Here is a 144179-nt window from a genome sequence, read left to right as displayed (position 1 = left end):
CACACATTCATCTTTTCTCTGCTTTGTTCTTTCTGGATCTCCAGTAGATTTGATGTTACCTGCCCACATAGAGGGTAGATCTTCTCCACGAAGTCTATTTTGACTCACAGCTAAACTCTTCTGAAAGCACCCTCACAGACACACCCCGAAATAATGCTTTACCAGGTTTTTAAGTATTCTTTAATCTCATCAAGTTGACACCTAAAATTAACCATAACACATACACCATCCCAAAATTTAATGTCTTAAAGCAACATGTATTTTGCTCACAAATGTGAAATTTGAACAAGAGACAATCTGTTTCATTCAGTGTAAGCTTGGAGATAGAATCACATGAAATCTCAGTCACTCACATGTCTGGTGACTGATGATGGCTTTCAGGTTGAGACTTTAACTGAGGCCATTGGCCAGACACCTACATGTGGCCTGTCCACAAAGAGACAAACTGTCTACCCCTACACAGCTTACTGTGTCCATTAATCTGACTTTACTATTCCATTGTCTTTGTTAGTATAACTTTAGTATTCCAGTAGACTATTGCCCAGAAAGACAAAAGTTGCAAGTAAAATTATTGCTCTTTACAGGAGTTCCTGAAAGTTGTATCATTCTTCAGTAGAAGAGTTTACATTGTAAGATTATTTGAGCCTCTAGCCTCAAAACACTTACCTTGTAGTATCCACCAATCCTAAGATCCTTATCCTATTCTAATCAAGCTCCTGTGTTGAAAGACTCTCGTAAACCAAACTCCCAGCTCTCAATATAGCATCAGACCTTGTCCTCCTGCTCTGAGACTCTCTCAGATTCCATGAAGTATCAGTTTAAGCAATATATTCAACTTAGTCTCTTCAGTGTGTTGTTCTGGTGATATCTGGGAAGTCAGCATTTGACACCATGTGGCCTGGGCTTCTTTACAACATGGTAGCTAAATTTCAAGAGTGAGTATTCCAAAAGAAAGCTATGTAGAAGTGATATAGCCTTTTTTAAGATAAGATCAGAAATCACACAGCATCATTTCTACCACATTCCAGTCATGGAGGTAACCACAGATGTTCACCCAGGTTCAAGGAAAAGGGGATTAGACTACACCATTTGATGGGAGGAATCAAGAATTTTCAGACAGGTCTCTAAACCATCACATCCCCTAAACTCAATTAACATTGTCTATAGGTTCTTGGAAACTGAAACTTTAGGTACAATGCCTAAGGAAGCCAACTTTCCCATAGGCTAATTGATATAAACAAGAGTGATGAGATTGATGTAAACAAGAGTGATATAAACAAGGTTCCTATGGCATATTTCAGGTCACAGAAACATCACCAAAATTCTAAATAAAGACCAAAACACGTCTAATATTAAACATTAAAATAGATGTGAGCTATACATACATTTAAGACAGATTAATAAAAACAAGCAAGATCCAGTTATTGCAGTTCAGAGTTGTGGGTCACCGGAGGCCATCCCGGCAGCTCAGGGTACCCAATGGGAACCCACGCTGGCCAGGATGCCATCCCATCACAGAGTGCACTCACATACACACTCACATTCACTCAGACTGGGGCCATGTAGGCACACAGATTAACCTAACATGCACATCTTTGGGATGAGGGAGGAAACCGGAATACCTGGAGAAAACCCACGCAGACATGGGGAGAATGTGCAAACTCCACACAGACCGTGGCCCCAGCCAGGAATCATTTTTTTTTTTCTCATCAATGTTATAACAAAACAATTCTGAAAAAAAAGATGTAATTCAAGGACCTGTCGTATAGAAAGATTATCCAAAAGCTAATGGGCAGCCATGAATATGAGGACTCTAGCGGATGCCCCCTACAAAAGGTATACACCAAAATACTAACAGTGTTTAGTTTAGGGAGTGGAATTATGGAAATAATTTTTTTGGTATAAATTTTCTGAATTTCCTTCAATTAAGAAGTAGTCCTTAATTTAACAAAAGATACACAAACATATCCTCGAATTTAAGTTCGATAATGAAATAAGAAAAAATTCAGTACAAAATATAGAAAGGAATGCCTGTAACCTAAATTATTAAATGTTTTTTTTAACAGCTTTATTGAAATCTAATTTATATACTATAAAATTGCCTCATTTAAAGTGTACAATTAAATTCTTTTTAGTAAATTTATAGTTTGCAACCATCACACAAATCCAATTTTAGGACATTTTCATAACCCCAATAAGACCTCTCATGCCCATTTTCGATCTCCATTCTTATTCCCAGCCTAGGCAACCACTACTTAATTTCTGTCTCTATAGATTTGCCTATTCTGGGCATTTCATATAGATGGAATCATACAATATGCAGTCTTCTGTGTCTGGCTTCTTTCGCTTAGCAAATTTTTTTTGATGTTCATCCACATAGCATGTATCAGTATTTTGTTCCTTTTAATTGCCAACTGAAATTCCATTGTATGGGTATGCCACAATTTGTTTATTCATTCTTCAGTTGATGGGCATTCGGATTGTTTTGGGGTTTGGCTATGATAAATAATACTGCTATGAACATTTATATAAAAGTCTCATGTAAACATTGTTCTCATTTTTCTTCAATAGATGCTTTCTCCGAAGTTGCTGTATCATTTTACATTCCCACCACCAGTGTATTACGGTTCCTATTTATCCATATCCTCCTTAACACTTATTAAAGTCTTGTCTTTTTTATTGTAGCCATTCTTGTATATGTGAATACACATCTCATTGTGTTTTTTTATTTGCATTTCTCTAATGACTAAATATGTTGAGCATCTTTTCATGTACTTATCAGTCATTTGTGTGTCTTTTTTGGTGAAATATCTATTCAACTATTTTTTATCATTTTTAATTGGGTTGTCTTATTATTGAGTTGTAAGAGCTCTCTCTATATTCCACATACAAGACTTTTTTTTTTGAGACAGAGTCTCGCTCTGCTGTCCAGGCTGGAGTACAATGGCGTGATCTCAGCTCACTGCAACCTCTACCTCCCAGGTTCAAGCGATTCTCCTGCATCTGCTTCCCAAGTAGCTGGGATCACAGGCACCTGCTAGCATGCCAAGCTAATTTTTGCATTTTTATTAGAGACAGGGTTTCACCATATTGGCCAGGTTGGTCTCGCACTCCTGACTTCAGGTGATTCACTCGCCTGAGCCTCCCAAAATGCTGGGATTACAGGCATGAGCCACCACTCCTGGCCAAGATTTTATCAAATACATAATTTGCAAATATTTTCTTGCAGTCTGTAAATGTTCCCCCATCTATCATTTAAATTTTATGCTTTCAATAGTATAATTATCTTCCTGACTTCCTCCTTTGTGCCCCCAGTAGCCATGATGGAGGTGATGAACCTGATGGAGCAGCCTATCAAGGTGACTGAGTGGCAGCAGACGTACACCTGTGACTTAGGTATCCACTTGGGTGCCAACACCGTGTGCCCTCTGTCAGCAGCAAGGGCATCATGGAGGAGGATGAGGCCTGTGGGCGCTAGTCACTTATTCCAAAATTGACTGCATAGTTGGAAGTAAAGCAGTCCTCAGCAAATGTACAAGAACAGAAATCACAACAAACTGTCTCTCAGACCACAGTGCAATCAAATTAGAACTCAGGATTAAGAAACTCACTCAAAACCGCACAACTACGTGGAAACTGAACAACCTGCTCCTGAATGACTACTGGGTACATAATGAAATGAAGGCAGAAATAAAGATGTTCTTTGAAACCAATGAGAACAAAGATACAACATACCAGAATCTCTGGGACACATTTAAAACAGCGTGTAGAGGGAAATTTATAGCACTAAATACCCACAAGAGAAAGCAGGAAAGATCTAAAATCAATACCCTAACATCACAATTAAAAGAACTAGAGAAGCAAGAGCAAACAAATTCAAAAGCTAGCAGAAGGCAAGAAATAACTAAGATCAGAGCAGAACTGAAGGAGATAGAGACACAAAAAATCCCTTCAAAAAATCAATGAATCTAGGAGCTGGTTTTTTGAAAAGATCAACAAAATTGATAGACTGCTAGCAAGACTAATAAAGAAGAAAAGAGAGAAGAATCAAATAGATACAATAAAAAATGATAAAGGGGATATCACCACCGATCCCACAGAAATGCAAACTACCATCAGAGAATACTATAAACACCTCTGTGCAAATAAACTAGAAAGTCTAGAAGAAATGGATAAATTCCTGGACACATATACCCTCCCAAGACTAAACTAGGAAGAAGTTGAATCTCTGCACAGACCAATAACAGGCTCTGAAATTGAGGCAATAATTAATAGCCTACCAACCAAAAAAAGTCCATGACCAGATGGATTCACAGCCGAATTCTACCAGAGGTACAGAGAGGAGCTGGTACCATTCCTTCTGAAACTATTCCAATCAATAGAAAAAGAAGGAATCCTCCCTAACTCATTTTATGAGGACAGCATCATCCTGATACCAAAGCCTGGCAGAGACACAACAAAAAAAGGGAATTTTAGACCAATATCCCTTATGAACATTAATGCGAAAATCCTCAATAAAATACTGTCAAACCGAATCCAGCAGCACATCAAAAAGCTCATCCACTAAGATCAAGTAGGCTTCATCCCTGGGATGCAAGGCTGGTTCAACAGACGCAAATCAATAAATGTAATCCATCACATAAACAGAACCAAAGACAAAAACCACATGATTATCTCAATAGATGCAGAAAAGGCCTTCGACAAAATTCAACAGCCCTTCATGCTAAAAACTCTCAACAAACTAGGTATTGATGGAACGTATCTCAAAATAATAAGAGCTATTTATGACAAACCCATGGTAAGTATCATAATACTGGATGGGTAAAAACTGGAAGCATTCCCTTTGAAAACTGGCACAAGACAGGGATGCCCTCTTTCACCACTCCTATTCAACATAGTGTTGGAAGTTCTGGCCAGGGCAATCAGGCAAGAGAAAGAAATAAAGGGTATTCAATCAGGAAAAGAGGAAGTTAAATTGTCCCTGTTTGCAGATGACATGATTGTATATTTAGAAAACTCCATCGTCTTAGCCCAAAATCTCCTTAAGCTGATAAGCAACTTCAGCAAAGTCTCAGGATACAAAATCAATGTGCAAAAATCACAAGCATTCTTATACACCAATAACAGATAAACAGACAGCCAAATCATGAGTGAACTCTCATTTGCAATTGCTACAAAGAGAATAAATACCTAGGAATCCAACTTACAAGGGATGTGAAGGACCTCTTCAAGGAGAACTACAAACCACTGCTCAGTGAAATAAAAGAGGACACAAACAAATGGAAGAACATTCCATGCTCATGGATAGGAAGAATCAATATCGTGAAAATGGCCATACTGCCCAAGGTAATTTATAGATTCAATGCCATCCCCATCAAGCTACCAATGACTTTTCTCACAGAATTTGAAAAAACTACTTTAAATTTCATATGGAACCAAAAAAGAGTCCATATAGCCAAGACAATCCTAAGCAAAAATAAACCTGGAGGCATCACGCTACCTGACTTCAGACTATACTACAAGGCTACAGTAACCAAAACAGCATGGTACTGGTACCAAAACAGATATATGGACAAATGGAACAGAACAGAGGCCTCAGAAATAACACCACACATCTACAATCATCTGATCTTTGACAAACCTGACAAAAACAAGAAATGGGGAAAGGATTCCCTATTTAATAAATGGTGGTGGGAAAACTGGCTAGCCATATGTAGAAAGCTGAAACTGGATCTCTTCCTTACACCTTATACAAAAATTAATTCAAGATGGATTAAAGACTTAAACGTTAGACCTAAAACCATACAAACCCTAGAAGAAAATCTGGGCAATACCATTCAGGACATAGACATGGGCAAGGACTTCATGACTAAAACACCAAAAACAATGGCAACAAAAGCTAAAATAGACAAATGGGATCTAATTAAACTAAAGAGCTTCTGCCCATCAAAAGAAACTACCATCAGAGTGAACAGGCAACCTACAGAATGGGAGAAAAGTTTTACAGTCTACCCATCTGACAAAGGGCTAATATCCAGAATCTATAAAGAACTTAAACAAATTTACAAGAAAAAAATCAAACAACTCCATCAAAAAGTGGGCAAGGGATATGAACAGACACTTTTCAAAAGAAGACATTTATGCAGCCAACAGACACATGAAAAAATGCTCATCATCACTGGTCATCAGAGAAATGCAAATCAAAACCACAATGAGATACCATCTCACATCAGTTAGAATGGCGATTATTAAAAAGTCAGGAAACAATAGATGCTGGAGAGGATGTGGAGAAATTGGAACGCTTTTATACTGTTGGTGGGAGTACAAACTAGTTCAACCATTGTGGAAGACAGTGTGGCAATTCCTCAAGGATCTAGAACTAGAAATACCATTTGACCCAGCCATCCCTTTACTGGGTATATACCCAAAGGGTTATAAACGATGCGACCATAAAGACACATGCATACGTATGTTTATTGCGGCACTATTCACAATAGCAAAGACTTGGAACCAACCCAAATGTCCACAATGATAGACTGGATTAAAAAAATGTGGCACATATACACCATGGAATACTATGCAGCCACAAAAAAGGATGAGTTCATGTCCCTTGTAGCGACATGGATGAAGCTGGAAACCATCATTCTGAGCAAACTATCACAAGGACAGAAAACCAAACACTGCATGTTGTCACTCATAGGTGGGAATTGACAATGAGAACACTTGGACACAGGATGGGGAACATCACACACTGGGGCTTGTTGTGGGGTGGGGGGATGGGGGAGGGATAGCATTAGGAGAAATACCTAAGTGACGAGTTAATAGGTGCAGCAAACCAACACAGCACATGTATACATATGTAACAAACCTGCACGTTGTGCACATGTACCCTAGAACTCAAAGTTTAAACAAAAAGTATAATTATCACAAATTATTTGATTTTGTTCATAGAACATACCAAATTTGAAGAAAAATGAAATCAATGAGAAGCTTTGTTTCTAAGGTTTAAAGTTAAAAGGGCAATTGCAGTTGTCCAATAACTAAAGATAATTTAATTACTTGTTGAAAATTATTTTGCCTTGATTATCTAGGAATTGGTAATCAAAACATAAGAGCATATTTTTGAAATGGATAAACTGAGGTTTTGTTTGTTTGTTTGAGATGGAGTTTCGCTTTTGTTGCCCAGGCTGGAGTGCAATGGCATGATCTCAGCTCACTGCAACCTCCGCCTCCCAGGTTCAAGTGATCCTCCTACCTCAGCCTCCCAAGTAGCTGGGATGACATGCATGTGCCACCACGCCCGGCTAATTTCGTATTTTTAGTAGAGACGGGGTTTCTCTATGTTGGCCAGGCTGGTGTCGAACTCCTGTCCTCAGGTGATCCACCCGCTTCGGCCTCCCAAATTGCTGGTATTACAGGCGTGAGCCACCGTGCCCAACCAGGAGGTTATTTAAGATAAGCATTTCTTATTTCAAAAGGAAGGTAGTAGTTCTAAATTTTAATTCTACACCTCAAATGTAATTCATTTTAACATTTTATCTACATCTGACTGATTTTATCAATGAAAATAAAGCAGGTGGCCCAATTCAGGCAAACATGTACTGAGCATCTGTTGAATGAGGCCTTGTGCTAGGTGTGGCAAAGAATATAGTGACAAGAATAACTGCTTATTTGTGATTTACTAAAAAAGAGAGCCAATAACTTCAGTAGTGAGATGTCCAGGAAAATTGTATAAGAGTTGCTACTGATAAGCTCAATTCCACATTCTGCTAGGGAAGAGAACTTGCATAAAAGGATAAAATAGTAAAACTTTTTGTTTTCAGTTTTGGCTGAGTTCCCAAAGGTGGAGGAAAACCAGTAAATTCCAAATACATTCACATGCCAGAGTGAGGCACTGAACTTGCAAAAAGGATGGAGCAAAAGCTATGATTTTCAATCGTTAGGATATCATCTATGTTGAAGTTACATCATTGGCTTCGAGATGGCCAGTCAGCTTCACATGCCTCTGAAGCTTGGGAGACTGATGTCTGACACTCTCAGAGACAAATCGGAAAGGAAGTGAATATGGCTGATGCTGACCCTGCGTGATAACACATTGAGAGAGTACTGCATTGGAAGTGAGATGCACTTTCCCTTTCATGCAACAGTGGGGCAAGGGTGCTTGAATTTTCTCACCGGCCAATGGAAGGGTGGAATTGGAATTCTGCCCACGAGGATTAAATCCTGTTCTGCTCTTCTATTCCAGAGCCTCTCCACAGTTACTCCCACAGGCTGAGCAAAGGGCCTGCATTGTTTCAAGTTTTCCCCTCCATGTAGACAATGGATGGATACTTGATTTCTCCAGTGCTCATGGGCCTAATGATTCATGACTGTGTTAGCCCCTTTTACCATTTTCAGGGCTTGCAGGAAAAATAATCCTAGGAGATTCATAATTAGAGCAGAATGTGACCCAAACACCTGGCAATGATGTTCATCCTCATTTTTTACCTAGATCATCCTTGATGCTAGAGCAAGGTTTACTCAAACTGATGGACATGCCTTTTATTTCTCTTGGCATCACCCACCTCTAGATAGTCATAAAGGATAGTGGATGGCTTATTATGTCAAGTATTTCTCTCATAACTAAATAAATTATATAGATAATGCAGTGTCTGTAAGTACTTGAGGAGACTTGGAAACCTTTTACGATCATCAAAATGAATATTTTTCTTTTTATCAACATTCACAACTATGAATCTTTATCTGTTTGTGTGGTTTATACTGGGGTTCTCCACCCCTGCCCCCCAACCACCAGTATTTCTCTACTTGGCCATTCCTATTCAGAGTCTTTCACCTTTATCTCTGATATAGCTTGATTCAAGAGCTTAATTTTTTAAAGGTACCATGATCAAGTCAATTTATATCCTGAAGAAGGGATTACATGACTCTTCATTTTCTGAGGAGTCCAGTCAACAGGCCCATGACACGGACTCTCATGACAAGGAACTGAGGCTTCTAGCCAACAGCCAGCAAGGAACCAAGGCCTGCAACAATGACTTGAGTTTGAAGGCAGATTTTCCAACCTAAATCAAGCCTTGAGATGATTATAGCCCCAGCTGACAGCTTGAGTGAAATCTCATGACAGACCCTGAGCCAGAACCACCCAGCTATGTTACTCTCAGTTTTCTGACTCTCAGAAACCATGTGAGATAATACATGTTTGGTGTTTTAAGTCACTAGGTTTTTGAAAAAATTGTTGTGCAGCAATAGATAAACAATATCATACACTGGGTTAATGTGGCTCCAATAGCTGAAGGGTAGTTCTCTGAAGAGCTTGAGGGGATATCGTGTAGGAGAGTTGCACAAAGACGCTGGGGAATGGGCAGAACCAGTAGAAGAGACCTGAGTGACATAAGCAGAGCATCCATCATATTTGCTATTCCCCGCCAAGCAAACATTTCATGAAACAGCACTTATTATATGTGATATACTCTAATATTTTTTATTCTTATTTTATTAAATGCTGAAAGAGATCCCTCAAATTGATTTCATAATACCTAACAGATGTGACATCCAGTTGAAAACAGTGAACGTAATCATCTTTAAGGCCCCTTATAGATCTAAACTGCTGTAATTAGGAGGTGACACAGTTGTTATAATGATAACTAACATTTAATAAGCATTCACTATCCAGAATTGTTCTAAGCACTTCACACAGACTGTCTTACGTGAAGACAATAAGGTAGGTACTATTACCATCCTCATTTTACAGATGTGAAAACTTGTAAATGCCAGAGGCCAGGAGGGAATCCAGGCATTCTGACTCCAAAACCTATTGTCAAGACTGCAGGCTTCTATATTATACTGTTTGGGTTCAAATTCTGATTCCAGTGGTTGATCAATAAATGTTTTCAGTTATGATGATGATGTACCCAATTATTAGAAATTCACTGATGGGGATAATTCTCCCTATTGTCAAGAGTGCAGGTTCCTGTATCAGACTGTTTGGGTTTAAATCCTGATGCCAATGGCTAATCAATGTCTTTTCAGTTACGATGATGACATACTCAATTATTAGAAATTCACTAATGGGGATAATTCTCACAAAAGGAAGTATAGGGCTGAATTCAGCAGTTCAACGCATTGATAATAAGTTCAATGTTCTGCTCTGCTTCAGCCACACTGACCCAGTCTTCACTTTAAATGCAGCCACTCATGCATTTCAGTAAGAAGGGGCCCTGGTCTAGGTTACATAATGTCTGCATGGTTTAACAGCTAAAGTACACTTCACTGTAACCAAACAGGATAGAAGGAATTTCAACATATTCATTTTTATGTATTGGGTTCATTAAAGTGCACTTAAAGATAATTCTCTAACAAACAAACCTAAGTAAAAATACACTAGTCACCATCATGTAGAAAGTATTCCTACTAAATCCAGTGAACATTAATTAACCTTTGGATTTCAAAAATAGGATCAATAAACATGGTATAATTGACTAAAAGTGGTAAAAACTATTTGCAGAACCTGGACACCTGGAACTATCATCTTTTTGGTTAAATTCCTTTGAGACAAGTCTCTATCGATTATATCTTTCCTTTCACAGGAATAAAGTATTTATCACAGGTATTAGAGTCAGTGTAAAAGCACAACTTCCTTTTAATAAGACTCTCAGTAATCAAAAATTCATATACCTCCAGAATGAATTATCTAGAGCTGGACACATATAGGGGAAATGTGTCAGGAGGATGTTTCAGCAGCTACTGCGTCGTAAGGTGACATGGAAGTTTTAGAAAGAGGGCAGAAAGAAAAAAAGGTTTAAGTCCCACTTTAGATGCTATTGGATGGTTATGGATTATAAGGAACAAGACTGGTGGCAACCTTGTTTGGAATACCGCTAACAGGGGTAAGACAGTTTTCTCACGTTACCTATTTTCTGGAAAAAAAAATATCATTTCTAATATGTTGCTAAAAAGGGATTTACAGAGGATGTCATGTTTCTCAAACCAAATATCAATCTCAATGACCTAAAATTTAACAATTCAAAATAAAACTTTTTCTAATTATAAAAGAAGTCATGCTTTTACAGAACATTTAACAAATGTAGAAAATGTAAAGAAAAAGCACAAAGTGATGAGATATTGCCTCACAAAATAGTAATTATTTATGTGTATATATAGATACACATCTCCAAATTATGTGTGTGTGTGTGTGTATCTCCAACTTGACATCACACTATAAGTTCATTTTGTAATTTTACTTTTTACGTTTTAAATTTTTATTAACCATCCCCACTTCCTCCTCACAACTACATTTCCCAGCCTCTGGTAACCATCATTCTACTCTCTATCTTTGTGAGTTCAATTGTTTTTACTTTAACTCCCACAAATAAATGCAAAGTTTTTCTTTTTGTGTCTGGCTTATTTCACTTAACATAATGACCTCCAGTTCCATCCATGTTGTGGCAAATGACAGTATCTTATTCTTTTTTATGGCTGAATAGTACTCCATTGTGTATATGTGCCACATTTTCTTTATTCATTTGTCTGTTGATGGACACTTAGGTTGTTTCCAAATCTTGGCTATTGTGAATAGTGCTGCAATAAACTTGGGAGTGCAGATATGTCTTCAGTATACTGATTTCCTTTCTTTTGGGTATATACCCAGCAGTGCAATTGCTAGATCATATAGTAGCTCTATTTTTAGTTTCTTGAGGAACCTCCAAACTGTTCTCCACAGTGGCTGTATTAATTTACATTCCCACCAACAGTGTACAAGAGTTCCCTTTCCTCCATATTCTTGCCAGCATTTGTTATTGCCTTCTTTTGGACAAAAGCCATTTTAACTTGGGTGAAATGATACCTCATTGTAGTTTTGATTTGCATTTCTCTGATGATTAATGCTGTTGACTACTTTTTCATATAACTGTTTGCCATTTGTATATCTTCTTTTGAGAAATATCTATTCATGTCTTTCACCCATTTTTGATCAGATCATTATATTTTTTTTCCTATAGTTGTTAGAGTTCCTTATATATTCTGGCTATTAATTCCTTGTCAGATGGGTAGTTTAGAAATATTTTCTCTCATTCTGTGGATTGTCTCTTCACTTTGTTGATTGTATCCTTTCTTGTGCAGAAACTTTTAAACTTGATGTGATCCTATTTCTCCATTTTTGCTTTGGTGGCCTGTGCTTGTGAGGTATTACTCAAGAAATCTTTGCCCAATCCGGTGTCTTAGAGAGTTTCCCCAATGTCTTCTTTTAGTAGTTTCACAGTTCGAGGTCTTAGATGTGACTCTTTAATTCATTTTGATTTTTGTATATGGTGTGAGATAGGGGTCTAGTTTCATTCTTCTGAATATGGATATCCAGTTTTCCCAGCACCAATTATTGAAGAGACTGTCCTTTCCCCAATGTATGTTTTAGGGAACTTTGTTGAAAATTAGTTCACTGTAGTTGTATGGATTTGACTCTGGGTTCTCTATTTGGTTGCATTGGTCTATGTGTCTGTTTTTATGCCAGTACCATGCTGTTTTGTTTACTATAGTTCTATAGAATAATTTGAAGTCAAGTAATGTGATTCCTCCAGCTTTATTCTTTTTGCTCAAGATAGCTTTGTCTATTTTGAGTCTTTTGTGATTCTATATAAATTTTAGGATTGTTTTTCTATCTCTGTGAAGAATGTCATTGGTGCTTTCATTGTAATTTTATTTTTTTTTTACTTTAAAAATACTGTGGAAATTTCCTTGTGTCAAAATATTCTGCTTCAATATTAATTTCATAGTTGTATAGAATTCCATTCTACGAATGTAGTACTTGTAAGTTAGGTATCTACTCAGTCAAGCAGAAACTACTCTATATATTTAATGCAGAAAAGGACTCAATGTTTTCCGTTTAGTTTCTCAATTCATACAAAACAACATCCAGGCCATCACCAATCATTCTATATGACAAATGCTCTTTTTAACAATCCCACAATATCGCCCCTTACCACAAAATCTTCCTTCAGCTTAATCTCTCCCACTCTAGGTTCCCACGCCACCCCTAATCCCACGTGAAGCAGCCCTGAGAAACACTGCCCATTATCTCTCCATACCACCCTACCAAAATTTTCGCTGCCTCAACACTTCAACACTATTTTGTTATTTTTCTTATTCATATAAGAAGACAGGAATGTCAGGCATCTGAGCCCAGGCTAAGTGATCATATCCCCTGTGACCTGCAGGTATACATCCAGATGGCATGAAATAACTGAAGAATCACAAATACATCCAGATGGCATGAAATAACTGAAGAATCACAAAAGAAGTGAAAATGGTCTGTTCCTGCCTTAACTGATGACATTACCTTGTGAAATTCCTTCTCCTGGCTCAGAAGCTCCCCTACTGAGCACCTTGTGACCCCCACCCCTGCCTACAAGAGAAAAACCCCCTTTGACTGTAATTTTCCACTACCCACCCAAATCCTGTAAGACAGCCCCACCCCTATCTCCCTTCACTGACTCTCTTTTCGGACTCAGCCCAACTGCACCCAGTTGAAATAAACAGCCTTGTTGCTCACAAAAAAAGAAAAAAAAAAAAAAGTAATTTGCTATAAGGTACAAAAAGTACTGAAAAAACACAAAGGACAAAGGTGTGTATCAGTTAGCTATTGCTGTGTGACAAACCACCTTAAACTTACTGGTTTTATTTTTAAAACAATTCTGTGGTCAGCAATTTAGGCTGGGCTCATCTGGGTAGTTCTCTGGTCTCAGTTGAACTCCTTCCTGCTGGTTTTGGGTTGACTTTGCAGATTGTGGCTGGGCTCCCTTACATATCTGAGTTATCAGTGGAGACAAGAGGGCTGGTTAGACTCTGATGCACATGGTTTCTCATTCTCTAGCGGGTTAATCTGGGATTATTCCCATGGCAATCATAGGGTTCCAAAAGAGTGAGGAGAAGATGGTGAGTCCCCTTGAGGCCTAAGCTTAGCACTATCACAACGTCATTTTCACTGTCTTCTATTGTTCAAAATAAGGAATAAGGTGAGCCCAGATTCAGAGAGAGAAGAAATAAATTTTACTTTTTATGGGAAGAGCTGCAAAGTCACATTGAAAAAGGTCATGGAAACCGAGAGAAAGAATTTTGGCTAGTTTTACAATTCATTACAGTGTGTGTTACCTAGAGAACAGAAAGCTCTACTACTTCTGGGCTGGGACCCACAACCTGTCACTTAATGCTGATCTGTGAGTGATGCTAACACTGCTGCTTTTGGTGGTGCTGCTCCCACTGAGTAGGAATACAGGATGCTATAGCTTTACTAATGCTGTTAAAACGGTCACAGATGTTTTGGAAAGAAATGGCTGCCTATAGTCACTGTTGCTGCTGCTACTACTGCTGGAGGGACTTCCGGAGACAAAAAAAAGAGGCTTCTTTTTCCCCTCACCTCATAGTCTCTCCACCAGTGCTTCCCACTGGCAAACCTAACAGGAGGCTAATTGGGAGAGGAATCTGAAAAATGTAGTTTGTGGGTTTCTAGCTCCCTGTGATACAGAGAACACTGAAAGTATAACTGGGAGCCAAGTGAAAAATTACTGCACAACAATATAATGTTTTAAACTGATCTCCTGTTGCTGGATATTTAGATTGTTTTGAGACACAACGTAAGTGTGGAAAGCAAAGCCATCAGTGGGATAGTTTCTGAATCCAGTGGACAATGATATTTAATTTCTAGGAGAGGTATTTACGAAGGGATATGTTCTCCTTCAGCTAAGCAAGAAAAAGGTAATACATAAAACAGAGCAGCTCTAAGTAACTCTGTTCTAGACATCCAAGAGCAGATTTGTGTTCATTATAAAAGGAAGAACACTGGAGTTCTGTGCAAGTGGAGCAACAATTATATAGTTGACCTCAAAAATTGTTTTCTTCGCATTATATTCCCATTTGGTTGAGATCTGTAGCTTATTCTTAAGTTATAATTTTTGTACCTTGAAATACACAAAAATTTTACTTGCATTGCCCTATATACCACTAGTCACAGAATAACTATAATGTCCTGATAATAATTTTTCAAAATGTGCTTTTAGGGTTTAGCCTCTATACACATTTTTAAAATGTTGTAATTTTTGTTATAAAAATAATTATTGTAAAAAATCAAGTGAGCATCTGCAGAGGTAGAATTTCTTCTTGATACCATAGAGAGGTGGTCATGTATGTTTATCATGATTTTTTTCCCATAAAAACTCTAATGTATTTTGTGATTATAATCACTGAAGTAGGATATTATAATTCTCTTCTCTAACCTGGAAGTTAGAAATTATGTATAATGTGTTTTGTCTTGTAGATCTTGGGTTTTAATACAGTTAAATATATCTGCTATTTTAAAACTGCATCATAGAATTCCATAGTATGGATATACTGAAATTCATTTTATCGTTTGTCTACCCATGTAGAGTACAAGCTCCCTTAGGACAAGGACCTTGTTTTTTTGGCTCACAGCTATATCCCCAGTGCTAAGAAAAGTGCCTGGCAAATAGTAGGTACTTAAGAAAACTGTAGAATGAATGAATATATGGCAAAACATTATTGATGAATATTTAGATATTTTCCATTTTCACTATTCCAATAGTGAATTTTGCAATTAGTATTCTTGCAGATATATTTTATATATGTATTTATCTTTCTAGGGCAATTCATAGAGGAGGAATTACTGGGTCAAGGAACAAAAACAAAATTAAAGAACTCTAACCCCTCTCAAATTTGTCCCATGTTCAGGAAGTACCCAATGTGAAGGGAGGTGGCACTTATATTTACAAACCCAGTCTCCCTGGCTATCACTTGAGTGCTACCATTGTAAGTCTCACGAATGTAGTCCTGTTACTAAGTGGCATTGGCTTTTTAATTTGTTCTGTTTGGGGGAAGTTGTCTGAGTCTCTTATGTTTCTACCTCATGTTCTGATCCATTCAACTGTCATTCTGTTGAAATGAGAACAGTACCTTTTGTCCCTGATATTTTTTGTTCAGCAAGCTATACTGGCTACAAAACTTTGTGCTCCCAATATCTTTATGAAATTTTTTTCTAATCTAACTTTGTTAAAATCATCTCATTAACCCCCAAGGCTCAGGGTAAATCTCTATGGAGGAAAGGTAAGGGCTCGCATCATTCATTTTATGCCAATATTGGGCTATCCTCAGAATAGTTCTAACCCTCTGACACTAACCACGGCTCCTTGAACCAAGTTTTCAAAGCTCAGTTCTTTCCCTTCTTCAGTCAAGTGACTTGCAAACATACCCTTGACAGGTCTAGTCTCTGTCTAGTAGATGCTTCTGAATCCCAGGGTAAAATGTCATTTGGGCTGCTCAGGTAGGGATCCTAGAAATACTCAGATATATTCATAAATATAGAAACAGATGAACAGGGGTATGCTCAAATTTCATATCAGCAAGTTTTCAAGATAGTTCAGGGATTTCCCCCCTTAGATCCTAAAACTTTAATATTTTAATCTTTGGGGTAGAAGGCTTCCTTTATACTCTTTTCTGATTACAAATGTAATATATGATCATTTAGAAATATTCAGAAATAGAAGAAATAGAAAATACAGAAAATAAAATCACCTATAACCTCCTTCCCAGAGGCACCACTGTGAAAATTTTATACACATTTTCATCCAAACTCTTTTCTATATAGTTTCTATAGTTAAGGTCATATTGCATATACCTTTTTTTGTTGTTTGCCCTTTTCTTTTCTTTTCTTTTTTTTTTTTTTTTTTTTTTTTTTGAGACGGAGTCTCGTTCTGTCGCCCAGGCTGGAGTGCAGTGGCCAGATCTCAGCTCACTGCAAGCTCCGCCTCCCGGGTTCACGCCATTCTCTGGCCTCAGCCTCCGGAGTAGCTGGGACTACAGGCGCCCACCACCTCGCCTCGCTAGTTTTTTGTATTTTTTAGTAGAGACGGGGTTTCACCGTGTTAGCCAGGATGGTCTGGATCTCCTGATCTCGTGATCCGCCCGTCTCGGCCTCCCAAAGTGCTGGGATTACAGGCTTGAGCCACCGCGCCCGGCCGTTTGCTCTTTTCTTAATGACAAAACTTTTCCTTTGTGACTAAAAATGCTCTTCATATACGTACTTTCTAATAATTGTATATTAGTCCACTGTTTGGATGTACCATATATTATCAGGGTTGTGTGTTTTAAAAACTGTCTTACAAGTTTACTCAGAATAAAGTCAATCATATTTTCTTTCATCACCCAGATCCATTCAGTTCTGAGGGCCGTCTATTCTATTTCCAAATGGTTTATCTGTCCCAGAGGTTTTAATCCAAGCTGGAACATCTGGGAAGCTTTTAAAATATACTGATTATTGGGGTCCCGCCACAGACTGATTCAAAAAGAATTCCTGAAGGATAGAGCTCAGGCATTCACATACCTAAAATCTCCCCAGTGGATTTTCATATAGCCAGAGTTGAGACAAAGTGGTCAGGCCAGTCGCTCCTCTCCAGAGCCACTGCCACATCCCTAGGTGGAACCCTCCCTCAACTCCCAATTAGGCAAGTGCAATTACCTCCTAACTCTTTTCCTGTTTCTCATCTCTTTCTCTGGCAACCTCTCATCCTTCATACTCTTTCCCAAATTACTTTCCTAAAACACAGGTCAGATCACATAGCTCCCCCATTGAGAGACCTCCCACTGCTCCCTACTGCCTACACTGGTGAGTCTAACGTGGCCTGAGCAAGGCCTTCTACCACCACAGCCCAACCTGTATTTCTATATTTTTTCCTCCTCTAGGTCCTTGCATTAGTTAGTTTTATTTTGCTGATAACAGAATACCTGACGCTAAGTAATTTATAAAGAAAAGGAATTTATTTCTTACAGTTATGGAGGCTGAGAAGTCTAAGGTTGCAGGGCTGTATCTAATAAGGGCCTTCTTGCTGTTGGGGACTCTGCAGAGTCCTGAGGCAGTGCAGGACATCACATGGGGGAGGGGGCTGAGCATGCTAATGTGCTAGCTTAGATCTCTCTTCCTCTCCTTATAAAGCCACCAGCTCCCTTCTCATTATAACTCATTAATCCATTAACCCATTAATTCATTAATCTATAAATGGCTGAATCCATTCATGACTGCAGAGCCCTCATGACCCAGTCACCTCTTAGAGGCCACATTTCTCCATTCTGCTACATCGGGGAATACATTTCAGCATGATTTTTGGTGGGGGCCTTCAAACCATAGCAGTGTTCTAGCATGCCTTGCCATTTTCCTTAGCGAGCTTTCTGCTTTTGTTCAAACTGCCTTTTTTCCACACTGTTTCTAACCTGCAATGATCTGCTTCTCCAATCCTCAAAGAACACCATCATCTTATTCATACTTCAAGGTCCATTTCTAATATCATATCCCTATTCAACCAGTCAACAATCATCTATTGAGGGACTACCGTGTACCATTCATTAGTTCACAAGTTTTTGAGTTCTACTGTATCTAGGTGCTGAGGAGACAATAGTGAACAAAACAGAAAAAAATACCTTTCCCCGTAGAACTTACATTTTAGTAGGAGACACAGGAAAAAAAACAAAAAACAAAAAACACCCAAGCACATTTTCATAAATAAGAAAATGTTAGATAAGTGCTATGCAAAGAATAAGAACGTATAGTGACCGGGTGGCTATTTTTGTTTGAAATGGCCTCTCTGAGGTGACATTTATACTGAGGTCTGAATGACAGGAAGGAAGGGACCAATCATTCAAAGTTTAGGGGGCAAAGCATTCCAAAGAGAGGATCAGCCAATGTGAAGGCTCTGAGGTGGAATGAAGCCTACTTGTTTGAAGAATAGAAAGAAGGCCAGAGCAGCTGAAGCACAGGTCCAAAGGGGGAGTAGTGGCAGAGAGAGTCAGAGCCAGCTTATATACACTTTTGTTGTTGTTTTGTTTGTTTTGAGACAGAGTGTCACTCTGTTGCCCAAGCTGGAGTGCAATGGTGTGATGTTGGCTCACTGCAACCTCTGCCTCCTGGGTTCAAGCAATTCTGCTGCCTCAGTCTCCCAAGTAGCTAGGATTATAGGCACGTGCCCCTACGTCCAGCTAATTTTTGTATTTTTAGTAGAGACAGGGTTTTGTCATGTTGGCCAGGCTCATCTCAAACTCCTGAGCTCAAGAAATCCACCCGCCTCGGCCTCCCAAAATGCTGGGATTACAGGCGTGAGCCACCACACCTGGCCTCATATATGCTTTCTAAGTCAGGGCAAAGAGTTAAAATTTGATTCCAAGTGCAATGATGAGAAGCCACTAGATAATTTTGAGCCAAAGAGTTATATGAAATGGTTTGTGTTTGAACAAGATCACTCTGGTTGTTGTGTGAACAACAGATAGAGGGGGTGACAGTAGGAGCAGGGACCAGGTAGATGCTTTGGTAGCAGTCCAGTTTTCCTTGAACTACTTGCTGAATTTGAAGCCAATAAAAAGCAAACACTTCTCTTACTCTTAGGCAAAAGATTACAATTGTTAATGTCACCTAAAAAGACCTGGATGGACTGGCCTCTCTCCAGCCTTCTCTGTATCTTCTTTGCCTCCTGCTGTTGAGCCTTGCTGACCTTCCTTCAGTTCCCCAGCCCACATCATTCCTTCAGGCCAGAGGATACTTGGACTTGCTGTGGTTACATATTATTTCTGTGTGTTATAAAATACACATAACATACAATTTACCACTTTACCTATTTTAAGGTGTACAATTCAACAACATTAAGTACATTCACACTGTTGCATAACCATCACCACTATCTAGCTCCAGGACTTATTCGTCACCACAAGAATAAACCCCATATCCATTAAGCAGTGATTCTCCATTAGGGTTAGCCCTTGGCAACCACTAATTTGCCCAATGGATTTGCCTATTATGGACAGTTCATCTAAATAGAATTATACATATGCATCCTTTTGCATCTGGCTTTCACTCAGCATAATGTTTTCAAGGTTCATCCAAGTTGTATCATACATCAGTACCTCATCCCTTTTTATGGCTGAATAATATTCCATAGTATAGATATGCCACAAAATAGATTTCATTAATCTATTTGTCACTGGACATTTATTTAGGTTGTTTTCATATTTTGGCTATTGTAAATGATGCTACTGTGAGTTGTTTGGTGATATGGCAGCTGTGGTTATATACTGATGCATTATAGATCAGTGAATCTTAGACATTTGATAGTTTCCTATGGCTGCTGTAACAAAGTACCACAAGCTGGGTGGCTAAAAAAAAAAAAACCAGAAATGAATTATCTCACAGCTTTAGAGGCTAGGAGTCTGACATCAAAGTGTCAGCAGGGCCATCTTCTCTCTGAGACTCTGGGTAGAATCCTTCCTTGTCTCCTTTTAGCTTCTGGAGGTGACCATCAATCCTTGGCAGTCTTTGGCTTGCAACTGCATCACTCTGATCTCTACTTCTGTTGTTACAATGGCCTTCTCCCTGTGTGTCTTTGTGTTTTCATATGGCCCTCTCCCTGTGTCTCTTCTTTTATGGATATGAGCCCTTAAAAGTGCTTGGATTAAGGGCCCCACTACTCCAGTATGACCTTGTCTTAATTATATTTGCACCAACCCTATTTCCAAATAAGATCACATTCTGAGGTACTGGGGTTAGGACTTAAGCCGCACGAAGCCTGGACTTCAATATATCTTTTGGGAGGACACAATTCAATCCATAGTAGATGACAGATATTACTGTGCATCTGACTCCCCTAGGGATCTTGTTAACATGGGCTTGGAGTGGGGCTTGAGGTTCTGCATGTTCAAACAGCTCTTCCAGTGGATGTCAATGCTGCCAGCTCAGGGTTAGTGTGACCAACATGTTCTGGTCTGCCCAAGACTTTCCTGGTTTTAGCCATGAAAATCCTGAATGCAGGGAAATCCCTCAGTCCTGGGCAAACTGGGATGGCTTGTCATCCTATATATATGTCATGGGCCACAGTTGGAGAGCAAGGATCTAGCTGCAAGCTATGTTAATTTATCTACTAATTACATTACTGAATATTCATACTTATCTTTACATTTAAATGGTTTATTTTTGGTAGAACAGTCCAAGTTTCCAAGAATCTGGACCTAAGAGATATTCCAAAAATGCTCCAAACTGTGAGACTGTTAGTTTAAACTGATGGGTGTCTTCTGTGAACGTCATATATTAACTCACCAAATTATCTATGATGCTTAGCAGTGTCACTGTTTGGCTGAACATTGAGATTTCTGACCCCTTTACAGAATAATTATACATGGCCAAGATCTTTTGATGCTAAGGATACCCACTGGGTTTGAAGTCTTCAGTATCCTTTCCCTGCTGCTGCCGCAGTTGGAATCAACCTGGAGACTGTAAGAATGAAAGAGAAAGCTCCTCTCTGAAGTTGGGTTTAAGTTCATTGCAGTACGGGGCAATGCCCCTCAACTCTTGCTTAATATTCAGACCACCTGAAGAGCTTCTAAAAAGCAGAGCTTTCACCCCACACCAAATGACTCTGAATAGCTGGTATTAGGCACAGGCATTCATAATTGTTTTAAAACACCAGGTGATGCAAATGAGCACCCAGCGTCGAGAATCAGTGTGCCAAGACCCCTTTACAACAGACACCTTGCTCAACCTGTCCCTTCTTTCACCTGCACCTATTCCACTCTTCTATGCCCACGTACCTTTTAATTATAGTTGACAATTTCCTTAAACAGGTTCTCCTCTTCCTCATATTTGTGTACTGTTTATACAGTTACCTTATTGACCTGAGACCACATATAACTCTATAGAGGTAATAATTACTCCTGTAACAACTGACCTTGGCAGGCTTTTCCCAAGCCTTATCGACTCTGTTTTTTACTCTTTCACAAATATGTATCCTTAACATAATCATCCACGATTGAGTTAATCTGTGATGGTGTTGCTGTTTTGGCTAGTCTCTCAGCAATCAAGCTAAATCTCCCACTGAATCTGTGTGTTACTCTACAAACCATATCTGGGTGGAATGTACATTTTTATTATGATATAATTAATATATCATAAAAGCCATCCTCTTAAAGTGTACAACTCAGTGGTTTTTAGTAATTCACAATATTGTGCAACCATCATCACTATGTAATTCTAGAACATTCTCATTACTCTAAAAAGAAGCCCCTTACCCATTAAGAGTCACTCCTCATTCCTGCCTCCCACTCGCTGCAACCACTAATCTCTTTTCTGTCTCTACGGATTTGTCTATTTTGGATATTTCCTATACATGAATCATTCAGTGTGTGGTCTTTTGTGTCTGGCTTCTTTCGCTTATTTTCAAGGTTCATCCACATTGCAGCATTTATCAGTAGTACTTCATTCTTATGTGGCCGAATAATTTTCCATTGTATGGATGCACCGAATTTTGGTCATCCACTCATCAGCTGATGGATATTTGAGTTGCTTCCAATTTTTGGCTATTGTGAATAATGCCACTATAAACGTTTATGTATATGGTTTTGCGTGGGCATATATTTTCATTTCTCTTGGGTAAATACCCAGGAATGGAGTTGCTGGATCATACGCAAACTCTGTTCAACATTTTGAGGAACTCCAAATTGGTTGTGAACATTTTTTGACCTCAATGCGGCTTTCCCTTACGGGAGGGAGGTGGTCTGTACTTGTTAGCGTGCCGCAAATGATTCTCAGGCATATGAAACATTTTTCTGTTATCTGTTAAACATTGTATGTGCAGCAAGGATGACGCCTCATACAGACCTTTGTCATTTCGTTTTATCATTTCACAATGTAAGAAAAATCTAAAAAATGGAGGAGCCTACAGATACCTGTGGTGGCGAGGATTTGGGGTCTGAGCTCCTGGGTTCCTGTCCATCCCTCCAGCTGTATCTCCGGCCACCTGTCACAGTCTGTTCCTGGCACAGACAAGGCCTGCTGGTTGCCAAGGACATGACTACTGGGCCACTTCCATGTGAGAAGGCCCTGGCGGGTGTCAAAATGCAGAAACGTGACTGATGGGCAGGGGGGCACCCATAAACTTCCCATAGCCAGGTGCAGGCATCCCTGCAAATGTAACGCCCAACTGTGTACAAAGCAGAAATCTAAATGCCAGGGCGGACTGGGAGAGGTTCCCGTGACCTCTGACCCGGCCTCTAAATTCTCCCATTCCCTCCCCGCTGTCCTGCCGCGCCCCGTCTCCCCTCGCCTGGCCTCGTCTCTCTCCTCCGCTGGGGGTCTGAGCCTGCGCGGTATTGCGGGCGCGGGCGGTGTTTCCCGCATGCGCAGTCACTGCCCGGCCCTGCTCGGCTTTTTCAGTAGGAACACCGTGCGGTGCGCGCTCACGCACGCGCACGGCCTCGCCGGCGCGCTCACGAGGCCTCCCGCCGCACGCGCCCCCGGCCCGCCCCGCCCCGTCCCGCCTCTTCCCCCCTCCCGCGCGCCCGCCCGCCGCCTGCCGCCGCCGCCGCCGCCGGAGCTCTGTAGTATGGCATCGAGGAGAATGGAGACCAAACCTGTGATAACCTGTCTCAAAACCCTCCTCATCATCTACTCCTTCGTCTTCTGGGTAAGTACCCACGCCGGGCCCGTGGCCGAGTCGCTGTCCATCTGTCCGTATGATGATGCTCTGAGAAAAGAAGTGGGGAGGAAAACCCAAACCAAAAATCAAATCTCGGACCCCTCTTTAAGGAGACAGGCGCGGGGTGCTGGGTCGGGGATGCAGGATGGTAGTAGGGTGCGGGTCGGGGCTGCTGGAACCCTAGACCTCGCTCGGCGCAGGCTGCAAGGGGCTGCCTAGTGTCGGTGACTGCAGGTTGTTGACCTTCCAAAAAAAAGAATGTTAATGTATTAGTTTCTTTTTTAATCTCCCGGGATAGGGTCAGCTCCTGGGGAAAGTTGCGGGTTTAATCGTCTGTTTTCCTCGCTATACACCCTTCACTCCCTTCCCCTACCAGCCGGTTCGTGGCGCCTCTTGGAGCTTAACCTGTGGCCGGCTAGGAGAGGACACGGGAGCGTGGGGTTTAATCTCAGATTCGCAGTTATTCCCGACCCCACGGGGCTGCGGGAGGGAGGCACCAGAAGCACTGTGCCTGCCTGGCTGGGCAAGGGCGACCGAAGTCTCCCAAGCACACGATGGGGAGCAGGCGTTGTCACCGCGTGGAGGCGCACGAAAGGGAGAGGGTCTTACATAAGCCCTCAAAGGGGCATCTTTGAGGTTTCTTGGTGACCCAAGAGACGAGTCTTTGGATTCCTTTCCCACCTCCCTGCATCCTTACACTCCCTATCTGGTCGTTCTGTCACTGCATGAACACAATCCGCAGCGCCCTGGCGGAGGGTCCCCTCCAGTTGGTGATAGAGATAGCGCCCCAACTCTACTCTCCATCTATCCAGTGCTGCCGCCGGTCCTTGAAGCTCAATGCAGAAGGGTGACGTCAGCCCCTCAGCCAGGGCCGCGGGGGGCTGCGTGGTGCACCTCGCGGAGGGATGCGCCTTTCTGCGCGGGGGAGGGGGGAGAAGGAGGAGGAGGAGGAGGAGGAGGAGGGGGCTCCAGGCTTGTGCCTTACCTCATCCTGTTTGGCAAATCATGGAATCAGTGCAGGGCTGACACTGCAGTGATTCACTGAGAGAGGTGCGTGGTACTTAAAGACCATTCCCCGTTATTTCTCTTTTCATGCAGATGACCCCGTCTTCCCTAGTTCCTTACTCCCATAACCAAGCTACAGCTACCCCGCAGGGGAATGAATATCGACCCTCTTCCCCCCTTGTCCCCCAAATCTGGGTCATTTTAGCTTCGATGGCAGTCATTTTGAAATCTGAGGCTCTGTAGGGAAAGCCAGTTCAACCTTTGGTTGTTTTCTTCTTGCACCCCCCACCCCCGCCCCTCACCCACCACCACATATTAGCCCTAATTTTGCTTTGAAACTGGAGCACAGTACTGTATGAGGTACCGAGAATCAGCTAGATGGCAAACCGGACTGTTTGCAATGGTCAAGGAAGGAGCAGAAATTTACTGAGGTTCAAAAATATTACTAATGTCCCCGGACATTTCCTTATCGCTGGCGTTGGTGATTCTTCAAGTCGGGGAAGGTATGGACTCCCCAGACCACGCATACCAGGAGCTCTGCAATGAGTTAGGATAGATTAACCGGCATATTGCACAAGGCAAACACAGAAACGGACTTTATTTGGACTGACAATGACACAGGTTGAAATGTCTCAGTAACGGAATTGTGAGCTATGCACGGATCATATCATCTTATGCTCTGCCTGTAAAAAGCGATAACACATGCTGATTGCTGAAACTTCCCAGTAGCCATTCCTGGGAACTGGTTTATCTTTATGTGTTTCCTTAAATCTCTTTTGTTTGGCCCTTTATCATTTACTTGACTTCCTATTTGTTACTGGAGTAAATCATATGGGGGGGAGGGGATATTTTTAGCTTCCTTAAAAATAAGGTTTACAGTGCACATGAAGAAATATCGTTCTTTCAGAATCACTGCAAGCTGGTAAAGAAGGGGTATCTTCCAGACTGAGGCTTTTCATATGAACACTTTAACTCGCCTTGCTTACATTCCACCCCCATGAATCTAATTACTTAATGCCCCCAATACATCTTAAACAATCACTGCATTTTATGTCCTCCGGAAGTTCCTTGATGCCTTCATTTTAATTTTTTCTACTTTCAAGATTTTCATAGTCTTAAATATTTACCTGGAACATTTTCAATAGTTTAAATACCAAAGCCAGTCCTGGCTTTGGTTGTTGTAATCATTTCATACTTACAACCAAAAGAATAAGATCTCTTCGGATGTGTGAGGATATTTTAAACAAGACATTATTTTTAAGTAGCCTTACTGAGACATGATTCACATGCCATAAAAGCCACCTATTTAAAGTATATGATTCAGTGAGTTTTAGTATAAGTAGCACATATTTTAGTATATAAGTGGTATATATTTCTGTATATTTAGTATATTCATAGATATGTGCAACCATCACCCCAGTCATTTTTAGAACATTGCATCATTTCACAAGAAACCCATTTCTTTAGCTGTTATCCCATTTACCCCCCAATTTCAACTTCCCACCCTCATGCCCACCCCCTGCCAGCCCTAAGCAACCACTACTTTCTGTCTCTAGAGATTTCCATATTGCAGACATTTCATATAAATGTAATCATACAATATTTACCCTTTTGTGACTGTTTTTTTCACTCAGCATAATTACTTCAAGGTTCATCCATGTTGTAGTGTATATCACTACTTCATTCCTTTTTATGGTTGAGTAATATTCCATTGGATGATTATAGCACATTTTGTTTATCCGTTTGTCTGTTGGGGGACATTTGAGTTGATTGGGTCATTTAGCTATCATGAATACTGGTGCTATAAACATTCATGTACAATTTTTTGTGTGAACATGTCTTCATTTCTATTGGGTATATACCTGGGGGTTGAATTGCTAGGTCACATGGTAATTCTAAGTTTAATTGTTTGAAGAACTGCCAGCTTGTTTCACAAAGCAACAGCACCCTTTTACATTCCCTTTGACCATGAGGATACCAATTTCTCCACATCCTTGCCAACATTTGTTATTGCCTGACTTTTTTTATTATAACCTTAGTAGGTGTGAAAGTGGTATCCCATTGTGATTCTGGTATGAATTTCCCTGATGAGTAATGATGCTGAGTGTCTTTTTTATGTGCTTGTTGGTCATTTGTATATCTTCTTGAAGAAAAGTTTATTCATATCCTTTGACCATCTTAAGATGTAGGGCTTTTTTTATTAAGTAGTAAGAGCCCTTTTTATATTCTGGGTACAAGTCCCTTATCAGATATATGATTTACAAGTATTTTCTCCTATTTTGTGGGTTACCTTTAGATGGTGTCCTTTGAAGTACAAAAGTTTATTTTTATGAAGTCCAGCTTACCTATTTTTTTTCTTTTTTTTGTTTATGCTTTCGGTGTCATATTTGAGAATCCTTTGCCAAAACCAAGGTCACAAATATTTACCTTTTAAATGTTTATAAGAATTATTTCTCAGTTCAGTAAATGCAGTTGATAAATCTTTCTTCAGCACTTAGAACTATGTCTGGCACATAGTAGGTACTCAAATATTTGTCAAAACTTCTGAGATTATGCTAGGTAATTTACAAAAAGATGACCTTGGTGTTCTTTTTTGTTTGTTTGTTTGTTTGTTTTTTTGAGACAGAGTCTTGCTCTGTCACCAGACTGGAGTGCAGTGGCGCCATCTCAGCTCACTGCAACCTCCGCCTCCCAGTTTCAAGCAATTCTCCTGCCTCAGCCTGCCGAGTAGCTGGGACTACAGGCCCGCACCACCACGCCCAGCTAATTTTTGTATTTTTAGTAGAGGTGGGGTTTCACCATGTGGGCCAGGATGGTCTCGATCTCTTGACCTCGTGATCCACCCACCCCAATTACAGGCATGAGCCACTGCACCCGGCTGACCTTGGTGTTCTTTAAAGTGGAAGGTGGAGGAAAGATTAGACAGAATTATTTCCTTTGTATTCATGAGTTGTTTTAATAGGAATGTTTCCCTTTCTTTACCTTAATTTAGATTTAGAACTAGAAGGCATTTGAACTTAAAATGGTGGTAGAGCAGTAGCATCATAAAGGTTGACGTACTTAGCATATGTTAAACCAGAAGTCTACACTTTTGAAAGAGAGATTACTGTTTTATCTGGCTTTCTCTTCTGTCTATAATCACACTTGCTCTCTCAGGTGTTTCTCTAAAGTGGTGGTTCTCGAAAGGGGGCAGTTTTGCCCTCCTCCCATATTTGGCAATGTCTGGAGACATTTTTGGCCATAGCTGGAGGGGAGGATGATACTGGCATTTAGTGGGTAGAGGCCACAGATGCTGCTAAACATCCTACAGTACACGAGACAACCCCTCACAACAAAGAATTGCCTTGCTCAAAATGTCAGCAATGCCACCAAACTCTGCACTACTGGACTTACATAGTAGTAAGTCCTGTGAAGAAAAAATGGAGCGTTATGCAAACCTCTGTATATTTATTCGTGTTTGGAACCACCGTAGCAGAGCATGCGCAGCACAATCACATGAGAAGAAAAACATTCTCTATGGTGTACTATACCATTATTTGAAGAGAAAAGGTAGGTACCTCTATATAATTGTGTTCAAATGGATGGGATGATTTGTCTTTCACCTGAATGCTGTGTAAACAGATCCTTCATTTCTCTTGATTTGTATGTTTTATTTTCAGGTTTATAGAAGAAGAGGGAAAAACACACCTAGGAGTAAGTTATCCTGTGCTTTAAAGACTAGCAAACAATGTCGGGCCCATAGTAGGTTTACTCACTAAGTACTTATTTCCTTAATGAATGAATGAATGAATGAATAAATGAAATTTTATTGACTACTCTTGGGCTCAGTTATTTATTTCAACTCACTTCAATGGGGAAGTTTTTTAAAACAGTGTTATTTCTAGTCTACCTGTAGTGATTTAAATGTGCTCCTCCAATAAATGTGTGAAAAGATAGAATAGTAGATTTTACAGGGACTTGCTTATCCTAATGACAGTTCAATCATTATATTTTTGTAATCAGTGAGTTTGTCATTTTGGTTATTTAAATTTTTAATTAGAATTTGTTAAGCATGAATAAAAAGATATCTATCTTGCCCTATATATATATATAACAAAATATCCTTTCCTCACAACCAATGTAACTGTTTCAAGATCAAGCAAGGAAATGTAATAAATATTTTGCTTACCAGGTAACTTTTTGTTTTATTTATACATTTTTTATGTATTTTAAATACTCATCTGAGTTCTAAGCTAAGATTTAAATCCACCATGTGTGAAGAGAAATTTCCCTTGCTTAATTCAAGTGTATATTGGGCCTGATTTATTCCTTGATTACCTAAGGAGGTAATTAGCTTATCAATAGTGCTATCAAATTCTTCTATGGTAAAATATCAGTGGTTTTTTTTTTTTATTTGAGAAACACCATTAATCTTTCTTGGATAAATAATTTAAAACAATCATCATTCTTTTTTTTTTTTCGTCCAGAAAGTTTAGGTACTTGGGATATAAATAGAGGAAAACATCTTAAAGAGCAACTCCTAACATTTTAAAGAGTTTGAATTTGGGCACTGTATTGGTCTGTTCTTAAGCTGCTAATAAAGATATACCTGAGACTGTGTAATTTATAAAGGAAAGGGGTTTAATTGACTCACAGTTCCACATGGCTGGGGAGGCCCCAAAATCATGGCTGAAGGCGAATGAGGAGCAAAGTTACATCTTACATGGTGGTAGGCAAGAGAGCTTGTGCGGGGGAACTCCCATTTATAAAACCATCAGATCTTGTGAGACTTACTCACTGTCATGAGAACAGCATGGGAAAAAGCCACCTTCATGATTCAATTATCTCCCACTGGCTCCCTCCCACAACAAGTGGGAATTATGGGAACTATAGTTCAAAATGAGATTTGTGTGGGGACACAGCCAAGCCATATCAGGCACACACTTTAGTTTATAGTTATTCTTTTGCACATCAATACAATTCAATCATTCACTGAATGTCTATTACATGTCAGGTATTGAGTAATCAATAGAATGCATACCAGCGTTTACTAGCTGCTGCTTTTGGCATTTTACCTGCATTTTAAAATAATACATGTATTCTATTTCTCAACTTTTCAGTTTTAGATGTTATGTACTGTCTTCCCACTGTGGAAGATGAAGATTTAGCTCTCCTGCCCCTTTCTCCCATACTCGTATCTTCCCTATATTGTAGTTGACTCTAACATATCATTTTATCGTTGTCATATTTTGGTTAGAGCAGTCATCAGTGATTTCATGAATATGACTAGGTAAACCTAGTTACAGCTGAGCCATGCAGCATGTTATATTATGATTACTTGCATAGCTTTTTGTTTTCTCTGCAGTTAAGAATTGCCTTGTTTGATCCTTTGCTTTTTAGTTGCCATGCTCACTGCTAATTTATCCCTGTACTTTCCCCAAGATCTGTGTTTCTTCACTCAGTCTGTTCAAACACTTCATGTGTCATATCAGTTTCTTGTTCTTGGAGGCATTTCTCCCAAAGCATTCTGATCTTCAATCTGGACTAGTATTTTCTGGGCCTTTGAAACAGTGGACATCAATATAATCTCCCTTCACCATCATCCTGGTGAATCCTGTCTCCTTTTACATTGGATCCTCAGTTTTTGAGATGTCTTGTCTTTCTCTTCCTTGGTGTTTTTTTTTTTTTTTTTTTTTTCATTTTGGTAGAGCAAGTTTAATAATTTTCTGGAAAATGATGTATTGGGGGTTAATTTTTTGAGCTCTTACAGGTGTGAAAACCTTATTTTTCTCTTGCACTTAATTTGATCGTTTGGCTTAATGTAGAATTGTAGTTTGGAAATCATTTATCCTCAGAATTTTTCTGTCTTTCCCTGCTCCAAGTCTTGTTCTTGTTGTTAGTGTTGAGAAATCAGATGTTATTCTGATTCTTTTTGAATCCTGCTCTTCTTCTCTGAAAGTCGTTATGATCTCTTGCTTGCTCTGAAATTTCACAATAATATGCTCTGGTGTATGTCTATTTTTAACTATTTCCTGGGCACCCCTTGAATCTGGAAATTTTCTGTATACCTTTCAATCTGGTCCTTGAGTTTGGGGAAATTTTCTTTTGTTTTTTGTTTTCTTTACCTTCTTTTTTTTCTGTCCTATTTGGATGTTGGACCTCCTAGACTGATCTTCTAATTTTCTCCCTATTTTCTACCTCTTTTTCTTTTTGCTCTATTTCTGGGAGATCACTTCCACTGTATCTTACTGCTGTTGCATTTTTCATTTGTTTCATATGTTAATTTCTAGAAGCTGCTTTTTGAGGTCTAAATGTTCTTTTTTTCTAGCATCCTGTTTTTGTTTCGTGAGTGTTATATAGTTTTAAAATCTCTCTGAAAATATTAGTGATTTTTTTGAGTTTGCTTCTTCCTGCATAGTTTCCTTCAGACTGCTCTGTTTTCTGGCATATTACCGGCCTACCTCAAATTTATGGTCATGTTTTGCTCTCTTTTCTGTACATGTTTAAGAGGGGGCACTACTAAGCTGATTGGAAGCCCTTAGCCTGAAGTAGATGTTTAACAATTGTAATTTGAGTGATTTGACTGGGCAGTTGAGTTTTAGGACCAAGGTCAATATCTTTAGGTCTTTTCTTTTGGTCTCATTAGATATCCTACAGAAGAATCTTCTAATTGCTCTCTGAATAAAGAAGGTGAGAATATAGAAGTCTCTGTGTACAGTATATAAACCTTTGCTTAAGTTCCTGTTTCCTGTGTAGCATCCATGTCCACAGTGCTTATATTCCCCAGTTCAGAGACCATCTCTTTCACCCTCCAAAGAATAAATATCTGAACCTATTGTAGAATGAGGAGAGACCAGAGACAGGAAGTTGGCGTCGGGGGTTGGGGGTGGGGAATCTAATTGTTTTTCAAAAAACACTTACTGGAACCTATTTATTTTAGCTCCCCTTTCCTCCCTACTTCCAGGTATGCATGGAGCTGCTAACTCCTGAGTCTTTTGGGGATGTTTAGGTGCGAATATTTTATTTTGTGCTTCTCTCACAGCTGCCATAAGATTTGACTTTTTCTCAGCTTTGAAGAGAACATTGTGGTTGTCTCCTCTCTTTGTTATTGTAGGTTAAAAACATTCTTTTAGTGTCATTTCAGTGGAGTTTTGGGAGGTAGCCAAGGTAAATGGGTGCATTCAATCCATCATCTTTAACTGGAAGTCCTTTATAGCTTTATCTCTGCATCAGATGGTACTAATTAAATACCCAGTTGATTGTGAGTGATTGAATAGAGCATGTAAAACAGCAATAGTCGGGCTATTCTAATAAATATTGGTACCCAGTTTTCATTTTTTAAAAAGCTTTTGGATTTCAAGGGAAGTGTTCTAAGTTGGAACAGGTTTACTAAGACACATCCTCTATAAGGTCATCTGGTAATCAGCAACTGGACAAATGGAAATGAAGCTCTGAAGGTTGCTGCTGCTTTTTCTGCCCTTCTTATTTCTTCCCACCAGACGAAGTCCCATGTGTCCTCTGACCTAATTCAGACCTTGCTTGATTAATTTAGTGTTTATAGTGGTGTGTGTGTGTTGAGGAGAGGAGCTTGATGTTAAACTGATTATTGCTTTGCTGTTTTTCTTTTACTACAATGATAACCCTTCATGGTTACTATTGGACTTGTACATTATAATCTGGAGTTTTTTCTTATTTTATCAACTTAATTTACCATATGCAGTATACAGTTAGGATGTGTGAACTACCTTTTATAACATTTGGGGAACATTAAGTCTTTTTCACTTAGTTGTTGCTTAGAAATTAGCTGAATTTTGGTCTAAATAGAATGAAATACTCTTCTCCATTCTAAAACACAACTAGAGTTCTTGATTTGACCTTATTGTGAGTTGCATTACTTATTCAGTGATTGTTCTTTATATTCTGCTTTAAATAAGCACCTCAGAAGGTGCTGAAAATTGAAAGTCATCTGTGACTGTGTTTCTTTGTTTAAACATGTTAAACCCTTGACATAGATGACTAATGCACTGCTAAACCCATTTAAACACACTTTAAAAATATATTCTTATGTCTTTTTCTCCTTTAGTCCCATTACAGCAGCTTCCAATCTGAATTACCTCCTCATGGCAAGCAGATTTTTGGAATGCTGCTCTTAAATTTCTTATTTTAGTTGTTATTCCCCTTGCCATGACAGAATGCTTTTCATTCTTGGCTGAACATTTTTTTCATTTTACTGCAGAACCCCACTATTCATCAAGAAAAGGATGTAAAGGAAAAAGGAGAGCGTTTTCTTTGTTTTGTTTTTCCTTTTGGTTATTTGATCAGTTAAACAGGTAAGCATTTTATTTATTTGTTTATTGCCTTTTAAAACATTTATTATTACTTTTATAGATTTAGGGAATACAAGTGCAGTTTTGTTACCTGTATATATTGCATAGTGGTGAAGTCCAGGCTTTTAGTGTAAAGCATTTAAAATAGTTTAAACATCACATTTCAACTCTGAAAGGTTTTCTTTGGTGCTTTCTGCAAGATATAGTGGGATTTTCCCATCATCATTTGTTTGTAGGAGAAATTCCAGGTGCCTTATACTAGAGGATGATGAGATGAGTCAGACACAGGTACTGGTGAACAGTCTAGATCAGCGATTCTCACCCTGTTTGCCCATAGAATTGCCTAAGGGGCCCTAAAAAGATACTTAGACCCCATCCTAAGAGATTCTGATTGAATTGGTCTGGACAGAGTGCCAGCATTGATATTCTAAAATATGCTCCCAGGTGATTCAGCTGTGCAATTAGGATTGAGAAACATCGATCCAGGGAGAACTCAGTAGCTAATAGCAGGCTTGGTTCACTTGAGCCTCCTGGATCTGCAGATAGCTACAGAGTATCTAACCTAGTACTGGCAATATTAATTTGGTCTTTGTTGCCTGAGAGTCTGGAACCAGGCCTGCAGTGTCTCTCAGTAAACCAAAATGGCCTTGCAGTCTTACGAGACCATGTTAATCATTCCTGACTAAAGCAATGTGTATCAGAATCATCAAGGACATTTTAAAAACACAGATTCTCAGTCCTATCTCATAGAGTTTAAGTTTTAATTGATATGAAGAGAAACCTGGGTGTGTGAGTTAAAAAAAATCCCAAGGTGATTCTGATTCCTGGGATGTAGCTCTTTGGGGCTGTGATGCCATTTGATATAAATGAGTTCTTACCTCATGAATGCTTTCCTATGATATGATCTGTGGTACCATAAAGCTGAATTGAGGAGAGTATTCCACAAAACAAGATGTAGTCAATGTAGCATTTTTCTTACCCTCTTAGTTGGTCTTTGGCAAGGGTCTTCAAGTGAACTCTTGGAGTTCGGAGTAGTTTCCATTCCTTAGGGGGAATCTATTTTTTTTCATGGTTGTTCTGAGAAGTTAGGGAAAAGCCTTGGTTTGTCAAAGATGAACCTCTGTCAAAAGAGAGACCATAATCCAAGATGTAAAACAAAACCCAGAATTCATTACTTACCAAAGTAAGAGACAGCTTAGTCAAGCATAGTCTATGAGTGAAGCAGATTATTGATCTTTTTGGGAAGCATCATGGTGTTTCGGTTACAGAGGCATGAGTGGTTGAACTTGACCTTAGAAGCATGGCTATTTGAGTGAGACTATTGTTGATTGACTCTGAGAAGCATGTTCACTGCGGTGTGTCTGCTGCTGATTGGTTGACCTTGAATTGTATGAAGCTCATGGTAATTGGCTTCCAGAATTGTGTTCCCTGAAGCAAGTTGAGTTCATTGATGATTAGTCTGAGGTGAATTGCCCTCAATCAAATAGGTTTAAAAGTTGGTGCTGGTGGTTACTAGTTACCGTGGCTATTGAATAATCAATCTTTTTCTCCCCAGTAATAGAGACTTTTATTCTTACCTCAGACTGCTAATTCTCTTCAGTGAAATGAAGTTGCTTCTGCATCTCAATTCCCATTCATTCTTCAAACATCATCATGATGATGTGTAGAACTCCTGGATCAGTTTATTGTTCTAATCACTCCATAAATACTAATTGATTGTTTATGATTTCCAGGAATTAGACTAGGACTTCCCAAAGGTAGACCCCTTTGGAGTTGAAAAGGAACCCAAAGCTTGGTAAGACTGTGTGGAAAATGTTGCTAAACATCCCTTCTACATCCCCATCTCTGTTTGGGTTGAAGTTATGTTTCTGGTGAAGCTTTTGCAGACTTCTAGCCCTTCCAGATTTCTGTTTCATATTTTGAACCGTATCACCCACTTGATATTCTTTTAACCATTGCCTTCTATTGCAGAAGATTTAAAATTAGACTTAATATGAAGTCTTGACTAGCACATTTGCTGTGTGACCTTAGGCAAATCATTTATTCTCTCTGAGCTCCAGTTTCCTCTTTAGAATTGAGGATATCTATGATTACCCACCTCAGTCAAGTGTTGAGGGTCAAATGACATTCAAGTGCTTTATAAACTAAAGTGTGATACATATATATTTTGACAACATTATTCCTTAAGGTGTAAAGTGTTTTTTTCCTAGTTTCTTGTACATGGAAGGTACTGTATCAATACTTGTTAAATGAATAAATTGGTCAGAACATTCCTTATCCTGGAAATTAAGAATGATTCACTTTTAGGGTTTTATAGTTTGCTACCAAAGAAAGCTAAGTTAACAGAGTGGTTTGAACAGGAACCAAAAATAGGACTCATTGAGTTTGGTACTGTCATTGGGATAAAGGTATTCGTATCTAGGATGAATAAATATAAATCTGACACTTAGAGTCAAATGAGGAATTGATGACTTCCATTATTCTTTTTAAAATAGACTTTTCCTTTAAGGATAGCTTTAAGTTTACAGAAAAATTATAGAGCTAGTGCATAGAGTTCCCATATATCATACCACCATTTTTCCCTATTACTAACAGCTTACATTAATATGGTACATTTGTTATAGTTAATCAATATTGATAACTTTTTATTATCAGAAGTGCATACTTCATTCCTATTTCATTAGTTTTTACCTAATATCCTTTTTCTGTTACAGGCTACCCCATATTATATTTAGTAGTCATGTCTCCTTAGGCTCCCCTTGGCTGTGACAATTTCTCAGACTTTTCTTGTTTTTGACTGTCAACAGTTTTGAGAAGTACTGGTGATGCATTTTGTAGAATGTCCCTCAATTTGGATTTGCCTGATGTTTTTTTCATGATTAGAATGTAGTTATGTGCTCTGGGGAAGAAGACCACAGAGGTAAAGTGCTATTTCAATCATATCATATTAAGGATACATACCACCAACATTGTTTATCACTGTTGATATTGACTTTGATCACCGGGGTGAGATAATTCGTCAGGTTTCTCCACCATAAAGTTGCTCTTTCTCCCCTTCTCATATGGTACTCTTTCAAAGAAAAGCACAATGCACAGTCCACACTTACGTGAAGAGTTATGTTCTATCTCCTTGAGGAAGGACTATCTACCATTATCTTTATTAACAAACATGATTTTCGTTCAACAAATGTTAAAACCAACAGTAAGTATTTGTTAAACAAGTAGTAAAATACTAAAATTATTTGAGCCGATCAGAAACTGGACAGAGATTCTTGTTTACCATTATTATTTATGATTTGGTTTATCTAGCAAATGCAGTAAGAAAAAAATTAACATTGGAGAAAGAGATAAAATTATCTTTTTACAGATGTAGTTGTTGTAAACTAAATAACCCAAGAGATTTTAGGAAAAAGCTACTAAGAGAATTTGATAAGATGGCTGGATATAAGAGAAATATACAATAATTAATTTCTTTTTATTATTTTAGCATAATCCTTAGGAAACAGAGGAAGGAATTTCATTCACAGCAGCAACAGAAATCATAATTACTTCAGAATAAAGTTAATAAGAAAGGCAAGGCTCTTATATGAAGAACAATAAAATCCTATTTTGGGTCATAAAATGAGATCTGAATAGATTAAATAATACCAGAAGTTCTTGGGTAGGGAGATTTAGTATCATAAAAATATCAGTTTTCTAAAGATGTTTTTAATATATTTCCCAACAGAATACTGACAGGATTTTGGGGAGGGGGGAGGAGATGGTACTTGATGAAACTATATTGTTTACATAGAAGAATAAATACCTGAGAAATCAAGAGATATTTTGGGGAGGAAAAGGAAGAATATGCCTTATTATCAGAATATACTATTGTGGCAGATAGACTGTAAGATGTCCCCTATAATCTCACCTCCTGATATTCATGCCCTTGTGTAATCCCCTCTGCTTGGGTGTGGGTGAGACCTGAGACTGTCTTCTAATTAATAGAATATAAAAAAGTGATCAAATGCATATGACTATGTGTACATGATTTTATTACGTAAGATGGTAAAATCTATCTTGCTAAAAGACTCTGTTCCTTTCTGGCTTTGAAGCATCAAACTTTTATGTTATGACCTGCCCTGTAGAGAGGGCCACATGGCAAGGAACTCGGGGCAATCTCTGGCTGACAGCAAGAAACCGAGGCCCTCGGTAACCAGCAAGCAACTGAATGCTGCCAATAGTCAAATGATCTGGGAAGGAGATTCTTCCCCATTTGTACCTCAGATGAGACTACCGCCCTGCCTGATGCTTTGATCAAAGCTTTGCAAGACCCTGAAACAGAAGACTCAGCTAAGCTGTGCCCAGATTTTTGGTCCACAGAAACTGTGAGATAATAAATGTGTTTTGTTTTGAGCTTCTACATTTGTGGTAATATTGTTATGGAGCAATACAAAATTAATACAACTATAAAATCAATTCAATATGATGTTTGCTTAGAAATACATAGGTAAGTGGAAAAATAAAGAATCCAGAAATAAATTCTAGTGAATATGATTTAATAAATGAAAAGGAGCATTCATTTCAGTGAGAGAAACTAGATTTAAACGATCCTGATACTACAGGATATCTATATGTGAGAAAATAAAATTGGAGCCCTCGCTTAGATGATATGAAAACTTCCAATTGGTTTAAATGCTCAAATATGAAAATAAAATCCTATGAGAAAGTGTACATACCATATGTACAAATTAGGAGTCAGAGAGACTGCCTTATGTAAGCTGGAGATTTGGAAGCCATTGAATAAAAAATCAATGTGTTTGGTTATAAAATTTTTAAAAATTTTGTGACAAAAGGTACAATAAAGTCAAACAGTTGAAGTAGGATAAAAAACTTGTGTCAGACTATTAATTAATATACTGCTTCCTTCATTCAGAAAGCTTTGTTAAAAACAGTCTGTTTGCTTTCTGGTGCAAATTTCTTCTCAATGTGGACTGACAACAGTTTGCTGACCAGCCGCTAGTTTGTCCACTAACCACACTTTGGGAATTACTGCTCTAGAGAAGTGGTAGGCAAACATTTTCTGTAAAGGGCCAGATAGCAAATATTTTATTTTATTTATATTGTGGGCCATATAGTCTCTGTTGCAACTAGTCACCTTTGCCATTGTAGTGTGAAAGCAGCATAGACAATATGTAAATGAATGAGCAAGGCTATATAGTCCAGTAAAACTTTATTTGCAGCCAGATTTGACCCATGGGCTACAATTTGCTGATTCCTGTTCTAGGGGATACAGCTAGAAGGAAAGTCCAATCCTTACCCTCAAGAATTAAAATCTAAAGTTTAATATGGGCCTATAGGAGTGGGCATGAAGAAAGCCTCATGATTTTTATCTTGAAAGAGCTGGTCACGCACTGTCTAATAAATTAAGCACCTGAGCACTTCAAATGTGGATAGTCCAAACTTGGGATGTCTCTACGTGTAAAATAAATACCAGACTTTTAAGAGTTAGTATGAACACTGTAAAATATCTCATTTTTTACGTTAATTACATGTTGAAATGGTAATATTTTGGATATGGTGGTTTAAATATACTAGTTAGATTAATTTCACTAGTTTTTTTTTTTACTTGGAATGTGGCTTTTGATTGAAGCTTTTTCATACCCTAATTTAAAGTTAGATATGTGGCTCTTGGACAGCAATGAACTGTAAGCAATGAACTGTAAGAGAGAGAGCCTGTGGGGCTGGGGAATTTGGAAAGGTCATGTGGACATAGTTCACTTGGAGAATGACAGGATTTTGACAAGTGGTTCTTGGAGAGGATAATCAAGGCTATCAGCAGAATGGTTTCTGTGTTTAGGACAGGAATAAGTTTAGCTGTAATAAAAAGTGAGGCATGCAGCAAGTTTAGGTGAGTAGGCATAAGCCTTATTGTGGGTTGATTGTATGAGTAAGGGTTTTGGGCCTGCTTTGGCCAGTAGGCCAGTAGCCAGTAGGCTAGTCCATACTTTTGAGCAGGGAGTAGTAACTTTGGTAGCTATACTTTGCAGGCCTAATCTGGAAGTAGTAAGTTGGTTGGGTTGAAATAAGAAAAGCAAGAAGTGATGAAACCAGGTTAACTAGGTAAGAATGAAAGTCTAATATAGGGTGACAGTGGGAATGAAGAATGGAAGACAGGGGACAGCTACTTCATGATGTGGCAAGAATGTTAGAGAGAACCCCAGTATTCTGTGCTTAAAGAGCATGGATGATGGTGATACTCTCATGAAAATGCAGACCTTAGAAAGAGCGGGTTTGAGACTAATATGATGTGTTCCATTTTGCATGTGTTTAGTTTGAGACAAAGGTAGATTTAAAAGATAGGCTGGTTCTCGGAAGCTTGTTTGCCTATATTTTTCATTGATAGAAGTGGCCCTAGGCAATTATTTATTTTTGACCATCTCTATACTTCCTGACCCTCCCCACTTTCTGCCATGGTCACAGTTGATTGACCTGGAGAGCAGATCTGACCTTTAAATATCTATTTGTTGGGTGTTCAGTGGAACTTGAGATAATCAGGCTTATAAGATCTGAATGGAGAAGTTCTTTTTTAGGCATTCAAACTCAAGATATAAGAGACGTGGTTGGTGTAGGGGCAGAAGGAGAAAGTGACCCAGAGAAGTAGCAGAGACATGTGAGCAGTGAACAGCTGGAGTTGGACCAGTGAACTCCTGGTCACTAGACTGTGTAGGCCCTGGACAGCTCTACTGCAGCCCATGCTTTTCCCTTCTGGCCTGAAGAGTGGCTTTTCATAGTTCTGATGAGGCCTGACTGAGTGGTATGATTCCTAGCTGCCTCATTTCCTCCTCTCTTAAACCCCCTTGGCTAACCAAAATGGGTGATTAGGTAGATGTTTGAAGTGGCTAGAAAGGCAGGATTGGAATTAAAAGCGGAGGTTGGGGTAGAGATACAAAGTTGTGAAAGGCCATATGTTCATTTAAGAGGCATAAAATAGCAAATGGCGTTTTCTTCAACTGCACAGTAAGCCCAGAGTTCTAAATGCAATTAATGCTGAGTTGCTTGCTGATAATAGGTATAATAGGTACAGCAAAGCATTTGGCCGGCAGCATTAATGGATGCCTACAATTCCAGTGAAGTCTTGTCTAGGGGATAAAAGTTCTCCTACAGGGTAAGAGCAAGTTACTTATTAATCTCCTTAACAGCTGCTGCTCTATTTGGGAAGGGAGGCTGCGGATTGTTTTAGTTTATATCCTTCAGAGATGTTTTGAGGACAAACAAGTAACTGCTTGGTATGTTGTGTTTTTCAAAAGATAGCCATGGTGTACAGAGGTGGTGGCTAGCCTGAGGGTTATGTAAATGATTTAGAACAGGCTGCTCTTTGAGTGGTGCCTCAGTGAGCACTTTGGGGGGCTTTTTTCTCATCTAGATGACAAATGGAGGAAAGGTGCACTTCTCCATATCACTGGAAATTCAGTCTTTTAAACTAAGATTTTAGAAGTGAACTCTGAGATATAGCATGCTAGTTATTTTGAGAGAAAAAAAATACAGGAAAAGAAAGGTACATAAGTGAATATTGTACTAAAAACACTGTTCAAATGAGCTATCTACAAATTACATATATATGCGTGTGTATATATGTGTACATACGTATACACATACACATATGTATGGTGTACATATGTGTATATGTGTTATGTACATATATGTATACATATGTGGGTGTATATGTACACACATATATACATAAATATATGGCAAGCCATTTTTGTAAAGAAAACAATGCATGTAACAAATGCTGAGGGGATCCACATCAAATGTTAACAGCTGTGGTTGGGTAATAAGACAATTAATAGACTACTTCTTTCTGTGTGCTTTTCTTTATTTTCCAAGGTTTTTTCCTCCTTTTATATATAACATGAACTACTTTCGTAATGAAAAGATTGTTAATTCTTTTTTAAAAAAATCAAAATTACTCTGGACATTTTCTAGTATGTAGTTTTATGTCTCAAAGATGGAGTGCCTTTATTTTTCACCACATCATCTTATTTGTAATGTAGTTTATTAACCCCGTGCATTTTAGGGATTTGATTAAATTAATGCAAGGCTGGGTATGGTGGCTCACACCTGTAATTCCAGCACTTTGGGAGGCTGAGGCGGGTGGATCACATGAGGTCAGGAGTTTGAGACCAGCCTACCCAACATGGTAAAACCCCATCTCTACTAAAAAAATAATAATAATAATAATAATAATAATACAAAAATTAGCCAGGTGTGGTGGCATGTACCTGTAATCCCAGCTACTCAGGAGGCTGAGGCAGGAGAATTACTTGAACCTGTGAGGCAGAGGTTGCAGTGAGCCAAGATTGTGCCACTGCACTCCAGCCTGGGTGACAGAGCAAGACTGTATCTCAAAAAAAAAAAAAAAAAAAAAAAAAATTAATAATAATGCAAAGCAAAAATGCATGAACTTGGTTTTTAAGCCTTGTCTCTTCAAAATAAAGAATTTTATTTTGTTCCTATTAGGCATTTAAATTTTTTTGGCGATGTATTTCAAATGTAATCCTAAAACAGAGAACAACATGATAATTTTCTGTGTATCTACTAACTAAATAGTGTATCTACTACATCTACTAGATAGTAGATTTTGGCATTATGCCTTATTTGCCTCAGGTATTCAGTTTTTAAAGAAATATGAAAAATTTACAGTTGATGCCCCTACATCTCCTCTTCTCTGTCATAAATTCAGAGTTTATCAATTCGGCTTATTTTTATACACATATTAATATTTACATATCTATAATTATTATACAGTATTTTCATATTTTAAGACCATAAATGAATCATGCCATGCATGTTGTTTTGAAACTTGCATTTTTGCTTAACATTGTTTAATATGTTTCCATGTTGACAGATCTGGCTTTAGTTTAGAGGCTGGCAAACTTTGGCCTGTGAGCTAAATCTAGCCAGCCACCTCTTTTTGTATATAAACTTTATGTGTTGTCTATGGCTGCTTTCACACCAAAACAGCAGAGTTGAACACCTATAACAGAGACTGTATGACCCAGAAAGCCTAAAATATTTACTATCTGGCCCTTTACAGAAGAAGTTTGCCAACCCCTAGTCTATTTCATTCTTTGTAAGAGGGTCTCCAGTGTAGCCTATTGAATATTAAACAATTTGGCTTTTATATATTTTGTTCCTGTTTTCATACTTAACAAAAAAATAAATAAATTTAAGGCAGATATGGGCTCTGTTCCTAGATGTTTTATTTAGTGATTTTGGAGAGAGAAGATACTTTTATTCTTGATTTAGATAGTTTTTCTCAAAGTGGGTTATTATTGCTTGAAGAGAGAAAAGGGTTGTGTGGTCCATGTGGAGCAAAATGAGAGTTATGAATTTTTCTGTCAGCAACAAAGGAGTAACCACTGCATGCAGTTAATTGTCTTAGGTTATGGTGATGTTGTTACTACAATTAATAGCTGCTACTATGATCGTTGAGCATTTAATAAGGGTCAAGGATAGTACTAAGCACTTCACATGCATTATCTTGTTTATTCCTTGTAACAATCTATTGAGGAAGTAATTGCTGCTCCTCATTTTGAGAGGAGGCAGCTGAGGTCCACAGTGTGCCCCAAGGTCGTGTTTAAAGTGAGGTTTCAACTTGGAATTCTCCAGCCCCACTGGGCCCAGTGTACCATTCCAGGAGTACAGTTCTCCAGGGTAAACCTTTGAAGAGATGGGTTAGAGGGTACTCTTTGAGAATCCCTGCTGCCCCAAGGGACAAATTCTCATTGACTCCAGCCTTGGCTTCTAAAATCTGGCCAAGGCTTGATGCCCAAGGGAGAAGCCTCTGTTTTCCGCAAAGGTCAAAGTTTACAACTGTAGTGGGGATAATTATCTCACATGGCTGCTTTGTAGAAAACTGAGGCCAGGTCCATCTTGTCACATTTTTGGCTATCGTCCCAGCTCAAAACTTCAGTTTCTCAAGGTTTACATACAGTGGATGCTGGAGATGGTCCAAGGGACCTTAATGTCGGGTCCAGTGCTCTTGCGAGCAACTGAGCAACTGCTCATTCACTTTCAAAGGTTTGAATTTGTATTAGTCTGTTCTCACACTGCTAATAAAGACATACCCAAGACTAGGTAATTTATGAAGAAAAATGTTTAATGGACTCACAGTTCCACATGGCTGGGGAAGCCTCACAGTCATGGCGGAAGGCGAAAGAGGAGAAAGACACATCTTACATGCGGCAGGCAAGAGAGAGAGCATGTGTAGGAGAACTCCCTTTATAAAACCATCAGATCTTGTGAGACTTATTCACTATCACAAGAACAGCACAGGAAGGACCCGCCCCCATGATTCAATTACCTCCCACTGGGTCCCTCCCATGACAAGTGGGAATTATGGGAGCTACAATTCAAGATTTGGGTGGGGAGACAGCCAAACCATATCAAATCTGTAAACATTTCTTCTCCCCTTTAGTTTATGGCTGCTGTGGGTAAGACATAAGAAGCCCTGAAGACTTTCATGGGGATCGATAGTCTTTCCACTCTGTCATTTAAAACAAAATTAACTTGTGCCTAAAACACTCCAAATTGCTGGCTCAGACACCTAGGTATTATTTCTCCTGCTGCTGTGAAATACGGTAAGAATGTGAACTTGCCTCCTATGGCTATAAGCCCCCAACCACTTTGAACAAGACAGAAGCCAAGGCATTTAAAGCTGCTGGAGATGGCAGGGTTTACTTTTGCTTTGCTTTAAAGAAACAAAGCTAAAAGCAATGGGGACCATGAGTCATTTTCCTATGAGCTGACACTAGCTAGGCATAGTAATCTGCACATGGACACACAAGTAGGCTCATTGGCACATGGTCAAGTAAAAGTTTGTCAGCTGGGGTGATCTTGCCTCCCCTACCTGAACCTGCTTTCAGAAAATAATGTGACCAGTCATGTATACTGCCTATGAATGGTAAGAGGAATTCTTGCCTGTATCAGGATAATTAGCTATATTACCTCTGGTGAGAATTTAAGGTATGAGCACTGGAGAAAGTCTAGTTCTAAAAAAGAAATTCCTCCCAGGCTATTAAAATTACATCCTATAGATGTACCTCTTTTTCTGCTTGTAAGGCGAGCTACACACCAACATCAGTGGACAATAATTTATCATATCTTACAAATACAAAGCTCAACATAAACTGTTTCTTAAGTGATATTAGTTAATGCACATGTATTCTACTTCTATTAATACCATCACACCAAACTGAGATACCATTCTCCTGTCCCAGATCTATCAGGTGGCAGAAGGAAGTGTTATAGACCCTGGGCCCTAATTTCAACAGACCTGGCTTAAATCAAGTGTTCATTTGTAACCATGTCGATATTTTTCCAACCCTGCTTTGGGGCCTCTCACCTCCCTTTGAATGAGGTCCCTATGATTGTAAAGGTTTGACTAATTAGGATTTTGGAGGATTTGTACTTGAAAAACAATCTGTTTGTAAGATGGGGCATTGATCAGATAGACTGAGAAAGCTGCATTCAGATTAAGTCTAAATTTAGCAGAATGTGTAAAGTTGTGTTACCTTTTGTTTGTAAAGCAACCCCCTACACCTGCTCCAGCAATTAAAGAACGGAGTTTGTCTTTTTTCTCTCCTGCCTCTCACAAATCCTTTATTGCATTTATTGTATCCAGTTGCCTCAACTATAAATCCTAGATTTTTTCTTTCAACCTCATTCACATCCCGTGAATCACCAAACCGTGGTGAATTTAATTCTTAGATTAAATTAGTAGCTCTTGCATCCCTTTCCTTCTTTTCATCTCACCACTGTTTTTTTCATTCACTTGGACCTTTACAGCAGTTTCCTGGTTTTCCTACCTCTAGCCTCATTTTATCCCATCCATTCTGTTGAAATAGTTATTCTAAAACAATCTCATAAAGCCAGTGTGATAAAATTGGTAGTTTCATGTTATCTATAAGAATAAGTTCAAAATTCCATGCATGTGCTGATAAAAGACGCATTATGGTCCTCATTGTACTCCCTCCCCACTTTTTAGCTTTCATTCCGGTCACCAGCTCTAGTTCCTCTGCTTAGCGAATCTCACTTGTCTTCAAGATTTCATTCAAATGTCACATTTTCTGGGAAGCCTTCCTTTTGTGACACGCTCTCCCTGCCACTCTACAGTCATTTTCCTTCCTTTACGCCTTTGAACTTTGCCCATCCATTATAGTGCTCATGTTGTATCGTAATCATTTGCTTACCTGTCAGCCTTCCTCAATTACTCATCGCATTTATTCAAGAAATATGCTAGGAATATTGAGTGCCTGTTAAATGCCAGGTGCTGAGATTTAATTGTGAACAAAATGAACAAGATAATCTGTCAGGAAGGGAGGAAAATAGACAATAAACAAGAAAATAAATATGTTAACTTCAAGCATTGATAAGTGTTCCAAAGGAAAGAGTTGATGAGGTGCTGGTGTGGGAGCCTACTTGACAGAGTCATCACAGAAGGCCTCTCTGAGGAGGTGACATTTGAACTGAGTACTGAAGGATAAGAAGGTCCATAATCCACAATTCAGATGATGCAGAATTCAGTGTTTTTTGCTATTTGCTAACCATTGTTAACCTGATCGTTATGGTTATTGATATCTGCTGAAGCATGTAGCTTAGAAGTCAATTTATGGTTTTGGTTTGCTGTCACTCTACCTGCATTGACAGCAACACCAGATTTACCTTTCTAATTAATTATTTTAGCATGAAGAAACAGAACCCTGATTTTTTTTTTTTTTTTGAGATGGAGTCTCTCTCTGTCGCCCAGGCTGGAGTGCAGTGACACAATCTCAGCTCACTGCAAGCTCCGCCTCCCTGGTTCACGCCATTCTCTTGCCTCAGCCTCCCAAGTAGCTGGGACTACAGGCTCCCACCACCATGCCCGGCTAATTTTTTGTATTGTTAGTAGAGATGGGATTTCACCGTATTAGCTAGGATGGTCTCCATCTCCCGACCTCATGATCCTCCTGCCTCAGCCTCCCAAAGTGCTAGGATTACAGGCGTGAGCCACAGCGCCCGGCAAACCTGATTTTTTTAAAAGGGAGATATATAAATAATGGAGTAGAAATAGAAAAGGACTGTTTTAGATAACATTCACATGGAGCATTATTAAAAGATGGCCATGATTTAAAGCACTTCATTGTTGATACAATTGTGATTGGGATGAACTAATGAAATTAGGGTGGATCATTCTGCCATTTCCTGAAACTTGCATGATCCTTTATTTCTCTCTTCTTTTTCCTTGTATCTAAACTTGAAAATTTCTCCACTTATTTCTCTTATCCAAATTGATCTCTCAAATCATCTCAAACATGTGGAGGTCTGCTTTTCCTAGTTAATGTTATTCAGGTGTGGACTTGCATATGTATAAATGGTTGTGTGTCTTTTTTTGTGTTTGAAAAAGTCTTTGTGTTGTGAGAGATGTATAAAAGGCTGCAAAAATATTTATGTACAGTTTAGAGAATAGTTTAATTAAAAATCACATACGTAGTTAATCTCCCAGGTTAAGAAAGAAAATATTGTCAGAACTCCCGGAAGCCACCTCAGTTCCCCCTCCCTCTCTATCATGTTCTCATTCCCCTCTTCCCTTTCCTGAGAAACTCCATACAAACTTATTTACCATCTCCTTGATTTTCTTTATAGTTGTACCACCTATGAATGAACTCTTAAGTGGCCAAATTCTTTTCTGTTTTTTGGTGTATTTTTTAACATTATATAAATTGAATAGTACTCTTTGTATTTTGTAACTTCTTTCACTTAATGTTGTTTGAGATCCATCCCTGTTGCTGCTTGGAGGTATATTTATTCTTTTTCATTGCTGTATAGTATTTAGTTATATGACTATACCATAAATTATCTGTTCCATTATTGGACATTTGGGTGGTCCTCAATTTGTTTTTATGAATAATGCTGCTATGAACATTCTTTTCTTTCCTGTTAAACATGTGTGAAGATATAGATGCATCTTTAACTTAATATATAACTGTTAAACTGGTTTCTTAAATGGTTGTATATTAGTGATAATTCTAGTTGTCTACATCTTCTTCAGCACTTCTTCTTATTAAACTTCTCAATATTTTTCCAATCTGGTAGATGTGCCTTCAATTTGCATTCTCTGGGTAATAATGAGGAAGTATATATTTTTGTTTGTTGCCCATTCTTATATCAGTTTCTGGGCCGTGTTTCATTTTCCCATAAGAGGCATCTTATTTTCCCCCTAACTTCTATGAGTTGAAAGATTTTTTTGATTAATAAATTACATTTTTAAGAAACTTTTTTATTTCTATAATTCTTGGAATTTTTATACAATATGTATAAAATATTTGTATACAGATAATTTTAATACAATACAAAATATGTAATTATTCAATGGATGTGATATAGTTTGGAGATTTTTCCCCTCCAAGCTTCATGTTGGATATGATTCCTTGTGTTGGAGGTGGGACCTAGTGGGAGGTGTTTTGGTCATGGAGGCGGATCCCTCATTAATGGCTTGGTGCCATCCTCCTGGTAATGAGTAAGTTCTTGCTCTGTTAGGTTCCTGAGAGTTCCTGCAAGAACTGGTGAAAAAAGCCTGGGACCTTTCTCCCCTCTCTCTTGCTCCCTCTTCTTGCTATGTGACATGGAGGGTCCCCACTGCCTTCCACCATGTGTGGAAGTAGCCTGAGTCCCTCACCAGAAGCAGATGCTGGTACCATGTGTCATGTACAGCCTGCAGAACCATGAGCCAAGTAAACCTCTTTATAAATCACAGAGTCTTGGGTATTCCTTTATAGCAACGCAATGCAAATGAATGAATACAGGATCACTCATGATGTTCTGACTGAGCTTGTTTCTTTGCTTCTTTGAATCTTGCAGCTTATCACCACCAACTGGAACCTTGGCCTAGGCATTTTCTTTTAAGTCCTAAAAATGCCCAGTGGGCCTTCTTTACTACCTTCAAGTCCCCTCACTGGTTCAGAGACCTGGCATTGGACTAGATGGATTGCTCAGATTTCTTTCAACCATCATTTATGTGTCTGATCAAGTATTGTGTCTTTTGCTTCACCTCAGTTTGCAGAATTGGAAGTTTTGCAATATTTGATATCAGGAAGGCTTTGAATATTTTTCATCTAATTTCTTTTGGGGGTTATTTCCTTGGAATATATTCCCAAATGTGGAATTACAAAACACTGTATTTCTTTTAACCTGGTATGTCATATGTTAGGAGATGAAAAGATTAAATGACCTGTTTGCCCAGAGTCTGTCCCACACAGAGGCTTATTTAAACTGCATTTTGTTAGTTTAATTAGTAGGAATGAGTAGTATAGATTTTTCTTTTAATTTGACTAAAGGTTGAACTTAGGGACTTGAATTTTTAAAAAGCCAATTTCTTGAAAAATCATTTATTGAAAGTCTAATGCATATTTTCATTATGTCCTCAGAGTATATGATCAATTCTTTAATTCTTCTGTGTTCTACTGGAACAAATGACCAATTTATGAAGTTGTTGAGAGACTTGGTCAATGGCAATGATTTATGGCTATGAAACTTGAGACATGAGTATAATGATGATTCCTGGAAAAATGTACTTGAGTTGTTTCCAAATTAGCATGTGCTCATTAGCTATGGAGGAAAGCATTGATTGTATTGATTACCTATATTTGACAGTGTCCTAAATAACCCCTCAGGCATCAATATTCTTCATTTTTCCCTCTCTCCCAGTTTGTTACCTTTCACCACCAGCCTTAGCTGAATTTACATAATAGGTTTTGTAATAAGTGTCTAAGGCAAAGGTTTTCAACTGGGGACGGTTTTATGCTTCCCCAAATGGGATATTTGACAACGTCTGGAAAGATCTTTGGATGTCACAACTGAAGGAGAAAGGTGCAACTGGATCTAGTGGGTAGAAGCCAGGGATGTTGGTTAAGTATCCTACAATGCTCAGGATGGCCCTGCACAACAAAGAATTATGCGGCCCAAAGTGTCAGTAGTGCTGAGACTGAGAAACCCTGTTTTAGTGGAAATAAGTTTTTATCTTTCCTTACATTTTCTCCCCATTCACTGTTATTTTCATGTTTTGTGAGTGAATTATCAGTTCACATTTGTGTTCTGTGGAGCCCTAATATGATAGTTTAATCTGCTTTATTGTAGAGATTCTATATATGTACACACATACACAATAAAATTTGCCAATTTTAAGTGTATAATTTGATGAATGTTGACAAATGTGTAGTTGTGTGACCACCATCATAACAGTGTTTGATATGTTTAAATTTTATGTAGTTTCAAATATGCATTCATTAAATAATAATATATTCTAGGTAGAATATACATGGTAATTAATGAAGGATAACACCCTTGAACTGACTTCTGAATTTTACCATACTTTAATATTAATCTAAAGATTCTTAATTTTACTTGGACATGATTTGACCCCTGGATGATTGGCTGAGAGGAGTTTCTATATTGTAAAACAGGAAATCTATATCAGCGTCTCTCATAAAATACTGAGTTTTATGTCCACAAATTCCTAGATTCTCTTTGCATCTTCTAGGTCTTTTTTGTTCCTGCAGGTATAAAACAAGACTGAGTGTTTGAAGGCAAAAACAGAATATATACTTCTTTTCTAAAGGATAATTTCCAGAATGTTGGTTGCTTTGGTGGTTGAATTTAACCTTGGTAAGTAGTAGCAGTTGTTTGCAGTAAAGTGGATGGAAACCCTTGATTCCATTGCTGAACCACCTTCTTAGAGTGAGAGGTTTGTCTTGACCACTAATTGCTGTAATTGGAGCTTGAGAGATGGTTTGAGATGAGTCTTGAAATGATAAGTGTGTCTATCTGCTTGGCAGGTGTTTTCTCTCTTTCCTTTTAATTCCCTTTCCAAATCAAGGTGGTATTTGTAGTTGAGGTTTCAGAAGGAGTTTGCTAATATGTTTCTAGAAGAAACACAGAAAAGCTAGATAGAAGGGTGGTCTAACTTGATTTCTATCCTCATCATTGTGGTGTAATGAGAATATACCAATTTTTGCATGATGGCAAAAAATGAGATAAGCATTGGCGCACTGAAACATTTAGAGGTATTTAACTATATCTTAATACTATAGGCTATAGCTCAGAATAACCATAGGAATCTTGTTGGTTTTATTTGTGGGTTTATTTTAGGCAAACTATCAGCAGTGCTGAAATGATACTCTGTGAAAAGGAAGAAAGAATGTACCCACAAATTTAAAATGCTGTGTTTGCTGGTTTTCTTCTCTTAGCCTTATCCACCAATCAAGAATTGTTGGAGAAAAGTCATGTTGAATAATTCTGCCATTTCCACTATGTAATCTTGGGATGAATTGTGTCGCTCTGCATGGTAACCTCAGTATTTCATAACTGAGGATGAAAATGGTTTTCCAACTTGACAAAAATCAGGACTCTTTTGGAACAATATTTCAAATTCCCATAAAATACTATTTTTTTGTTTGGATGTTCATCCTCTGTCCCTTCTTCCTTAGCCTCTTATCCCAAGGTGCTATTTTTATGTGCTGGCAGTCGAGTTCCAGAAGTGAGTGTCTTATCCTGAAGTGATATTTTGAAATGGCCTTATTCTATTTTTTGAAAGAAAGGACTAATAAAATGATCCCAGTTTGTCGTTGTAATGGACTAGAATATGAACAAAAACCTCAGGCATTTAAATTCCCATTTGTCTCTACTCTTCTTCACTGTGTACTCTTTTCTACTGTTTACTTTCAGCATGCTTCTTGACGTGGAAGCCACATTGCTAATGGATCTGTGGCTATTTCACCCAGGTCACAGTCAGGTTAGCATTAGAAGGAAGGATTGGATTTTCTGAGTTCAGAATTTCTATTTGGTAGTGCTCAAGCCTTTAGTTGCTTAGCCACTTCAGGTTACAATTTGGTGAAAGTGCTTAAAGAGCAGTGCAAAAGTTTCAAAACCTGGGGTGTGAGACAGATTTGGAATCTTGCTGTACCAGATTTGTGTCCTGATATTTATTCAATCAGAATTTTCTCGTGTCTTTAAAAATTCTTTAAAAATACCATTAAATGGCCATGCATTTTTCCATCCTGAGGTTCATTTATTTAGCAATTTCCCTATTGTTGCATATGTAGATATTTCCACTTTTTTACTAATATAAGATTATGATTAGTAGCACTTAAATCTTTGTCTTCACATTTCATTATTTGTTTAAACTAATTTCCTTGTGGTAGAATTAGGCATGAATATTTTTAAATATTGAAAATTTTTGCCAGAAGAGCTTTCTGAAAGGATGCTTACCAATATCCCCATTAATTGTATAAGAAAATGTCAATCACAACACACTGTTGCCATTGACAAAGGTTTTTTAAAATTTGGAATGTATAGATTTAAAAATGGTAAATGATATATACCTTTTATATTATAAGGTGAAACTTAAATATTTGTATTTTGTGAATTTTTTGTTGTTTTGCTCTGTTTTTATATTATAAGGTGAAACTTAAATAATTATTTGTATTCTATGAATTTTCTGTTCTTTTGCTCTTTTTCTACCTTCTGTTAGTGGTATTTGGTTGTTTTATTAGAATGTTTATACCTTAAAGCTATCAATCCATTGTTTTTGTTGCAGAAAACCAGATTTATCATTCCCCTCTTAATTTATGAGGTAGAAGCTAAATACATTATGAGTTTGATAAAACATAAATTCACATATAGCTATGATGCTATAGACTAGGTTGACGTTAATTTCCATTTACTTCTCTATAAAGACCTAACTGGTGATAATTCTAAGGTGTTGTGACTACAAATTTCTGGTCTGATCTGGATTCTACTTTTCTCCAACATTCTTATGCAACCCCTTGCATTTCTGCAAAATACTATTTGGTCATAATGTGTTATCCTTTTTATGTTGCTGGATTCGATTTGCTAATTTTTTTTTTTTTTTTTTTTTTTGGTGACAGGGTCTCATTCTGTTGCCCAGGCTGGAGTGCAGTGGCATGATCATGGCTTACTGCAGCCCTGACCTCCTAGGCTCAGGCAGTGTTCCCACCTTGCCTCCTGACTAGCTGGGAGTACAGGTGTGCACTAGTAGGCCTGGCTAATTTTTTATTTTTTGTAGAGATTGAGTCTCATTGTGTTGCCCAAACTGGTACTTTTGCTAAAATTTTAATTAGAATTTATGCATCAATTTTCATAGGGGTTGTTGGTGTATAATTTTCTTATAATGTTGTTGGTTTTTGTAATAACAGAATGGTGGCCTCATAAACTGAATTGGTAAGTGTTCCTTTTTATTCTGTTTTCTAGAAGTGATTACATAGAATTGGTACCAGTCTTCCTTAAATGTTCTGGAGATTTCACCAGTGAAGCCATCTGGGCTTGGAGTTTTCTTTGTGGGAAAGTTTTTAACTATGATTCAAGTTCTTTAGTAGATATAGATCAATTCAGGTTGTCTGGGGTTTTTTGAGGGAGCTCTGGTAGTTTGTTTCTTTCAAGGAATTAGCCCATTTCATCTAGGCTATTGAATGTATTGGCATAACATTTTTAATAATATTTTTTGACTATGCTTTCAGTATCTGTAGAAGTTGTAGTGTTGTTACCTTTCTCAGTACTTACATTGGTAATTCATGTCTTCTCTCTGCTTTTTCAAATCAGTCCAATTAGAGATTTATCAAGTTTGATTTTCTCAATAGGCAAGTTTTTGATTTCATTAATTTTTCTTTCTTGTTCTTTCATTGTCTTATTGTATTGATTTTAGCTCTGATCTCATCTTCCTTCTACTTGCTTTGGAATCAGTTTTCTCTTGTTTTTCTAATTTCTGAAGGTAGAAGCTGAAGTCATTGATTGGAGACCTTTCTTCTTTTCCCATATAGCCATTCAATGCTATAAATTTTTCCCTAAGTACTGTTTTAGCTGCATCCCAAAATTTTTGATATGTTATCTTTACATTTTCATTCAGTTCAAAATTATTTTTAATTTCTCTTTTGATTTTTTTTCTTTAATCCATGGATGACTTGGAAGTGTATTATTTTATTTTCAAATGGTTGGAGATTTTTCCAGAGATCTTTCTCCTATTAATTTCTAAATTAATTTGTTTATGGGAAGAACATACTTTATATGACTTGAATCCTTTACAGATTTATTGGGTTTTGTTTAATAGCCAAGAATGTAGCTTATCTTGGCAGATATTACATTTGTGTTAGAAAAGATTGTGTATTCTACTGTTGTTAGGTGGAATGTCATGTCAACATTGATAATGTTTAAGCTTTTCATATCCTTAACTAATTTTCTCAATACTTGTTCTATCAATAAAGAGAGTCTTTTTGAAATCTCCAACTATAATTGTGGATATGTCTGTTTCTCCTGACAGTTCTATCAGTTTTGCTTTATGTGTTTTGAAGCTGTTTTGAAGCATAAGGTTTAAATGTTTAGGATTGTTATGTCCTTGTGATAAACGGAGCCCTTTATCATTATGAAATAAGCTTCTTTATCCATGTTAATATTGTTTCCTCTGAAATGTATTTTGTCTGATATTAACATAACAACATAACTACTCCAGTTCTTTTTTGAATAGTGTTAGTATGTGTATTAATCTGTTCTCGCACTGCTATAAAGAACTACCTGAGACTGAGTAATTGATAAAGAAAAGAGGTTCAATTAGCTCATGGTTCCATAGGCTGCACAGGAAGCATGGCTAGTGGAGGCCTCAGGAAACTTACAAGCATGGTGGAAAGCAAAGGGGAAGCCAGCATGTTTTACATGGCTGGAGCAGGAGGAAGAGAGTGAAGGGGGAAGTGCTACACACTTTTAAACAACCAGATCTCATGAGAACTCATTCAATATCATGAGAACAGCAAGGGGGAAATCTGCCTCATAATCCAGTCACCTCCTGTCAGGCCCCTCCCACAACACTGGAGATTACAATTCAACATGAGATTTGGGTGGGGACACAAAGCCAAACCATATCTCTTCCCACCCCAAATTTAAACCTATTTGTACCTTTATATGTAAAGTGTCTTTCTTGTAGCCAGCATGTAGCTGAGTCTTGCTTTTTAATTTAATCTGACAATCTCTGCCTTTTAATTGGGATGTTTAGTCCACTTACACTTAATATAATTGTTTATACTTTTAAGTTAAGATCTATTATCTTGCCATGTTTTCTATTTGTCCCATCTCTTCTTTACTTCCTTTATCTCCTTTATTTTTTATTTTTATGATTCTATTTTATCGTACCTGTTAGCTTATTAGCTATAATCTTTATTTTGTGCTTTTATTGGTTGCTTTATGGTTCATAGTATACATATTTAACTTATCAAATTCTACCTTCAAGTGATAGTATACCACCTTGCTTATAGTCTATGAACCCTGTGATAGTATACAATACAGCTATTTTCCATTCCTAGCCTTTTTTTCTATTGTTTAATACATTTTATTTTTATTTCTTTTTAGTTTTTGTGGGTATATTGTAGGTGTATATATTTATGGGGTACCACCACACTCCATTGTTATTATTTTTGTGTAGTCAGTTATATTTTAGAGATTTAAATAAGAAAAAATAAGTTTATATTTTCCCAAGCAGTTATTTCAGTGCCCTTCATTCCTTTACATAGACCCATATTTATATTTAATATCATTTTCTGTCTTCTTGAACAACTTATTTTAACATATTTTATGATACACTGATAATTAATTTTTTCAGCTTTTGTATATCTGAAAAAATCTTTACCTTTGTTTTTGAAAGCTGTCTTTGCTAGTATAGATTCTAAGTTGATAGTTGTTTTTATTTTTGTATTTTAAAGATGTTGCTCCTAGATTTTTTGGCTTACATTGTTTCTAATGAGAAATATGTCATCCTTATCTTTGTTCTTCCGTATGTAACTTTTTTTTCCCTCTGGTGGTTTTTAATTTTTTTCTTAATTATTTTTATCAATTTTGTTATAATATATCTTGGTATAGTTCATGTATTGCTTGGGGTTTGTTGAGCTTCTTGAATATGTGGACTTATTGTTTGCATAAAATTTAGAAAATTCTGACCATTAATTCTGTAAATATTTTTTCTGTCCCACCCTTTTGTGGTTCCTTTTATGGAAGAATGGTATTTAGAAACTAGGGGCTGGGTGCTAGGTATGTTTGTTGCAACTGGAGTGTCATTGCTTCATGACCCTAGCAACAGCTAGGAAATATACGCGAGTGTAATAACTGTGCAAAAACACGTCTATAGTTATCTGCTATGGTTTAAAAGTGTGTCCCCTCCAAAACTCATGTTGAAATTTAATTGCCATTATAACAGTATTAAGAGGTGGGACCCTTAAGAGGTGATTAGGCTGTGAGAGCTCTGCCCCCATGAATGGATTAATGCTGTTATTGCAAGAATGGGTTAGTTATTTCAAAAGTGGGTTTCTTACAAGAGGATGGGTGTTGCTTCCTTTTGGCTCTCTCTTGCTTTCTCTTTGCCCTTTGCCATGGGATGACACAGCAAGAAGGCCCTTGCCAGATGCCATCACCTTGATCTTGGATTTCCCAGCCTCCAGAACTGTGAGAAAATAAATTTATGTTTTTTATAAATTATACAGACTCAGGTTTTCTGCTATAGCAGCACAAAATGAACTAAAACATTTTCTGAGTTTCTCTTTTTCTGTCTATTTATCTGTCCATCTATTCATCCATCTATAAAAACTATGAGTTCATACTGAAACCTTTGATTCTAATATAATACCACAGGGTTCATTATAGCCTTCTTTCTCTGATGGTGAGAAATCTGATTTTCATTATCTACAATATATGTAAACATGCTTCTGTATTTCTTTAATCCTCGTAGACATGGAGTAGTTTCAGAACTGCTAACCTGTACCCTTGTAAGAAACACATTTACTAACTAGAGTAGTTCTGGGTATTGTTTTTTTGTTTGTTTTTTGGTTTGTTTTGGTTTTTGTTTTTGTCTTAAAATACAGTAGCCAGTAGCCAGTCAAGATGCTGTTTTACACAGTTAATAAGGTTAGTTCTTTTCTTCCCCACTCTCTTCAGTATAGTTACATTATTCACTTGTGATATAATTAGGTTCTTTTGTTAGTGTTTATATTCCATTTTGTCCCCTTCCCCCAAACACACTAGGTGATTTTATTACTGACTTATATTTTCAGTACATTAAACATGACGATGCTTCTCAGAGTCAGGGCTATACAAAACAGTATACACAGAAGTGTCATTCCCTTTTTATTCCTAGCACCCCTTTCCATCCCCCCGCTTTTTCATCCCTTTCTCTATTGCCTTAGATAACCAGTATCTTTAGTTTTTGGTTTATTGTTAATGTATTTATTTTGCACAAATGAGAAGATACATGAATGTTTTCTTTCTTAAACGAAGGGTAGCATACTACAGATACTTTTTTGCACTTTGCTTTTTAAGAATGTTTACACATTTATAGAAATACAATAAAATTTGTTTTTGTGCAAGTAAAAATTATCTATATGCAAGGCAAACAATGTGATGATTTCATATATGTGTTCATTGTATAATGATTGCCATAGTCAGATTAATTAACATATCCATTATCACCCAGAGTTACCATTTTGTGCATGCATGGAGCTGGTGGTGGTGAGGACACTTAAAGTCTGTACTTTGCCTTTTTTACTTCTAACAGTTTATCCTACCAATCATTTCACATTAGTTCATAGAAATCTTCCTCCTCCTTTTTTTATAGCGGCTTGGTACTCCATCATGTAACTGTATCATAGTTTAGTTAACCATTCTATTTATGGACATTTAGGTTGCTTCCAATATTTTGTAATTGCAAACTATTTTTAATGAATAATCTTGTACATACATATTTTTTTATTGGGGGTGTTTTCTTAGTGAAGATTCCTAAAAGTGGGATTCCTGGGACGAATAGTTCTTTTTGTCCCTCTATGTGCTTGAAGAATTTCTGATGTGTATCAGAAAATAGCAGCTTTTCTTTGCATTTCTTTTCTCCTTTGTTTTGAACAAAGCAAAAACAAATTTGTACAGGAATATAGATGAGGACATTTTCCAATGTGTCTGTTGTTTCAAGTACACTCCTCTTAATATCTAATTTTTATCCCTTGAGCATTACATTTTTACTATCATCTGTGCTCTTTCTTTAATCATTTATTTTCATATAACTCATTACATATGTTCTGAAATGTTCTCAATTCGTAGCTTGAGCTAAGATGTGATGTCCTCATTAGAAGTATAATTATCTGCATTTTGTCTTTTTGTTGTGAGATTTAAAAATACAACAAAAACAAGGTTACATTAGTGAGAAACAGTCAAATGAAGACAGTTATTGTTTCTTCTTAACTGCAACTGGTACCGTGTGTACTGAAAGAAAATTGGTATAAGGAAAATAAACAGCTATGAATAGTCCTCAAGGAGCAAGGAAAATCCGACTTGCTCAAGTGGTGAAGAACTCATTGTTTGGTCTCAAATGAAACTTTGAATTGTTAAATTTAAATTATTAAACACAAACTATCAAGCTGGAATCAGTGGCCTGAAAGAATCAGTCTTGAGTGTCCCAGAGGCCTTTCCTACTCTCTGTCCTCTACAATTATCTGCCCCTCTACAGTAGTAGCGAACACAGTCTTCTTTTTGTCTGGTTCGTGGTTATTTTTGTAGCTCTACAAATCTTTGTGGGAGACCAATGTTCCTCTGAATTATATCTTGGAAATCAAATTTTCACTGGGGCATTTGCATCAAACTGCTCTTCTTGCTGGCTCTTTAGTGCCAGATTTCCTTCCAAAATGACAGGTTGTGTGATCTGTGCTTCTACTGCCCTTTATTTCACAAAGTCGTCTTTGATTTATTCTGTGTATCTGGGGGTAAGAGCATAGAGGCAATGAGAAGCAAATGCCTTTATCTGCAGATAACAGATTCCCTTATCTGCATGTTAAAATGGACAAGCGGTACTTTGCCCACTTGTGTGTCAGTTGCCTGCAAATGAAGCATTCTGTATCTTTCAGATGATTTTTTCTTTACTTCCTTAATGCTGCTAATAGTCAGTTGAGAGAAGAGAAAAATACTCCCAAATCTGAGATCCTATTTGGAAAGCAGTATTGAGATCCTAATTACTTTATTTTCCATACAACACTAATAGCCTTAGGCAGTAAAGTCAATGGCATTGTCAATTCTAGACTGTTTTACATGTGGAACTGTTGATATTCTGAAAGTTTACTTACTTTTTAGTATCTAATATATAACCTGAAACTGAAGTGCTTTTTAAAATCTAAATAATTATCATCTATTGGACATAGGTCCATATTGAGGCTGATAAATTTCTTGGGGGAGCTTGTGATCTACCCCCTTGCTACCCAAAGTCTATGCAGCATCAGCATTATCTGGGTGCTAGTTAGAAATGCAGAATCCTGAGGTCTCACCTCAGACCTTCTGAACCAGAAGTAGCATTATTCACAAGTTCCCAGGGGATTCATGGGTACACTAAAGTTTGAGAAGCACTACTACAGAAGATGGAACATTTGTTTAGGAATCAGGTCATCTAGAATTCATTCCTGGTCCTTTTCATTCTTTTTTTCTGAAATAAGAACTTGCTTCTCAATTTTTCAAAGCTTTGGTCTTCTTATATTTAAAACCTGATTTAAAACTGAGCTTTTTCCAGGCTCATGGAAGATGAACAAAAGGGTCATCTTGATATGAAGTCTGAAGAGACACTTTTGAACTCATTCTGGAAGAGAACATAACTAAAATTTTGGCATTGTTACTAACTTTCTCTGTCCACCTACGAAAGTGCTTTTTGAGACCTCAAGGTAGGACATGATCTCTTGGAAATATAGTCAATTCTCATAATTGGTGGATTCTATATTTGCAAATTTGCCAACTTGCTAGATCTATTACTATTTGTAACCCCCAAATCGGTACTTCTGGTGCTTTTGCTGTCACTCACAGACATGCACAGAGAAGTGAAAAAATTTGATTCACCTGACATGCACATTCCCTGTTAAAGTCAAACAAGGCAATACTGTACCTTCTTATTTCAGCTCTCATACTATAAAAAAGTATTTATTTGTAATCTATTTAGTGCTGTGTTTTTCCTGATTTTTGTGCTTTATGTTATTGATTTTGGTGTGTAAGGTGATCTTTAACTATAGTGCTGGAGGGCTGTTCAGTGTTCCTAAGCACAAGAAGCCTGCAATGTGCCTTATAGAGAAAATTTGTGTATTAGATCAGCTTCCTTTGGGTAGGAGTTAGAGCAGTGTTGGCTGTGAGTTAATGATAATGAACCAAAAATATATGTTAAATATAGTGTCTTTAAACAAACACACATAAAACAAGGTTATGTATTGATTAGGTAACAAAAATGTTGTGACCAGAGGCTTGTAGGAACTTACTCCTATATTTCCCCTAGGAGCAATGGTTCAGTATTTGTTAATTCAGTCTTTGTGGTGACTTCATAAAACATAAGTGCTGTGAATATTGAGAATGAACCATATGTTTAAAACACAATTAGACTAAGATTTTAACTGGGTATCACATTTTCTCTTTTGTGGATGATAACAAGATTAGCTTGTTATAGGAAATTCTGGGGTTGTACTCTGTGAGTATGATTTCAAATAATAATAACTGGTAATTTATGAAAACATGCTTCAGTATTTGGAAGGTTTCTTGGGATGAAAGCAATATTCCAGAGAAGCTTTTCTCTTCCTGTGGGCAACTTTTTATTCTTTTAGGCATGGTACTTGAAACAATTGTACTGCAGTTACTTTTAGACCACTAATTTGTATGTTAAGCTCATTTTTTGTTGAGTCTGTGTCTTCTTTTTGGTCAACTTTGCTGCATAAATATCACAGAAATCTGTGTCCTCCTCTCCTGTATCCATGATCCATGCAGCTGCTTCAGTCCAGGTTCACATCATGTATTGCTTGGATCCTAGACTAGTATTCTAACTGTTCTTACCCACAGCCCACTCTCCAGTGCCACCCATTTTGTGGTATAGTAAATCTGATCCTATCCCTCCTCTGTGTGAAATCTCTAAGTGGCTCCCTGGGATAAAGTTGCTTTGATTCAAAGTTCAAGATGCTCTAAGTTTTAACTCTTGATTTTCTTACCTTTATGCTTAGAGACCCCTGACCACTTGATAACTCTCCCACCTCTGTGCCTTTGCATAATGTCCCTCTGTTTAGTATACCCTTTTTTTTCTTCTTCTGCTACCAGGAAGTTGATTCCTGGGCTAAGACTCTGCAATTACCTTTGTATTATTGTAGATTTTTAAAATTATCATTTCCCCCCCCTGCATTAAGCAGTGAGAACTTTGAGGAAAAGGAATGGTTTTGTTCAGCTTGGTGTCAGTAGTGCCTTATATCTTGTACAGGAGTTTCTGGCCATGAGATCACTGGCAATGTTAAATAAATTAGAATTTGGGGGTGAGTCTAATTTAACTGTTATAACAAACTGACCTTGGATCAGCAGCCCTAATCTGCACCAGTTCTAATATCACTAATCTTTAAGAAAACCCAGTATAGAACCCATAATGAACATTCAATTCTGGAAAATATGAAAAAAGGAAAGTGAAGAAATTAGTTATAAAGTACAATAAAAACAGTAGCAACTTGTTTTATATGGTCAATTGTTTTAAAACAAATGATGCTTTGTGTAACATTTGTTTGCATAAGAAGTAACAAATGTAAAATAAATTAATGCAATAAAGTATTCATACTCTAAATTTTACTTCCTGCTTTCCCTGATTCATACTTTGAGTCGTATACAGCAGTAGAAATGAACGAATTATTACAATACACAACACTGTGGATGAATCTTACTAAGTTAAAGTAAGTCACCCATGATTGCATGACAGGAATATATCAAAGATCAACACAACACATGGTTCTTTATAGTGGCTATCCTGGGATGAGGGAGGGAGGGGAAGGAAATGGAGGTCACTACATATGGAGATGTAAGTTATTATCCATGTTCTAGTCTCTGTGTTGGGTAGTGGGTTCATGTGTGTATGTGCATATTAATATAATAAACACAAGAATGCCATGATGAGTCCTCATGAATCAAGGATTTTGATTAACAGGATTTATCTAATTATCTTCACCCAAGTTCCACACTTATTAAAAAAAAATCTTCTTTGGAAATGTTAGGGGAGCCTCCACCCCTTTATCCTCTCCTGAATGTGAATTAAGCACATGTGTAAGAATTGTACATATTTTGTATGGGAAAGAAGGGGAACAAAATGACCAAATATAAAATGTAATATTAATGGTGAATTTAACAGTGAATTCAAAGACAATAGGCATTACGAAAATGAGAAAATAATGGGATCATCACACAAATAGCCAGCCTTTTTTGAGTCAGTCAAGTACTGGGGATGTGGAGATGAATTGCAATCAGGTTTAATGGAGTCCCCCATTTTGCAGTGCTTGTGTTAGCTTGCCCTACATTTTCTTGGCAGCAGGAAGCAAGCAAAGGGCCCTATTCAAAGAAAAGCAACTGTGCAAGACTTGTGAGAAAAATATGCATCCTGTTTCTTCCATGTTGCATATCATAGAAAGAAAGCTTTGCCTTCCAATTTTGTGAGAAATACCCTTCATTTGAAAATGATTTTGTTTTACATTTCTCCCAATAGCACTCCCATGCTCAATTTCTTGTCAATCCTCTCTTTTCTGCTAGAATCCTTGAAATCTCTTTCTAGTAGCAGTTGGTACAAGACAATGTGCATTTATTTTGGTGGCAGCATTTTCTAGTTTTCCTGCCAGAATGTCTGCCTTCACAATGAACTAGTTTTAAGGCACTTTAGATTTCAGCTGATTCCCAGTATCAGATGTGAACAGACAAAATTCTATCTGAGAAGAAAATCTCTTTTTAGGCAGAAACTTTAGTTACCCTCTTGGCAGAGTCCAGAGAGAGGAATCAAGGGTTGCTTGGATTCTCAAGTCATTTTAAAAACCATATCATGAGTATCTTCCTGTCTCCTTGGTGATATGTGACCGTTTTCCTCCTGGAAGAGCTGTTCCATATATTTTTAGTAACAGCAGGAGAGGATAGATATTTGGGTGAGCTGTGTACCCAGCTGGAAAGCCTAAACATACAAAGGGTCTTAAGTTTCCCTTGATCTTGTTTTTCTCCCCAACCCCCTGCATTCTTTTTTTGTAAAGCACAGAAATGGAAGGCCCGCTTGTGAAAAGCATCTCACTTTGGGCTTACTGACTGCCATTCACTTCTTTGGCCCTTTGTTCTGTTTCTTCTATCAGCAAGGGAAGCACATAAGCTCTGCCAGCTGTTTGTCACTTCCAGAGATATTACGCTGTTTCTGTCTCGTCCGTCCAGCCCAGCTAAGAGTGGAATCTTACAATTTGACAACCTATAAATAGGAGGGATGAGAGGGTATAATTTAGCAATGTTTTTTTTTTTTTTTTTTTTTTTTTTTTTCCCGAGCCTCGTTTCTCTTGCCTACATAGCTAGCAAGTGTCATAGACTTATTGCTTGATTGAATTTGGGTAGTTTCTAACAAAAAGTGATATTCTTTTCTTCCAATAAGCAGTAAGGCTGCTCTATATTCTTTCTAATAGCAATGGGCATTACATTAGCACCTCCTTTTCAAAATCACATACCCAGGGCTCTGAATGAACTGTGGCTTTAGAACAAGATTTTTTGAGAAGGTGGGAGTGGTGTTTTCATGAAATAGGTTAACTTGTCTGTTTAAGCCAAACTGTGACCTCATGAACACCATCATCCAAGGAATCAGCTAGCATTATATACACATCAGATTGAATTCTATAAATTTCCCTTCACACAGGGAAGTCCCTTGAGTAGACATTTGGTCTGCCCTTCCCAAGTCTCTTTTGCAGAAGGTTCCCCTCGTGAATACCTCAGCACAGGGATCAATACTACAGGGTAGAGTATAGAAGACCATGATATTCTGAAACAGGCATGGAAACTGGGTGTGAAAATATGCAGTTGTTAATTAGTACACAGGGATACTTCCCTTTCTGGAAGTACATATCATATAGGGTATATCATACAGATAGGGTGATATTATTTTGGGACTTAGATAATCACACAAAACTGCTCAAACAAGAGTCAAGGGAGTCATTTCTAAGAACACAATGGTAAAGACTGTGGTCCCTGCCATGGGGTAAGTATAGTTGTGGGAGAAGCCCCAGAATAGATACGCTACAGATGGATCTTAAAGGCTGTTTTACTAAAAGAATTTCCATTTAGAAACTTGTAAAATTTATATTAAATAAATATAAATACAATCAGTAATTATGGAAATGGGCATAAACCATCTACCATTTAATTTATCCCCATTGACATAAATATTTATCTTCCGTGTTTTTCCTCTAACCCAGCATAAAAATGTTTTATGTTTTTGTGTGTGTTTTGGAAGATATACTGGCCACATAGCACTTCATTGTACTGAATTATAAGATACATCTACTGGTAAGGGAATGATTAGCTATTATTGTATAAAAATCCATCCCCAAACTTAACAGTTGAAGACAATCATTTATTTGTTCACAATTAGGCAAGTTGGTAGTATGGGCTAGGCTCAACTGGGATGGCCCATTTCTGTTCCACATGGTGTCATCTAGGCTTACTCATGCATTTGGACCTTAGCTGGGGTGGCACACTACATTCTCTCCCATATTCCAGGAGGCCAGCCTAAGCTTTTCACATCATAGCAGATAAGTTCTCAGGGATAATGAACAAGCAGTCTTGATGCTTCTGTCTGCATAACATTGGCCTGTGTTTCACTGGCTAAAACAAGTCACATCACCAAGTCCAGTGTCGTGGGAGGGAAGACTACACAAGGGCCTAGGTATGGGGAAGTGTGACTTACTGGGGTTGTTAATGTAGTCATCTCCCACAGTGGACCTTTCAGTTGCTAAATGCTTTTAATAAAATGAAAGCAACACTACTAGTTGCTGTGATGAGGTATGAGAGCTGAGTGTGAAGGAAAACCAAATTTCTGCAGTAGTATTATGTATGTGCTTTCTGAATGAGAAATCATAGGGCAGTCTGACAAAGGGATTGTTATGATAAGTGCTTTAAGTATAATACCTAATCACTTTTGTGTATTCCTGTAAAGAGAATGCATCAAAGGCAATGAATAAATGTAAATAGACTAGTCTCCATAAAAATGAACTCTCAGATGGCAAACAGCATGAATAAACAAGGAAAACACAAGCTGGGAAAATTATTGATAATAGACAAAGGCATAGTATTCCTAACAATTAACAAGAAAGACAAATATGCCAATAGAAAAATCAACAAAGGTCATGAATGGTATATTTACAAAGAAGAAATATAAATATGCACATAGCTGCCAATAAACATCCAAGAAAACATTCAATTTAACCAGTAGTCAAAGAAAGGCAAACAAAAGTTTCTGACAAATCTCAATTCTTGATATATTTTCTTTGCACTTACATAATATAAAAGCACATAATATAAAAGGCAATGGAGAGGTGAGCGGGAGGAGTTGCAATTTTAGAGAAAATGGGCAGGGAAGGCCTCTAAAAGGTGGTAACATTGAAGCAAGGCATCAATGCAGTGAGAGCACAGGCCATGTGCTCCAGAAGTGTTCCAGGCTGAGGGAAGAGTAATGACAAGATCCTTAGGTGGGACCAAGCAGTGAGAAAGCCAGCTAGTATGTGACTGCAACCACTTGAGCTGAGTATTTGGGAATAAGTGGATATTCTGTACTACTGAACTATTCAGACAGACACGTTCCGTGTGATAAGCAAAAAAGTGGATGTTACAACCCACAGAATGGGAAAAACTTTTGCAAATCATATATCTGAAAAGGGGCTTGTATCAACAATATATGAAGAATTCTTACAAGTCAATATTAAAAAGGCAAATAATTAAAAAATGGGCAAAGAATCTAAATAGACATTTCTCTAAAGCAAGTATACAAAAGGTCAATAAACACATGAAAAATGCATAATATTAACCACTAGGAAAATGCAAATCAAAACTACAACGAAATACCACTTAATGTTCACTAGAATGTCTATAATAAAAAAGAAGTGTTGGCAAGGATGTGGAAAAGTTGGACCCCTAATACATTGCTGGTGGGAATGTAAAATGCTGCAGACACTCTGGGAAACTGTGACATTTCCTTAAGTGGTTAAACATAGAGTTACCATGTGATCCAGTAATTTCACTCCTAGGTATATACCCTATAGAGCCGAAAACATATTTCCTTACAAACACTTGTGTATAAGTGGGCATTTGGACACATTATTCGTAATAGCTTAAAAGTGGAAACAACCCAAATGTCTATCAACTGATAAATGGATAAATAAAATGTGATATATCCATAAAATGGAATATTATTTGGAAATTAAAAGGGATGAAGTACTGATTCATACTATATCATGAATGAGCCAGTCACAAAAGATCACATATTATATGATTCCATTTGTATAAAATGATCCAGAATAAGCAAATCTGTAGAGCCAGAAAGTAAATTAGTATTTGCCTAGGACTGGAGGATATGTGGCGACTTGGGAGCAACAGTTAAGGGATGTAGGGTTTCTTTAATGTTACATAAAAATATATCAATGTCTTATGAATTTAATATTTTAAAAGGGATTAGAAATTAGACTAATTCCCTTGAAAGATATTAAATTCTTAAGACATTGATATATTTTATGTAACATTAAGTAGAGACTAGAATTACAAAGAGGCAGGACCTAGCCCAACTTGGGGGGTGAAAGAGTTGGAAAATGTAAAAGATAAGAAAGGTAAGACATCAGTTGACTTTGGTCTTGGTACCCAGACGAGCCAGAGCTACAGCCTTCTTTAAGGTATTAGGTCAGAGTTTTCTAGGATAGTAGCTGATGTAGTAAATTGATCTTTCGTCTTGGGATCCTGAATCCTAAGTCCATAATATTGGTGATTTACAACCTGGAAGTGATGAATGCAACACCAGACATCCACCCCCAACATTTCTGCATCACCAGAAGCTACTGTTGTAACTCCCATAGCTAATGGGGCCCCCTTTGTGAAGTTGCACATAAATTGGAGCTTGAACTTTTTTTCCAGTGTAAGTATTTTTAAATGATTAGATTTTTTATAATGCCAATTTTATTATAAATCTATTTTGATTGGACATTTAAGACCACTTATAACATTGTTTAATGAGGAAATGTGTCCAGCTTTCAAACAAAGGATTTAGAAATGATCTTTTGGAAACGTAAATTTTTTTGTGAACTAGAACTCCCTACATTTCAGAGCTCCTCTCTGAGTCATGGTGTGGATGTGGAGAAGGACAGCCTGAGAAAATAAGATAAGGGACTCCAGTTCTTCTTTTACATTAATATATAGTCACTTTCCTATTCTAGCATTTGCTGCTCTGATTTTCTGGGAACTACTTTAGAAGTCTGTGCTTAGCTTGTTAGATATGATTTGCATGCAGTCGATACCCCAGAACTCGCATGTATGATGAATTTCATTAATCTAGTGATTTGTAAAAAGAGTTTGAATTAAACTCTCCTTCATGCTCCAGAGACTGCATTGGGCTGCTCTGTAATGGTTGCCACACTTTCTCCAAGGGTAGTGATGTAAAAACGAAAAGACAACTAGGACTGAAAGATAATCCAGAGACCTGCGGGTACAGCATTGCAGATTTTGAAACAGAAAAACAGTGTAGTTTTATTTAGATGTCTCACTGCTTTTTTTTTCCTCTCTCTCGTTTTGTGAAGACAAATGATACTCTCACCGTGCTTCAGCTTCTTACTCTATAATAGTAGTTTTCACTTAGGTGAGCCTCAAGCACCTGGAGAGCTAGTAAACATGGAGGTACCCAGACCCCACTCTCAGAGCTGCTAATTGAGTGAACCTGTGGTGGGACTGGAGCCTCTGCAATTCTAACAAGCACCCAAGCAGTACTGCTGCTGCTAGACCAGTGAGCACACTTTTCGTAGCATTCATCTATCATATTTAGAAAGCCACTTTCAACTCTAATTTTCTGTAAGTCTGTGATTTCATATTCTGACATCTGAGGCATCTGTGTGAGACCAGAGGTGAGCACTGACGATTGAACTTGCCCAACCCTTTTCAGGACTCACCTTCCTGATCCTGCAGAAACCAAAACATGGCTATGTTTAGTGTGTGCAAAAAGATTGCTCTCTGGTCTAGTTTTAGCCTTGAGGAAAAAAAAAAAAAAGGTGGGAAAGAGAAGAACCAATTCTGAGTTCGAATTAAGATTACCAAATGAGTATTGAATGGCTTCAAAGCTATCTTTCTGTTTCCCGGGCACCCCCAAAGCCTAGATTCCCTTGAATCTTTCCTGATTTAGCCTGGTCCCTGGTAGGGAAGGACCCCAGCCTTTAGGAAATATGGGGGAACTGGAGAAATAAAGCAGAGGGGAGGGAGGTGGGAGTGTTGTAAGAAATAAGTCGAAGTAAATTGGGGACACTTAAGCTTTCAGTTCCTTTAAACATCTGTTTCCTTTGGGCAATTCACACTTCCAGAAGAGTTCTTGAGATGCTGTTTAAAGATTAAAAAAAAAAAAAAAAGTAGTGTTACAGCTCTTTTAGAATTTGTCTAGCAGGCTTTCCGGTTTTTACCAGAAAGCACCCCCCGCCAAATATATATATATATATATATATATATATATATTTTTTTTTTTTTAAAGAAAAAAAGGTGAGGTAACTGAACTGTTAGCATATACCAAAGTTAGGGTCTTGAGAACGTAAGGTTTTAAAACACTTGACTGCTGACTCCAATCCAATATGGGTAGCCCTCACTTCAGAGGACAGTATTTGGTTTTAAAATGTTCAGTTCCGCTGCCTTTGTTTTCTGGCCATTTCTTAGTGGATAAGAACTATGTGTTAACTTTCCTTGGTGCCATTACTGAACTTATTTTAGACAACTCTTGAGAAATGTGGGAAAGTTGAAAAGTGGTCTGTTCCCCTTCCTCATTTTATATATATAGTATTATTTAATATATCTTTATTACATTTTATTTTGAAAATTTTAGCTATTTTATTGTGCCAGCCATACATAATTGAATAATTAAAAATTACTGCCTGAAAGAAAATTTCCCACAATTCCATTAATCAAAGGTAACTTCCTTTAACATTTTGCTGTGCATCATTCCATACATTTTTTCAGTGATTAATATCCTTATTTTCCACAAAAATGGAGTCCTGCTATCCAAATAACTTAACCACCTTTTCCTGATAACATTATCGCAGATATTTTCCCATTTCACTCAATATTTTGCTATGCCACAGGACCCCATTGTATGAATATACCACCCTCTAAGTAATCAGTGCTCTTTTTTGCTATTAAGCAGTGTTATGATGACCTTGCTTGCATGTACATTTTTCACATGAGTGTTTATTACTTCGTAAGGATAAATCCGTGTTAGAGGATAAACACTGTAAATGCTTTTAATACATAGTACCAAATTGCCCTGTAGAAATGAGCCTGTTTACACACTCTCTCAGCAGTGTCTGATGAGTAATCTGCATGTTTCAAAATGAGCTTTCATTATTTTTAAGAAGCGATTTCGTGACATTAGAGAATTTAAGTGTTGGTTTTTGAATGAAAGCATTAGCAAGCTGAATGTATTTGAAGTGGTGTTGCGGAATATTATTTGGAGCTGTCTCTCTTCACACAACCTTTCTGCAGCATTTTTGCACTGCCTTGATAAGAAATCGGTTCTATTATTAGTGGAAGATAGAGAGACTCTGAAATGTTCACCATCAGGCTTCCTCTGTGTTTAGGAGCTACATGTATGAAACTATTTTTCCTCAAATACTATTCATATTTATCTGTGTAGTTGAGAAGCTTGTGCAGCCAAGTGTCTGTTTTCACAGTTCAGGACTGCATTCAGTTTTGATCTCCTGTTTTAAATATTTTTTGAATCAATAAATTTCTGTGCATGGTGCTTGGCATACAGCATATATATATATATTTTTATATAATTATATATTTATATAATTTATATAATTTTATATAATTATATATATGTAATTAAAGTAAGAAAAATCCAAGGTCCTCTATCTCCTACAAGGCTACAGAGAACTCTTGGAAAAAAATATTCCTTTATCTTCTAGGTGAGACAGTTACATACTCATTTGAAAATAAAAAACTTGGAATTCTAAAGCCGTTCTTGCCAATTCCTGCAAATATAGTGCTCAGATTTCACACCAGATTATTAGCAATGACATGGATGTCTGAAATGATGGAAAAAGGATTGGACCCAGCAATAAAGAATGTCGCTAGGTTATGTTAAATTTCCCTCTTGGCCCTCAAGAATGCCCCTTTGGCCAGAGCTGGATAAAGTTCCATTATAAAAATAAGAGGTAGTACAAAAAATCTGAGAGATTTTTGTACTAAAAATGTGTGATTGGCATTCCAAAGAAAGTTGTACGTGATTCTATATTATTTGGGGTTCTTGACAGAAACTGGCTTGACAATTTATCCAACAAACATTACTGAGGCATGTTCTGTGTCATATCCATTGTTTTCAGCATTCTATAAATATCAACTAATTAATTACCCACCATTTTGTGAGCTATGGGTACTCATATTAGCCCATTTCACAGATAAGGAAACTGAGGCACAGAGCAGTTATATAAGTTGTTCAAGATCACTCAGCCAGTGAGTGGCAAAGCCAGCAGTCAAACCCAGGTAGCCTAACTCAAGATTCTGTGCTCTTAATTACTTAGCTATGCTGCATGGCATATATAAACATAAATACTGTTACAGCAGTGATGGTTTTTAGGAAATGTTAGCTTATATTTTTGACAGGAGGAAACTGGTCACTATTATTCTCTAATAGACCATAGTTCTTACCTTTGACTGTGCATTAAAATCACCTGGGGAGCTTTCCAAACTCAACCCAGACCACATCCCTGACCTAGTAAATCATTCTCGGAAGGTGGGACCCAAGCACCAGTAGTTTTTAAAGCTCCCCAGGTGATTCCAGTGTGCAGCCACGGTTGAGAAGCTCTAATCTGGGGAGAAGAGTCATTATCGATGGCCAATACTTTATCAGAAACATCTGAGGAAAAAGTACTGTGGCCATGTCTTGAGAACACGTCACTGAGTCTTCTAAGAGGTGAGCCTATTCACAATGGAGCAGTCTTCTTCAAGTGGAGGCAATTTAAGTCTGAGACAAATTGTTCTTTCTGAAGATGCCGTTTCCAGTGATATTTTAGAAAAGTCAAAGTATAAATCCATTGGTGTTAATGTAACATAGCCAGCTGTTTCAGTTTATTAGTCAGGTGAGTGGAATATAATGCTCTTACTCAAATCAGTGCCCAGTTGCTTTCAATTGTCTGCATCTGAATTTTGAGTTGAAGTCCAAAAGAGGTAAGAGAAAATCGGTGGATAGGGAAGACAGGCCGCGTGTCAGCCAGATGGCTAAACAGCATGAGACTTGGGCTGCAGCGTCTTCAGTCCTCTGTGAATGCTGTGGAATGACTTCTTTCTTTCTTTGACTAGACACGGAAGGAAAATATTCAGCACATGAGAATTTGGAAAGAGTTTTTCTGTTGGAGCAGCTTAGTGAAATCGAATAGCAAGATGCCTTTCAAGAAAAGTGACTTTTAGTCATGGTGGTATGCGCATACCATACATAGTGTTAAAGGAAATCGACCAAACATGGGTCAGTAGTTAACCATAAACATTTCTGCTGCTTCATCTGAATCATGGTGGGAAAGTGAACCTGTTGTCTGGGGTATTTATTTTGGAATTGCCAGTTTGTTCGAACAAGACTCAGTCACACTGGGGAAATGGTGAGAACAATCTCTTTCGGCTAGACCCTTCAGTTTCTCTCAGAAGCCTGTGAGCTTGCAGGAATCCCCACTAGTTGAGGAGCATTAGGGCATTTCTCAAGGCTGTATATGAACGGTAATTACAGAAGGTCTTGTTTCCGTTTGTTCCTGCCATGAAGTGTCTTCTAGAATTGCTTTTCTGTGACTGCTGTCTTGGGCCATATTAAAGGATCATGATGGTGGGAACAGACACTGTCCACTGCTGTTATGGGGAACAATAGAGACAAATGGTATAGATTCTTGTACTCTTTGTAACATAATCTGTGACCCAAATCATCTTGTAAATTGCAAAATGTATTGTAAATGCAAAAGAATGTTTAGTAGATATAGGTACAGTATAAAGAATGATTTTAAAATACTCATGGGCCCACACCCCCAGTTTAAGAAATGGGAAAATAGCTCCTTAAAGACCCTTCCCCTGTTCCCTTTCCCAGTAGCATAACCTCCGGAGATAACCACTCCCCTGACTTGTCACTCATTTTCTGCCTTACCTTTTTAGCAGCCAGAGTTATGTATGTATCCCTAAACAATATATTGTATGGTTTTGAAAACCAAGCAGCAAATACAAACCTAGCGGTGCAAGGAAAGAGAGACATTGGTTTTGTCTGATGAAAGTCCCAAGAGAAGGCAAGCCCACCAGGTCTCTGGGAGAAATCTGGCTTCTGCTTTCAGAGCTTATTGTGGGGAAGTTGATGGGCAAGGCCACGAGTGAATCTGAGGAAAAATGGGGCTCCTGATAGGCAGGACATTTGACAACACTGTAGTGTGGGACTGGTACTGAGCGCCTAGCAGGAGTGTGGTGAGGGCACAGGCTGCTCTGTGTTTCCTGCTCTCCAGCTCTTTGATGCCTGCCTCCAGTTCTCAGAAGGCTGCCTTAGAGTGAAATGAGTCCTTTGCTGGTTCAGGCAGTGGAGAAGAGCGGGAATCTCCTCAGCCCATGCCAGGAAGAGCAAAACAGAAGAAGCTGCATCCAGCTCACCCCATCATTGTTTTAACGGCAGGTTTAACGGCAGCAGGCGTCTTGCGATGAAAGTTATCAGTGTGCCCCTCTCTTGAGTCACATTGCACCAATCTGGACTGGTTGTCTTCTTTTAGTACACAGCTGTCATCCAGAGCTTCCCTTGGCCTCTCTCCTGAGTTAGAGCTTCTTTTCTTTTTATATCTTCTGTTTTGCTTGCTGGTTTTAGTGGAGCACTTCCAGTAACTTTGCGAGAAAGGGTACAAGGGAGGTAAATTTTTCAAGGCCTTGCATACCTGAAAATGTCTATTTTACTATCATACTTCATGGGAGTTTGGGAGTAGAATTCAAAGCTCTAAAGGAAAATTAATACATTGATCTGTTGTCTTCTATTTCTACTATGGCTGTAGAGAAGTATGAAGCCATTCTGATTCCTGATAGGATACTTAGGACCTGATTTCTTTTTCTCTCTACAAGTTTATAAAGTCTTTTTGTCCCCAGGTATCTGAAATGTCACACTAATGGGGCGTGACATGGGTTTGTTTTCATCCACTATGCTGGGCATTCTATGACATACTATGTGCCATTTCATTCTGACACCTCAATTCTTCAGTTTTGGGAAATTATTTTTGAAACATTTATTCTCCATTTTTCTTTTCATTCTGCAACTAACACTCAGGAGCTGGAATCTCCGTAACAGTTATCTGATTTTCTGTTTTCTCCTATTTTTCATCTCTTTGTATTTGCTCTAATTTGGGGGCAATATCTTCTTATTTTTGATTTCTCATAATAATTTTCAATTCCAAAAATGTTTGTTTCAGTTCTTTAATTTTCTGGGTTAAAAAATCATTTTTTAATTTTATGGACGTAGTATCTTAGGTCTCCAAGGATATCATTGATATATATTTCCTTAATTTTTCTCCTAGGTGTATAGTCTCTGTTCCCAGTGCTCTTTTGTTTGCTTATTTTGATCTGTCTTCCTTGGTAGAGGCTTTTCTCAGATGTCTGGTAATCCTTGGTTTCTTGGGAACTAGAAAGCTGCTGTGGAGCTAGGCAGGTTGGTGGAGCTTGTTGAATTTTTTTCACTATAGAGTGATCTGGGTTGGGCATTTGTTGGGAAATGCCTATGACAATATCTTTAGGTCTTTCACCTTGGGTCATTAGATGCCCTAGAGAAGCCTTCAAGTCTCCTGCAGGAAGGGTAGGTCTAGTGTTTAGTCTGAGAGCTTCTTGGGGAAAGAAGACTTGAGGGTAGTCTCTCTGCAGGGTTCAGCGTGTATCTGGTCACTTAATGACCCTATTTTCATTAGAATACTCATGACCTGACTATGCCTCCCAGGATAGGTACCCTATGTTTTACCCTTTTTAGGAAATAATCCTCTGGGTATTTTCCTGGCTGGGGAAAGTGCAGTCCCTCTGTGGAATGGAAAGGGGAGCTAGACGTAACAGTTTCTCAGGTGCCTTCCTTTCCAGCCTCTGCACGTTTGAGACCCCCTTGTCCCCCAGTTCCAGAGAAGCCTTGTGCCCATTTTCAGCTTTGCTCACTGCTAGTTTGAGGTTTTTTTGTTTTGTTTTTATTTTTTTCCCTTGCCTGCTGAGTTGGTTACCACTCATCTGTCTGCTTTGGAGCTTCCAAAATGTTGTTCCTATTGTCCCATCTCCTGTTTTTTTCCTGAGTTTGTCTTTTAAAAAACAATCCCTTTATGTGGTTTTTATGGTGTTTCAAGAGAGTGAAATTAGATGTATGTATTTCCACTGACTTAACCTGAAAGGTAGAGCTGTTGTTTCTTTTTTACATTATTGAATCCGGTACGTTTTTGACTATTCGAAGCCCAAGGCTTCTGACCATTTATGGAACACCTTTGTGCCAGGTACTGTTGTTGAGTTCTTTTCATGTGTAGAGATGCAAGTAGGAATGGATATTATCCTTAGTTTACAAAAGACAAGTTGAAACTCAGATTAAGCAGTGCATCCAAGGTCACTGCTAAACAGTGCTGGGATCTGAATACAGTCCAAGATTTGGGTTTTGAAACCCTGTGAAAGTTTTTACCCAGTCCAGTTCTTCCCGTACACCACGGGCTGAGTTGAAATAATGCCTGTGAATCCTATTAAGATCTCTATGAGTTAACTGGACTTTGAAGGAGAAAACTATTCTGACATGTTTTGAGTTGTGTAACCTTGATTGGGCTTTTACAAAGTGAATGGGGCACCCACAAAGCATGAGAAGCACCTGCTTTCCCCAGCTGCAGGGACTCTCGCCTCCCTGCTAGCTTGGTGTGTGGCTGAAGGTCATTCATGGGCACCGTTGTGCCGTCTATCTGGAGAACAAAGAATGCATGGTTTTCTGGCCCACCCAGTAGAATGTGTGTCTTATGGGTGATACTGTGCAGTAATGAAGGACTTATTTTCTATATGGCCACAAGGCTAGGTAACTCATTACCCATTCAGTGTCATGAGCACCAGCATCACATTTCCCTATTGAGAGTTTTGCTTTTTTTGCAACAGTATGAAGCCATTGATTTGCAAAATGGATACAGCCATCAATGGGAGCCGTAGAGTCTTTACAGATTTAATTATTCTTTTTTTTGTAAACCTTTGTCAAACCAAATTGTTCAGACCAAATTATGTATCAAAAACTTTGTTTTCAGCATTAAAGAACTGCCTATAGCCTTAAGTATGGGCTGGGTGGATTTGAATATTAGAGTATTAGAAATATTGCTAAACAATGAAATCTTTTTTCCTCTCGAGTGCCGAGGGATGTTATTTTTATAACATGTTTCAGCTTCAGTGAGCTTTCTAAGCATGGTTGCTTAGTTAAGTACAAGATTCTGTTTATATTCTTTTCTATAACTATAGCTTCTCCTACAAGAATGTAATATAAAATACTTACACATAGCTGAAAATAAGCTTTTTTTCCCCAATGCAAAGTATATCAACCTGCTTCTGCCTATGAAACCTTGAAATGAGCTGGGGTTCCATTTTCATACAGTGTCTCAAGTCAAATTATTTTTAATTTCTACAGAGAGAACCCTTTTCATTTAAAGGGATTGAAAGAGCACTGGACCACTTTCAGCTCCTTTAACATGCACATTCGGGGCCTTTTAATGTCCTCTCAAGATTTTTTTTTTTTAAAGAACATTATAAGGACACTCCATACACTGCATTACTATATTGGTTTTCAAATTTAACTAGACCTTTTGCCTAGAGAAGAAAATGATGAGTAACATATCCCATCAGTATTTTGAGAGAAATAAAATGCTTAAAGTGTTAAAATATTTTATTTTTAACACTTTTTCATCATAAGGATATCATTTCTTCCTTTCTTGCCTAAAGAGAAATATTTAGGTGTCTCACAGTAGAAAAATCTGCTATTCCAAAGCCAGATTTTGAATCCCATGAGAAATGTAGAAGACCTCGTGAAGGCAGACCTGTGATTTTGAGGTCACCATTACTCTAGACAACCTTGCACAAGGGAAAATGACTGGAAAGAAAACTGGACTTCAGAGTCAGATCTAGGTTTCAATCCTATCTCTACCTTGCATTCTTGGAAAAGTCATTGACCTCTCTGGGCCTGTTTCTGCATCATTAAATGGGGATAATTTGCAGCTTGCGTAGCTCTTATAAGGTTTAGAGGGAATGTACATTAGAGACCTACTGCAGCAAGTGGCGTGTAATTGCAGGTTCTGATCATAGTCATAGCCCTAATTGACAGCGTTTAGTACTTGTTAGCTTCTGTTCTAAGAGTTTTACGTGTATTAACTCACCAAAGCCTCACAACAACTCTCTAAGGGAGGTACTATATTAATATCTCCACTTTACAGATGAGAAAACTGAGGCACAGAGAGTGTGCCCAGGGTTATACAGCTAATAAGTGGTGGAGCTGGGCTTTAAACCCACAAAGACTGTCTCCAGAGCCTCTCTCTCAACGGCTATACCTTATCCACTACACAGGGGTGGCTGATAATGATGATCTGAATCGTGGTCATCTGCAGGGCAGAGTTCCTGCCTCATTCATCTACGGCGGGGGTGTCCAAGGGCAAGAATACAGTCATGGATTCTTAGTTTTTGTTTCTGGTTGGCCAGCAAAGCCCCTTCCTCATCCCTCTTTTCCACTCATCACTAAAGACAAAAACTTAAAAACCATGGCTTCAGGCTGCTAAAAGCCTAAAAACAAAACAGAACAACCACAAGATAAGGTGGGTTGGACAAGCTTGATCTATGGAGTACCTGTTGCCTGCTATAGGTGGCGGTAGATTCTCCATAAGTGCTTGCTGAATGAATGTATGAAGCACTTTCCATAGCTTACTGAGGTGGGCTACTCTTGCTACACAAAATGTATTTTTCCTCAGAGCCACTCTGCAATTTCCCTGAGCCCCTGTGAACCTCCTCTCACCTTTGAGTGCTGGTACCATACTCAGCGTCAGTATTTCCACTGAGCTTTCCGTGGCATGGCCAGCTTATCCACAATTGCCTTGCAGTGACTAAAAGATTTCCTTGATAAATATCAACTTTGAAAGCTATTCCAGTAAAGCAGGGGTTGGCAGAATTTGTCTTTAAAGGACAAGATAGTATTTTAGGTTTTGCAGGGCACAGGGTCTCTGTCACAACCACTCCACTGCGGCTCGAAAGCAGCCACAGTGTCCGTGGCTGTATTCCAAGAAAACTTTATCTACAAAGAGCCTGGCTGCTTGCATTCGGCCAGAGAGTGCTGATTTTCCCACTCTCCTGTGCTGAAGAATCATCTTTTGCAAATAGAGATTCCTGGGCCCTACCTCTGTTAAAAGATAATATTCAGAAAAGGCAAAATCATTACTTTCATACACATAAGGATGAACATGTTTTAAAGATTTCATTTGACTCACATGAGGGAACCTGGCAGAAGTTATCAGCAGTTCAAAGGGAAAAAGTCAAAAAGCACACATTTATGTTGAGTAAAGGAATAGAATTGCAAATGGAAGCAAAACTAGTTTTTTCCCCTAAATGGGAAGGGAAGTCAGGCAAAACCAGACAATGACAGAGTTTTTAATATCTTCCAGTTGCCTACAACTCACGAAGTTGCAAAATACCTCAAAAGCAGTGAGAGCTTAGAACCTGATAACCTAGAGGGATGTGCTCTACAGGCAACACGGAGTTTTGCATTTTATGCACCCTGGAAAGACTGGTTCGGTGGGTCTCATGTTGTACTCAGAAATCTGCATTTTGAACAGACTCCCAAAGCTTTGGTCAAGCAGGAAGACTTCATGCCACACTTTGAGCAACACTGGTTCATTATTTGTATGCTGCTCTCTTTCTTTAGAATACTCCTTCTGCTCTGAGCCTCTCTTCTGATTTAGGGAAATCAGCCCTCATCTTGTGAGGCTTACCCATCCATTTGATCAGATGGGTGATAGTTTTCTTTGTTGTGGGGATTGGAAGGGACAGGGAAAGATTGACTAATGGGAAAAACAGCCTCATTTTACATTTTTACTATTTGTCTGTTCATGTCAGAAGGACAAAATGATGGAGACTTAAGCCATACAATGATTTAAACATATTTTGGGCAGATTAAGGAAGGTGTTTGTACTGGAGGAAGAATGAACCTTGGAAGCTGTTGGTGCAGTGAACCTCAGGAAGGTGGAGGAAGGAAGATGGAGGGAATCAGGCCATCACTGGGAAGGACCATAGGGTGGTACAGACTAGAACAGGAAGCATGCATTCTAAATCATCAGGAGTACAGAGACTTCAGTGAGCATGTTAGGGAAGTCAGAACTCGTTAAGTTCACAATCCATTATACATTTACTTTCTTACTGATCTTTAACTGTCAGCCACTGTTCATCTCCATCAAATGCTGTTCCTCTCTGGATAGAACAGCAGACCTGGCTTGTGCATTTCCGGAGGATGGGGAAGTTCAGAAAGCCCCCAGACTGTCAGCCAGATGACTTCCTTTTTATTGGGCTTTTTCTCTGTGTGAATAAGCAAAGGGATCACAGACAGACAGATGGTTGGGTGGGTGTTCTTGATAGCGTGTATTTGGAAGTTACTGTCAAGTCAGGGTGCATGCGGCATAATTTCCCCTCTGATTTGCTTTCCAGCGGGAACTTTTGTGTCTGAGAGAGAGTGGGAGAGTAAGGAGGGTTCATTCCCCCACAAATCTTTTACTCAAACCATCTGGCTTCTCAGCTAGTCGCTGAGCTACCTTGAGAGTGGTACCGTTTCATACTAGCTAGGAGAGTCTTCATATTAATTCCTTTGCTCAGTGAGTTCAGCAGTTTACAGGGCAGACATTTTCCTTCATCTGATTCTCTGTGAGATGCTGTGTTAGGTTTAGGGGCTTCATTGGACGATGGGCACAGATCCTGGCTGTATGGGATTGGGAGTTGGTGGTCTCTCTGTGGGTGGTGGGGAGGCATCTGGTTGGCACAGACTGTGGAACAAAGTAGTTGTGTTATAGTGGAAGCTGGATGGCTTTTCTTCTTAGTGGTGAAGCTGTGTCTTTGAAGACATTGCACTTTGGCACCTGTGTCTTGCTAAGGATTTCATCCCTATCTTGTCTTTGTCCTGAGCTCATATCTTAGGACCTTCCAATTTTGCTGGAAATGGCAAGTTACCACACACTGAAAAATCTCAGACAGTAAAGAAATGTACTATTTTTGCTAGCCTCAAGAGCCTAAGTGATAAGAGTGTCCAGGTGGTGGCCACTGCTGCCCCTGGGATATCTCAGGCCTCCTGCTTGACTGGGAGGCAGCAGCCACGCCAGCTGTTTGGGCCCCACTCACACCGGGGCCCCCATAGCATCGGAGTCTGCCCTGCTATGGAATTTGGGATGCTGCCCTTGTTGCATTCACTCTTCTTTGAGTACTTGGTTCTGCTTAAAAGAGCACAGCAAGTGTTCTTTGCAGGTGATATTGTTCGTGCTCTCACCTTGTTTAGACTCCAAATGGCACCTGAAATGGCATAGGTTATCAGTGTTTATTAGCTAAGGCATGGCTCCGCCTTGAGTGTCTCTCAAGAGCTACAGGAAAGGCCTTTGCATTGTCTCTAAATGATGCTTTGCTGCTTATTTTAATCACAGAAGCCTTAAGGGGGCTGATAGTTGTATGGAGGATAGGAGCTTGTTTAGCAGGCAGGACATATTGTCATTTTAGATTCATAACCCCTCATTCCTAAATTAGATTGAAAATCTGAGCAGCTCTGTGACATCCACAGTATTGACATTCTCGGTTTTGTATTCATGGGTTGCCAACACAGAGCATACTCTGACAAAACTGTAAAATTGTATATAACTTAAGAATGAATCTTTATGATCGGGGCTCTCCTGTATTGTACAAATCATCTTATTTTGGGGTTGCAGATAGTAATAAATACAAAAGTTTTATAAACTTACATTTGGAAGTGAAATAAAGAAAAATAAGGAAGTATATGCTCCAAACCAAAAATGAAGCTATTCAGATTTTCCTAATTTAAGCATATTTTCCCATTCTTTTCATTAAGAAGTTTTTTTTTTTTGTTTTTGTTTTTACCATATATCCCTTTATATCTTTAAATTTTGTATTAGATTCATTTGTGATCTTTCAGAAATACATAAATAAAAATGCACTGGCTTCCTGATCAGAAAGAGGGAATAATTGCTGTCACTTGCATTTCAGAAATATAGCATCCAAACTGATGTGATTGTGGTGACCTGTCCCACTTAGTTTTGCTGATGTACTATAATTACTTTCTCTAGTGAGGCTGACTTCAGAAACAGATGCAGATGCAGAATTTTAATCCAGGGTATGCTGTATGTAAGTAACTTTTGCATTTACAATCTACCATTTGACTTTTTATGACTAATAATCCACAAATATCTAAACTAATATATAAAGGCAAAAACTACTGATTTAATGTAGTACTCTGCTTCTGGATCCCTGAAGTGAGTCAGAAAAATTTCAAGTTGCCACGCCTTGGCCAGACCCCACAGTGTATTGGTTATTAGTCCTGAAGTTAGTTAGTTAAAATAATTTGAAATGTTTCATGCTTAGTTCTAGGATCTATGCTTTCTTTGATTTGACTGGGACTGAAAGGCTCAGAATAACTGAATATCCTTGGCTCTAAATAAGAAGCTATAACTTTGGGCCAGGTGCAGTGGCTCACGCCTTTGGGAGGCCAAGGCAGGAAGGTAGCTTGAAGTCAGGAATTTGAGACAGTCTGGGCAATATAGCGAGACCCCCGTCTCTATAAAAGTTTTTTAAAAGTAGCAGGGCATGGCAGCATGTGCCTGCAATCTCAGTTACTTGGATGGGTGAGTTGGGAGGATTGCTTGAGCCCAGGAGTTCTGAGCTGCAGTAAGCTGTGATTGCACCACTGCACTCAAGGTTGGGCCACAGAGTGAGACCCTGTCTTTAAAGAAAAAGAAAAAAAGAAGCTGTAACTTTAGTTAGGATTCTGACTGGTGTGCCATATCTTGCATTAGTTCAGAATTGGGTCCTACTTGGGAAGGTGGAGGGATTGAGTACCATGTTGGCAATTTACCTTCAGTGGAATGTTAAGTAAGCCCATGGTGAGGCAAAGAAAAGCAGTCCTAGTTCTCATGCCTATCTTTAATCTTGGTTTCTATAACTTGTTTAGTTCAGACTTGGTTCTTTCCCCTATTTTTCTGATGTTGATCACATGCTAGTGTGATCTGCAAAATAATATGCAAATATTAGTTGTGCGCATATTTCTCTTTGTTTGGGATAGCCTTGCTCACTGAAGAGAAGAAGAAGCTGGGTTTCTCCTCATTTACATAACAAGTAATATGGTATGGAAGATAGAACCGAAGATTTGAGGTCAGAAGACCTAAGTTCTATGGCTTTTCTACAGTCTAGATGGTTGGTCTTAAATCTTGATTGATTTGTAGTTTGTTGTTTTGTACAGTTGAAGCTAACCCTTCTCATCTCACAGGGAAGTTGTGGAGATCCGAGGAGAGCCCATGTGAGGCAGCACTTTGTTAACACTGAAGTGTGATCATTGTCAGTTTTATTTACTCCTATTTGTAAGCATTACTAGCAGACCCTTTGGTTTCTGAGAAATTTGGCTTTCTTTTTGAATAACAAGGCAAGCACTGAAGCTAATGCCATGTAGTACGATCAAAGACCTTCCTGGAACTCAGCTTCCATTGCTCCCAATAATCATGAAGAGGATTCAACTTCAATCACTGAGAAGTTGAAAGCTCACTGTGCATTCTGGGAGTTTCTCCCCACCTGGCTTCCAAAGCACCTCCTTCTCTTGGCTATCCTTCTATCTCACTGGTTGCTCCTTCTCAGCCTCCTTTACTAGTTCTTACTCTCTCCCCAGTCCCTTAATGCAGGATGGGTTCCAGGTCTCAGTCTGTGGCTCTTTCCTCTATACTCATTTGGTGACCTCATGCCATCTCATGACATTAAAGTAATGGCAAGAACCTCACTAACTTTCACACCAACCTAATAGCTCAATCCTGAAAACTCTGACTTTCTCCTGAAATCTGGACTCATTTTCCATGGCCATCTCTATATTGATATCCCAAACTCAATATGCCCTCAAACTGAACAGATTTTTCTTCCCTTGAAACAAAACAAAAACCAGTTCTGCCCATAGCTGCACCCTTCCTTAAGCCCCTACTTTTTTATTTCCTAAATTATGCTCTAGATACTTCTCCATGGACCCTCCCACACTCCCCAGTGCCTTTGGTAGAGTCACAAGGAGGAGAAATAAGTGTATCTCAGTGTTAGAACCGAAACACAACCCACATTTTCATCCATTGTGCTTATTTTAAGGATGAGGAAACAGACCGAAGGTCACACTTGGGATGCATGGATTCTTATTATCTTGGCAAATAACTCTGAGAACTTTTGAGTGTTTTTTTGTTTTGTTTTGTTTTGTTTTCATTTGTTTCAGAGCCATACAGTGTAGTCATTTGTAAAGATGGATAGCCTAGGCTGGCTCCAGGCAAGAGGCACAACCAAATAATATATTAGACATAATTTGCCTTTCGTATTTCTGTTATCTACCTAGTAAGCTATGACCCCCGCCCCATCAGCCATCAAAATGTTATTTAAAGCTTCACATTGTGAAGCTGTATTATGCCTACCAGCTGGAGGAAATGTTGCTGCCAGATTGGTTCTGACCACACACGTCTGTTGAGACCCTGAAAACCAGGTTCGTGACGAAAGGTACTATGGAAGGACAATTATTGTATTTATTTTTAGGTTGTTAAATTATTTATGTTAACAGTTGAGAGACTTCTCTGTTTTTTGACTAATGAATGTTGACTTCTCTAAGTAAGGTTAGTTGTGCTCACTAACCTTACGGGTCACTGAAGAAATAGGTTTTAGTTATTAATGCTCTCTGAGCTAAGAAACATTGCCTAGAAATAGTAACTAGAGCCTAAAGGTTTAAGTCAAGAAGAAACAAATAATCAAGGCAGAATTGTCTTGCCCAATTATAAGTAGTGTATTTAATCTTTCTGTATCTTGCTCCCTTGAATTAGAAAGCAAAAATACAATATTGAATGTTCAATCCTCTAAGGTGGTAGTTCTCAACCTTGACAGTACATTGGTATCACCTGGGGTTTAAGGACTATTCATGCCTGGGTTTCACCCCCAGATAATCTAATTTAATCAGTTTGGGGTGTGACCCAGGAATCAGGATTTTTTAAAGCTCCCCAGATGATTTTTAATATACAACTAAGGTTTGAGAGTTTCTACAATGAATTCTTGAAAGCAGTTTGCAGAGGTCTGTCCTACTTTTTTGTTTTCTGGAAGGGACCAGACACCTTTGGAATTTTCCATATCTTTTACTTGTTTATGGAAGATATAAAGATGAAAAATAGTTCTGCTTGCCTGTGAACAGTATACTTTTTCTGACTCTTGAGCACTAGCAACATGTATCTAGCCAGTTACCAAGGCATGAAGCGGATACATTTCCCACCCCGTTGAGCTTAGGAGGTTCTTATTATTGTCTACCTTAATCTGTCTAAATCCTAAGATCAGCTCACCACCACCCACCCAGTAATTGCAGGCCTGAGATTTGAACCCTGGTCTTTCTGACTTTAAAACTCCTTTTCTTAACTACTGAGGCAAAGTCTAGTAGGATTCACCAAACCCCATTCCATCTTCTTCCTAGGCACACAGCTAGACTACCTTTCTCAGCCTCCCTCAGAGTTAGGTGTGGTCAGGTGGCTGGGTTCTAGTTGATAAGGAAAGCAGAAGTAACGTATGCCACCTCCAAGCCTTGCCTCCCCGGGTGATCTTCCATTCTTTCCCCATCTGTCGGCTACAACTGAGGACCATCTTTGGATGGCTCCCTTCCAAATACTCACAGTGTAATTCTATGTGAACAAGAAGAATATGTTAAGGGAGAGACTTGAGGGTTTATCTGTTTGAGCAGCTAGCCCTACCTGAAGATAAATACTGTGTATTAATGACCCAATGGAGGGGGGAAAACAATAGAGATGCCAGGAGATGAGATCCAGAGCACAGGTGAAAGCATTAGTTTTGAACAGGATACATCTTTGATTTTGAGAATTGGGAAGGAGGATGAAACAAGTGTGTATACATGAAAATTTTAGAGGTATGAGGCAATTTTCTTTCTGATAGCTTCAATTTTCTTTGTGATGTATAAGACATAAGTCATCTGTGGGAACTTCGTGGGACCAAGTAAGTAGTTTGAGGAGATAGTGTTTTGAAAAACATTATCTTATGGAGAATGGAAAAGAGATCCAAAGGAGAAAATTGCAGACAATGCCAGGAATCTATTGAGGATGAGAATCATGTGAATTTGTCACTGCAAAGACTGTTTCTTGTTCACTGCTATTTCTTCAGTGCTTGGCATTGTGCCTGGGACAGGGCAGGCTTTGAATAAATGATTGAAAAATAAATATAGTGGCACTAAAGAAGTGAGAGCTGGAAAAATGAGAGGGCTATGGTCAAAGAGTGGGATTTTAGATGTACTATTCTGGAAGTACTTTCAGGTTCTGACAAATTTTTTGTTCTGGCTATGGGAGTAGGTGGCAGACATGGAATGAAGGTGAAGATCATTGCCATTGGGACTACTTCAGGACTGAGATGCTAAGGGCAAGAAGTCACCCTGGATAATAGGGCATGCAATAAAGTATAACCATCAACCAGCTGTCAATCTTTAAAAACATAAAGAGATTGGTACTTGACATTAATAGGAAGTGATAGAGTATGGTATATGGTATAGCCAGATGGTCTGAGCATCAGGAGAGCAGGATGACTATTCGAGAGTGAAAGGGCGGTGATCTGGAAGTTGCACTGGGGCATGAGAAAGATGTTAACCCTGCCTCCTGGCAATGAGTGTGTTGGGTGTAGGAGAAAGGGCCACAGAAGACACAGTACCCTCAGAGGAGATCTGGGTTCCAGAGAGGGCTGGGAAGTGAAAGGCACATTCAGAAGAGAGGAGTTTATTTTTCAACGAAAGAACTGAGTAACAATGGGAAGACTTTGGGTAGGTGTGTAGGGTGTTGCAGTGAGTACCAGTTGTCCCTTGCCCCATTAATGCTGCATAGAAACCATAAATCCTTGAGAGCATTCAATAATAAGTTTATTGTGCATGTTTCTGGAGTCAGATTGGGTGGGGGGGGGGTGCCTAGGTGGCTCTAATGGTCTTGGTTGAACTTACCTACATGTCTAGGGGTTACCTAGCTGTCAGCTCATCTATACTGGCTTTGGCTGGGGTAACTTGGCTCTGCTTTGTGTGTATCTCATCTTTCTTCTGGGACCAATGGACTAGCCTGGATGTGGCCTTATCATAGTAAAGACGGAGACAAGAATGAAAGCAAGCAGAATTGCTTAAGTGCTCTTCAGTCTTCTGCGTGGGTCAGGTCACTTTTGCTAACATCTAATTTGTCCAAGAAAGTCACATAGCTAAGTTTCAAAGTCACAAAATTATATAGCAAAGGGTAGGGATGTAAGAAGAGGTGGGGAAGTGGGACATTTTTTGCAATTTATCACACATTGGGAAAATAGATAAAGAGAAAAATTGAAGAGACTAAGGCTGGAAGAATTTACGTTGAGGGATGAGCAAGGATGACTTGTAAGTTAAGCCGGTGTGGTGGTTGGCTGGCAGAAGCATTAGGTTCCAGTAGGCATCTGATGGATTGGCAGTGGGCACTCAGAGCCCCCTCAGAGGAAACTGATCCACTTACCCTCTTGGCCTTAGTTTCTGCGTATGTAAATGGAGATGCTAACACTTTTCAGACTGTTAGGTTAGTGAGGTAATACTTTCGAAAGCATTTTGTAAACAATAAACTTAAAATATGGAGGTAGGTGTGAATGTGTGTACTAGTCCAACACCCTTTTTCAGCATAGATAGGCTACCGGGTAGCTAGTCCCCAGGCATGTGAGTAAGCCCAGTCAAGATCATGAGAGCCACAATGAGGAATGTTGGGGCCAGATTACCATGTAAAGTCTGCATAGTTGTCTCAAACCCCTGCCAAAGCTAAAGTGACTCAAATCCTATGGTTTAAAAAAAAAGTCTCTTAAAAATTATTTGATCTCTAGTATACTTTTTGAAAGTATACTCAGTTTGACTGAGTGGTTTTTGCCCCTCGTGAGGGGATGGCACCAGATACATATGTATCTGACAAACGATGGCACAGAGTAGACCCTAAACTGGTAATAATGCATGCCTCCTCTAGAGGGCAGTGCCCTCCACCCAGCCCTTGCTAAGTCCTCTGGTGGCCACAGTAGGACTCTATAGCTCTTTCTTTCAGATCACCTGCTGAGAGCCCTCTGGACTTGAATATGGGAAGCAAGTCAGCCTAACTTCAAGTGGCTTGCACTAGGCTGTCTTTCTGAACTCCCTTGGATGAAGGTGTACTTCCCTGCTGTCTAGAACAGGCTTTTCAGATGCAGAGTTCTAGATCATATTGTCTTCTCCTGGGCAATGTCCAGAAATAGGAGTCCATTGGCATTAATGCCAAGTACTCTTTTTATACCCCCCTCCACAATGCCTGCTGTGGGGCATGGGAGCTGTGTTGGTAAGTGGACTCCCAGGGGCGTCCTGTAAGTCCCAAGCAAGGTATGCAAATGATTCCAGGAGTGATCCTGGTCACATCTATTGGTGAGGACCTATTTATAAATGTGGCTTTGGAAAGACTTTGGCAAATATGATTTTTTTTGGTCTTAGGAACACTTACGGTGGCAATTCTGTTAAAAATAAAAAGAGAAGAAAACAATTCCAGTCCTCTTTTACTGAGCAGGGAAAGAGTCCTTACCTATGCATGGTGGGCAGAGTGTATAGTACCCATCTGTGGAGGCTTTCAAATGAATGTCACGGATTTTGACTTAAATAGCACAATAAAAATCTCTGCATGCAAGATTGCACTGTCTGCCTTATTCTTCTGTTTCATCTCAGGTCAGTATTGGAGTTGAATGTCAAAGCTCCTCATTTTATATTCAGCTGTCAACTAGGTATTCTGATGGTTTTTAACACCTCTGACCTCTTGAACATTCCTTGGTGGATTTGGAAAACTGAGTTATTTATCAATTTATTGACTTGATTCTCATTTCACATTTACCAAGTATTTGTTTTTGGAGGACTTGATGACATCATCATTAAAAGGAGTGCCATTCACTGGAGTCTATTAAGGTTTGTGCAGTACAGGTGGCTTTGCATTTTTATAGCTATTTTTAATGACCAGTAAGTTTGAGGCCTTGGATGGTCTTTGGGCCTATCCTAAGTAACATAGATATAGTCAAGAACCGTGTTGTGTATTTCAAATGCTTTTCACCCTTGATATTTTTGTTTTCTTTTTAAATAAAATCTATGGTAGTTTTGTTCAATAGAAACAGTATGTGAGCCTTGTGAGTGATTTTAAATTATCTAGTACCCACGTTAAAAAGTAAAAAGAAATAAGTAATATGCATGAAATGTTTTGTATTCTTTATTTTTCATATTCTTTGCAATCTGGTGTGGATTTCACACTTAGAGCACATCTCAGTTTGCTCTAGCCACATTTCAAGTGCTCAGTAGCCACTGGCTAGTTCAATGAATAACACAGACCTGTAGCATTAAGACGGTGATGTGATACGATATGGAGAACCTTCCACCACGGTTTGTGTACTTTGTTGTTGTTGTAAGCAGCAGCATCTTGATTCAATTTGGGACAATACACTTGAATTACTTAAATTGCATCCCTAATTATCACATGGTTCACTTGATTACCCTTTAGCACCTTGTTGCTTTTTGAGTAGCACTGGAAGAAAATGTGTTGAGAACCACTGTGGTGTTTCCGAAAAAGCTTTGGAATAGCAAAGCTAAGCAGAAATATTGAGCCTAGCTGCTCTGAGAGACAATATTTATGTGGATGCATATACACGATAAAAGACTCACCACTTTAGAGCACTCCTCTTAGGAAAAAGGGACAGGAGGTGTGATGCTTAGGGCCAAATATCTAAGAGTACTACAGCTTGTTCCACCTTAATGTTCCTCTGACCTGAGGGCCTCCAGTGCCCCTTAAGTACGTCTAACATTGCATGTATATGTAGAACTTACAGGAATTTGGCCTCCTCGTGGGCTTTTTAGAAAACAATTCTGGGGAAACCCAGACTTGTATCAATTTAAGTCTCTGCTCAATTTAGTATTTGCTGTTCCACAATGATAGAGTGCCTTTACAATCTTGTCTATAGACTCTGGAAACCAGTCCATTCTCATTTAAAAGGTATTGACTTTTTTTTTTTTTTTTCCCCTTTGGGCTCTAAAATTGGCCTAATTGTATAGTTACAGCCAGAATGAGTTTGGCTTCCAGTTTAAAATCTTGTACTATGGAAGGTTTAGGATTCTTATGGTTATGCTTGAGAAGAATGAGATGTTTTCAAAATTTAGAATATTGTTAAGGAGAAATGAACAAAAAGGGATAACTTAAATTTCCCCGTTTTGATTTAGCTATTTTATGCCAAGTTACAATCCAAAATGTCCAAATCAGTTTAGAAAATGATTGTGTCCTTCATGTAGTCTAAAAAGTGTTACCATGCCCTGTTAAGTTTATGATTTTGATTTATTGCCAAATGTGTAATTGTTTCTAGAAGAAAATATATAGTGGATATATTGCTCTGTTCTGTAGCCATCTTTATATTCATGATTTTTGGAAATCAACAACCCACATGGTTAAAGGGTGGTAAATACACAGGTGCTTCCTAACAAATATTAGTCTAAAAGGTTTTTTTTAGTTTATGTCTATCTCTTATGATAGGACTGAATTTACCTCCGTCTAACCTCAGAGTTAGGCCAGATGGTGAGGACTATGTCACATTGGTATGTCCAGGTAAAGATTGTTTATGAGTATAGCAGTATCCTCAATATAATGTAATTTTAAATCTACACATACAAATGGGGACCAAATACGTATAATATGGTAGTTTTGTGTACGTCTCTACTATTCTGATGTAATGATTATGTCATGTTCATGGCATACCTTTAGGCCATTTGGGGAGCCTGCATGTCTTTTTAAATCCCTCTTATTTTTTCTTTTAAACTTTAGAACTCTCTTTTTAATGTGATCTGGGATAGATCCAGATGATCTCTTTGTACTCCCAAGTTGCCTTGAGAAGACCCCAGTGATTAGCACCACAGTCTGTCAGAAATGCCCCATCTGTGATGACAAGTGAGCAGTGCTCATTTCTACCTCTGCGCTATGTGAGAACAGACGTACAGTACCAAGAACTAGATAAATCTCTTTTTTTTTTTTTTTTTTTTTTTGAGATGGAGTCTCACTCTGTCGCCCAGGCTGGAGTGCAGTGGCACGATCTCGGCTCACTGCAAGCTCCACCTCCCGGGTTCACGCCATTCTCCTGCCTCAGCCTCCCGAGTAGCTGGGACTATAGGCGCATGCTGCCACCACGCCTGGCTAATTTTTTGTATTTTTAGTAGAGACGGGGTTTCACTGTTATCCAGGATAGTCTCGATCTCCTGACCTTGTGATCCGCCCGCCTTGGCCTCCCAAAGTGCTGGGATTACAGGCGTGAGCCAACATGCCCAGCCAGTAAATCTTGAATACTAACCTTTTCACCTGTGCTGCCCATTTACACATTACTTTGGGTCAAAGAGGGATGGGTATATTTTTCCCCTTTAAATTAGATAGCAAATGATCAGTGGACTAGAATTCTGCATTATTCATAGATGTAATAATTTTTAAAAAAAAGGCTTTTATTTTCTTAATTTTTGAAAAATCCGAACATGAAAGTAAATATTTACCATCTGAGTCTTTAAACATTGATTATAAATTTTTTAATTTTGGCATTTTAATAGTGGTGGTCTCAGTGCATTTTATGGCAGGAAATTTGAGAAAAATTTAAAGAACTGGTGAGGATTGGGGTGGATGTGTTTTTGAATTGCCATAGTTCTTTTGGGAATTTCAGTGCCCCATCAATTTGCATAGACACCATTTGAATAAACATGGCCTCTGCCAACAAATTCACTGAAAATTATTTTCTTTAATCTGCCTTATACAGATGTGTACTTGGAAATACTTCTATGACTTGTAACTTCCTTCTATGAAAATAAATTATACCTTTACCTGGAACCCTGAAGGTTGGAAGAGAAAGGAGCTAATTAGTCCAGTCAATTAAGTCAATTTTAAGTTAATTTTAAATGAAACACACCCCTAGATCTAGTTTGAATTTTTTATCTTAGGTGCAAGGATTTTCTAGTTGAGGCCAAGATGCCCTCAAAGGTAGAAAAATATTATGAAATGCCTCTTCTGTTAGATTTTGGCAAGACTTTTGGGGGCAGAGGTGGTGTCATAAAGGGATCTTACTTCTATACCATTTCCATTTCCTGAGGAAGATGATGTAGGTCTCTGGTAACATCTCTTAAGAAATTCACACCATTTCCCATCTCGGTTGATGAAAATTGATGCTCTTTTGTTCTTAGAAACATCGTTACCAGAAAGAGAGGAAAAGTAAATTCTGGAATAATCTAAAATGATGATGATGATACTTAATGTCTATTGAACACTTACTATATGCCCCATGCTATGTGTTAACCTCATTCAGTCCTTAGTAGAACCTTGTGAAAAAGGTACTAATACTATCTTCGTTTGCAGATGAGGAAATTGAAGCAGAAACAACTTGTCCCAAGTTCTGCAGCAATAAATTGCAGAGTAGGACTCAAACACGAAACAACTCTGTCTCACCCCAAAGCCCGCTTTCCAAAACACTGTTACCGCTAGCTATGTGGGCCCTTCCAGTTGAGCTAGGCCATGGGTCTGAGTGGCCCTGTGCTGTGCAGGCCTTTATGAGTAGTACCCCGTGAAGTTCATCACAGACTTCCCATTTCTGGCAAAGGATTCAATTATTCATTTTCAGGTGAAACTTTAAAAATTCCTTCTTTGTAGCCCCGTTAATTTTATGCATTTGCTAATTAGGGTTTTTTGTTTTGTTTTTTTATTTTTATTTATTTTTTATTTTTGCAAAACGTAAAGAGGCTATACCCCAGAATCAAGACACATTTGAGTGCAATAAACCTCTCACTGTTGATCAGAACAGCTAAGTATACCTGCCCTGTCCTCTGTTTACTAAGTCAACCTACTTAACAGCAGGACAGAAGCCATTTCCTTTTCCTTTGCTTGTACAGATTCTTTCATAACCATCACCCTGACTTTGAGTGAATAACCGTTACTCATTCTCTTCTCGTAGAGAAACATTTAAAATTGCAAGTTACTTTCTGTTCCAAACAGTTGTCCCTGTTCAAAATCAAATTTCTTGCACTTAGGATCAGTGAGACTGATAAGCAAATCCCCAAGGTAAGTTTTGGATGAGAATGAACTCAAAGATCAGAGCATCATGGAAAATTATGGAACTCCAGCCCCAAGGCTATCATATTGAACAGAAGTGAAAGACGACACCAACAGTAGAGGACAGTGCTGAGGCACCTGGTGGGAGGCAGGCCCACAGAGGCCAGGACCGTATTCCCTGTGACAGAATCAGCATTAGGGGTAGGGCAGGGGTTTCTTTCTTTTTTCTTCTTCTTTTTTTTTTGTTTGTCAGATAGAGTCACCTCTGTCACCCAGGCTGAAGTGCAATGGCGCGATCTTGGCTCACTGCAGCCTCCACCTCCCGGGTTCAAGCAATTCTCCTGCCTCAGCCTCCAGGGTAGCTGGGATTGCAGGCATCTGCCACCACTCCCAGCTAATTTTTGTGTTTTTAGTAGAGACAGGGTTTCACCATGTTGCCCACGGTGATCTCGAACCCCTGACCTCAGGTGATCCGCCAGCCTTGGGCTCTCAAAGTACTGGGATTATAGGCGTGAGCCACCACGCCTGGCCGGATTTCTTTTTGTCCATAATTTCTCTAATAAAACCATAGTCCTGTTGAAACATCACAGGACAAATAGCCAAGATGTTACGAAGCACCTGACTATATAAGAAATAACCCCTTCATAATTGAGGCTCATTGTTACATCCTGACTTTCTGGGAGGTATTTCCTTAGCTAGCAACCCTGGAAGTTCCTGTGTCCTGGTTAGGATTTCAGCTTACTGCTGCTTTTGGTGTCTTGCAAATTGGCCTTCGGGTATTCTAGTGGGCAGATTTCCTTCCTGTAAAATTCCAAAAATACTGTTTTTAGTTCATATGACCTGTATGTTCTCATGAATACAGTTATTCTGATGTTGCTTTAACCTTGTGCACCATGGCAAATGTTTACTTCCTCTAAAACTCCCTCCCCAGTTTGCTTCCGTTTTACACGTTCAAGGCCAGTCTATTCTAAAAGAGATATGTAATCTTGTGTCCTTGCTCCTAGACTTAGAAATGTCATGGCTATCATTGCTTCAGTTCAACCCCAGATCCCTTGGGTGGCCCAGCTCAGCAGAGCTTGTTTTCCTTCATGTGCTGCTTAGTTATTGTTGAGGCTGCTGAACTCACTTTTTCCTTCCCAGTGCCTCTTGAAACCCAGCCATCTTTCCCCACAGGAGAGTAAGCCCCTGCTGATAGGAATCTTCCCATGTGCTACATGCACACAGCGGTTTGCCAACGTGGATGGCTGCCAACGGTTTTCTCCTAGTTGCAAGTTTATTTTCCCTGGATGGCAACGCTGTGCCACACAGGTGGTCCGCGACACACTAGGCTCCCCATTGATAGAAGCTTCTTTGTGGAGAAGTGCCTCTGGTGTACTTGGGGGTTCCCACAGACATATGTGACAGTTGAATAAGTGAAAAAATATTTTCCTATTTTAGTGATTTTTGGTTTATTCTGTAGCAGAAGGATGTGTCAATATTAGTGTACGCTATAGGGCCCTCAAGAGGTAACAGATTGCTCCAGCCCCAGGGGGGCTTCACTGGCTGTTACATCAGACCTGGAGCCACCAGAGAGCCCCCTATAGGCAGCTACCCATGATTGGCCTGTTAACGGAAGTGTATGGCATGGGTCCCTGGCTAACTCTGTGAAGCAGGGAGAACGGGCACCTTCCTATAACTGCATGTTAGGGAGCTAGACCTCTCTCTCCCCTAACTTCCCACTTCTGATAAAATGCTACAGTCTTTAATCTTCTGCCCATTTTTTAAAAATTGAAATTGTATTGACTTACCTCCTTCACCCTATGTGACTTTCTCTCTCCAAAAATCACAGGGCAGGCCCCCTGTGGTACAATCTGAGTGCCACCTATAAAAAGGTTTTTCACACTGTGGGTTACTAAGATCATCTTAGTGAGTCATGATCAACATTTTAAAACGTTGAATACAACGGAGTAGAAAATACAATACATGCTCATACTGAGGGTAAGTATTGTTTTGAGAAAGCCATGTTTAAGCTGTAAATGTGTACGTATATGGATATTCAGCATAAATCTGATTTTTTAATGTAGATCGTGGTCAAGTCTGGAAGCCCCTGATTGTAGAGCCCTATCTTCTACCTTAGTCTCAAAGTATCTGCCATTCGCATCAGCTTGCCTTTAAACTTGGGCCAGCTCCTCCTCTGCAAAGCCTCAGTTGTGTGGAACCTTCCTTAATTATATGGGCCTTGGGCACTGCCAGGTCTTAAATCATGAAAGACAGATTAAATTACGGTCACACTGCATGTTCTAAGGTAAGGAGTGTACTCGTGGGCTTCAGATTTTTTTGAGTTAAGACAAATTGGTCTTCTATTAATTCTTGGTTAATAAGAAAATTCAATTTAGCCCACCAGTATGATGCTCTGTAAGCATTTTGGATATTCAGGGCTTTTCTCTGGAATACAGGGGTTTAAGGCATACAGCAAGCAGGGACGTTGCTAGGGAAAGGCTTTAAGTGTCTTTTCTTTTAATGCTTTAATAGGTAGAAGCCTCCTAGTGTACATGGAGAAATACATTTAGCTATCTTTACGACACCCTTTGCCTCTGACCGATTATATGGAGAAGGAATTGTTTTAGCAAGCTCTCCCCAACCACATCTAGAAAGTCTCCTCAAAGGCATATTTATTTAGTCTTTAGAAGGGACTTCTTGTGTGACAATGAGATAAGAATAGCAGCAGCTCTGGGTTATTGGGCATTTAGTGTTAGTCACAGACCTAAGTGTTTTACTTCACATTATTTCATCTGATCCTTGTAACAGCCTCCTGAGGTGTCTGTTGTCATCCCCCTTTTACAGAGAAAAAATAAATAAACTGGGTACTAAGGAAGTTATGTGACTTGTCCAGGGTCACATACCTGTGAGTAGTAGAGAAGGGATTCCACTGAGTCTAGCACACAAGTCCAGCACTCACATGCTATGTGGGATGGCCCCTTTACATCATCTGATTTGGTTCTTATATTTTCCCTTCTGCCTGAAATATTTTCTTTTGTTCATCCCCAGCCATCAGAATCCTTTCTGTCTCGTAGGCCCTAGTTTGAATCCTACCTTTTGTGAAATCTTTATTTGCTTCTCCTAGTGAGAAGTGATTTCCTGCTGTCTGTACTCTTGTGGCACATGGTTGTCTCTCTCGTGGCACGTCACATTCTGCCACATACTGGGTTATTGTTAGATGTAAATATGACCTGTTCTTGGGTTGCGGTTCTTGTGGGATGGTTCTATTGCTTCTTCTTTGGTTTGGGTGAGAATGTATGCACTGTCTTCATCAGTGGGGTCTGCTTTGGCAACTTCAAGTTCAGGCTTAGTCTTTCCCTCATCTCTGAGCAATGATTCATATCCTAAAGGGATGAGAGTATTTTTTTTCTCGCTTTCATTGTAATTGCCACATTTCATATGACGACCACTTATTTTCTAATTATGATTCTATTTACCAGAATTCTTCTAGATTTTTCTAGATTCTTCTTTCTGGATCCTCCTAGAAAACTCAGCCATGAATGGAATAGGATTTTTAAAAATATATACACAAGCAAAAATGGACAGTTTTGTACTACAATGGATCTGTCCCATATTTTACTATCATTTACCTTCATGGGTTTTGAAACGGAACAAGGAGGATGCCAGGAGAAGCAGAAGTAGGTTTAAAACATGTTGGTGTCAAAACTGAGTTTTCATTGCATTTTAGAAGCCTGAAGGTAATTGAAATTTAGTTTTTCAGGATTGAATGTTTAGGGTGCCTTTCTTGTAGGGGAAGGGAAACTACCATTTCTTTAGCCCCTTCTCTGTGCTGGACTCCACATTTAACATGTTTCTACTTCTCCTGGCCTCTTCCTCACCCCCTTTCAAAACTCATAAATATCATAATAGCAAAATATGAGAACAAAAGGGCAACTCCAAAGATTGCATCTTATTGTGTTTACAGATATGGAAACTGAGGCTCAGTGAGATTGTACTCAAATCAGCTAGGTACTTACTACCTATCTGACAAAGCCTGAAATGGAACCCAGGCCGACTTTACCCCAAAGCTCTTTGTCCACAGCATTCACTGTTCAAGGAGAAGCCTGGACATTTTCTGTTTGTGATGAGAGAGAGACTTTCAGTGGACATCTCCTCAACAAGCAAGCCCTTCCTCCCCTTGCCAAGGCTGACTTGATTAAATCACATATTCATTAAGAAGAGTCATTATTTTGTTGCCTTTTAAAGGTATTTTCTCTCTTAAAATGCTAACATTTACAGAATATGCATTTAAAATGAAATTGTAAGAAGTCTGGCATTTACTGTGTGGGAAGGAAAGATTGGAGAAAGGTCTATCTCATGCTTCTCAAATCACATTAAGTAGGAGACATCTTCCTATGAGCTGAGGCTGATTCTGCTTTGGAGGGTGAATAACAGCGGTTAGCAGTACATTTCTTGAGCACTTGTATGTTTTGGGCACAATACTAAGCACTGTAGCTATATTTCATTCAATACCCACCACACCTCTGTGAGATTGGTTATCCTCATTTACATGAGGTAAGGGACGCTTTGCCCAAGGTCCTCTGTTAGGTATTCATGGGAGCTGGGTTTTGTGCCTGGTCAGATTACAAGCCAAAGTCTGTGCTCAGTCTTTCTGCTAGAGGATTTGTGTGTAGAATCTTGGCCTTGGATACTTGGTCCACAGCCTCCCAGTGGGAGGTCTCAAGTATGTTTGCAGCATGATTAATGCCCAGAGTGCAGCCCCCTCTCTAAGAATTTCTACTGTCTACATTTCTGAAGAGAGGCTTTGAACTTTCTCAAGTGAAGCTTTTCCCTTCCAGGTGTGTGTGTGTAGTTGAAGAACAAAGAAAACTGTATGATACCAGTAATGCAAGTTCCCTTGGGAAGGCATGTATGTTGTTCTTAACTTGCTGAACCTATTATTGCTTATCTTGACCTTCAGGGTGGAGTTGACAGAGCTAACTATGACGAAAGGAGTCCAAACCCTTCTCTGAAGGAAGTAGCTGTCCTCTGACATCTCTACCCAATAGCGGGGTTCTCTCTGTGATGCCTTTCTCTGGTGTACCCTGAAACTGAAATCTATTGAAAAGAACTATGTGCCTCTTTCCTCCTCCTTCCTTTCACTCTCCCCTCTTAATTCACCTTCTGATCCTTTCTTTAAATTTTGTTCATGTACTCCTTCAAACTCTCACAGACTATAAGGTCTGAATTTTGTCTGATGGTGTGCAATTTTCACGGTGCTTTCCCATTTTGTCCCCATGGTGCAGACATTATCTTCATTTTGCAGATTGGAGGTTGAGGCTCACAGACCTTAGCCAAGATCACAGCAAAGGTAGGATGAAAGAGAGAGTAAATAGGTACCAGGAAAGGAAAGAAGAAATGCTTTTCTCCTGGAATCTCCTCCTTCCAGTCTTTTGGAAAGTCCTCTTACCATTTTTTCTCAGGCCTTATGAAGCCTTTCTCCACTAGCTGATGCCTCATGCTGCTACTGCCTCTTCATTTTCATTACAAAGTATAAAATCATTATTTCACGTAGGTACAAAGAACTCTCCTCCTTTTACAGTAGATACTTGTCATGTTTCTCCTGAAAGCCATTAACAATTTCTGTTTTTCTGTTTCCAGCATGCTCTGGGGTGTGCATTTGTGTTGCCGGAGTGAATTTGCAGCTTCTCTTTGACCCTGTCTGCAGTGGTTCCCAGAGATTAAAGGGAGCACACCTCGAGGTTATCTGTATGATTAAATTGAGCAGCTGTGGCTAGGACATTTCAAGATTGAACTTAGGATTCGGGGTGACTGTGACAAATTGAAAAACTCAACAAAATAATGTTGAATAAGGACAAGTGGACAATACCATCACGAGAGGAAAACAGCCACCCAATCTCCCAGTGGGTATTTATAGGACAATTATGCTTTGCTCATTACTGTGCTGAGTACCGAGGTTGACTCAGAAAAAGCTGAGGGGTTGTCTCTACTCGTCGAGAGTTTAAAATCTAGTTGGAGAGAAAAGACCTAAACACACGAAACAAATAAGGAAGGAATAAATGACTATAAACAGTGGCCTTTGCAATCTTTGGTGCTCAGAGAAATGGACTTAAATGCAGCAAAATTCAGAGGATGAAAGATTCAATAAGAAACAACCTCCGACCTAACCAAGGCTCTTGCTGCTGAGAAGATGCACATGTAAATGATTAAGATAGAGTGTAATCACATAATACAAACAGCTACAAGAGTAAGCAGCTGCAGGACAGTGGTTAAAAGCATAGACTGCAGTGATGCTGCTTGGGTTCAAATCCTGACCCTGGCATTTCCTGATCATGTAATCTTGGGCAGTTTATTTAACCACTCCTTACCTCCATTTCCTCATCTGTAAAATGGGGAATAATAATCCTACCTCCTATGAGGTAGGATTATTACAAGGATTGAATAAGTTGGTACATGCTTGTGTACCATAAGCATGTAGTTCCTAGCCCATGGCAGTGCTTTGTATGGTGTGGTGATAGTGATGATGATGGTGTCAGTGACCAGGAGCCCGGAAAGGGGAGAGAACCTCTGCTGGGGAAGAATGGGATGGAGAGTGGGGCAACTTGCACAATGGGTCCTTAGCAAAGTTTCTTAAATATCCGGGCAGATGATGACGAGGAAAGACACAAAATTACATGATAGGTTGGGAAGGGGGCTGCAGCTTATTGGGTATTGTCGCAGCATCAGATTTGAGTATAAGGGATTTCAATCCTGGGAGAAGATATAACCCCGCATCGAGCTATAAAAGATGGGTAGAACATTAGTAGTTGAGGAGGAGGGCTTTTCAGTATGAACGAAGGTATACAGTTGGGCTGTTTGTTCAAATAAATATAAAAGAGGATGTGTAAATAAAGCAAAAAAAGCCACAAGGTGGGGCATGTGTCTGCAATGTGGTTGGTAGCTAAGACTCGGCAGAAAGTACTTATTACTAAAACATCAAATTGAGATTTAGCCTATATTAAACTAAAATCTCCCCAATTTTACTAAGAAAAGCAAAATTGTTAGAATGGAAGTTGGGTGTGACAGGAAAAAGATCAGTTCCAAGGGCACTAAGTATAGGTTAAGGAATGAAATTTTTAAAAATTTAAGTCAGGGCCGGGCGTGGTGGCTCACGCCTGTAATCCCAGCACTTTGGGAGGCCAAGGCAGGCGGATCATGAGGTCAGGAGATCGAGACCATCCTGGCTAACACGGTGAAACCCCATCTCTACTTAAAAAAAAAAAAAAAAAAAACATAGCTGGGCATGGTGGCGGGTGCCTGTAGTCCCAGCTACTCATGGCTTGAACCTGGGAGGCAGAGCTTGTAGTGAGCCGAGATCGTGCGACTGCACTCCAGCCTGAGCAACAGAGTGAGACTCCGTCTCAAAAAAAATTAAAAAAATTAAATAAAACAAACTAGTTTTTGCTTTGGTGGTAATGAATGAGAGATAATGGAAAGGAAGGCCAGAAAGGGTGGTATCTTGCCTGTAAAAGACCAACAAAGTAAATCTCTGGGGTTTATGGAATCCTGACAATGCCCTGTGCTTCTCTCACTCTGACACTATGAATGTTGCTTTCAGTGCAGGATAGATGGCTTCAGTGGGTATAATAAAATTAACGGGGCCCAAACTCCCCCTTCTTCCCAAACTGCGCTGACCTCAGTAAACTATGCACAGGAGAGAGGTTTTGTTTCAGCAGGTGATGTATAGGCTAAAATTATTCTGAGTCACCTGTTAGGGGGAACATTTTGCTGAGAAGTGCTGATTCTTCTGACCTTGAGCTTAAGGAATAGCAGCACTGTTGTTTTGGTGACAATCTAGGATGTTAAATCTTTATTTCAACCTTGTGTGACCAGAGAGTTGATTGGGAATGAGGAGAAAGCACACTAGTATCAAAATAAATCTTGATGTAGTTTACCATAGCTTGTTTTTTCAGATAATGAGTGTCCCTTTTGATTTATATCTTTTGCATTTCCTTAATGAATTTTGATTTTCAGAATAAATTAAGTATTGTCACTATATACAGTCCTGATAAGGCTGACCTTGTTCCCCAGGGACTCTTTTACACTCCCCAACCCCCATCCATAATAGAAGTTGTTTAGAGGCCTTTAAAGGTGACATTTTGAAGCGATCTGTAGGGATGAATAAATGACGTGGATTCTAGTCCTGGCTCTGCCTCTCACTCACTGTGTTATCTTAGGCAAATATTTTGCTTCTCCAAGCCTCAATCTTTTCATTTGTATAATTGTGAGGGTTGGACTAGGAGATGATGTTGATGAAGATAGTAGCTAACATTGATTGAATGCTTCTGATGTACCAGGTGTTATTCCAAGTACTTTATATATATATATCAATTTGTTTAATCCTCCCATCAGCCTTGTCAGGTAGGTACTTGATCATCACTGACTCCCCGTTACAGATGAGGGATTGCACACAGGTCACTTGCCAAAGGTCTCCCAGCTGGTAAGTGGTATAGAACAGGATTATTCTAACCCAGGAAGACAACCCCTAAGCCTGCTCTCATAGCCACTGTGGCCTCCTGCCCCTCACTGTCTTGCTGCTGATGGTGATGTCTAATGTGGTATACAGTGAGGGTTTAGAAAATGTCATGACATCAGTATTTGCAGTGAAGTCACCCCACCCATCTGCACTCATACACCAACACCAGTTTGATCCTACTCAGGCTGCCCGTTGCTACTATGATGTGTGGCATCACTTCAGTTGGCTGGCGTGGGGATGGGGGCAGCCTTGGAGCCCTTGCTAATTTCTAATTCTGCTGCTTTGTGAGCCCATTGCTTCCTGGCTGGGTCTGTCCCCCTTGACAGGGTCCCCACAGTAATCCTATGGCAGACCTGCAAACAAAGGAGTTGACAAATTTTATGCCTCGTCCAAGAGCTCAATTTAAAACAGCTGCTCTTGCTGATTTGCAAATGAATGACAAAGCTGTGCACCAGTAGTCCCAGCTACTTGGAAGACTGAGATGGGAAGATGGCGAGTTCAAGCCCAGCCTGGGCAGAATAGCAAGACCCCCGTCTCCAAATTAATTAAATTTGTATTCAAGGGATTATTTGAAGGAAGAAAAAGAAAATGATAGCTAATGACAGCAAACTTTCTCTTGAACAGTGAGCATAGAAGGGGCTCTGCAGAAAGTAAGGAGATTAGTATTTTCTAGCTGCAAAACGACACTTACTTTTCCCCAAAGCCAGAGCAAACCTCTGCATTTATAATTGTCTAGAAGCTTAACAGAAAGAAAGACTCTTTCAGGAGGCAATTCAGAACATAAAAGGATTTTGGACAGTACAGATTCTTGGTAGCATGCATGGCTGTGGAAATACTTGGAAGCACTCAATAATAACATAAATAATAAAAATAACAATGGGAAAACCACTACTTTTGTTTGACATTTCCTGTTTACCAGGCCTGAATGCCTGGCTAGTATATTAGAGAAATTATCTATTTAAACCTTTCATCAGCACTATGAAATAATAGTCAGTTTACACATGAGGCACCTGAAAGTATAGAGTTGTTTTCTGGGTGCCTGCACAATTTGTGTTTAAGTTAAGGTACTTCTTGTCAATTACCTGGCAGTGAATTACTGACCTGGTAAATTCCAGACTTATTGGTCAGACAGACTTAAAACTCTGGTTTTTAAACTAGTAATAGTTGGTGTACTTTCTGTTTAAAAAAAAAAACTTGTAAATACATTAAAACTTTGGGAAAAGTCATCTGGCAAAAAGTATAGAACCAATACCATAGAGCTTTTCTATAATATCTTTTACACGTTCATTAAAGAAAGAAAGGCTGCAGGATTTTGTGGCAGACAGGATGTGGCTATGGCTTTGGTTACTAAATTTTGTTGCAGGGTTGGCTCCTACAAATATTAATGTGTGTAGCTGTGGGATTTTGTGAAGGTAGTGTTGGTTTTTACTCTTTCCCTGAAGTGGCAGTGGAATAGAGTAGAAATATTAGGAGCAGTGAATGCAAGTAAAACAGGGATTCTTAGCAGGGGCATGTCAGAAACCAAAGGAGGGAGGTGTACGTAGTTGGAGAAAGTGCGTTCGCAGTTACCATTGCTTGGAAGAACTTGTGAAATGCCAGATAATCTTAAAGGAGGGCATCAGCTATTCTATGCTTACCAAAAGTTGAGAAGCTCTAATTACTTCCTTGTTCAAGTGAATGATGATGTGTAATTTACATGCTGTAATTATATGCATTCATGTGAAGTGGAATGTCCCCAAATTTCAAAAATTGCATTAAGGTGATAGAATTTAGGGATGATATTTATTTTAAAATTCTGTCTTTAAGAATGAGAATGTGCAAACACAGGTGTAATTATGTACTTCATTGCTTTTATCTGTACTTCTGGGACATTTGTGTCTTCATATTGCCAGATACTGGTGGCCACGGGAAAACAGGTTGTCTCAGTTCATGGTCCCTCACTGAGGTCAGAGCTTAAATTTCCCAGTGTTCCACTTAGGAAGAACGGTGCTAATGTGTATCTTTTTTTTTTTTTTTTTTTTTTTTGAGACGGAGTCTCGCTCTGTCGCCTAGGCTGGAGTGCAGTGGCCGGATCTCAGCTCACTGCAAGCTCCGCCTCCCGGGTTTACGCTATTCTCCTGCCTCAGCCTCCCGAGTAGCTGGGACTATAGGTGCCCATCACCTCGCCCGGCTAGTTTTTTGTATTTTTTTTTTTAGTAGAGACGGGGTTTCATCGTGTTAGCCAGGATGGTCTCGATCTCCTGACCTTGTGATCCACCCGTCTCGGCCTCCCAAAGTGCTGGCATTACAGGCTTGAGCCACTGCGCCCGGCCTAATGTGTATCTTTTAAGATAACTCAGCCTGAAAGCCATCTGACTTTCAGTAAGAATGAAGGGTACACTAGGGAAGAAAATAGGCATCAAAGTTTGGAGAGGTCTGTGCTGCCTATAGATTTTCTTCTAATTATGTTCACCCAGAAATACATACTTTAAAAAAAATTATGCTCACTATTCTTTTAACACAGAAGTTTCTACTGGTTGGTTTTGCTAGTTACAATCCTTTAGTTAAGCTGTGTAAAATTATTCCCCCACTTTGATTAAAGGGATAGAACACATGCAGTTAGTACATAAACCCTCATGGTACATTTGTCCTGAGTTTTACTGAAATATCTTTTAGTCTGTATTTTTAGTAGAGATGGGGTTTTACCATGTTGGCAAGGCTGGTCTCGAACTCCTGACCTCAGGTCATTCACCTGCCTTGGCCTCCCAATGTGCTGGGATTACAGGCGTGAGCCACCGTGCCCGGCCTTGTCTGTGATACAAAATTTTGTGTCACAGAATTCTAATTTTGACACTATTACTTTCTAGAAGGTACCAAACATACTGATAAAATAAGCATTTATTGAGTATGTACTATATTTAGGACACCATACTGGGTGCTCCTGGAAAAGTAAAACACAATGATTTGGTCCCTAACCTCAATTGTTTGCATGCTATTAAGAGGACAAGATGGACATTTGTGAAGTTTCAAGACAAATTGAAACTGTAATCTGCCAAGCAACATAATTGTGGCAGCATTAATTGAACAGGCTTTCTTTTAGCCCTGTGATGTTTAGTCCTTATTCTCATGGTTTGATTATAGAAGAGTCCAAGATGCTGGATGTTAGTCACAGATTGATCGAGTCCTGTGGTTCCGGCAGCTTGTCAACCCTGGTTCCTATACATTTGGATAATGTTAATAAATTCATTATTCAGGGGAGCTTGCAGTGTAGAGAACCAGATTAAGCACAAGTCAGATACACAAAATACAATGAACTATACCAAGTAACCAAGAAAACTAACTTATAAAAGTTCCTAGCATGGTGTAGTCAAAATGACTTGGCCTATGATTAAGAACATTGGGTTTTTGCTTTGTCTTGGTCCCTAACAGACTGTGGGACATAGGGCAATACTTAACTTTCTCTGAGCCTACATTGTCATCTTGCAATGGGTATCCTAATTATGTGAGCCTCATGGGATTATTATGAATATTAAATGCAATTTTATGAATGAATATACTTTATAAAGCAGCTTACAAATGTTAGAGGATATTTTAATTTCACTTGTTGCATAAAATCCCAGAGTCATTTTTCTTCCTCCTGCTGTCTCTAATTATTATATAATAACATTTTTTCACTTATTCTTTTTCTGCTTGTGTTTTGAGGTTCTCCCTCACAATACACTGCAATCAAAATAAAGATTATTTGCATCACCACATGTGTCCCCTCCTATCATTCCTGACCCCTTCACGGACAGTCACTGTTAGGATTTCTATCGCTGTAGCTTAGTTCAGGCATTTACATTTATTTATTATTTAGAGTGGGGTCTTGCTCTGTTGCCCAGGCTGGAGTGCCATGGCACAATCATGGCTCACTGTAGCCTCAAACTCCTGGGCTCAAGTGATTCTCCTGCCTCACCCTTGGAGTAACTAGGACTACAAGTGTGTGCCACCATGCCTGGCTAATTTTTAAAATTTTTGTCATAGTGACAGGATCTCACTGTGTTGCCCAGACTGGTCTCAAACTCCTGGCCTTAAGCAATCCTCCCGCCTCAACCTCCCAAAGTGCTGGGATTACAGGCGGGAGTAACCACACCCAGCCAGACATCTGCATTTTAACATTAGCCAGGCATGGTGGCACAAGCCTGTAATCCCAGCTACTCTGGAGGCTGAGGCAGGAGAATCGCTTGAGCCCGTGAGGCGGAGGTTGCAGTAACCTGAGATCATGCCATTGTACTCCAGCCTGGGCGGCAAGAGCAAAACTCTGTCTCAAAAAAAAAAAAAAAAAAAAAGAAGAAGAAGAAGTAACAGATGCCAATATTATGTTATTCCTGTTAGGTAAGGAGGGTCCCTGGTGTAATCTCAAATTTGCTTGCTTTTTAATTTACTATATTATTTACTTTTTAAACATTTTTATGAATATCCTCTAGCATTTTGGAAGGCACTTATTTTATATACTCTTGGTCCTTAGGCCCTTTCTTCACCCCAAATGAGTATGTTAACAGACTGTGACACAGTGTGACACCTCTTCTTATGCTGTATTGTCCACACTGACACATTTCTCGTGACTGCCAAGCCCTCATTCTTGCATGGGAGGAGTCCCTACTGCAGTAATGTTAGCCACTTGCTGAGCTCACAAGTCAGAAGGGCGGTGGTGGTTCAAGATGTGGTGAGAGGCTTGGTGATGGTGAAAGGATATCCAAAGGATCCTGCCAATGCCATTGGAACATTTAAGAGAGACTTACTTTGAATGGTCCATAGAGTACAGTGAGTTTGACAACAAGCCAATTCCTTCAAGATAGTGTCTTCATGTATTTGAAGTCACTTGGCATGTAGCCTTATGTGGTCAAGGACCTAAGCCACACTTTTGGGAGGAGCTGAGGGAAGGGTCTGGCCTCCTGGGAGTTGCCAGTATTGCACCCTCCCTCTAGGCCCCCTGGTTAGCCAACCAGAGCTTCTGTTCCCTTGCTGGTACAGGCTGCTTGTGGCTACCTGAGTTGGGTTGCCCCAGGGTCCCTTTGGGACAAAGGGTTGTGCTGTTAACAGGTCTATCACCACAGTTTTCTGATGCTGTACAGGATGCAGTGTTTAAAGTCAGGCTGAACACATAGGCTGCTTCACAGTCCCCATCCTTTATTTCAGGAGGAAAGGGATAGCCAAGTCCCACAGTGACAGGCATGTTAATCAGTGGGTTGCCCGGCTCACAGCCTTTTCTGACCATCTGTTCTCCTAGCACTTGCTGATAAGATGGGGCATTGGGACATGGCCCTGCCCTCATCACAGCTGATGGCTTCCGAGAGGTCACCTGACCTGAGACGGGCCCCTCAGATTCTGTCTTCCATGAATTTGAAATTAATGTTCAAGGCTGCTCATCAGTCTCTGTTGGATGTTTGAATTGGAAATGCTCTAGTGGGAGGCCTTTGTACAGAGAGAGCCAGTGTGCATAGATAGAGAAGAATGCAGCTGATGTGCAAGAGAGGTACATCCAGAGCCCTGGCTTATAGGAAGGGTAGCTCCTCTGGCTTCCTGTCCCAGGAAGTGCCAGTGGCTTGTGCTTCCCACAAGATGCCCGTGGCCCTCAGGAAGCCCCTTGCTCAAGGTGGCTTGTATCATCTCTTGCTAGTAGCCACATGATCTGTGGTTAAGATACTTTACGTCTGAACAATGGGAGGCAAAATGAGTTGAGAGAACGGTTTAGTAAAAATAATATCAATTGATGTAAGAGGTCAGAATATAGCCATTGTGCCTGCTGGTCCATCCTACCAGCAAGCCAGTGCAGTCCTTGGTCACAGTCACTCACAGTGTATGCCAGGGCTTCAGACAGCCCTTGGCTGTGAGTGAAGACATACGGTAAGAGCCAGTGGCTTTCCTTTGCCCAGGAAAGCATGTCCTTGGCCATAACTTGTGTGGAGCACAGGTGGGACTCAGCCATTCTGGCCCCTTCGTTGCTGCTTTAAAGAGTGGTCCCCGGGCCAGTCACTTTCAGCTGACACTATCAGAGGGGAAGGATTTCTGCTACTTGCTGAGAAGCCTTAGCTTTCTAAAATAAGTTGTTTTGGTGACTCTTGGGGAAGGAAGAGGCTTACATCACTGGACTTTGAGTTGAGGGACCTGATTACCAGGTTATACTTCTCTGGACTTCTCATTTGTCTAAGACCACAACAGTCATATTTGTTTCTAAGCACAACGTGGAAGGAATGCAACAGCCTTTGATGCTGGTTCCAAACTTGACTATTGCGTCTCTCTAGCCTTTTTTACATGTCAGGCTCCCTGCCCAACCTCTCCCATCTCATGCCCTCTTAGCAACCTCAGAAACCAAAGAAAAATGCCGTTAATGTGTCCTTGATGAGAACTATTTGCAATCAAAGCACTCTTTCTGATCATATTTCATTATCAGAAATGTGATTATATATATATATATATACACACACACACATATACACACACACACACACACAGAGTTAATAACAATCCCCATGAGGGACTCATCTCTTTTCAGGGAGCAGATGACTGGGGATGCAGATAAGGTGTTCCCAAAGTCTTAGAATACAAGGTAAAAATGTCAGTCATAAGAGGTATGTGGAAAATCTTAAGCACATTCAGAAGAGGATGAAATGATTATTGTCTTTGAGTGTCAGGAAAGTCCTCTTGGTGGAAAGGACATCTTCGTTGTGCTTTGAAAAGCAGGTAGGATCTGGTAGGGCAGCGATGGGGCAGGAGGGCTGAGCAGGTAGAGCCCCGCATGCATCCTGCAGGAGCAAGCTTGATGGTTGTGCTGCCTCAGGGTCCAAAGTGGAGTTGTATTTGCCCCCATAGCCATGTAAGGAGCTATGTAATTTTCTATAGGAATAGATCTCTGGTGCAATATGCCATTACTAATAGCACCTTATTAGACACTTCCTCTTTTTAGTTCCAATATACATCAGGTTTTTGACAGAATCCTTGTCTATATGTGAAAAGTATGAAGGTTGCACCTATAGCTTTTGTAAATTTATCTTTAACCAGCTTCACTGATTCTTAAAGTCATCCAGGATTTCTGACTCTAAGCGATGTAGAGTGTATTTGCTTATGGAAAGTAGAAGAATTAAAATAATAAGGCAAATACTCCTTCCAGTGCCATATCCTCTTTTAAAGAACACAGCTCGTTTTCATTGCAGCCCCATTACACTGAACAGGCTTTTCTCTTGCTCTTAATGTGACAAAATTATATGACCTATCGCTTCCTTTGAAGATCAAAGGAAATGAAACTCCAGATCTGGGAAAATGGTTTCCCCAATTCCTGTGCTGTTAAAGCTCCTATTCATCCGTGTATGAAAATCCAGGGAGATAATTGGCTAGCAAAGGCTAGCCAATTGGCTAGCACAAGGCTTCTGGGACAATAGTCAGAATGAGAACAGGTTTTGAAAAACAGTGCAACTTAGCCCTTCCTGCTGGATTTCCAGCCGTAGGACTTCTGTCCCATGGTTGCATCCAGAGTCTCTATGGGGCTGCCCAGAAAGCTGTTTACCTTCTGTTGTAAGGTAACCCTCCCAAGGCAACCCACTCCATTTTGGGCAGTGCCTATTATTAGAAAGTTCTTCCTTGTAATGAGCCAAAAATCTGTTTCCCTATAACTTTCCCTAATACTGGCTTAAATATAGATTTTTGAGGACTGGCCTAGAAACAAGCCACCATGTATAACACGGTTTCTCAACGAAAATACCTTTTGAGTTTCAAACAAGTAATGTATAAATAACCCGGAACACAGCCCAGTTCATAAAATGGAGCATGCCCAATAAGGGGCACGGGAGGGTCCAGCCCAGGAAAGGAGAAGGGCAAAGGCCAGCGCCCCCAGGGTCAGTTTGTAGAGTCCATTTCTTCCCACTCTGCCTTTACCCATGTTTCCTGGCTATTGACAATTAGAAACTGCCCAAGAAACCTCGCTGTGGAAATTGGTTCAGGGTACTGGTTTCCTCATAGCTCACTTGTAGGAAGCCCTTAGGCAGTATAAAGAAGACCAGGCTTCTCTTTAGCGCTCACCTACCTAGAGGAGAGGGTCAGTGACTGGGTAATATTGGACAGAGGAACTCAGCCCTTGGCCTTGACTGCTGTTACTTACACTGCCGCAAGAGGCAGAGTATCCTAATGACCAGGAAAACTGCCTTCGAGTTGGACAGAAATTGGACTCTGGGCTATACCACTTACTCGCTTTGTGACTTTGAGCAAGTTGCTGAAAGTCAACAACCGAAAGCCTCAGGTTTTCATCTGCGAAACAGAGATTAAGAATAAATGTGATGAAGCGTATAAGGAGCACGGTACTGCTCAATAAATGTCATTTATCACACACATACACGGTTAACTGTGTTTCCAGACTGTGCCCTTCGTTCATGAACAACCAATCAAATCCCCCTCCCAGGCTGTGGGGTGAGCAGATATGATGCAGCTGCCTTATCTGGTGACTCAGCCCATCGCTTTTGGTTAGAGCTACTTTGAAAGGCAATTCCCAGTTTCAGAGTGGGTTCTCCTCATGTATGTTGCACCTGTGGCCTCTTGTTTCTCTTCTCAGGGCCCAAACCAGAGTACTTAAGTTTCTTGAGCTTTCACTTTACAATGTGCTTGGTGGAAAACCAATACTCAAGACACTACAGTTTTCCATATGTTTGTCAAGCTTTATTGGTTCTTCAGATCAGTCCTCCCACAGGTTTGTTCCTGGTGCTTATGATACTGAACATTTCTGGTTCACCTTGACATATACATGAAGATCTTTATTTCCCATACTGGCTTTTAAAGTATCAAACTATAGCTTGGAGTGGAACATGCTTTCATTTCTATAGATTTACCTGCTTGAAGGAGGGAAATAATGGATAGCCTTTTAAAATAAATGAATTATTGGCCATGCCTATAGATCTTATTTATTTTTAATTATGGCAGCCAAATTCTCAGGGTTGATTCAAGGACAAATCAGTGCCAGGATGGATGACGCTGGCTTATGAACTCTTCTTGTGGAAGAGTTAGGAGTAAGGAGTTGAAGAGAAAGAACCTTCTACAGACAGGCTAAAGAGGACATTAAAAGAAAGCAGTGGTGGAGGGTCAGGGCTTTGAGTAACTGTTCTGCCATTTAGTGGCAATGACCTTGGGCATGTTTCATAGGGTTATTAAGAGGATTGAGCGAGATAAAGCATTAAAGCACTTAGCATCGTGCAGGGCACATAGATAGTAAGCACCTCAGTTGTACATTTTTTAAGAGAGAGGGAAATCTTACATAAATGCTGTTCATTATCTTGGCTGCTAACCATCAGCTACAGACCTTATAGAGTTATAGGATATTAGAGCTTCAAATTACTTTTCTATTAGTGGTGATGGATTAGAAGGAACCATTCCCATGCTTTCTCATTTAGTCCCCCTTGTGGCCAAATGCAGACATTTATGAAGCAATGTGCTGGGTTAGAAGCAATTGGCCAAAGAACAGGTTTTTATCTGAGTGCAACTGCCAGGGCCTTACAGTAAGTAGTCAGGCCCACCATTTAGCCTCCTTGATGCAGTGCTAGTGACAATAGACTTTATGCCTCCAAAGCTCATACTTACCTACCTGCCTGCGGTCTTGTATTTGGTCAGTTAGCAAATATTTACTGAGCCCCTCCTATGAGCAGGCATTCGTCTTGGCCCTAGGGATACACCCATGAATAGGACAAAAATCCTGCCCTCACAGAACTTCACATTCATTTTGGGAGACAAAGTGAGTAAGGTAAATAGTGTACAAAGGTGATAGGTGCAATGGCAAAAAATAAAGCAGGAGCCCTGTGGGGGAGTGGAATTCTGGTTTCAAATAGGGTCATCAGGGAAGGGCTCATGGAGGAGCAGAGACTTGAAGAAATGAGAGATCTTGGAATTCCAGGCAGAAGGAAGAGCAAGTATGAAATCTCTGAGGCAAGGGCATGCCAAGAGTGTTGAGGGTGAGCACAGAGGCCTGTGAGGCTGCAGCAGAGTGAACCAGTGAGGGCTGCAGGTCAAGTAGGGCCTGCAGGCCAGGATAAGAACGTTGACTTTCTCTCTGAGAGATGAAATGTTATGGGAGGATTTTGAGCAAAGTCATGATATTATTGGACTTAGGTTTCAGCAGGATCACCTCAACTGCTGTGTTGAATAGAGAATGAGGACAAGGGTGGATGCAAGGGGAGATGGAGGCTTGGCCTAGTGGTAGAAGTGGTGAAGTGTCCTCTTTGTGTTTTTCTGAAATGTCCGATTTTTGGGGGGCCAAAAACATATTACTATTACCTTAAAGTTATGTTTTTCATAGTGCTCTGTCAACATTAGACATCTGAATTTTCCCTGTACATTGCATTTAGTAGCAGTACCACATATATATGCAGTATGGACATATGAGTGCTGAAAGGAAAGCGAATTAAGTCACTAATACAAGTTTTTAATTTTTTTTTTTCCCTAAATCACCCCAGGAGAAAGTTAGGATCATTGAAAGGAGAATCCTACCTTACTATTTATATGAGAATCTTGCTCTTGAACACTGCATACATGCTTTCTTTTCCAGGCTTTTCCACATCTAATAGTAGATCCTCTTCTTACATTATGTTTTATTGGCTCCAGTTTCACCTGAAAGGAGGCATGAATTCTTCAAACCACCTCACCCCATCACAGCCCATCGATGCATAGCCACGTAAAGCGTGGGAATTCAGTGACTTTTTTGCCATCTGAGTTCTAGCTTCTTCCTGTGTATAAAGTATTTATTAGGACTATGGTTTTGGTTTCAGTATTTTGAAGATGATAATCCTATGCGTAAATTATGCAAAGAAAATTCTCCCTTTCGAAAATAATGGAACTCCAGGAAAGCCAAATATGTTCAACATAATTATGAGAAAGGAGTGTGCCACCGTCAGATTGGCATTTATGGAAGAATTGTTACCATTCGTTTTTCCAGATTCATTCCCGTCCAAAATTCATGAGGACACAGTCACTAAAAGGGAGCTGAATTTGAAGAAGAGCTCGTCACTAAGATTCATTCTGTATTTATTGAGCTCCTACTATATGCTCCAGAGGTACATTGTACTATAGGCACAGTGACTGGCTTTCAAATTGAAAGCTGAGAATCACTGTCAGACAAGCAGTGATTCTGTTTAGATGGATATTAAGACAGAATGTTTGAACAGCATGTTGTCTTAGAAAATCAGGTACGAGGTATGGCTGAGGCTTTGGTGGATATAAAGAAGGAAAGGATTTATGCCTTCCCCACATGACTCTTAAAATCCTGATGTATTAATACAATTAATACAGGGCAGAAAAATGTGTAGTCAGTAGAAACATTCTGTCAACACACATTAATATGTTGCTCCTGTTTGTAAGCTTATTCTGACATGCTCTTTTTTAAAACTATCTTATTAGTGTGGAATTCGATCCATCTTTTCACAGCGCTGGTTATCTGAGGAATGGAAGCAAGGGAAGGGGTTTCTTGCCATAACTCTTACTTCAGTGGTGGTCGGCTATCTGCTAATGGCGCTAAGACTGTTAGTGCTCCTGGCACTCCCATGGCCTCATTGTATATTCAACTGTGCCAAAAGATAAAGGAGGTGGGGCATAGAGGGAATCCCCCAAACATTAAGCTTCTGTCACTTTAGCCACTACAGCTGGTGCTGATTTCTAAGTACATAAATCTCCTGGTAAGTGGCTTTGCTGGCCCCAATTCCTAATAGGCATTTACCTATATGATGTCTATTTATATATCTGGGCCATCATGAAACCAGAAGTATGAGCTACATTCATATAGTCTTAACCTCTGGTTTGCTTGCTTCTTCCTTTCATATGTTCTTGAACTCTCAAAGTTGAAATAAGACCTTCACTATTAGTATAGATCAAAAACCTAAGTCCTGTTTTAAACATTTGATAGGAGAACTCAACAATGCTTATAAAGAAAAAGTAACGCCAAGGGGCTCAGAATAAGCTACCCTTAACATTCTTCTCTGATGTAATAGAATGTTTCTCAACGTACAGATATGTGTGCAGTCAAATTCTTTCTTTTCTTTTTGCTTCTGGGCCTTTTTTGGGGAATTTAGTTTTTAAGGGAGAAGAAACCTAAAGTCCATAACCTTTTAGGGTAATATAAAAGAAATGAGAAACCAATTCAATAGAGGTGCCCATTCTTTCTCTTTTCACAGTGTGATATACAGAGTACCTAATAACGTGTTCAGGAATTTTCTGTGATTGTATTTGTTGAATAATGGAATTAAGTATAAGGTAGAGCTGTGTGGGCCTCATTTGAAGGAGTTTAGTTATTCAAGTAGTAAAAGGCTCTCTTAACAAGGTGACATTTATTATTATTTTAGCAGCTGTATGGCCCTGATTTTCTGTGACAGGCGAATTTCAAAGATCTCTACTGTGTTCAGATTCTGTTTTTAATTCTGAAAATACTGTCACTATATGGGTCAATTTTTACCACTTCATGGGCCTATAGGACGTTAGAGAATATACAGTCTCTAGCCAGCCGCCTCCTTGAGCCACCCTCTAGCTAAACTCCCCAGGCTGAATACAGAGCCCAGCAGGTGCAGCACCTTGGTGAATGCTGTTGACCAGTCTTTGGCATCCAAGCTAACAGTTGAATTTGATATTTGCCCCTCTGAGGACCACTGGTAATTCAAAGAAACAAAGAACTCTAGCACTGGAAGGGCCCTGGGGCTAGTCCTGCCACTTTGTAGATGATGAACGAAGACACAGAAATGCGACATGACTGGTGTAAGCTGGTGGTTGCAACTTAGAGAAGGAAGTATTGTTTGCTGGACTTACAGCATGCCTGGAGCCATTTCCTATGAAATGATTAGTTGTTTCACTACACATATGAAGAGACTGTAATAGACCCACAGCCAAAGCTAGAATTTCTGACTTTTCATAGTGCTGTTCAAAGCCTTTTTCATATTTTCAAAAGCATCTGTGATTTGTTAGACCTTGTTAGACAATCTGCATTTTAGACTCTGGCTATCTGATCCCTGATAAAATCCAAATAGAAGCTAGAGTTTGTGACAAATCACTCTGGCTTCATGACCTAGCTCCTGAAACTTGAAGTCTATGAATTGAGTCTAGGATGTAATAATATTAAAATACAAAATGTGATCTCAGTGGGCTGTACTGGTGCATAAATAAAAAGAGTGCCCTGTCTGGTCATTAGTATACACGGGGTCAATGAATTGTGCTGGTGTTTTGTTTCCCATAAGTCTTTTTTTTTTTTTTTTTTTTTTTAAAATAAGGTCTTGCTCTGTCACCCAGGCTGGAGTGTGGTGGTACAATCTTAGCGCACTGCAGCCTCGACCTACTGGGCTGAGGTGATCCTCCCACCTCAGCCTCCCAAGTAGCTGGGACTACAGGCATGTGCTGCCACACCTGGCTAATTTTTGTTTTTTTTTTTTTTTTTTTTGTAGAGATGGGGGTCTCACTATGTTGCCCAGGCTGGTCTTGAACTCCTGGCCTCAAACAATCCTCCCACCTTGGCCTCCCCAAGTGCGGGGATTATAGGCACAAGCCACTGTGCCTGGCCTTGTTTCCAATAAACCTTTAAAGGAGAAAAAGTTTCTTTCTTCCATGTCCTACTTCTCGTATTGGCAACCACCTTCATAGACTTGTCCACTCTGTTTTGTGTCTCCTTGCTGTCCCCTGTCTTCCAGCATTGTCCTCTCATGTTCTAGTGGCAGTCTTCCTCAAGCCTTAGTCCTTGACCTTCCCACCATCTTTTGCTTCTGTTTCCTAAGATTCATTGTTCTCTCTTAGCTGTCACTTCTGGCCTCAGCCCTCACCTGCAGCTCTGACTTACTCATGAATTCAAGCCCCACATTCACAACTGCCTTCTGAACATGTTGCCTATGTGACTTTTGGTCACCCTAAACCCAATAGAAAACAGAGCCTGGACCAGATGGTCTCTGGATTTCCTATTGGTTCTCAGATTCCATTTTAACAAGTCAGCACTTAAGATTATCTCACTCCTCTCCCCCTTCTTTACTTCCCTGTCTCTTTTTAATGATACCACCAACCTCTCAGCTATGTAACATGTATGATCTTCCACATACACACACATCCACAGATGTACACATGTATACATGTACACAAGAGACAAAAATGATGGAGTAAAAAGGTTGAATTGGCCAAAATACTTGCCTAGAGAGAGTTCAAAACACATGTCTTGATAACAGTGGGATCTTCTTATAAAAAGTAAAGCTTTTGTTATGCTAGTGAGCTTATAAATTTTTGAGTTGTCCATGTAAAACTACAGACGCGTGTCCTGCTGGGCATTCTTCCAACCCTTTCTTATCCAGGAGCCTCTCGCCACCTTGGAAAGCTGACAGAACAGTGGGCTTCAGGTCCAGAAATGAGCTAACTTTCCTACCCCTGCTGCTGGTGGTTTATCAGGTACAGGGAGAATCTTAGAAACTCTCTTTTGTTTGCCTAAAGGCACAGCTATAAATATATTTCAGTGTGACTGAGTGTGTCAAGTTTGAGGTTCTGATTTGTTATATAAGAATGTTAGAGCTGGGATGGAAGCACTGGCAATCAGGTTTCTCCACCTCCTGATTTTACTGAAGAGTGAACTGAGGCCCAGAAACATCAGGTGATCTGCCCAAAGTCACACAGCTTATTAATGACAAAACTACAACATTTTTAATTCTAATTTTTTTTTTGAGATGGGGGTATTTCTATGTTGCCCAGGCTGGCCTCAAACTTCTGGGCTCAAGTGATCCTCCTGTCTCAGTCTCCTGAGCTGCTGGGATTACAGGTGTGAGCCACCACACTCAGCTAACATTCTTTTTTTTCTCTCTTCTCTCTTTTCTCTTTTCTTTTCTTTTCTTTCTTGACACAGTAAAGCTCTGTCACCCAGGCTGGAGTACAGTGGCGTGATCTTGGCTCACTGCAACCTCTGCCCTGCGGGTTCAAGCGATTCTCCCACCTCAGCCTCCCAAGTAGCTGGGATTACAGGCGCACACCACCACACCTGGCTAATTTTTGTATTTTTAGTAGAGGTGGGGTTTCACCATGTTGGCCAGGCTGGTCTCGAACTTCTGGCCTCAAGTGATCCGCCCAACTCCGCCTCTGCTCCAAAGTGCTAGGATTATAGGCATGAGCCACCACACCTGGCTCCAGCCCAGCTAACATCCTTTTAAATTTATTGAGTCCCTTTCTGCCACTCATCTGGAATGGGTTCTCAAGCCCAGTGAAGAATCCCGATAAATTATGGTTCTTAGTCTATTTTAAAAACACTAAGTATACATACAATTTGTAATAAAATTTTAAGTTGTAAATATAATGGATGCATACTGTTACTTCTTAAAATAAGACGATAACATTATAGAAGCTGCTGGTTGGTTTCTTTGCTTTTCTGGTTACTTTCTCCACCTCTACCTAATCAGGTCCCAACATTGTGCAAAGACTTCTCCTCCTCTTTGTCCCCTTGGCACACACACTCACATAAGAATCAGCTAAAAGAATAGTTTGTCAGGTACTTCTCCTCTTAAAACCTAACATCTGAGGACTGTGGATTTTAATTATTGATGATGTGTATGGAATTTCAGTGTCATGCATTTTCTTCTGAGTTACAGAATTCTCTGGAGGATATTTCACAATACCTCTGTGTGTAGTTGCTATGAAGGAATTAACCTGTAAACCTCTGGGATGATTGAATTGTGGGCCAACTAAAATGCAATCCAGCTAAGACTGCTGCCTATACTCTCACCTGTGTGTTTCTTTTTGTTGGTTTTTAGATGCAGTGCTTTCTATTCCATATGGCTCCTTAGTAGGCAGTCTCTTTTTGATAGCTTGTACCTCTGTGATTCAATTTTTGTTGTTTTGTTTTCTTTAATTGAATGATATAGTAAATATGAACTTGTGTCATCATTAGAATAATGTGCATATATTCACATAGAAGGTGGGGCTTATGAACCTTGTATTAAGGATTTAGTGAGAGGAAATAAGGACTTTGCCCACTCAGACTTGGCACAGCAGCTGCACCAGTTTCATCGTAAGGTCTGTGGTCTGCATGCACAAAACAGAGTGGGCTCAAGTAAAATGCCTCTGGACAGGTGAGCAAGATGGAAGTCCTCTATTTCTGGCACTTCTCTGAAGATCAGGATGCTACAAGATCCACAGAGAGACTTATCAGCATTAGCCAGGATGACCTGAGCAAGGGGAATTGTTTATGTTGGCTACTTGCTCCCCTAATAGCCATTTTAGGATGAAAATAAACCGTAGTAAGTCTGTTTCAGAGCATTTTGGATACCCCTTGGCATATTGCCAAACCTATCTGTAAGTTTTCTTTGAGTATAATTTTAAAGTAATCATCACACAGAAGCCTTTTCAGTTCTGATCTAACTTTTCTGATGCCATGATTATAGCTTTATTCTGTCTCGTCACCAAGCCTAAATTAATAGTAGCTAGTGGTACTTTGCTACCCATACATTTTGAGCTGTGTTGTAAGCACACAGAAAATGAGATGCTGGGAATAAGCAAGAAAGGGAGAGCCTCAGCCTGGTTACTGCTGATGGATTGCTGGGCCTACCGTCCTGGCTTGTGGTTGATTTGGGAGCATATAAGGTGGTGCTGGTCCTTCACCAGGCCAGTCGTGTAGTTTATCTATGGTCTCCTATCTCTTTCCTCACTGAACCACAGCATTGGCTGCTTGCTGATCAATTCTTCTGAGAAAGAAGTAAAACCTCCATGAGAAAGGTAATATATGCTGATGATTGATTTAGGGATTTGAGGTCTCTGAGGAGCTCAGACACACAATTGCTTTGGTGAACTCTGAACTTACTCATTGCACCTCACAGCAGGAGAGAGATGTTTTTAAAAAAAAAAAAGTCCCTTGCTTTTCAGTTCAAAAGTCATGTTTGAGACATGACTTTCCTGTGGGTGCTTGCAAAAGCACATGTGTGGAGTGAATGTGTGTTGACAGGAGCCAAGAAAAAATGTATACATATGATAGTGGCCTTTGTCCACACACACACACACACACACACCCACCCCATGGAATACTAGTAAGCCATAAAAAGGAATGAAGTAATGGCATTTGCAGCAACCTGAATGGAATTGGAGACCATTATTCTAAGTGAAGTAACTCAGAAATGGAAAACCAAACATCGTATGTTCTCACTCATAAGTGGGAGCTAATCTGTGAGAATGCAAAAAGCATAGGAATGATACAATGCACTTTGGGGACTGGGGAGAAAGGGTGGGAGCAGGATGAGTGATAAAAGACTGCACATTGGGTACAGTGTACACTGCTCAGGTGATGGGTGCACCAAAATCTCAGAAATCACCACTAAAGAATTTATTCATGTAACCAAACACCACTTGTTCACCAAAAACCTATTGAAATTAAAAAGTCTTTTTCTGAAAATGAAATATTTGTGTAATTTACATTTTATGACCATTTTAACAAACTGGTGTCGGTTTTGCACTTACGTGAGGAGAGGCTTCATATACAAAGCAATGATTGCATTAGGATACATTATGAAAGGAGAAAAGGCATTTAAATGATCTTGGTACTGTTTGCCTTAAAATCAGGATTTGTGTTAACTTTGACATACTGCATATAAGATTTGTTCTGGTAGTAACTGAACTTCATGAAATCACTGGTCACGGAAATATAAGTTATCAGACTGTCATACTTGATTAGCAGTATACATTTTCATTAAAGCAATCACATTCCAATAAGGACCAGCAATAGCAGTTCACAGAATGAAGCAGCTCAGTTTGTATTTGAGGTGTTACTGTATCTTTGGGAGCAATACCATGAAGTCGCAAGTTTCTGAATGAGGCATATATTCAGCCTAAACAACAACTAGCTTAACTGAATTTTTGCTTTTGTTCAATACATTTACATTGTGATGTTTAAAGCTTAGGCTGATAATGCTACAGTAGAAAGTATGGGGGAAATTTCTCTTTGGTCCCATTTTAAATCACCTCGCAGTATTTACTAAATGTAGAAGTTGTGTAAGTATTTGGTATCTGATAAGCTCTGTTTTATAATATACAGATTCTAAGACCCAGAGAAATGAAAAATGTATATATTTTTTTCGCAATGGAATAGTAAGCATCTACTCTGTGCCAGGCACTGTGCTAGGCATTAGTAAAAGATGGCACAGGCACTGTCCTTCTCTACATAGTGTCCATTGCATTTTTACCCCTAATGACTTGACAGTTGATTCTTAAAATTTGATTTTAGCAGGTAAAAAGGATTTTATGTTTCCGTGTGGGGGAGTATGGCAGAAGAGGCTGCTCAAGGAAAGTACTTTTTTAAACAACCACCGGGTGTCAGCAGAGGACTTAGAACTCTTGGCAACATCTGTGTTCTTGGTTTTCTTGGATTTCTTAATTCGCTAGGCCATCTCCATTGGAATTTTTCAAAGGCAGTCAACCTCCACGGGGCCACTTTCTCCCAAATATTAGTGTCAAACACTTTCACCGCAACACTGCATCATGACTGTTTATCTTTGCCTAATAAAAGTAGCATTAGTTCCTCAGTCTTTTTCTGATTTAAAACCTTTAATTCTGTCTTCATGGTGAGGGTTCTACAAAGTAGACAGGCCTCCCGGGCGGAGAATTGTCACCAAACTCTAGTTGTTTTTACTGACCTCTCCCCCTATACAGGTAGAGCTCACCCTTACCTTATGCAGTGAAAGGTACATGGACTGTTCTTGGTCCTGCCCCCAAAAAATAATCTGATAATGGAGCTGGATAGTTCCAAATTACAGAAAGTGTTTTCAGAGTATAAAGGAGAGAGGTCTAAGCATCTTTGCTGGCCCAGACATTTGGTTCATGGTATAGCATATATTTGATGGTGGTCACAGACATTAGGAGCCATGTATTGATTGACAAGGGAAACCTTGGCAAGGTGGGTATTGATTTGTATCATGCCGATTCTCTCCAGTTTTCTCACCTTGACTCCTCACTTGAGTGAGCAGAGTAGACAGGGATCCAAGGCATTTGGTATGAGACATCAGGCTCTAGGGTGGGGTCAAACTGGAGATAGTCTTTCTTTGACACCCAAGTTTCTTTTAAGCTTCATGCGGTATCAGAAGTGGTAGCAGTTACAAGGCTGTCAGTTTGAGTTGCTAAGCTATTGGTGACCTGAAAGACCAGCTTGGGAGATGGTTAGAGACATAAAGCAACCCCAGTGGCTTTAGCAGCTAAAGCTGCCAGGGCGTGTGGCCTGCAGGGGGTGGAGATTTAGGCATAGCATGCAGCCTGGAATCTATCCCATAAAGTAAAGGCCTGATTGATGCAGGGTTCTAGTTTAGACATGCTATAGGGATTTCCTTTGGACTGATCAGTGGGATTTGGCAAATCGCATTACAGCTAATTCCAGGAACTATGCAGATTCTTCTGTTGTTTTATATTGAATAAAATACTAAGACAGCACGTCAATAGGGATTCAAAAATATTTAGAATATTTTGTTTTTGTGGAAATTTCTGCAATAATAGTCAAAGGGAATCACTGTGTTTCTGAAAACATTGCACAGAATGTCCATAAAATATACTGTGTACACACATGCCATCAAAGAGGACAGCTGTCATTCTTCCTGGGGTTATACCCAGCTTGGTGTCAGGCAGCAGCTGGGGGAAGGCTCTCAGACCTGTTGTATGATGTGCTTTGTAAACTACTTTTTAAAAAAGAAGTTTTTTATTGTTGGTTGACTTCTAATTAACACAATAATTGCATATGGGATTATGTAAGGGGCACGTTTATTGGGGGAAAAAAAAAAACCAAAGTGTCTTTATGATGATTTTAGTTAACACTCTCTGACATTTCTCGTTGCTCAGGAAATCCTACAGCAAGTACCATCTTATTCATGGAAACTTGAGTCTTCAGATTGGGCCACATTGCTCTGTGCTGATTGTCACTTCTCTGGGCAATAGCTTCACACTCTCCTATCCCTCTTTCAGATCACTGGGGTGATCCTGCTGGCTGTTGGAGTCTGGGGCAAACTTACTCTGGGCACCTATATCTCCCTTATTGCCGAGAACTCCACAAATGCTCCCTATGTACTCATCGGAACTGGCACCACTATTGTTGTCTTTGGCCTGTTTGGATGCTTTGCTACATGTCGTGGTAGCCCATGGATGCTGAAACTGGTGAGTATGTCACAACATAATACTGCTTTCTCAACTGTATTTTTGTAAAAATGTAAATTACATGGAGGTGAAATGGTTCGTCTTGAGGTCACAGACAAGACCTTAACAATTTCAGTCCAGACTCTTTCCTAACCCAGCCTTTAATCCCCTAGAGGTAAAAACAGCCCCAAACACAGCCTGGCATGCTAAATCTAGTCCCAGTCCCTCCAGGTAGATGATGACAAAGCAGTGGCCAGTGATTGCAGTAGTCCATTTGTATCCTCATGACAAGATGCCCTGTTTCAGTCTTTTTTTTTTTTTTTTTTTCTGAGATGGAGTCTCTCTCTGTTGCTCAGTCTGGAGTGTAGAGGTGCAATCTCCGCTCACTGCAAGCTCCGCCCCCTGGGTTCATGCCATTCTCCTGTCTCAGCATCCCGAGTAGCTGGGACTACAGGCACCCACCACCATGCCAGGCTAATTTTTTTGTATTTTTAGTAGAGACGGGGTTTCACCACGTTAGCCAGGATGGTCTCGATCTCCTGACCTCAAAATCCACCCGCCTCAGCCTCCCAAAGTGCTGGGATTACAGGCGTGAACCACCACACCCGGCCTCGCCCTGTTTCAGTTTTGGACTATGTCTTAGAAGTCTCCTTAAGCATGTGATATGTAGCTTTGGTGGGCAAGGTAGCATCCTGAACATAAGCAGACTTTTACTTCCAAGTTCCTATTGGAGAAATACTTTCTACCTCCTTGAGCCTGGCCGTGCATGGATGCATGTGTGTGGTCTTCTCTGAACCTGAACTCCCTATGTCAGTGCTATGAGAGTTGACCTAAGTCAGAGCCTACCACCCAGAGGACTTATGCAGTGTCAAGTGTTGGCTACCAGGACCAGTGTAGGGTGCATACTCTTATGGGACAGATAAAGCAGTGATGCTTCCCAGATGATAAAGGCAGACTATTGAAAGGCTATTACTGTGATTTTTAACTTTTAGGTATACCAGTTGCCTAATTCTCTACTCACTGTTCATGTTCTTTATTGACGGGGATTAATGGTAAAGGATTTTATGGATAAAAATTAGCAAAGACGTCTCCTCAAAATAAAATTTTGTTTAAAATTATTTCAGGCATCTTACTCCATGAAGTGAGAAGCAAAGATTCCATCAGGGCCATGTTGCCTGTCCCTGTGTAGCCCTAGGTTGTAGTAACATTTAATACCATCTAGTGATACATGTGGATGTGAGAGTGTTTCATTCCAAAGGAACCATCTTCCCAACTGGCACCGGGCAGTCGGTGTTGTGTTGTCAACTTCGTAGAAGTGGTGCTTGACTTTGCCACTTTCTATCCTGCAGACCATACAGGAGGCTGATGCCTCAGCCACCATTGATTCTTCAGGTTGGTGGGCAAGCCATAATGAGACCTATCCTGAGGCACTTTTGCTGCTGTCACCTGGCACTCTATTCTAACACCCTGAGTCTACCTTCTAGTACTTCTCATAAACACTAGGGTTTCTTTTGGTCTAGTGCTGTGGTCTTCAACTCCAGACATGTGATTAAATCACCTCGGAAGCCATTTGCAAAAACCTTTGCTGGCATCCCACCGCTAGCTGGTTGAAGTAGACTCCTCAGTGGTGGTGAGGCCCTGGCATCTTATTTTCTAAAAAGCTCTCCAGAGGATTCTATTGTGTAACCAGTATCGAGAACCTTTTGTTTAGCACAATGAGTAGCAAGGGGAGAATTAACTTCAAAAGCATAGAAAAGAAAAAATTCTAAAAAACCATCCATTCAAACAAGAAGGGAAGTGATGTGGTGTTGAGACCTGACTGATTCCAACTAACTGGTTTAAGTCTTAATGGCAAGGATGTAACCTCCTTGGACCTTTGTCTCCAATTATGACAAAATAGAATTGGACTAAATCACCAAAGTTTCTCCTGGCCCAAATACTATGACTGGAGAGGGGTGGGAGAGGGGATATTTTTGTGTTCTAATTCTAAATTTGCTTGTGGGGCAAAGGTATCCCATAGGTGAGTATAATGTCATAAATTAGGATATGTGTATAAACAATGGGATAGTTAGTTCTGGCCTCTTCTGGAGGTGGCTTCACACCACACTACCATTTTCTTCTCCTAACACAAGTTCACTAGCAGGTGAGCATTTGGGGAAGTAGAGAAGCTTTTTGGTTTGGGGCTTAATTTGGGTCTCTACAAATATCTTTTAGATCAAATTTTAGATTCTACCTATATGTAAGATCAGGCAGTTATTGTCTTTTCTGTCCCTGACTTATTTCACTTAATCCTCTAGATTCATTCATGTTGTTGCAAGTGACAGGATTTCATTCTTGTTTAGGGCCAAATAGTATTCCATTGTGTATAGACACATTGTGTCCAGTGTGTATGGACACTTAGGTTGGCTATTGTCAATAGTGCTACAATATACATGGGGGCGCGGCTATCTCCTCAACATACTAATTTCATTTCCTTTGGTTGTATACCCCGCAGTAGGATTGCTGGATCATATGGTAGTTCTACTTTTAGTTTTTTGAGGAACCTCTACTCTGTTATCCATAGTGGGTTGTGCTAATTTGCATTCTAGTCAGCAGTGTATAAGAGTTCCCCCTTTTCCACATCCTCATCAGCATTTATTAATTTTTTGTCTAGAGATAGGGGAGGAGGGAGGAGCAGAGGTTGGTCAATGGGTGCAAAGTCACAGCTAGATAGGAGGAATTATCTGGTGTTTTATTCCATAGTAGGGTGACTGTAGTTGATGTATTATATATTTAGCAATAGCTAGAAGAGAGAATTTAGAATGTTCCCACCACAAAGAAATATTTTAGGTAATGGATATGCTAACTATTCTGATTTGATCATTACACAGAGTATGCATGAATCAAAACATCATACTATACCCAATAAATACGTACAATTGTTATATGTCAGTTAAAAACAAAAATATTTAAAAATATGATTTAGTTCCTTTTATGTGATAGAGGCTGTACTGGGTGCGTATGACATTTTTTTTTTTTCCTCCTCACTACCACCATGCAGTGTAAGTTGTATTTTCATGTTATGTGATAGGAACTCGGGGGTTTAGATAACCCATCCAAGTTCACACAGCTAATGTATGGAGGGCTGGGCTTTGAACCCTTGTATGTTTCCTTCCAAAGCCAGGACTATTTCAACTCCAACGTTTACATTTAGGAAAAAGCTCTAACCCCTACCGACCTGTATTTAGTACAAGCTCTTCCCAATAGGCTTTTGGCCAAGGCTTTCTGTAGGTAAAACGGCCACTCTCTGAAACCTCCTAGAGGCAGGAAACTTGCCAGACACAGAAAACTGCTGATCTGGCTGATGAGAACGGAAGTCACTTGATTAACTGTCAGTCTAGAATTTTGCAGTCCTCATATAACCTCATTAATTGCAAAACAACTGAAAATAACTATGTCTACTTTATGGAAGCCCAGAGAGGCTGCCTCTTTTCTAAGAGGTAGTTCATAACAAGATAGGATTCAAACCTAGGAGGACTTCTGACTACAGAGATAAATGTCCTTTCTTCTACCTGCTTGCTAGCAGTTATTTTCCCACCCAACTTTCTGGAAGAGTCTAGGCTTATCCCATCAGCAAAATGGGAGAGTCTCACATCAAACTGTGCTTTGAATTGCATTTTGTATGAAGTTGGGAAAGAAGTCACATACATGGGACATTCTCATAACTACATATTTAGCATTTGAGTGACTGTGCTTTCTAGAGAATTTTGTTAATATTTAGAAAGAAATTGATATTTTAAGCCAATATTTCCTTTTTCGATATATGTGCCACTAGATGAGAAAAAAAATGTATGATTCTGCATACATATGTATACTTTATGAGACGTGTATATTTTACATGTAAGTAATGTGGCCACATGCAATCTATCCAAATTCCACAGCATCATTTAGGGCCACTGCAAATGTTCAAAACCATTATATTTTATTTTGAGATGAGAAGAAGCAGATTGTAAGACATGTGCCTTGTAGGTAAGGAATCAATTCTTTTTCAAAGTTATCCTTAATGTTTCATAAATACCATGTACTACCCTTGAATTTAGACGTGCTTGCATGTGCATGCACATGCAAAAAGCTTCGGAAGTACTGGCAGCATGAGATGAAAAGCACTGAAGATGTTAGATGCTTGCAAATGTCATTAGTAGTATGGCGTATTTACTTTTTGAAAGGCTATAAACTCCATGCAGCATCCATCCCAAACAAGAAAGGCGGGCAACTCCACAGGAAAGCTGCTGCGGCTACTGTGTCCAGTGATGACCACCAATCTGAAGAGGAACATCATCTTGCACACGTTTGGCTTCTTGGGCCCACATGGGAGGGATACAATTCCAAATGAAGCAGTTTTGTAACTGTTTCATCCGAGATGTGGTTGAGACAACTGGAGGCCTTTGCCCAGGTAGCAGGTTCTTATCCTGGCTGTGTTCACACACATGATGGACTAGCATTAGAGAAAAGATGTTGGGCCAGTTCTTATTTCTTCTGAAAGCAGCACCAATGCTAGTGAGTGGAAGTTAGAAGTAGGCAGACTTGTGGCCAAAGGGAAAGGAAATCTTTCCAATGATTGGAACAGTTCCAAAATGGAATGGGCCACAGGGAATTGGCTTGCAGACCGTCGTGAGGAAAGTGGTAAAAAAGGACCCCCAGACAGGGCAGAATGTGTCCTGTGACCTTTAGAGCAGGTTGGTTTTTTCCTAGCTCAAAGATTCTAGCGTAACAAATAGTGGATACCTTAGTTGTGAAAGTTCCTTCCGGGTTTCTCCAGGTGAGCCAAGCTGACAGGCACAATGCCAGTCTCTCAGTGAGTTCTCCCCAGCCTGTGTACTCCAGAATGCATATGCATATTAAACACACATTCCTAGATTGAGGCTTATGTGGGTAAATTTAGAGAAGAATGTTTTATATTTTTTTCTAAACTTTGTCTAGGGAGTGTGAGGACTTGTCTAATTCCCACTGATTGAAAGTAACCTACCCTGGAGAAGCCCTCTTCTTAATCCTGATGTATCTGACTTTGTCTTTGTGTGCTTAATTTTCAGTATGCCATGTTTCTGTCCCTGGTGTTCCTGGCTGAGCTCGTAGCTGGCATTTCAGGGTTTGTGTTTCGTCATGAGGTGAGTATACACAAAATGCCTAACTCAATTAAGGGGTGTTTGGGAGGAGGATTCTTGAAACCTCTTGAAATGTGTAAAGGGTGCATGCATATAGGCTAGCTGATTTGCTCAGTGGTGTTGCTGTTTTCCAAAGATCATGTCATATGACCTGAAATTTTCATGAAATTCTAAATGTGGGAATTCCACCAAGCTTGAAACCTTCATTGTTGATCTTCACTGTTTCTCTGTGTAGCCATTGCATAAAATGATTCTCTCCCCCATTTTAAAGCAGTCACCTTCAATATGGATTACATACTCCTTTAAAAATAGTTGCTTCAGGCTGGGCATGGTGGCTCATATCTGCAATACCTGAACTTTGCAAGGCCTGGGGCAGGAGAATCTTTTGAGGCCAGAAGTTCAAGAGCAGCCTGGGCAACATAGTGAGAACCCCATCTCTAAAAAATAAAAAAATAAATTAGCTGGGTGTGGTGGCTTACATCTATAGTCCTAGCTACTTAGGAGACTGAGGAGGGAGGATCACTTGAACTTGGGAGGTTGAGGCTGCAATGAGCTAATATCACACTGCTGCACTCCAGCCTGGGCAAGAGAGTGAGACCCTGTCTCTATTTTTTGTTTTTAAAATAGCTGCTTCAGTAAGGCACAAGTGTATATCTGTATAACAAGTTTTCTAAGACTATAAAGGCAAGCCAAACTAATTGTCTTGCTGCCTCACAATTTTATCATTGTATTCCATAAATAATAGTAAAGCCAGAAGTAGATACACATGTGTTAAAAAGAAAAAAAAAAAAAAAACAAGACACAGGTGGAAAACAGAGAGTTACTGTGGGTCTCAGAAGTCTGGCATCATCTGTTCCCAGACCCTGCCTTTTTTTTTTTTTTAATTTTGTTTTAGATTTTTCATTAACCCATCTTGCTACACCCTCATTGGTAACACTGTTGTGCTTGGCCAGGTTCAGTTCCCCCTGAGGTTGCCTGTGTGCTCTCTGCTCCCCTACTGCCTTGTTTTTCCCCTTTACCAGAGACAGTATCCCAGATGCCAAAGCTGACTCCCAAAACCCAGTTTGTATGGGTGCTGCATTTGGAATTAGAACCCCATTCACAGTCTCTAGTGAAGTGAGACCTGATGAAGTGTCAGCCTCAACAGCCCTAATAAGTGCCCCTTGTGCCTGTGTGAACACCAGGAGCAGCCTGGCTTGCTCCTACCTGAGCCCTTGTGAACTTCCCTCTTGTTGGTTGCTGGGAGTGCGCTCTGTGGAGGGGTTTTTCTCTTAATGGTGCTTGCTGCCTAGGGCCTGGAAATCCTCATCTACCTAATCTCTTTTGCCTGAAACCCTGAGGGATGTTGTGGGAGGAGGGTACAATGCCACTGTGACCACCAGAGCTGGTCTTGAGTTTGGCTCAACAGTCAAACTCACATGATGATAGTAGGTCTCAGTGCCATTTAACAGAAGCGGAAAGACATAACAAAGGAAGGCCAGCTTGCCTGCTAGGCAGCAGTGGGCTTGTTTCTCCACCATGAGTCCACAAAATAGTCTAGCGCCTATTCTATGTACAGTCCCCCATCCTAAGAGACAGCTTCAGTGCAGTGAAATGAGATGACACAGCTGGGTGTGGTAGCCACCTTAGCTTAGAAGCTGCATGTAACTGGTGTTTCTGTCTTGTAACTGTCCCATGGGCACAGTTTACAGCATTTTAGCAAAGAATATGCCTAGTTAGGAGAGTCACCATACTTAGCCCCAAGCTTCCCACCAAGTAATTATTGTCATTTGCTGTCCTCCCAATCTGGAGACATTTTACCAATTGGGGGTCAGTTTTATCACAAACTCAGTGGCCTGGTAACACATCTGACATTCCACCTTCATCAGGTTTTCAGGGAAACAGAGCTTGAAAGTTACCCCAAAGTCAAATGTATTCACAGAAAATATTTTGTTCATCTTTTTTTTTTTTTTTTTTTTTTTTTTGAGACAGAGCCTTGCTCTGTCACCAAGGCTGCAGTGCTGTAGCACAATCTCTGCTTACTGCAACCTCTGCCTCCTGGGTTCAAGTGATTCTCCTGACTCAGCCTCCCAAGTAGCTGGGATTACAGGCACCTGCCACCATGCTAAATTTGTGTGTGTGTGCGTGTGTGTGTGCGTGTGCGTCTGTGTGTGTGTGTGTGTGTGTGTGTGTGTATTTTTAGTAGAGGCGGGGTTTCACCATCTTGGCCAGACTGGTCAAGGGCTGAGGGCTCCTGACCTCAAGTTATCTGCCCATGTCGGCCTCCCAATGTGCTGGGATTACAGGCGTGAGCCACTGCACCCGGCTGACCTTTTAAGTTCTTGTCTTTTATCCTCTTTTTTTTTTTTTTTTTTAATTTGCCTCACTAAAGACAGGTAAGTGAAAGTTGGTTTTGCCTCACTCCTATGGTAAAACGGAGATCAGTTTTTGACCAAAGCATCAGTCATCCTGTCTACCCAAGTGGTTTGTCTTTTATGAGCCTCCTGTGTAAGGGCAGAGAAAGTTATAGAAAGATGGGCATTAATCAATTCAAAGAAAATAAGTAGAAAGCCCATGCCTGAGGTTTGGCAGCTCATCATCACAGCCCTTTCAGAAATGGACAGGCCCCTCCAGTAGGTCATTCAGCAGGTCAGACTTTCTCTGAATTGAGGCTGAGGGGAACAATTTTTTAAATTCCTGAGCTTAAAACCCCCCTGGTAAATTTTCTGAGCTTTTCAGTGTCAGAAAATGGGGCATTGCCTCCCTGGCCTACATTTATAGAGAGACTTTCAGAAGAGGCTATGTTAGGGTAGAAGTTGGTAAGAATTGGAGTCAGTTTGGGCTGTGGTGGGCTGCAATCACATCCCTCCTTGTCTTCCATAGATCAAGGACACCTTCCTGAGGACTTACACGGACGCTATGCAGAATTACAATGGCAATGATGAGAGGAGCCGGGCAGTGGACCATGTGCAGCGCAGCGTAAGTTCCAGAGGAGATGGGGGTGTGAACTACCTATGAGGTCTGGGCTTAGACTTATGGGCTGCTGGTAGGTTGGCCTAGTACTTGCTATTGGTTCCCGTTCTTCAACTCTTAGTCCAGTTCCATTGCCAAGAGTTGACACCCAGTCCTTGTCCAGGCTCCAGTTATTCAGGTAATGAGTGTCAAGGAGGACCACTCCCTTGAGTGTGCCTTGCATCAGTAAGGGTTGCAAGTATGCCACGGACAGCTCATTTGCTCTTCAGATCTGAACCCTTAGGAAGGAGTTAGGTAGTGAGTGTGTGACAGCCTTGCTTAGGGTTGGCTCCCAGAGGCTGGCTTTCTGGAATCAATGTCTTCAGGCTGGGTGGAGAGCTCAGGTGAGCTGTGTTCACTGGCCGGGGCAGTGGAGTGGGCATAGAGTGGACCTAGAAGAAACTGAGGATCTGTTAGGTATGTGAAGAGGGTGAGCTACCTGATGTTTTGCAGAGGATATGGGGGAAATAGAAGAGAGATTTCCTGTCTGGGTGGCAGGTGCTGGCACTCAAGCATGACCGTCCATCAGGAATCACTAATGAGGCTTTTGCTTTGGGTTTTCTTGGTTTTGTTTACTTCAGAAGCAGTCTTTTTTCTAATTTATTTTGATAAAACTTCCAACATATACAGAAAAGTCTCAGGAATATTACAAGGAACTGTATACTCAGATTTACCAATTAATTATATTTTTGCCCCATTTGCTTTAATGTTCTCTATATTGGGGTTGGCAAGCCTCTTCTGTAAAGGATCAAGTAGTAAATATTTTAGGCTTTGAGGGCCATACACTTTGTCACAACTACTCATCTCTGCACTGTAGCACAAAAGCAACCACAAACAGTATGTGAACACATAGTTGTGGCTGTGTCCCAGTAAAACTTTATTTACAAAAACAGGTAGCTCCTGGGCTATAGTTTACCAGCTGCGGCTCTCCCTTTCTGTATATGCATCTTTTTAAAAGAACAATTTATTTACTTATTAGTAGAGATCCCAGTGGAGAGGTTTTTGAAACCATATTTGCCTCAATTCACCCATCAATAGTCCTGAGTTAGTGGATGAATACATCTATATCAATAGGTGATTGTGAGTTGGACACAGAAGCATTGCTTTGCTTTGCTTTGTGGAGGTGAATAAAGAAAGGCAATGTGATATATAATCTAGGACTTCCTTCTTGGAGATCAAACAAGCATCGGTATGGGTATAATTGTTATTGGAGCTTCCCATTCATCTTGACTCACCAAAGCTGCACATGTTGTCTTAGGGCCTTGGCCTGTGTTTCTCTTGTAAAAGTTACAAGGCAGTGATTGAGGAGACCACATTGGATCTACCACTTTTTGATTATTTTCCTTTCCCTGTTGATAGCTGAGCTGCTGTGGCGTGCAGAACTATACCAACTGGAGCACCAGCCCCTACTTCCTGGATCATGGCATCCCCCCCAGTTGCTGCATGAACGAAACCGATTGTAATCCCCAGGATCTACACAATCTGACTGTGGCCGCCACTAAAGTTAACCAGAAGGTACCTGCTTTCTCCCAGCCCTGATGGGACCAGTGGTGAATGTTTGGGAGGGGTTTTTTTTTTTTTGTTTCTGTGAAATTATGATAAATAGATTTGAAACAGTAGTCAAGGAAAAGAGAATCTTACTTTGTGGTTCCTTGATTGCCTGGGAGAGGTACTTGAGGCTCCTGACTTCTAAAAGAGAAAGCTGTGACTCAGATCAGCCTTGTCTTTCTCTCCCACAGCAAGGATCTACGAGGCATAGTTAGGAAGGTTTAGCAAGCTGTTCCTGTTAACCCTGATGCTTATGTCAGACAGCAAGTGTTGGCTTTCTTCTTTTGGGGTGTCCATCTTCTGCTTAATATACCATCCAAACATGACATGAAATTGTTTGCAGCTGGGTGTCAGTCTTTGGCAGCAAGAGAGGAGTAGAGTTGACAGACAGCATCTACTTCTGCTAGGAGGGTGGCCTTTATTTTAGGGAGTTTACTGCCATAAGAAAATAAATCAGCAACTCCAATTCAACTCATTGTCAACCTCCTGACTCCCAAAGAAATTAGAGAGGGGGGAAAAAAGAGGACTAAATGAGATTTAAAAGTTAGTACATAGTGGAAATGAGGGAAATGAAGTTTAAGTAGTCAGAGAAGAGGAAAATCAATTCTGCATTCCACCTTACAGAGAATACGATGAAGACATGATAAAACTGCATGTGAAGACTATCTATCTACATTCTTAAATGTTTAGAGAAATACCATATATAAAATATATTTTGGTAAACAAAAGGAAGGGAAAAACCTATTCTTGTGTTTACTTCCTGTTATTCAGTCAAGGGGTAAATCTTTTCTTGCTAGGATAAAATTCTGTTCTTATGATGCCTTCAACATTCTATGTGATCTGGACCAACTGCTGAATAATTCAGAGAGAAAAGATAGTTCAGTAAGATTCAGTACTGACAGCTTCTTGTCTAAGTTAAAAGGACATCTGTTTCTATTTGAATTTTCTTATGAACCCAAACATTGAGGCTTTCTTCATCTCTTATTAGTTAATAAGGTAACTTCTGGCTTCTTCATGGACATCCCCACTGAGTACCCATATGTGTCATTATGCTTCCATTTTATGAAGTGCTAAGCATGTGGTAGACACTGCAATTTATGGAAGACAAGACATGCTCTATGGCAGTGAGATATTTGATATAACAGAGCCTCAGAAAGTCATTCATGAAAGCAGTACCAAGTCTTTTTTTTTTTGGCACTCAAACTTCCTCTTCTTTTGTGAAAATTGAGGATCCAGAAGTCAGGAACACGGGGTCTAGTGTCAGGCTCCAGTAGAAGTTCTGACTGAGCCACTGTTGATTATGTGATCTCGGTCAAGTTACTTAACCTTTCTCAGTCTTGCTTTTCTCGTCTGTAAAATGGGGATAATAAGAATACATGCTCCTTGTGCTTGATTTGAAGATTTAATGAGATAAAGTGTCAAAAGCACAGTACCTGGCACAGATTATGACACATGTGATACATGTTAACGGTAATGTAAATGATGATGGTGAAATTTGTCTTCTAGATCACATGGAGTCTTTTATTAACAATGATGCAGCAGTTTCTTATAGGGAGGATCTTTTGTTAGTATGTAAAAACAAGTTTGGAGACGTATCTTACAGTGCATCTATAATCCTTACAATTATTTCCAGAAAGAGAGATAGGGTCACCTTTTTTCATTTCATTGATAAACCTACACACTGACCTCACTTTCCACCTCCCCACTGTAATCCAACTTTATATTTTCCTGGCCACCTCAAATACTTAGAAGATCTGCTTAACTTCTCTCTTACTTACCTTATAGCCTCCAACCTGGCTCCCTCAGAGGAGAAAAAGTGAATGAAAACTAAAATTTGTCTACCAAGTTTCCTTAGACATTCTTATTTCATGCCCACCTGAACTTGTGAGACAAATTACTTCTCCTGACTAAATCTCAGACACCTAATCTATACAAGGTGGGAGATGGGGATGGGGTAATAGTAGATGCTCATAAATGTTACCCGTCCTCCCAGTGACTCCTTCCCCTAGGAGGCTTAACTACTGCCACATTCTAGTTATATGGAATCCTATGATTTAGAATAAATGGATCATCCCTGTAGATCCTGTGGTGTCTTAGACCCTGTACTCTGATAGCAAAGAAAGATGATTCTTGGCTCTTACCAGGAAGCTTGAGAAACCTGTCTTGTACAGATAACTGGGAGAGAACAGGAGGAAAGTATGTAGAGTTAAATAGGATATTTATTGTTTGGATTTCGGGACAGGTTTTATTTTGGTTTTGCTAGCAGGATGATGAAATGTCTGCAGGTTCACTTGGCTAATAGCATTGGCTGAAATCCTACTTCATAGGAATTATTTGACAGTTTGTAAGGGCAAGAGGAACATAGTTATTCTGCTTGGCAGCTACAGAGATACCTCTTCCCATAACCTATCTGGAACTAGCGTTCTACTCCTAGTAGTTAAAGTCAGTCACTTGCAGATGTTTTCCATTGGTGACTGTTGATTTAGACATGCTGAGAGGGTGAGCAAATGAACTGTTCTGAGTGTTTCCTAGGATACTTAGCAGGTCTGTGTAGATTTATCTCACACCTGACAACCAGACTTTCGTATTAGGAGATTGAGAGAGGTTGTTGTGAGTAGATAAGATCATAGTTTAGGGGGAAAGTTTAAGGTTGAATGCAAACATGGCCTGTGGTTGTAGTATTAAATCAGCTCTTGCAGTATGCAGATCTGTGCTGAGACCTGGAAAATGAACTTTGGGGTCCATGCAAGTAAATAACAGAAAAATCCAGAGATGGCAAACATTTATTTTGACATTGGTCTCTTATTGTTTAAAAACAAAACAGAAAAAAAAACTAAGTCACTTTTCTCATTTTAATTAATCCTATTACTGATATGATTCATTAACTTGCTTTCTTATTTGGAATAAAAAATAATGAGAAAATATTTCTTATAAAAGAGTGCTTCTCACCTTTTAATGGGCATGTGAAGCGTCTGGAGATCTGCTTAAAATTCATTAAAAATATGTCAAAAGGAATAACCCATGGATTTGGCAGATTCTGATTCAGTAGGTCTGGGGTGGAGCCTTCAATTCTGCATTTCTAACAAGCTCCTAGGTGAATAAATACTGCTCATTCAAGATCCATACATTGAGCAAGGTTTAGAGAGAACTATTCGTCACAGTTGTACTAATGCTAGGCAGTTATTCCCTTTTTCTGGTGTCTCCTACTAGTTGGAGTGGCCTTACCAAAAATAATGTGACCAAGTCTAAAATCTTCTAGAATGGAGTAGAAATCATACTTGAGAAAATATATTCAGTTTAAGTGTAGAATTGAAGTGCGCAAACAAAAAATCTATGCCAAACTATTTTGCAGAATAAGAAAATACTCATTTTGCTTCTCTCTGGGTTGTATTATTAGGCTTGTGTTTCCAAATTTTGAGCTTACATAACACTGGTGCTGATCTGTACCTCATTCCTTAGCCTCATCATCACTGCAGGGAGAAGATACAGTAATGATGGCCAGCCTGGCAAACTGCTGTCTTAGCTGCTACCTTTTGGGAAAGTGTTAGAATATCCACATCTCTTTTCATTTTGTCTTCTTTGTAACCCAAATTCTTCTCTCTTCTACTACCTTTTGAAAAATTGTGTGAGGTTGGGCATGGTGGCTCATGCCTGTAATCCCAGCACTTTGGGAAGTTGAAATGGGTGGATCACCTGAGGTCAGGAGTTTGAGACCAACCTGACCAACATGGTGAAACCCCATCTGTACTAAAAATACAAAAATTAGCCAGGCATGGTGGTACACACCTGTAATGCCAGCTATTTGGGAGGCTGAGGCAGGAGAATCGCTTCATGCCTGGAGGCGGAGGTTGCAGTGAGCTGAGATCATGCCACTGTACTCCAGCCTGGGCGACAGAGCAAGACTCTGTCTCAAAAAAAAAAAAAAAAAAAGAAAGAAAAGAAAAGAAAAAAAGAAAAAAAATGTGATATAGAGTCTCACTAGTAACAGTGAAATCAGTAAGCTTCTACTATGGGGAATCAAATTTTAAAACTCCCCATGAGTGATAATGTATTTCCTTTCCCACTCCCACCCTGGCCTTCACATTTGCATCAGATAACTAAGAAGTCTAGTTTGTCGATTGCATTGAAAACATATGTCACACAAAGGGAACAACACACACTGGGGCCTATAGGAGGGTAGAGGGTGGGAGGACGAAGAAGATCAGGAAAAACAACTAATGGGTACTAGGCTTAATACTTGGGTGACAAAGTAATCTGTACAACAAACCCCCCACGACACAAGTTTACCTATATAATAAACTTGCACATGTACCCCTGAACTTAAAAACAAAAGAAAATATGTCTGAAAGCACTACTGGTAAGTTAATGCACCATTTTTTTTCCCTGCAAGCAGACTATAAATGTATATAGATATCACTTAAAAGAAGACACAGCATTGGCAGAATTTTTTACAAGCTATGAGAAATGTTAAATTGTTAAATTTGAACTTAAAGAGGGGAAACATGCTTGGGGTTTTTTTGTTCTTCAAATGTTGTTAAAACTTAGTGTGCCATTTTGATAAATAAGAACCAGCTTTAATCTGTTTATCAAATTAATGTCTTTATTTGTCACAGACTTTATACATTTTAGTTGAAGCCCTTTTCCAGAAAACTGGAAAAGGACCATGTCTTCCTAGCTGAATAAGTCAGTTCAGAACTCTAGGTTGATTTGGCCAGTTTCAAATAAATATACTTACAAATTCTCTCTCTCTCTGGAAAAGATGACCCTAGAACATAGGTTTTCCCTATTTAAAAAATCCTAATGGTCTCATTAGGAAGAACCCTAAAACTCCATAAAGTTGGTAGATACTCAAACACTTCCCTGTAGCCAGATGATTCCGGTTTGTTTATTCAAGATTTTGTCATTCGTTGTCAAAATGCTAGTAACCATGTTTATGATGCTGAGATTTCCTGTTCAAGGATGCGGAATGTCTTTTCAAGTCTACTTCTTTGTCTCTATAATGTTTGCTTCATAGATCTTAGAGATCTCTTGCTAAATTTAATCCTACTACAAAAACATTTGGCGATGAAATTGTGTCTGGGATTGACTTTAAATGGGATGGGAGTTGGGGAGGTTCAAATGAAGCAAGATTGACCAGATGTTAATTTGTGATGTTAGGGGAAGGGTCATGTGTCTCTGTATTTTTGTGTATGTTTGAAACCTTTTCTTATTTTTTTAAGTTTGAAAAGAATGCTAATAAATTCCTGGAGTGAGTTGCAATTGTATTTGCTGAATTAAGGTTGAAGTGTATGTTAGGAGTGTTTTGGGTACACATAGCCCAGCTTGGCCTGAGTAAAAACATGTCTCCAAGACAGTATCTTTCTCTTTCCAGGGTTGTTATGATCTGGTAACTAGTTTCATGGAGACTAACATGGGGATCATCGCTGGAGTGGCGTTTGGAATCGCATTCTCCCAGGTAGCTTCATAATTGTGCAGAACCTAGTCTAACCTTTCCTCTGCCTCCCTCCCTGGCCTCCAGATTCTCTGCCTGCCTTCCTGTGCTTTGGGAAAAGCTGATAGATGGGGTCAAAGCTCCTTGCTCATTAGTCCTCAGGTGATCTGTTTATTGATTTTTCTTTTTCAACTCAAATGAAGTTTTGTCATCAAGGGAATATCAGTTACAGTTACACTAATGACTAACTCCAGAAAAACAACTGGTTACTTCTGTAGGTCAAATGGAGGTTAACTGAATAACGTGCTGGCATAATTGGATCATAAACAACTCAAAACATCAAATGGCTGATCTGGATTTGGGGGAAGTGTTTTTACTGATTGACCTGACCCTTTTTTGCTCTCTCTTAGTTCCTGTGTATTACGGATGAGATCTCTCCCTTTTAAAGAAAGCCTAAGTTTAGCAAACTTCGACTTGTGATCATTATTTTAATCTCTAAGTTTGGCTATTTGGAAGAGGTTTGACTATTCTTATGTGGTTTCTTAAGAGGAAATAAAATTTTGTGTACTAAATTTTATAGCCCTTTATCTGTACCTACCCTCAAGAAAACAATGGGAGAAGTACTATGCCAATTAAGTAAACCACACACACTGGAGGATAGAATAAGATTAAGCTAAATCTAAAACGTAGCCCACCTCCACGAGGCAGGGCATGGTCCCACAGGCTTCTGATCTCCCAGACAAATGATACATCCTTGCTATAATGTGGCTTTAGGTAGAATAATCAACATGTATAGTTAACAAGCAAGAGCAAACTTTGTTTATGTTTAACTCAGACTTTGTTCAGACCAACAGATCGTTTTTCAAACAAAGCCCGATTAATGTTGTCTGAGTATTGTCTCCACAGCTCTCAATTCTTTTTTTATTTTTTTATTTCTTTTTGTTTAGGACCTGGTGTCTACAACAAACCACAACTCTCATTTCTATATAGGCTATCTCAGACTCTAATTACTTTTTCCCTACCCATCTGTATCTCTGGCCCTCCTGCTTAGCAATGCAGATGCACTTTAATTTTATTCCAGTTTGTTCCTAAAACTTTCTAATTGAAATGTGGAATATACGGAAAGGTGCATAAATTATGTTTACAGCTTAATAAGTTACCACAAAATGAACATAGCTGTGTAACCCTCGCTTAGATTAAGGCATAGAACTTTAAGCCTGATGGTTTGTTTTTTACAAGTAGACAGCCTTAGAGAAGTAGAAGAGCTTTTCTTCCTAAGCAGTTACAAAACCTGTGCAACATTTTATCTCACAAGAGCATGTGGGCTCAGCCAACACAAGTGCGTTCCTTGTTGCAATTTCAAAACTATCTTTTACCATGCTTCCTTGTTTTTTGTTTTTGTTTTGAAGCCCATGAAGTGAATTAAACCCTCAACACTCCAACACATAGACAAACCAGAGTGGGGTCACAAACAATGCAAATTAACTCAGTCTCCAGAGACATTTGAAAAGCAATTGCTACTCTGAAATGTATTCTAGTTGCTATAATATTTCAATAATAATACTCAGCAACATCACTCTAATGACTGAGGGACATTTTAGAGGATCCCCAAACCCTGGTGACTGATGCAAATGTGCAGGATGCACTTGACAGCCTGGAACATCCTGTTTACTTAACACATGTATGTGTAGCATCATATTGTTAACATCAAAAGGGCATTCTTGTGTTTGGCATTTGAGGAGGCCTGTCCCATTGGAGGAAAAAAAATATTGCTGAAGTCTCCCCTACTAGCTATCCTAGAACCATAAAGGGACATTATGCTGATACTGTACATTAGGAGAAGAGAGCCTCAAATAACCTGGAATCTCATGAATGAAACCCCTTATCATCCAAGAATATTCCCATGTGGCCATGAGCATGAGTGTATGTGTGGTATAGGAGGATCCTGTTTTCGTTAATGAGATGAATCAAATGGATCCTTCTCCAAGTAATGAATCTGATTAATACCTCTCTTCCACTCTTCTCTCACACATCCCAATGAAGAAATGTATGATTAGACAAATAATTATCTGGCCTGATTAATCTCTCCGTGCTACCTTAAGAAATCTGTGATTTGTGAATTGTTGAATATGTACTGTGACCCTCTAGGGCAGTAAGAGAGGGGCTTTGACCTTAAGGAGCCCCAACTCTGAAACTCTCTGTAGTGAGTTTAGGTCTCATCAAGGTACCACATAGTTATTGGGGTGATAAAACACAAAGCCCAGTGACATCATACCATGGTGCCAGTACTGCTCACCCATGTGGCCAGGCAGGTCCAGCAGGGCAGACACTTGAGACCTACTCCCAGGTTCGGGCAGGGAGAGGAATGGCTGTGGCTGGCATTTGCCAGCCAGATGCACCAGGAACTGCAGCTATTTATGGTGCCATCAGCCTCAGGGTTCCTGAAAGCTGAAGTTGGCTTCCAGATGTCTGTAGATCCAGGGCATCCCTGGGACAATGGTGGCCACTTACCAGATGCCCATTCACAAAGAACCAGCCCTACTGATCCTGGTCAGTGACCTGGAACCAGACCTTTGGCTACATGTGTTCAGAAATTTTCGAGCCAATGTCATAGTAAAATTTAGCACATGTTGTCTGATATTGATGAACCAGTTGTGCTGACCTATGCCTTAGCCTTCCTATAATAAAGAAGGCTCTACTAAGTAGAGGCCACAGAGGGGACAAAGTAGGTAGGAAAGAACAGAGCTCTCTCCCTCCCTCCCTCCCACTTTTGCTCTCCTGCCCTCGACCTTTTTCTTGCCCTTTGCTTGCTCTTATGACCTCCATGCTATCATCTGTTGGAAGAAACCGGCCATGCACATCTATTGTCTCAAAGATTAAAGGTGTATAAAGTATTAGGAAAACTAAGCTGGGTCTAGCCTTTTAATACACTGGGCAAGAACTTTGTTCCCTGTTAGCTGACTTAGCTAATTGAAAGCTCTCGAGTGCTGTTTTTGAACAGCAACAGGGTTGTGTCAAGCATTAAACACTTCTCTCTACAAACTTCCATTGCCTTTGCCCTCTCAAGGTAAAACTCATTTGTCTGGACTTGATGGGCAGAGTCTGCTGCCCTATAAATTTATAGCAGAAGGTTGAATCTGTTTAGTAGAGTGCCTCTTCGCTGCATCTTTGGCAACTGCTTTTTCACTCGAGGGCTTGTGGGGAGAGTGAGAGATGGAGCATGCGTGTACAGCACCTCTGTCCTATCCCCACCCCCAAAATGCCCTGGAAGCCAAGAACCATGGGATGTCTCGGCATGGACATGTTTATTGTTCAATTTGTGGCATTGTGTATATGTACATATGCTTGTGTGTGTGTGGTGGGGTGTTCTCTGGTCTTCTGTGTTTAGTACTTCTGTGTCTAAGGTAAATAGACCCAGGGCTTTGCTAGACTTGGAACCTGTTAGGCTGGATTAATTCCCCATATCATGTAATATTGTAGTCCTAAGTAAAGACGGTAGAGCCATTTTCCAGAAGGGGAGGGTTGAGTGACTCGCTTGAAGTTGGGCAGCTCCTATAGATCCAGTATTATAATTCTGACCTCTTCACCTGGCCTGCTGTATTAACTTTTAAGGCCAGAGATCACCCTTGTTCCTGCCTCTGGTAGCACCTTAAGGGAATTCACTTATTGCTTTTATAACAAAAAGACTTAAGTCTGTGAAATCCAAAAGGAAAAGGTACTCATAAGAAAACACAGACCCTATTACTACCCATCCATTTTCTGACCCTCATCCTCCTGTCTGGCCTCCTCCAGGGTCTAAATGCTGCTAAGATGTGCCAGTCATTCTTTTCTCTTGGGGGCCCCTTGAGAAGACTTGTTTACCTTTTCTATGTAGAGGGCAGGACAGAGCTGAGGCTATTCTTAGATAGGATGAGAGGGTACAACATTAAGCTCTGAGAATTACCTGTGTAGCTTGGGGCGTATTCTTTAACCTCTCATAACCCTCAATTTTCTTATCTGGAAAACAGAGATTGTAATATTGTACAGGTTGTGGTAAATATTCAATACAGGCTAGGTACAATGACTCATGTCTGTAATCCCAGCACTTTGAGAGACAGAGGCAGGCAGATCACTTGAGCCCAGGAATTCAAGACCAGCCTGGTCAACATGGCAAAACCCCATCTCTACTAAAAATACAAAAATTAGCTGAATGTGGTGGCGCACAACTGTAATCCCAGCTACTCAGGAGGCTGAGGCAGGAGAATCACTTCAACCTGGGAGGTAGAGGTTGTAGTGAGCTGAGATTGCACCACTGCACTCCAGCCTGGATATTCAATACAGTCAGCCTTCCGTATCAGCAGGTTCTGTATCCATGGATTCAACCAACTATGGATTGAAAATAACAATACAACAAAAAATAATGCAAATAAAAGCAATATAGTATAGCAACTATTTACACAGCATTTACATTGTATTAGGTATTATGAGTAATCTTGAGATGATTTAAAGTATAAAGGAGGATGTGCATAGCTTATATGCAAATATTGCATGATTTTGTATCAAGGACTTGAGCATCCTAGGATTTTGCTATCCTCAGGAGGTCCTGGAACCAATCTCCAACAGATACTAAGGGATGACTGTAATTTGTTCTACCTGAATGTGTTATGTACCTCTGACACTTACTTAATTTTTGACATTATCAAGTGTGTTCTGCTGTTTGTTGGTCCTGGAAAATGGAAGTTCTAATAAAAAGAGACAAGCTGTGAGGTTCAAGGTCGTTACATTCATATTTTAGTTTCTCATTTGGCAGAATATTCTAAAGGTTATAGCCATGGTATCTTCAGTCACTTGGCAGTAAGTGCATGAGACTATGTATTTTATGGCACCAAATGATGTTGGCCAGAACCTTGGTAGGAGATAGGACGAGTCCAATAAGATGATGATGCTTCCTTACCCGAAAGAGGTTATAGTTTGCATATTTCACAGCACAATTTTGATTTGAAAAAGGAAGATAAGAAATGAGAACTGGAACCTGCATGGGTAGGTTAAGAACCAGGAGAATGGAGTTCAGGTGTTTCCCTGACCAACAGTGGGACCTGAAGTGGCAGTAGGTGTTTCATCTATAAGAAGAGGGTGATTAGGTGGACTGGATGAGCAGTTCCCTGCCCTTGAAGGCTTGTTAAAACACCAGTTGCTGGGCCCCAACCCCCAGCATATCTGATTCAGCAGGACTTGGGTGAGATCTGAGAATGCGCATTTCTAAAGAGGTCCCAGGTGATCGTGATGCTCTTGGTCCTGCGGTCGCACTTTTAGTGACATAGGTCTGATCCAGTAAAACATGCCCAGTTGTCTAAAGAGAAGGGACTACATTGACTAAGAGAAAGCAGCCTCTAGACTCAAGTGTACAATTGGTCTCCTCTCTAAAGAATGCTGATCCTCCAGATTCATGAGTGGAAATTTTCTTTTCTAATGAACAGAACAAGATGTGCTTAAGGGTGTCTTGAGGGTATCACAATCATCTTTATTAGATTCACTTGTGCCACAGTTTCGATCAAGGCACAAAGACAAGTGGATGACTAGAATCTTCTGAGGAGGTAGAGGTACTACATCACTGGTTGTCCTGAGGCCCCTAAAAGAACTGGGAGGTGGGCCCTGGGTGTAGATGAGCCCACTTAGGCCTAAGATATCTACATGGTCAAGAGACAGAATATAAAGCCCCACTTTCCCCTAGTCCCTCCTACCTTTTCATAAGCTGTGGCTTTCTTACCCCACTGGTGAATGTGCCTCATCAAGAATAGGGTCTCTATTCTTGCCTCAAGGAAAGAACTATTATTTTGTCAGCTGGGTATGACTGAGATATCATAGTATGCTGAGAAGTCTTCCAAATGCATGTGCTATAGATTTGAATTAAATTTTAGCCTTTTAGTTAATATATCACTAAATTCTGTGTTCCTTAATTTTTTTATTACTCTCATAACATGAACAAATTTTAATACTCCTTAAATGTCAAAAGTTGTTCTTAAATGGCCAGAGTGAGCTACAGCTGGAACATGATGGCCAGTTTGAGAACTTCCAGTTGGCTCTGCAGTTAGACTCCCAACAACTGAGATCCCATGGTTGAAATCAGGTTTTATCTTTTGCTCTAGTGCCCTTTCCCCATTTACATACAGAAACACTTGGTTGTTGAAAAAATTATGTCTAGTGATACACATATATCAAAAATCACATTATCCCCCATAAATATATAAAATTATTAATTAAAAATTAAGAGGGTGTGGTTTGGTGACTTGAGATTCTCATTTTCGTTTTTCTCCCTGGCAACAGTTAATTGGCATGCTGCTGGCCTGCTGTCTGTCCCGGTTCATCACGGCCAATCAGTATGAGATGGTGTAAGGAGAAGGTAGGTGACAGTGGGGAGTGTTTAATTTTGAGGGGTCCCCTTTGGGACACATAAATACCCTTCAAATGTGCAGGAGTACTCCCTGGCCATTGAGCTACCTGATCTTGGTGGCACTTGTCCCTGTGCAGAAATCTCATTTCCGTGGTTCTGGGAAGGAAGTTTAATTGGTTCTTTTGTGGAAAATGTGGAAATGCTGTTTTCAGCTTGTTATCTTTCTTTTCAAGTCCTTGTTACTGGTGAATCACTCACATGTTCTAATTTCTCTCTTAGTCTTTCAAGAACGACGGAATAAGAGACCTGTTTTAAAAAGGAACTGCAGCAATCTTTGAAAGACTTCCAAAGAATGTTAGAGCACAGTACATAATACACCTGCCCTGCTCCCCCTATCCCTTACCCCCCACGTGCAACTGACACTCCCACCCAGTCTCTGCTCCACCTTTCAGCCCATGTCACTTGTAGTGTCCATTTTGTGAAGCCTTGTTGTGCCACAGAGTGTAGCCAGGCCCCCCTGCAGCTAGTCCTAGTGAACCTCACCCCGAGGCCCTGCATGGGCCAGCCGCTCCATCTGTACTTGGTCCAACTGCAACTCATCATCGGTGACTGGTTATCACACCATCGCTGGCCCCTTTGGGCCCTGCATGTAGTGTGGGAGGCTCCTGTTAGCTCCTCACTGTGGTAAATGCCACACACCTTTAAGTAGATAAGCAGACGATAGTTATCTGTTCTTTTGACTTAATCTCATTTGGTTTGATTTTCCCTCTACTAAGGCTTTCCTACCTTCTTCAGGCTGCCTAAGACATGTAAAGAAACACATCGATAATTGTCCATGAGGAGAAAAAAAGCATGTGTCATGCATGAAGGAAACTGAGCTTTAGGTGGCCTCCTTGCTTGTTACATACCTGGGTATGTGTAGGCAGTTTAGTGCATCTTTGCCTCTCAGTTGAAACCTGTATAATCCTGTTACAAAGCTGTGTTGTTGCTTCTCGTGAAGGCCATGATAATTTTGTTTTTCCCCAATTAATTGCTATTGTGTTATTTTACTACTTCTCTCTGTATTTTTTTTCTTGCATTGACATTATAGACATTGAGGACCTCATCAGAACAATTTAAAAATGAGTGTGAAGGGGGAACAAGTCAAAATATTTTTAAAAGATCTTCAAAAATAATGCCTCTGTCTAGCATGCCAACAAGAATGCATTGATATTGTGAACATTTGTGATATATGTATTAATAAATAGAGCAATTACAAGCAGCTGTGTTCTGATTCTGTTCTTTGGTTCTTATGACAGTTTTTAAATACATTTCTATTCCATCTTGCTCTTTAGGACATTGCAGGCAAGTGGACCATCTCACACACTGACACACCTCTCCATGTGTGCTCCCACCCCACCAAAATAGCATCAGGCAGCAGAGAAGCTAAAGAGTTAGATTTTTAAAATTATTGTTATGGACACTTCAGAAACTTTAACCATTTATCATGAACAGAATACACTGTTGTCTGCAGAAATAGAGCCTTCATATCATTTCAGGCCTCTGAAATCCTCGGATCTGAAATCCGTGAAATAAATACAAAGATTTCAGCTGAGTTTTTAAAGTCTGGATTTCATTTTCTTAAAAAAGGAAATGAGCCTCTATTCTTTCCTTCATCCTTTCTAATGAGCATGAATTCTTCCCTTTCCTCTTTCTTTTCTGGGTTGGAGTGAATAAACACAATCTAGAGAAGAGATTACATCTTACGATGCAGCCATCCCAATGCCCCAGTTTGTACTGAAGTATGGAATGCTTACACTTGATTTAAAGAGCATTTTATCAATAGGTGCAGTAGATTATTTGCAATCAGTTTATTCTTGATGAGTCATCCAAAAACTAAAAACTTAGTAAAAGCATAAATTCATCTGTTACCAAAATGAGTGGATCTAAAAGGCTCCCTCTTCTCTATAGCTCAGACTGTAATTAGAATGGAGATGGCTTTCTAACTATGTGCATTTATTAGCCTGATCTCTGCATAGAGTAAACCCTACTACAACATTGACAAAGGACACTGCTTAAACCTTCAGTTGTACCCTCTTCAAAAGGTCAGCATTTTTAGTGAATTAAGGGGAGCTCTTCTGTGGAAACATATGTAGCTCAAAAATTTTTCACATCTCTGTTTCGTAATTTCTATTTCATGATATATTGAAATGAGGCTTTTCTGTAAAATCCTAAATAGATCCCAACCCATGGTTTATCTTTTTGCAAACTGTGTGTTTATTGGTATACTTTGGTAAGTAAGAAATCTATATACTGTCTAAATTAAATTCAGATCTCAGAATAACATACTTTTAATGTGAAACATTTGGACCAAGGTTGATTTTCCTTTAAAACTATCAAGTGTTCATGTTTCAACTCTGAATGACTTGTGTGTAATGTCCTTTCCTCTTTCAAAGGAAACTTAAGGGACACAAATTGAAATACTTTTTTTGTTTTCTTTTTTTTTTTTTTTTTTTTTGAGACGGAGTCTTGCTGTGTCGCCCAGGCTGGAGTGCAGTGGCCAGATCTCAGCTCACTGCAAGCTCCGCCTCCCGGGTTTACGCCATTCTCCTGCCTCAGCCTCCCGAGTAGCTGGGACTACAGGCGCCCGCCACCTCGCCCGGCTAGTTTTTTTGTATTTTTTAGTAGAGACGGGGTTTCACCGTGTTAGCCAGGATGGTCTCGATCTCCTGACCTCGTGATCTGCCCGTCTCGGCCTCCCAAAGTGCTGGGATTACAGGCTTGAGCCACCGCGCCCGGCCTTGTTTTCTTTTATTATCTTCCCCCGCCCTTTTTTTTTTTGAAATATAACATTTACTTATGGTAAAAAACACAAAATGTTAAGTGTGCAACTTGAACTTGCTCATATGTACAAACCAGTGTAAATAACTGCCCAAATTATATACAGAGTATTTCAGCACCCTTGAAGGTTCCCTGGTGTCCCTTTTCAGTCAGTAACCACAGCCCTCTCACATCCCCTCAATCCTGCTCAGGAGTACCACTAATCTGAATTATATTCCCATAGATTAGTTTTGTCTCTTCTTCAACTTCAAATAAATAGAATCACACAATGTGGACTGTTTCATGTAGCTTCTTTCACTCAACATTGTGTCTGCAAGAGTTAGTTACATGATGCATGTAAACATAGTCGTCTTCATTGTGGTATAGGATTACATTATACAAATATAGCACAGTTTACCCATTCTTCTGGACATTTGGGTTGTTTTTTAGGTTTGGGCTACTATGATACAGCTGCAATGAGCATTATGGTATATGCTTTTTGGTGGATGTAAATACACATGCAGGATTGCTTAGAAATAAGGTATGTTTAGCTTTAGAAAGTACTACATAACATTTTCCCAAAGTGGTTATACTAATTTATACTCCAATCAGCAATGTAAAAAAGGTCTAGTTGTTCCACATCCTCACCAACACTTGCTATTCTCAGTCTGTTTTATTTTAGCCATTCTGCAGATGTATAGTGTTATCTAGATTTAATTTGCCTCACACTTTCACTTTTTCATTGACATTGACTTTTTCATTGTATTCTGTTCATGATAAATGGTTAGTTTCCGAAGTGTCCATAACAATAATTTAAAAAATCTAACCCTTTAGCTTCTCTGCTGCCTGATGCTATTTTGGTGGGGTGGGAGCACACATGGAGATTTGATTTCCTCTTTTGTAAGATGTTCAAATATTTTGTGTATTTTAAAATCAGTTGTCTTTATTGATTTGTAGGAATTCTTTCTCTATTCTGGACACAAGTGCTTTCTTGGAGGTAAGTATTGCAAATCTTTTCTCCCAGCCTGTGACTTGCCTTTTCAAGAAAAG

General features: G+C 39.6%; 1 protein-coding gene and 1 non-coding gene across 2 annotated transcripts; both read left to right on the top strand.

Annotated features, from left to right (window-relative positions):
• The first annotated feature begins 23363 nt into the window (after window positions 1-23363).
• On the top strand, window positions 23364-141591 carry TSPAN7 (tetraspanin 7). Its single transcript, XM_007991402.3, has 8 exons — window positions 23364-23492; window positions 118682-118870; window positions 123919-123993; window positions 126853-126948; window positions 128341-128496; window positions 133901-133984; window positions 140264-140339; window positions 140610-141591. The coding sequence occupies exons 1-7, from the start codon at window positions 23412-23414 to the stop codon at window positions 140330-140332; spliced, it is 750 nt and encodes a 249-aa protein (XP_007989593.1). The 5' UTR covers window positions 23364-23411; the 3' UTR covers window positions 140333-140339; window positions 140610-141591.
• LOC119622050 (U7 small nuclear RNA) lies at window positions 67304-67365 on the top strand. Its single transcript, XR_005238645.1, has one exon. It is a non-coding gene; the product is annotated as a U7 small nuclear RNA (small nuclear RNA).
• Window positions 141592-144179: the final 2588 nt, after the last annotated feature.

This window comes from Chlorocebus sabaeus, chromosome X (genome assembly GCF_047675955.1).
Source record: "Chlorocebus sabaeus isolate Y175 chromosome X, mChlSab1.0.hap1, whole genome shotgun sequence".
In the NCBI taxonomy this organism is placed as follows: domain Eukaryota; kingdom Metazoa; phylum Chordata; class Mammalia; order Primates; family Cercopithecidae; genus Chlorocebus; species Chlorocebus sabaeus.
This window is presented reverse-complemented; position numbering and strand designations above follow the sequence as displayed.

Bases quoted from the DNA above. Each gene is read 5' to 3' on its own strand.
- TSPAN7 (XM_007991402.3), top strand. From the start codon at position 23,412: ATGGCATCGAGGAGAATGGAGACCAAACCTGTGATAACCTGTCTCAAA. The intron at 126,949-128,340 runs GTAAGTTCCAGA...CCCTGTTGATAG, and splicing joins TGGACCATGTGCAGCGCAGC to CTGAGCTGCTGTGGCGTGCA. The intron at 128,497-133,900 runs GTACCTGCTTTC...TTCTCTTTCCAG, and splicing joins CCACTAAAGTTAACCAGAAG to GGTTGTTATGATCTGGTAAC.